Raw genomic sequence first — 144179 nt, forward strand, 5'->3', positions numbered from 1 at the left:
CTTTCCCATTCCTCAATTCCACCCAAATAGTCTCCCTAGAGGAGCTCTCTAATCTATCCTTCCAAAGCACCGCCATAAGATTTTCTCGGACAAGCAATGCAACACCTCCTCCTCTGGCCCCTCCTACTCTATCACACCTGAAGCAACTAAATCCAGGAATATTTAGTTGCCAATCACACCCTTCCTGCAACCATGTTTCACTAATAGCTACAACATCATAATTCCAGGTATCAATCCACGCTTTAAGCTCTTTCTTACAATGCTCCTAGCATTAAAATAGATACATTTAAGATACTTTCCACCTCCTCCTCTCTTTTCATCCATAACAATGCATTCAAATTTATTATCCTTTTCTTTCTTCTCCCCTACATCTTTGGGCTGAGCGCATCCCTTCTTCATCACCTGCCTTTCCTCCCTCACACACTGTCTACTTACTTGCTCTATTGGTGAACTAACCTCCTCTCCCATGGTTTCCTCAAATTGATTCCCATCCCCCACCCCCATCTTACTAGTTTAAAGTCTGTCCTGTAGCCCTAGCAAACCTCCCCGCTAGGATATTGGTCCCCCCAGGATTTAAGTGTAACCCATCCTTCTTGAACAGGTCATGCCTGCCCCAGAAGAGGTCCCAATGATCCAGAAACTTGAATCCCTGCCCCCTGTTCCAATCCCTCAGCCACGCATTCATCCTCCACCTAATTCCATTCCTACTCTCACTGTCGCATGGCACAGGCAGTAATCCCGAGATTACTACCTTTGTGGTCCTTCTTCTTAACTGCCTTCTTAACTCCCTATACTCTCGTTTCAGGACCTCTTCCCCTTTCCTACCTATGTCATTGGTACCTACATGTACCACAACCTCTGGCTCCTCACCCTCCCACTTCAGGATATCTTGGACAAGATCAGAGACGTCCCGAGCCCTGGCACCAGGGAGGCAAACTACCATCCGGGACTCCCGATCACCTCCACAGAACCACCTGTCTGAACCCCTGACTATTGAGTCCCCTATTACTATGGTCTTCTTTCTTCTATCCCTACCCTTCTGAGCTAGAGGGCCATCCTCTGTGCCGGAGGCCCGGCCACTGTCACTTCCTCCAGGTAGGCTGTCCCCCCCAACAGTACTCAAATATGAGTACTTATTGTCAAGGGGTACAGCCACTGGGGTACTCTCTAGTACCTGCCACTTCCCCTTCCTGACCGTGACCCACCTATCTGCCTCCCGTGGCCCCGGAGTGACCACCTGCCTGTAACTCCTCTCTATCACCTCCTCACTCTCCCTGACCAGGCAAAGGTCATCGAGCTGCAGCTCCAGTTCCCTAACTTGGTCCCTCAGGAGCTGCAGTTCGGTGCACCTGGCGCAGATGTGGACGTCCGGGAGGCTCGGAGACTCCAGGATCTCCCACATCCGACACAGAGAACAACAAGCTGCCCTCACACTCATACTTCTCGAATAACTGAAAATAACAAGGAGAAGTAAAAGATAAGCCTACTGTGCCCTCTTCTGTCTAAGCCCTCTGAGCCCAAGCCCTACACTCTGCTCCCGGCTCACTCCACTGCCCGCAAACGAATCTGCCAGCTGCTTAAGGCTGCGTTCTTTGTATAACTTCCCTCCTTACCAGGCCTCCTTCACGCGCCTGCGCAGTCCCGCCTCTCAGAACTCTGATCTGAGAAGCAATTTGAAAATGGCTGCCGCCCTATTTCCTCTCAAACCCTCGCTGTTTTCTTCCAAAAGAGAACTACCTCATTCTTTCTCTCCTTTTTATATCTTCCCTGCTTCCCAGGCCATATTCAAGTTTGCCAACAACACCCCATCATAGGCCGAATCAAAGGTGGTGATGAATCAGCATGTAGGAGTGAGATTGAAAATTTGGCTGAGTCGTGCCACAGTAACAAATTCTTACTAGATGTCAGCAAGCCCAAAGGGCTGAGTATTGACTTCAGGAGGAGGAAACCAGAGGCCCATGAGCCAGTCCTCATCAGAAGATTAGAGGTGGACAGGGTCAGCTACTTTAAATTCCTCAGTATTATCATTTTAGGGGACCTGTCCTGGACCCAGCATGTATGTACATGTGGCAGCACCTCTACTTCCTTAGAAGTTTGCAAAAATTTGGCATGACTTTTAAAACTTAGACAAATCCAACAGATGTGTGGTGGAAAGTATATTGACTGGCTGTATCACAGCCTAGTATGGAAACACCAATGCCCTTGAATGGAAAACCTTGCAAAATGTAATAGATCTGGCCTGATCCACCACAGGTAAAGCCCTCCCCATCACTGAGCACGTTTACAAGAAGCAACATCCCTCATCAGTGACCAGCACCACCCAGGTCCTGCTCTCTTTTCACTGCTGCCATCAAGGAGAATGCAGGGGAGACTCAGGCCCCACACAGCCATGTTCAGGATCAGTTGCTATGCCTCAAATTGGGCTCTTGAACTAAAGTGCTTAACTTCACTCAACTTCACTTGCCCCACCTTTGAAGTGTTCCCACAACCTAAGGATCCACTTTCAATGGCTCTTCATCTCATTATTTATTTATTATTGTTATTTCTTTCTTTTTGTGTTTGCACAGTTGATGTCATTTGCACACTGCTTGAACACCCAACTTGGTGAAGTCTCATTGATTCTTTTATACTAGCTATTTATATTGGGTAGGGCTTAAGGTCTTCATTTAAGTTTGGAACTTTACAGTCAGTGAAACCAATGCTATCACAAAACAAATGTTTAGGAAGCATTTGGATGGACACATCAGCAGGGAGAGAACAGAGGTGTCAGACTATGCAGAGGTAGATAGTATTCATTTACACAGCCATCGTGGTCAGTGCAGACGTGGTGAGATGAAGGAACTGTTCCTGTGTTATTCTATTCTATGTTATTTCTCCTCTCTAGTTGGTTTTGCTCCTCTATCATGGCATGTTTCATGTAGATACCACAGGGTTTAGGGTAATTGGTCACTGGATTACTGCCAGTAGCCAAATGTTTGGAAGGTGACCTTTGGGAGAGAAGAACAATTAGAAGCTGGGCAAGAAGCACCAGGAGGTAAGACATGCCAGAAGGGAGCCTTGGGAAGAGAATGGCCAAATGGGAGAGCAGGAAGAAATACCATTTAGCAAAGTTGGAAGACTGGCTGGTTATTAGGCAGAAAAAGGCATCCGGAAAGAAAGACCAATTGAGATGGCTTGGTAAAATAAAGATAATTTGGGTGGGAGATTGTTTTCCAAGATGTAGCAATGGGTAGGGGAATGTGGAGGAATGGGGTAGGCTGGCAGTGAATGAAGATGTAATGGTCGTGACCTACAATTTGGATGTTCTGCTGGAAAAACATGACTCTTAGTGTGTTCACAGTTTCAAACATGAGCTTGTAAAATATTCTTGTTTATAACTCTAGATGATATTGCTAACAAGTTCGCCGAAGCAACAATCAAAATTGTGGCTACATCAATGCCTGTCATTGACCTTCCTGCTGCTAGCTCTACCACAGCTGAAACATTTTTGCAGTATTTACTGGTTTTGTGGGTAGTTTTATACCATACTTTGGAACCAGATAATTAAAAATACATTTTAAAGGCTACAAACATATGTTAAGCATTACTCATAGGCAAGTTACACAAGGATTCTTGGCATTTGCAGAGTTCTTAAAACTTTTCCACTGTTCATTGATTCAGCACTCTGTTGTCAGTGAAAACAAAGGGATAGAATGAACACATACCCAAATGATCAAACAGTAGCTCAGTGCTCAGTTCCACACTAAACGACAGACGGAAATTTGGTTTTGAACAGCTTCTCAATCTAAAATAAAATCATCCTCAACACAATTTTTAATTATTGCAATGTTGTATTTATAAAGTAGGCATTAAAACTGTCTTAGTGCTTCATATAATTACTATATCATTTATCTGGAATTCTCTCCATAAACCATTAGTCTCCCTGAACATCTCGGGCACTTTATCTTTCTTTCACAATTACATACTCTTTGAAAATTCAATGATCAAGTGCTTTGCTCCCTGTCCTAATACCAGCTGTGTGTTTCAGTGAGTTGCTTTGCAGACTGCTTGTGGTAGGATATGCACACAAGCTTTTGATGTTTTGCCTTTACCTTTCACCATTAATCAAGAGATTTGAATTTAAATCTGTCGATATAATGTTGTGTGTCTGCGCTTTCCAGCATGGAAAAAATCCATTATCAAATATTCAAGCCAATGAGTACGCTTACTCCCTCTGGAGAAATAACATCTTTAAGGGAATCTGTTCACTTTCACAGGTACAGCCATGTGTTTGGCTCAAGTAATCTTTGAAATGGTCTAGCTGACCGTTAGGACTAGAGTTACAATGAATGGTTAAGAAATGCACCCCTTGCTTGTGATGACCATATCTTGTAAATAGGTAACAAAATAAAATAATACTAACTACGCTGTACTCTTATTTGACTCTCAAAATGCATCATTTAAACTAAAAGGATTAAATTCCATCTGCCATTGATTTTCCCAACTTTCCAGTGGATTAGTAATATTCCTTAGTCTAAGATTGCCTTCTTCCCTATCAACACCATCACTGGATTTCATGTCTTACTAAGCTTACTAAACTTACTAAAACTATCCCCTAAACATTGTTGCTTACTTTTATAAAAACAATAATTCCAGTTCTAATCCCTGTAGTACACTATTGGTCACAAGTTTCCAATCACAAAAGCAACTCTTCACAATCAACTTCTCCCTTCTCTACCAATCCAATTTGGATCCATTTTGTCAATACACCTTGGATCCCATGGGCTCCAGCTTCTTGAACCAGCCTTCCACCTAGAACTTTGTCAAAAACCTTACTGGTCTGTGTAGATTACATCAACCACACCATACTCATCAATATATTTAGTTGCCTCCTCAAAATAAACTCTACTTTTGTCTTCCACCAACAATTCTGTGGTGGGTGAGAGTCAGCACTTTGAGCAGCATAGATTTGGTGTCCAAGATGAATTCTCAGACACCAAATTCCTAGATTTTCATTCTGAAAAGTCCAATTGCCTTAGTATATGGAGGGAATCTGCTTCATTTTGTGACTTGTTTGTGACCATAAGCTATTTGAGTAGTTAGTGTTAGCTCTAACTTGCCATGTTGCTTCCTGATATAAAGGAAGAGTGTAAACTCCACTGTCTCTCAGCCAGAATGGGAGAGCAGTCTCAATGCGTCAAATGGCTGAGTTCTCTTCCTTTACCTTATGGTCTTAAAACTTTGAGAAAATGCAACAAATAAACTCAAAAATGTTGAAGGCAATAATCAGAGAACCTGGGAATTTGTCTGTCAGCAACAGCCCTTTTGTTCTGCACTGCAGCCATGTTGTGGCATATTATAATTTGTGGAGAAGTTTGATTTCACCTAAATCACTCTAATACACATTTTAGTATGATTTGTATAACAGAACAGCAATAGTCCACATTCCAGGGCACATTTATAGACAAGCCCAGTGCTGATACCTAATTCTTTTCCATGTCACCCTACAGTATATGTTACACTCAACTCTATGGAGTAGGTTTTGAATGTCCATTCTCCAGACTCAGTAACACAGACAGTACTGCTTAGTCATGAGTTACACTTCTAGTTTATTTAAGGAGATTTTAAGTATCTCCTTCACCACCAAAAATAACATTTTCATGTTCCTATCTATGTTAGTTTCATGTTAGTGACACCAGAATAAATTGGACACTGCAAAAATATTTAAAATGTGTATTCTTGTTAATCTAAGTATCATTGATTTAGATTGAGATTTAAAGCTGCTTTAATCAGTGGAATTTACAAGCAGTTGTCAAAGAACAATCCATGAAATGTGCACATTTACCAACAGCAGGGAACTCAATATCAGGTTTCAGTACAACTCTAAAAAGACAGCTCTACTATTGTGTACCATAAAAATCCCCACTAGAAATCAAAGTGGAGAACATCACTCGGCCATTGCTGATATATTTCTATTAACCCTTCCAGTCAATTTGTATGAAGCATTTATCTCTTTGATGAACAAATGAAAGAGAAACAGTACCTTGCTTTTTCAAAGGCAGGAATAGTGACCTTTAATTTCTGTTCCTTGATTGATCCAGAACTCAGGTTCATCTGCAGCAAAAAGTGGATACTCATCTCCTTTTGATTTTAAACATTCTCTTTGATACTCAATAACAGGAAAGCATGCAGAAAGCTGCTTTTGGTTTATACATTTTGCAAAGGATCTGGGCAAAATTTATCACATCTGATTGTAACTTTCGTGCCAAATTTAACATTTTATATAATACAAGTAAGGATATAATATGGTATTAAAATAAATGCACATATGTTACATTGCTAATATAATCGGAGAACACAAAACAAATTAGGTTATTAAATTTATGCTGTATATTTATCTGTTTACTATAAAATGGATTTTATCAGCATTTGCTCCATGATTCCTTTTGACCTTGAGATCTGATTGTTGAACAATTCTCCACTAGCATTGATTAGCCATTGGGAGCTGGAAATTTAAGTCCTACCCTATCACTGTTGTCAAATCCCACTTGATTAAATATCTCCAGTGATTGGATATGTTAAGAAAAGCTCAAATGGATTTAAATAAAAATAAATAAAATTCATTAACAAATAAGTTCATTTAACAGATAGATAAAACTAGAAGGAATTAATTAAAATGTTGACATTAAAGTCAGGGCTTCTTTTCAAATTATTGTGGTCATGTCAATTAGGCCACTCAATCTTGGCATTAGATCTCATCTCAATGTAACTCAATTGTACCTCATAAATACAAGAAATTATGAAGATACTGGAAATCCAGAGTTTAATGCACAAAATGCTGGAGGAACTCAGCAGGTTAGGCAGTGATTATGGAAAGATATAAACAGTCAATGTTACGGTCCAAGACCATTCATCAGGGTTGGCTTCTTTCCCCTTCCTTTCCAGTCCTGGTGAAGGATCTTGGACCAAAGCTATTTAATCATTTCCATAGTTGCTCCCTGACCTGCTGAGTTCATCCAGCATTTTGTCTGTGTTGCTCTCAATAAAAATAAGAATAAATCTAAATTTCTGGGCAGCTTCTGAACCAAACAGGCTCTGTGCACCCCAACCATGGAATGGAACAAAAGTAGATCTTTGCCATTTATTCAGACTTTGGTGTGAAAATGGGTCATACAGAAAAGAAACAGGCCTTTTGTCCAAGCAAGTCCATTCCAACTATCAGTCATCCATTTACACTAATCCTGTAATAATCATTTTTATTATTTTTTTCCTACATTTCATCAACCACCCCTTATTCTAGCATTCACCTACACAATGTGGAATATTCACAGTGGCCAATTAACTAACAAACACACATTTCTTTAAGGCATGGAATAAATTCAGAGCACCCAAAGGTCACAGGAGGATGCGCACACTCTGCATGGGTGGTAGCCGAGGTCCCGATTGAAACCACGGCTCTTCCACTCGCTGCATATCACTGTGCTGTCCAGGGAACTGGTCTCCGGTTTATTGCAGTTCACAGGTACAGCATGACGAAGACCTGTTCATCACAGTATTGTAGCTGAGAAAGAGGCAATCTTCCCGAATGAACCTGTGAAAACTGATGCAATCGGATAAACAGTATGTGTTGCAAGATGCCTGGTTTGACTTCAGGAGCAGCAGTCAATGTTTAAGACTTGTGGTTATGAAATATGGATGTAACCCTCAGGTCCCATCAGCTGCGTAAGTCTGGGGAAGACCATCTCTGGTCCCAGCAAACGTGTGAGACTGAGGTGCCAAACGTCCTGTTTGTGTGGATGCTGTGTGATGTGTTACACTGTTACAAATCAGTACCATGAAATAACAGACAGTTCACCATATACAGTTAAATGATTTAACTTTGTAGTTCTTTATTTGACTAGAGGGTTAGTAAAGTAAAACAAAAAGAAAAGGGCCATTTTAATGAAACAGTCCAACACGCACATTGGAGCTCATGATCTCCCTTCCATTGGCCCCTCATCAATTTCCCCGGGCTTCGTTGACTCCCGGCCTCACTCCAAGTCCACTCCTTCCTGGTGACTACAACCTCTCCTTTCTGGCATCTTCTCTCTTCATCTTCCACCGAACAAAAGTCCCAGATCATCCTGGTCTCAGGCACACAACAAGAAAATCACTCCCTTCATTGGACGGCGATTGAAGTTTTCGTTCTGGCCTTCTGCCGATAAGGAGAAGGGAAAGGGGAAATCAGAGCGAAATCCCAGGAAGGCATCAATGATCTTAATGGCAAAAATTTGTTTAAATAAATGAAGATCGTCTTTTCTCTAACAGTGGGGCAAAACCAATGGTTTGTCCAATGGCTGGGATTTCTGGTAGTTCTAAGCAGTAGATAAAGCACAGAGAAGCCCTTGATAAGCACAAGGACCTCAAATGGACAATACAGCCTTGGGGATGATGGTGGAAGGGGAAAAAGCTCATTATGAAGGAAAAGCAATGGTTTCCTGAGAGGTCTCAAGAAGCACACCTGCCTTTTCACAATGAAACCTGCAAATAAAATATTTAGAGATTACCTTCTGGGTCCCTTACTGTCCAGGAACCAGTTTATGACAGTTTTAGTGTAATAGAAAATACAAAACTATAGGGAGAAAACCAGGATTATTGGTGGTGACTGACTCCCATTACTTTCAACACTTTTCTATCTTGTTTCAGCTGGTGTTGGAGAGTTTAAAATTAGGATCAGTTACTGATCCAAAAAAGCTAAAAGATCAAAGGAAGACTAGAGATGTTATTGAACTGGATTTTATTGGCATTTTTCCATATAATTATTGAAAAGTTCATGGTTTCTGTCCATGTATTTACATATCTAGAAGTTGCAAACATGATGGTAGCTGAAGCAAGTTCCTGGTGAGGCTCTGGGTACTGAATTCCCTGTGAAAACTAGCAGAGGATTGTGAAGTTGTTGCAGTTTCCTAGCATGGGAAATTCCTCTTAGAACCGGAGTTAATGTGGAATGGTCATAAAACCATAAGAGGGAGGATTACGACTAGGCCATTCGACCCATTGTCATTGCTTCACCTGCTCATCATGGCTGATCTGTTTCCCTTTCAACCCCATTATCCTGCTTCCTCCCAGTAACATTTCATCCATCGACTAATCAAGAACCTATCAACCCCTGTCTTAAATACACCCAATAATCTGGCCTCCATAGCTGTCTGTGGCAATTAATTCCAGATTCACCATCCTCTGGCTAAAGAAATTCCTCCTCTAAATGGATGTCATGTTGTGTATTTACTATTTCAATACTAATTGAATAATCTTGTAAATATGTTGCTGATTAAGCATTTTTATTTATTTAAATAAACAATTATGGGTAATATGGAAAAATATATTAATTGCATACGCCATCACATGAACATGAGCTTCCAGTAGAAGTGGTAGAGGCAGGTTCGATATTGTCATTAAAAAAAATTGGATAGGTATATGGACAGGAAAGGAATGGAGGATTATGGGCTGAGTGCAGGTCGGTGGGACGAGGTGAGAGTAAGCATTTGGCACAGACTAGAAGGGCTGAGATGGCCTGTTTCCGTGCTGTAATTGTTATATGGTTATATGGTTATCATGCTACCTTGTGATGCGCGTGCGCCTCGCTTATGTAAACTCGAACTACACCTGCACTTCTTGGACTCCCATGTTTCTTTGAATTAGTTTAATGTTTTAAAGTCACAAAACATAACACTGGTGACGAGGTATTTTAAAACGAACCTGAGATGGCCACTGACCTATTAAACACAGCCAGGTGCTCGAAATAAAATAAAATGCAATGGGAGCACTGATGAGTCAAAAAGGCACTCCAGCATATGGTTGAGTTTAAAACAAAAGCAGCCAGGACATGTTCTTCAGAAGGGAAGATCCGATCAAGTTAAAGGACATAAACAGAAGAATTCAGGGTTCATAAACTGTGAGTACCGTGTAATCATTAAAAAAATCAGAAGTGGCTGGCTACTTCAGAAAGATGGATGAGTTTAATTACATAATGGGTAATTGGCTCATGTATACTGAAGCAAATGAAACAACCATTGAGAAACGAGTGCCAATTTTGCTAAGTACATTAAGGTTAAAGGCACAGAGTTTGCTTCAAGTTTTGACTGCCCCAACCAAACCACCAGACATGAGCTTTGCTACCATTGTAAAAGTGATACAGGAACACGTAGAACCAAAGCTATTGTTAATTGCAAAATGCTTAAAGTTTCATAAGTGGAATCAAAAAGAAAAGAATTCCATTTCAGTGTGAATGGTTGAATTGAAGAAATGGTCTACTCATTTTCATTTCAGTAACCTGCTTAATTATACACTGAGATTGTTTAGTTTGTGGAATCTGAAAAAAAAATCATTCAAAAATGGCTCCTAACTGAAGTACAGATTACATTTAAGTGAGCAATGGAAATCACTCTTTTAATGGAAACTACAGACAGAGGCATAATTGAGTTGCAGTCTGGAAAGAAAGTCAGTGTGAAGAAAATTGCATTGTCTAAACAGAAACCAGCCTGGCTGAGTAAAATGATTTATTTTTGTGGCAGGACTCACATACACCAAACAAATGCAGATTTTAAAGGTGATGCTTTCCAAAAATGCAATAAAGTAGGACACAAACAAAGAGCATATTGGGCAGACAAAAGTAAATGGTCTGCACAGGGAAAGGGAAAGCACTGAAAATTCAAGTTGCTGTTTCAAAAAGAGCACTAATTAGCATGGTGTTGATGAACAATCTGATAACGATGAGAGTGACTCAGGACTGTGCGGCCTTGAGATTTATAGTGTAAGAATTAATAATAGACAAGCAATATGGCTTGTGCAAGAAGTGGATAGCAAATTAATTAAAATGAAATTAGACACTAGTTTAGATGTTTCAATCATTCCACAAAATGAATTTGAGAGGCACTTCAAAGATACTAGACTGAAGCTTGCAGATATCCAACTAGGAACTTATATCGGAGAAAAGATAACTCCTGTGGGAGTGACATTCATTACAGTGAAATACAACAACCGAAAAATCACATTGACCTTGTATGTGGTAAAAGCAGGAGGACTAGCATTGTGGGGTCAGAAGTAGCTGAGACAACTACAACTTGATTGGAGATCTATTCACCATTTGCAATGAAGCCATATGAAAGTGAATTTGGAAATGTACTGAATGAGGTCACAACTGTCTCCATGCTGAATATCATCAGCCATTGCCCAACAGAGGGCAAACAAGTGTTGGTGCCAACCTTTGTGCCTCTGGCTGGAAAAGATATTGGACCAAGGAAGGAGCATGCTGCTCAGAGGAAGTGTGAAAGTGATGAAAGCAGTGATCCAACTACAACAGTTTTTGTAGGTAACATATCTGAGAAAGCTTCTGATATATTAATCAGGCAGATACTTGTGAAATGTGGCTTGGTTTTAAGCCGGAATGGAGTTCAAGGTGTTTCAGGAAAGTTGAAAGTATTCATCTTTTGTGAATATAAAGAACCAGAATCTACTCTGCTTGCATTAAGGTTATTGCACGAATTTCAAGTGGGAGACAAAAAGCTACTTGTAAAAGTAGATGCAAAGACTAAAACCCAGCTGGATGAACGGAAGGCCAAAAAGAAAGGAGTCAATGAAGGTATGAAAACAGAGACTTCGTCAGATGATGTTGTGGATGAGGAAACCAAGAGCAGACACCAGAGCGTGAAGGACGCAGTAAAAGGATTAATAAGAGAATACTCCAGTGAACTAAATGGACCTTCCCAAGATCAAGATGCACAAACTAGAAGAAAAAGGAGGGAAGAGATAGAGAGAAAGAAAGTGAATGAGAAAGAGAAAGGTGTGAAAGGGAGAAGAAATGTGAGAAAGATAAAGGAAGGGATTGTGGTAGATTCAGAGAGAGAAATTGAGAAGAAAGGTGGCCAGAACTGTCAGAACCACTTCCTGCAGTCTCAGAGTCAACTGCCAGAACTACCAACAGTGGAGGCCTCAGAACCTGAGATTGTTTCACAGACACATCTCACCTGCTAAGCAGAGAGATCCCCCTTGTCAGGAAAGATATTATCCTAGAAGAGTAAGAAAGACTCAACAGAGATGAAATCTTTCAGCCTGAATGAGACAATTTAAAATTTACTTTGCTGTGGACGTCTGTATAATACACTGTATATAGTTGAAATGCATTCTACATTGAGTTGGAGTTTATAGCTAAGCAGTGAGGAGTGTTGTGTATTTAATATTTAAATAATAATTGAATAATCTTGTAAATAAGTTGTTGATTATTCATCCTTTGTTTGCTTAAATAGTTAATTACAGGTTATATGTAAAAATATGTTGATTGTATACGTCATCATGCTGAGTCATGATACGTGCATGGCACACTTAAAATAATCTCGAACTACAGCCATATTCCCAGACTCTGTGTTTTCATTTGAATTAATTTAATGTTTAAAGTTACAAAACATAACACATCCCTCAATTCTGAGGCTGTGCACTCTGGTCCTAGACTCCCCCACTATAGGAAACATCCTCCCCACATCCACTCTATCACAGACATTTGATAGGTTTCAATGAGATCCCCTCCCAAGTACCCTGAGACCTCATCCTTAACAATCAACTCCTAACCACTGAGACCAGACTAACTGGCCCATAATTTCCTTTTTCTGCCTCCCCCTCTTTTCAAAGAGTGGAGTGACATTTATAAATTGCAACTCTACCAAAACCATGCCAGAATCTAGTGTTATTTTTAAAGATCATTACTAAAGTCTCCACAATGTCTTCAGCTACTACTTTCTGAACCCTGGACTGTTGTCCTTCTAATCCAGGTGGCTTATCTACCTTCAGATCTTTCAGCTTCTCAAGCACCTTCTTCCTAGTGATAGCAATTGCACTCACATCTTCCCCCTGACATGCTTGAACTTCTGGCATAGTGCTAATCCCTTCCGTCTACACCTTTTTTTTGGAATTTTTTTATTGAAGTTCATCATCAAACAAACATTTCCATAAGATGTATTTCAGACATTGTACATATATATCATATAATCATATATATCACAAATTTGCACATAGTATTTATCTGAGGTATACACTTACAGACAAGAGTGGAGAGATAAAACAAGCAAAAGGAAAAAACAAAGTACAAGTAGGGAGTGATCTTTTTCTACAACAAATTCATTGATTTGTGAGAATAAAATCAGGTCTATGAAGCATTATGTAGTTAAACCATTTTTCCCAGTATGAATCAAATTGTTCCAGCTTATGATTAACAGATGCTGTTATCTTCTCCATTTTGTAAATGTCCATTGTAATTTCCATCCATACATTTAAAGTTGGGCACTCCTGTGATAAACATTTCCTAGTAAGAGTCTTTATCAGCCACCAAAAGTATATTTATTAAATATTAATCTCTTTTCAACTATTCTTGAGGTATATATTCAAAATATATAGTCTTACTCTCCAAGGGTATTTCACATTTAAAGATATCTTGTAGGGCATTGTATATCCCCTTCCAATAGTCTTTGATAACAGGGCAGTCCCAAAAAATATGATAATGATTTGCATTTTGATTTCCACAATTTCTCCAGCAAACAGGGAGGTTACTATCATAATGGGATTTTTGAGAGGGTGAAATAAAATATCTTATCAAGTTTTTCCATCCAAACTCCCTCCATTTCTGTGAATTGGTACACTTCCATTGATATCTCCATATTATTGTCCATTCTTCATCAGATATAATTTTCCTTCCTTCCTTCTCCTATTTTATTTTAATGTATGAAGTTGAATGTGTTTTAAGATTTGACAATGCCTTATACATGCTTGAAATGATTCTACTACCATTATCTAAATTATATGCTTTTCTAAGTAGCTCTATCAAGCATGTACTTGCCTTGGCTACATTTTTAAGTGTCTTATTAACATATTGTCACATCTGTAAATAATAAAAATCTTGCTTTTCTAATAAGTGTTTCTCTTTAAGCATTTCAAAACTGAACAATGTTCCTTCTTTCATTATGTTGCAAAGAACTGTTATTCCTTAAGCTGCCCAGTCCTGAAATCTAGCATCCAATTTATTTGGTGTAAAATCTAAGTTATATGCAAACCATTTAAGAATTGCAATATCTCCCTCTAGATTATACTCTTTTATAGTAGTTTTCCATATTTTAAGAGTCAATTTCACCCATGGGTTATCAGCAGTATTTATGTACCTTTGCAGGTTGTTATCAGCCAGAATTGCTTGTATGTGGATGGGAGGTACCCGCTCCTCAATGTTTTTCCATTGAGTGTCATATGATGGGTTGCACCAACATAGCACAGCTCTCAACTGTGCTGCAAAATAATAATCTCTAAGAGAAGGTAGGCCCCATCCCCCCTTTTCCTTTGCTAATTGAAAAGTTTTGAGACAAATTCTAGGGCTTTTACCCTGCCAAATATACCTTGATAACATGTTCCATTCATTGAATTGATTTTGATTAATCTCTATTGGTAGCGTCTGAAAGAGATATAACAGCTTGGGCAGTATATTCATTTTAATAGACTCAATCCTTGAACTGTGACTGAAAAAAGGGATCAGGTTCCATCTTGTCATATCTTCCTTAATTTTTTAATATAAAGGCTGATAATTACATTCTGATAATTTTGCCAAATCTTTTGGCATAATGATGTCCAAATATTTGAAAGACTCTGTTTGCCATGCCCAGGGATATCTACTTTCAATTTCTTTTGGTGGGCTATAGTTATATGAAAGTAATTGGGTTTTATCTATGTTGATCTTGTATCCTGATAATTGACCATATTGTACAAAGGATTGCATCAATTTAGGTAAAGAGTATGTTGGTTGCCTTAGATAGATCAAAATGTCATCCGTGTAACAAGCCAATTTATGCTCTGTCCCTTTAATAGTAATTCCCCTGATATCTTCATTTTGTCTGAGGTATTGAGCTAATGGTTACCATAGTGGCCATGCACAACCCTGTCTCGTGCCCCTTTCTAGGGTAAGACTATTTGATAAATATCCATTCATTTTAATCCTAGCAGAAGGGTTGTCATATAGTATCTGTATAGTTTTAATAATTATGTCTTGGAAACCAAATCTATGTAAAACTCTGTAAAGGAAATTCCAGTTAACCGAATCAAATGCCTTTTCAGTGTCCACGCTTATCACTATTGCTTTGATTTTATTTTTTTGTATATGATCCATAATGTGGTGTCCTTCGTATATTGTCTTGTGTGTGGCATTGTTGTATAAAACCTGTCTGATTGTTTCATATCAGTATGGGTGGAAACTCATCTAATTGTTTGGCCATGATGGAGGTAAATAATCTATAACCTACATTAAGAATGAATATTGGTCTAAATGACCCACATTCCATTTTATCCTTGCCGCCTTTCGGTATAGTGAGATTATCGCTTCCTTCCAACTGGGTGGCATTTGTGCCAGTTGAGTCCAGTTCAGTGTGGGGAGTAAAACAGGAATTAACTCATTTTTAAATTCTTTGTACCACTCTGCCATATACCCATCTGATCCTGGTGACTTGCTTAATTTAAGCCTACTAATTGCAGCTTTTAATTCAACTTCAGTTATGTCAGCAGTCATCATTCTATTTTGTTCTTCACTTAGAGTGGGTAACCCTAGAGAATTCAAGAAGGTGTCAATTTGGGTTATGCTTCCCCCTGGAACTTTGGAATATAGAGTTCTGTAAAACACTTCAAAAGCTTCTTAAATTTCATTTGGCTTATTTTTTATCATTTTCATTCTTGGGTCCCTAATTCTATGAATTGTATTTTCTGCTATGTTTTTTTTTTCAGTTTCCACGCCAGTATTTTCATAGACTTTGATCCACTTTTATAATGTCTGTTTCAGAAACATTAAATTTTTCCTGATTTCTTGCATAGCCAAACTATTAATTTCATTCCTAACTTTTTTAATTTCCCCTAATGTATCCTGTGCCAAATTCAATTTGTGGTTTTTTCTCTAGTTCCTTCAGCCTATTTTATAATTCCTCTAATGTTTTATTCCTTATTTTTTGCTTATATGACGATATCGCTATAATTTTCCCTCTTAAGACAGCCTTCAGAGTATCCCATAAAATGGAAGGTGAAACCTGTCCATTATCATTAAATTCTAAGTAGAGACCAATTTCTTTTTTAAATTGTTCTTTAAAGTATGGATCATTGAGTAGGCTTGAATTTAGTTTCCAAACAGTATTCTTTGGTTGTAGGTCAAAATCAACAGATAAATATAGAGGTGCATGGTCACTTACATCTATTGTCCCAATTCCACAGGTGTTTATTTTGTCTTTGTCTTTTCCAAATATTATGAAATAGTCTATTCTTGTATATACAGAATAGGGAGCAGAATAATGAGTGTAATCCCTTCTGTCGGGGAAAGGTCCCTCCATATATCAATTTAACCAACATTTTCAAAAAGTGTATTAACTTTATTATGTAAGGATTTTGTTTCATAGGTTTTTCTATTGGAAGAGACTAAGTTTGGTTGTAATTGTAAATTTAAGTCTCCCCCGCATATCAGGAGACCTTCTGTTTCCGCTACCATAATATCAGTAATTTTCTGAAAGAAACCAATATCACTTCCCGGGGGTGCATATATATTCAATAGAGTAACTGAATTTCCATCTATATTCCCCCTTAGCAGAATATATCTGCCCTCTTTATCTCCCATTTCGAATACTTTTTCAAAATTTAGCTTACTTGAGATAAGAATAACAACTCCTCTCCTATGTCCTGATTTATATGAGGAGAAAAACAAATTAGTGAAGCCCATTCTCTTTAGTTTTCTATGCTCATTATCACTTAAATGAGTTTCCTGTAAAATTACTACATGGGCTTGTTCTTTTTTTTCATTTTAGATAAAATTCAATTACGTTTGATTGGATATAATAGCCCATTGACATTAAAATAAATGAATTTTACTTTGTCCTTAGCCATCGGTATTTATCTGTCAATGTATCATTGAAATTAGCAGAATAAAACTTAATCTACTCCATGAACAAATAAGAACCAAGAAATGCAAATAATAACAAAAATGGCAACGAAGGAGTGATTCCAAGGCTGAGGTCTCTGGTAGATGACCCTGCGTTGAGCTAGAGGAAATGTCTAGCTGTGGGGGATAACCCCTCCTACTTGTGAGTTGAGGGCCCCCATTGCAGTATTCATAAAAGTCAGTGAACAAATCCATTACACAGAAAAGATTTCCCTGTGTATTCCTCCTACACACACACACACATATATCCATATATATTACATACATACATACACATATATGCACACATATATATATTCTGATTTTGGTGGGGAAAAAGGAGTAAGTGAGCGAATAAAGAATAACAACTAAGTAATATAAAATCCACATTATAATAAGTATTTCTCGAGATAGGTATATCACGTCTACTTTTGCTTCCGTTTAGCTTCTCAACATTTTTAAAGCTAGCCAAACCCTATGGCTTTTCTGGAGGGGATGAGGGCTGTCTTTGGAAAACTCCCAGTCTCTTCCTGATATATTTCTCTCGGCCTCCGCCCGTCTCCTGCCTTCTCGATTCTCGCACTATTTCCCAAGCAGAGCGGGATAATTCCTCTGCCGGGCTTTCCCTCGGTTTGATCACACTGATGGGCAACCCTCTGGCCTTCATGTCTGTAGTCGCCTCTTCCATTATCTGGTACAACCACGTCCTGTCTCCATAAAACACTTGAAATTTAGCAGGGTACAAAGTTTGAAATCTAATCTTTCCTTAATTTAATATTCACTTTATTTCAGAGTTTTCTTTATGTTTCTGCAGGACTGTCGGGGGGGGGGGGTAATCTTGGTTGAAATATATTTATCATCTAAAAACACCCTCTTCTTACCCCAGGCCCTTTGTAGAATCTTCGCCTTGGTACTGTATTGAATGAATTTAATTATTATTGAGCATGGCTTATCTGCTCTATCTCGGGTAGGCTTTGGGATGAGCACACAATGCGCTCTCTCAATTTCCAGCTCCATAGTCGAGGCAAGCTCCAGCGCGTCCCGCAGCAACTTTCCGACAAAATCCGTCATGGAGAAACCCTCCGTTCCTTCGGGAATGTTGTATATTCTGATATTTTTCCGCCGTGATCTTCGCTTCAGGTCAAGCAGTTTACCTTCTTGTCGATTTAGTATTTTTATTGTCTTACTTACAAACACCATTTCCAGAAAAGTTAGGATATTTTCCAAAATGCAATAAAACAAAAATCTGTGATATGTTAATTCACGTGAACCTTTATTTAACTGACAAAAGTACAAAGAAAAGATTTTCAATAGTTTTCCTGACCAACTTAATTGTATTTTGTAAATATACACAAATTTAGAATTTGATGGCTGCAACACGCTCAACAAAAGTTGGGACAGAGGCATGTTTACCATTGTGTTACATCACCTTTCCTTTTAATAACACTTTTTAATTGTTTTGGAACTAAGGATACTAATTGTAGTAGATTTGCAATTGGAAATTTTGTCCATTCTTGCTTGATATAAGACTTCAGCTGCTCAACAGTCCGTGGTCTCCATTGTCTGATTCTCCTCTTCATGATGCTCCTCTTCATGATGCGTCATACATTTTCAATCGGAGATAGATCTGGACTGGCAGCAGGCCAATCAAGCACATGCCCTCTGTGTCTACAAAGCCACTCTGTTGTAGCCTGTGCAGAATGTGGTCTGGCATTGTCCTGCTGAAATAAGCATGGACGTCCCAGGAAGGGACGTCGCCTTGATGGCAACATATGTCTCTCTAAAATCCTAATATATGCCTCAGAGTCAATAGTACCTTCACATACATGCAACTCACCCATGCGGTGGGCACTGATGCACCCCCATACCATCACAGATGATGGCTTTTTCACCTTTCGCTGATAACAATCAAGATGATCATTTTCATCTTTGGCACGGAGAACTCGACACCCGTTTTTTCTGAAAACTAGCTGAAATGTGGACTTATCTGACCACAGCACACGGTTCCACAGTCTTTCGGTCCATCTGAGATGAGCTCATGCCCAGAGAACTCACCGGCGTTTCTGCATAGAGTTGATGCATGGCTTCCTCCTTGCGTAATACAGTTTTAAGTTGCATTTCTGGATGCAGTGACGGACTGTGTTAAGTGACAATGGTTTTCCGAAGTAGTCCCGAGCCCAGGTGGCTGTAATTGTCACAGTAACATGATGGTTTCCTAGGCAGTGCTGCCTGAGGGCTCGAAGATCACGTGCATTCAACAGTGGTTTCTGACCTTGCCCTTTATGCACTGAGATGTCTCTGAATTCTCTGAATCTTTTCACAATATTATTTACTGCAGATGTTGAAAGACCTAAATTCTCTGTAATCTTGCATTGGGAAATGTTCCTTTTGAACTGACTAACAATTCTCTCACGAATTTTGGCAGAAAGGGGTGAGCCACGACCCATCCTTGCTTGCAAAGACTGAGCCTTTGATGAATGCTACTTTTATACCCAGTCATGATACCTCACCTGCTACCAATTAGCCTGCTTAATGCGGAGCCTTCCAAACTGGTGTTACTTGAATATTCTGTGCACTTTTCAATCTTATTTTAATTCTGTCCCAACGTTTGTTGAGTGTGTTGCAGCCATCAAGATCTAAATTTGTGTATATTTACAAAATACAATTAAGTTGGTCAGGAAAACTATTGAAAATCTTTTCTTTGTACTTTTGTCAGTTAAATAAAGGTTCACGTGAATTAACATATCACAGATTTTTGTTTTTATTGCATTTTGGAAAATATCCCAACTTTTCTGGAAATGGGGTTTGTAGTATCCGTTTCACATTTTGAACGCGATCTTCCACCTTCTCAATTCGATTCTCTGCCACCACTACTTTTTGATTGATGTTGGCGAGCTCTGGCTTAATATCATGTAGCTGCTGTTTTATATCTTTCTGGAACTCCCTTATCTCTTTCAAAATTTTGATCATGTTCACTGCTTCACCTGAATGAGGCCCAACGTCAGCCTCGCTAGCATGCGGTCGGGTAGGAGAGTCGCTCGCTGCACTCCTCTCGGCCGCAGGCTCTGCAGTGTCGCTTTTTTAATTTCCATTCTTTTTCCCCATTCTTGCCCCTCTTATTAGTTCAAATACTTTCGAAAAATACTATATTTGATGGGTTAACAGGGCTTAATACGCGTTTTTCCGAAGGAGCTAGTGACTTAAGCTGCCATTCTCGATGATGATGTCACCGGAACCCTGGTCCACTCCTATAATAGCAACTCCACTTCTCCCGAACTGATGGAGAAAATTCTCCACTGATTTCAGTGCAAAAAATACTGATGAAGGATTATGATAAGAATTGGTATTTTTAGATTTTTATTAATGATTGAGGTTTATAAATATACTCTTAGGTTTTGGTGTTTTTATTATGTTATGTTTAAGCATTTTGAATATTTTATTAAAAAACTGAATTTTTTAAGGATATTTTTGAATGACTGAAATATTTATCCAGTGCCTTTTTCAGATTTACCTCTTGGGTTAGCTGTGCATCAAAAACATTTTCACTGTTTCACAGTGGAGTTTGTTACAGCCACTGTGACTGGATAAGGGGGTGGAATGGCTTATCATGGTGGAAAGCTGGCAACTTTCAGTGAGCTAGCTCCAGCAAATCCGCATAGGATATGAGTAATCTTTTCATTCGTTCAGTTATGAAGGTAGATAGCTTGCCACTGGCTAGAAATTCTGGGTTGTAGAGATGAAAATAGTATTCAAAGACAATTAAAATCACGCTTACTGATACAGGCAAAACAAATGAGTAGTTGCCAAAAACATAAGTGATTCTGCAGATGCTGGAAATCTGGAGCAATGCACAAAATGCTGGAGGAATTCAGCAAGTCAGGCAGCATCAATGGAGAGGAATCAAGAGCCAACATTTCAGACCGAGACCTGAAATGTCAGCTGTTTATTCCTCTCTGCTGAGTTCCTTCAGCATTTTGTACAGGTAGTGTCAAACCAAGTTAATTGACAAATTATGTGCAAAAGAGAAATTATTTTTAGTGAGAGTAAAACAAAGTTGTTAAATTGTAAATGTTTACTTATATCTATGATTGTGTTAATCTAGTTTATATCTCCTCCATGATAAAGAGAAACAGTTTGATTATGCCTGATTTACAATGAAATTTTTGGATAATAGCTATTTTTAGCAAAAATCTTTTCAGACCTTTGGTGTAATTCAGATTTTTTTTGTGTCTTTTCTTCAGGTAAATTTTCAGGAGAAAGAAACCTATTTTTCATTTTTTGTTAGCATCATGACTTTTCTTCATGGAACCAAACCAGAAATAGAGAAGGAAAGGTCACCTGAACTCAAAAAATTACATCAAACTGGAAGCATTATCTTATGGAACTCATATAAAAACTTTAGCTTAAAAATGGATTTCACCTGCATTTTTTAGCACTAACTAGCATTTAGAAATATAAAAGTGAGAAAATTTACCCTTAAAAATTGATAGAATGCTTTTCACCTTAATAGAAACATATTAGCAAAAGTAGGCCACTCATCCCTTCAAACCTGCTTTGGTACTTAATAATATCACAGTTAATCTGTTATATCTACCATCCAGTTGACTCATGGTAACCTGTCATCACTTTGCTTTTCATTTGTGTCTGCCTTAAAGATATTCACAGATTCTGTTTCCACTGCTACTTCAGGAAGAGATTTCCAAAGATACATAACTCTCTCTTTCGATATTTTTATTGGCATAAAGTAATACAGAGTACAAGAAGATATATATTATAAGTCAAAAGAAAAAAATAAAATAGTACCAAATACATTGTATTAAAATAGTTACAATCACAACATCCTGTATTCATAAAAATTAAATTAAATTGTAATATTGAAATATAATAATTTGTTATACAGAAAAATATCTAAACCCATTACCAAAGTCAGAGCTGTTGGGAAAAGCAAGAAAAAGGAAAAAACCCTTATCATATAATAAAATATATTATTAGCCACCACCTGTACTTTTACAACAAATCAAAGGTTTTGAAAATAACTCAAAAATGGTCCCCACAATGTATAAAAGTTTTGGCTAGATTCAAAAACTGAACATCAGATCTTCTCTAAATTTAAACATGACATAACAGCCCGTAACCATTGAGCATGAGTAGGTGGAACAGCATCCTTCCATTTAAGCAAGAACGCTCCCTAGCTATAAGAGAAATAAGAGCCAAAATATGCAAATCAGGTGTCTCCAAAATAAAGTGTTTTCCTCCACCAATACCAAATAATGTGGTCAAAGGGTTAGGCTTAAAATTTCCTTTGAAAAGTACCAAGAAAGTTTGGAATACTTCCTTCCAGTATCTTCAAGGCTCGGACATATCTAAAACGTGAAGTAATGAAGCTTCTCCATTATTACATCTATCACAGAAAGAGGATATATCTGAATAAAAATGAGATAGCTTATCTTTAGACATGTAAGCCCTATGAACAACTTTAAATCGTAAAAGGGAATGATGAGCTCATAACGTTGAAGTGTTAACCAATTTAAAAGTTGCATTCCAAGTTTCCTCAGAAATTGAAGTGTGTAAATCTTGTTCCCAAAGATTTTTAATTTTGTCTATACGAACGTTTCTCATTCCTAGCAACATACCATAAATATTGGATATTGAACCATTATAAAAAGGTTTCAAATTAAAAATTACATCTCATAAGTTCTTATCAGAACTTATAAGAAATGTATATAGTTGAGAATGCAGAAAGTCTCTAATTTGTAAATAACAAAAAAAAGAGTTTTGGGTAAACTATATTTAGCTGACATTTTTCTCAAATGAAAGAGGACTTCCTCCAACAAACAAATCCTGAAAGCATTTAATATCCAATCTATCCCATTCTTTAAAAACTGAATTGGTCATCGAATGTTTAAAAAATAGTTAAAACAAATGGGACTAGACAAAGAAAATCTCAATAGACCAACGAATTTCCTAAATTGTACCCAGATCCTCAAAGTATGTTTAACTACCAAATTTTCAGTTAGTTTACTAAAAGATAAAGGGAGTGAGGATCCAAGAAGAGAAATAATAGAAAATTTATTAACAGAGTTAGCTTCTAAAGAAACCCATATCGGACTGCCTTCACGGTTAATATAATATGTCCAAAACATAAGATTTCATATATTGACTGCCCAATAATGAAACCTAAAATTTGGTAAAGCTAAACCTCCATTCTTCTTAGATTTTTGAAGATGAACTTTATTTAGTCAAGAATGTTTGTTTTTCCATATACAGGAAGATATAATAGAATCGAGAGAATCAAAAAAAGATTTAGGAATAAAAACAGGTAATGCCTGAAAAAGGTATATAAATTTAGGTAAAATGTTCATTTTAATAGAGTTGATTCAGCCAATCAAGGATAACAAAAGAGGTGACCAGTTTGATAGTGTCCTTTTTACAAAATTCAGTAAGGTAAGAAAATTTTCATTAAATAGGTGTTTATAATTCCTGGTAATTGTTATACCCAAATAGGTAAATTGATTTTTTTTACAATTGTTAGTATTAATTGATGACAAATTATTCAGAGGAAAAAGTTCACTCTTATGTAAATTCAGTTTGTATCCTGAAAACTGGCTAAAATAAGAAAGTAGAGAAAGCACAGGAGGTAGTGAAGTCTCGACGTTTGAAATAAAAAGCAATAGGTCATCAGCATAAAGCAAAACTTTATGAACAGTCCCTGTCCTTAGAATACCAGTAATATCATTAGATTCTCGAAAAGCAATGGCTAAGGGTTCTAAGGCCAACTTAAAGAGCAAAGGGCTCAGGGGCCAACCTTGTCTAGTCATTGAAGTTTAAAAGGTTTGGAATACTGAAAATTAATAAGGACCCTGGCAGAAGGAGATAGATACAGTAATTTAATCCATTGAATAAAATTGGGCCCAAAATTAAATTTTTCTAAAGTTTTAAATAAATAATTCCATTCAACCCAATCAAAAGCCTTCTCAGCGTCCAAAGAAATCACACATTCTGATACCTCCTTAGAAGGGGACATAACTCTCTGAGAGAAAAATTTCACCTCATCTCTATCTTAAATGAACAACTCCTTGTTTTTAAACGATCGTCTCACAAGAGGAAATAGGCTCTCCATTTTCACCCTGCCAAAACCTTTGAGGATATTATACACTTCAATAAAATCATCCTGTACTCTTCACAATTTCAATGTGTTAAGTCTAGTCCTCTTATCTTTCCTTAAAGGACAAAACTCCCATTGCACGGAATTCTCTGTTGCTTAAGTTGTAGTAACTTCTCAGTGCTATAAACAGCAATTCAGTTATGATTTCACCATGCCCTTTACAACTGAAGCATAATCTCTCTGCCATTGAATTAACATTATATTAGCTTTCTCTATTACTTGTAGTACATTTATACTAGCCTTTTGTGAATGAGATCTAAGGACAGATAGACTCCTTTGCATCACAGAATTCTACAAGTTTTCATTTAAATGAAGCATTATTGTATTATATTTTATATAAAGTTATATATATATATATAATTTTATCTTCCCTGCCAAATTGGAATTTCGTATTTTAACAAAACTCTTTGCCCATTCACCTGGCCTACCTGTATCTCTCTAAAAGGTGGCATCTATCATTAAGGATTCCATAAGGAATTTGGGACTCCTTGTGCAGGATTCCCTAAAGGTTAATTTGTATGTTGAGTTGACGGTGAGGAAGGCAAAAGCAATGTTAGCATTCATTTTTTAGAGGACTAGAATATAAAAGTAAGGATCTAATGTTGAGGCTTATAAAGCACCGGTGAGGCCTCACTTGGAGTATTGTGAGCAGTTTTGGGCCACGTATCTGAGAAAGGGAGATGCTGACATTGGAGCTGGTTCAAAGGAGGTTCATGAAAATGACTCCAGGATTGCAAAAGTTTGTTTTATGAAGAGTGTTTGATGACACTGGGCTTGTATTCACTGGAATTCAGAAGAATGAAGGATGACTGCATTGAAACCCATCAAATGTTGAAAGGCTTCAACAGAGTGGATATGGAGAGGATGTTTCCTTTGGTGGAGGAATCTAAGACCAGGGGACACAGCCTTAGTTAGAGGGGCTTCCTTTTAGAACAAAAATGAAGAGGAATTTCTTTAGCCAAGAGTGGTGAATCTGTGAAATTCATTGCCACAGGCAGCTGTGGAGACGAAGTCATTGGGTCTACTTAAGGCAGAGGTTGATAGACTCTTGATTAGTCAGGGCATGAAAAGATAGGGGAGGAAGTTGGAGATTGGGACTGAGAAGGAAAATAGTTCAGCCATTTACTATCTATTTGGCAGAGCCAAATGGCCTAATTCTGCTCCTGTATCTTATGATCTTACAGCCCAGGATATGTCCTCTTCTCATCACTACCATCAAGCAGGAGATATAGGAGCATGAAAAAACAGCCTCTCAGCATTTTAGAAACCCTCTACCATCAGATTTCTGAATGGGCATTTAACCCATATTAAACCTGATTCTGATTCTCTTTGCAGCCTCCTCACATAATCTTCACAACTTACTTTCCTAAATCAATCTCCCAGCTATCAAAATATTGAGCAATCAACTTCATCCGAGTCACTAATATAAATTATAACTCAGTCAGTCCATTTTCTATCCACACCAATATGTTACTTCCAACCTCATGAACTTTTCTTTCCTGCAGAAATCTAAAATACAGCACCATTCTAAATGCAGTCTGAGATGTTAAGTATTACATATCCATCAGTATCCCTGTGCAAAAATATGATGCATTGTTAAAATGTGACAGGTATTTTAATATTGACACAAACTACCTGAAGACATCACAGCTACTGTGTCTTTACTTTTACAATCATGGGAAACAAGTCTCAGTCTTAAGGATCTCTTCCCTTGACAACTACAGTACAGCGGTATCTTCATCTACTGTATCTCTCTATCTATCTCTCTATCTATCTATCTATCTATCTATCTATCTATCTATTTTATTCATTCATCTGTTTGCTTATTTATCCAAAATAAACTTTAATCATAATAAGAAATATTTACAAGAATATACAGTTCAGCACTTTTTCATTCTTACATTTGTACGGCATGTGCTAAGTGGAGTTAAATTACAGTTTAAAAACAATAGCACCATTACTACTCATGTGGTCCCCTGGGCTGGAACAGTACTATGGTAATTGAATGGCTTCCTCCCTGTCCGGAAGCTTGTAGACTGGTCCGTTCCCACCGAGCCTTTGCAGTGACTGCACTAAGCTCAGTGCTCTGCATAACAGTATAAAAGATTTTCATGGAACTGATGGAAATTGTGGGAAGGTGATGGTGTTGCCACAACTTCTTCTTGGTAATTGGTCAAATCTCCATCTTACTTTTACCTGAAGTATATCTAAGTATTAATATAAACTTTAGAGACAAGTAAAAGTACTGCTTTAATTTGAAATAATGGAAAATCAAGACTGAACTCTGAATTCTTCTGGGTAGCTTGGAAAAAGTCTTGCAATAATGATGAGTAAGAGAAGGTATTTACTAAAATGAAAGTAAATACAAAGTGCTTGCATCTATTTTATTTAAACAATAGTTAATAAATTGCTTTACCACACTCTAAGGTGGTTAACAGAAGCATTGTGTGTCACCCTACATTTTAACGTTTCACGTCACATCCCAGTGATAATAAACCTGATTCTGATTCTGACACTGCAATCGTCAATTGCATGATTTGCAAGATTTTTAAAACAGCATTAGTGGGAATCACCATTTAATAAACACAGGAGCTTCTGAAGATGCTGGAAATCCAGAGTAACACATAAAACACGGGAGGAACTCAGCCGGTCAGGCAGCACCTCTAGATGGGAATAAACAGTTTACATTTCAGGCCAAGGCCATTCATCAGAATTGGAAAGAAAAGGGCAAGCACGAGGAAATCTGCAGATGCTGGAAATTCAAGCAACACACACAAGATGCTGGTGGAACACAGCAGGCCAGGCAGCATCGATAGGGAGAAGCACTGTCGACATTTCGGGCCGAGACCCTTCTCTGACTGTGACATCCTGGCCTGCTGTGTTACACCAGCATTTTGTGTGTGTTGTTTGGAAAGAAAAGGAATGTGTTAAGCTTGTTGCTGAATCCACTACTACCAAGAACTTTATGCATATGTATAGTCCAACAAAATCCCCATGAATTCTCTGCCAGGGCAAAGCAGGCCATTCCCAGAGATGAAGAGGTACTACTCTTGGCATCTTCTGGATGTTTTGGTATCTTGTACAGTGTGTGCCATGTTGCTCAATCTGCTGATCTATATCAGGTCACCAGACAAAAAATTAGCCAATGCTTTCATTTTGACCACACCTAAATGACTGGCATATGATTCTTCCAACATTTTAGCTCTCAGCTTAGATGATACAACAACTCTAAATCCCTGCATAAGACAACCACGTCAAAGACAAATTCATCCCAGCACTGGTAAAAATGGGGAACAGGAATTGCTGCTACACATTCCAGCCATTTTAGGTTGCCATGTAGACCAGAGACAGTATGGGCTCTTCGTCTGTTTCCCTTTGGATCATCTCTGCTGAAATATGTCTTTTTATTTGTTTTAGGGAGAATACCTCACCAGGAGTGCTCTCTTCTGTAAATTTTTCAGGTATTTCCTTTTCCAAGGGTGAATAGGACAACCCATCGGCATTTCTATGATTAGTTGTTTAGTTGTCCTCATGAACTCGATCTTGTAATTGTGTCCTCCAAGAAACAGAGCCCATATCTGCATTTGTGTTGCTGCAGTTAGTGGAACACCATTCTGTAGACTGTAGACTAGTGGTTGATGATCAGTAATAAGGGTAAACTCCCAGACAGTACTGGTTGAAAAGTTTTACACCTCAAACCATACACAAGGGCTTTCTGTCAATCTGTGAGTCATTTTGATGCAAAGACAATGTAGTTTTCACATCCACCACTCATGTGACATGACTACACCTGTACTATGAGGCCAGGCATCACAGGCAAGCTTCACCAGATGATGTGGATCACAATGAATGAGTACAGTGGCTGATGTCACCATTTCCTTTGCCTTTTGGAAGGCCGTATCACACTGCTTTATCCATTGCTATTTCTTCCTGATCTGCAGTAATGCGTTCAAGGAGTGGACCATAGTAGCCAGGTTTGGCAGGAATCTGTTATATTAATTGACAAATTTCAAAAGGGACCAAAACTGTGTCATGTCCTTTATCTTTGGGGCATCCACCACTGCCTGACCTTACTCAGCATACCTGTGTAATACATGTTCGTTGATGGTGTGACCGCAGCAACTGATGTTTAGTTTAATGAACTCACTTTTGTTGTATTGTCCTCTGAGCCCATTAACTAATCCTTTTAACACTGCCTTGAGACTTTAGAGATGTTCCATGTTGTCCTTCCTGGCAACAATGATGACATCCAGATAACACTGAGTGCCTGGGCAACCTCACAGCACCTGGCCCATAGCTTTTTGCCAGAGTGCAGGTGCAGACACTACTCCAACGTTAGGCTGACTATAATAATAAAGGTCTCTCCTTGCATCTCCACCTGTAGGTTGGCCTCAGCAAAGGACACTTTGCTGAAGTGTTTCCCTCCAGAAAGGTTTGCAAAGATATCTTCTATCCTGGGCAGAGGGGACTGATCTACTTCCAGTACTGGGTTGATGGTGACCTTAAATTCATCACAAAGCCTGATGTACCTATCGGACTTGCCTACTGGAACTGCTAGTGTTGCCAATAGGGTCCACTCAACCTTGGAAATAATTCATTCGGCCTCTATGTAATCTAGTTCCCTGGCTACTTAATACAGATGGTATGAGGGGTGATTGATCAGTTTGTGGCCTATGGTAGAAGGGGTCAGTTTTAGAAAACCTAGCATATTTATTTTTCAACATAGTCCCTTTCTACATTTGCACAGTCAGTCTAGCGGTCGTGGAGCATACGTATCTTGGACCTCCAGAAAGTGTCCACAGCAGGGGTGATTGATATGTTTGTGGCCTAAGGTAGAAGGAAATGAGTTACTAACTTCAAACTTTCGCATAATTAAAAGCCATCTCACACTGCATTGTCCATTGCCCATTCTTCTCAGTCTGTAGTAATGAATTCCATGGGTGGAGCACTGTAGCCAGGTTTGGCAGGAACCTGTCATAGTATTTGACACATCCTCAAAAGGATCATAACTGTGTCATGTCCATTGGCCTTAGGGGCATCCACCATTGCTTGAATATTCTCAGCCCACTTGTGTTTCTTGCGTGTCAATGATGTGACCGTGTAAGTAATGCATGGTTTAAAGAATTCACGCTTTTTGCATTGTGCTCTGAGCCCATAAAATTCTGATCATTTTAACACTGTCTTGAGAGTTTGGAGATGTTCCTTGACATCCTCAGCAGTAACAATGATGTCATCCAGGTAACACTGAGTGCCTGGGCAGCCTTGCAGCACCTGGTCCATAGCTTTCTGCCAGACTGCAGGTGCAGATGCTACTCCAAAAAGAAGCCTATTGGAGCAATAAAGCCCTTAGTAAATGTTTATAGTGAAAAGTAGTTTGGACTCTCATCATTATTAGATCTTTCATCAACAGTACTTAGATTAGTGCCTTTTTTGAAACTGCAACATGAATTCTTATCATTTTCTCTACCCTGTTCAATTCATTTGTTTTTGTCTCCCTGCCATGCTCCTTGTATGTGTCCTACGTTGTTGCATTTTTTGCAAGTTTGGCCTTTAAACCTACATTGGTGAGGTTTCTGTGAGCCCCTGCCACAACAGTAAAAAAATTCGTTTGCCCAGGCAGGTTCTTGTTTCGATTTTGCAATGTTGTTTATGCTCATGTTCATTTCTGACTCTGTTTCTACTGATACGGCAATTTCAGCTGCTTTTTCAAATGTGAGTTCTGCGTCAGGTAGGAGCCATTTTTGAATGTTTTCTTGAAAGCTTCCCCAAACTAAATGATCTCAATGCATCATTAAGCCCATTATTGAACAGGAAATGTTTGGACAATTTCTGCAATTCAGCCACGTAAGCTGAAATGGACTCTCTTTTCTTTTGATTCAGCTGAAACATTCCATGTACAACAATGGTTGTGGTTCTAATAGTTCCTGCATTACTTTCACGATATCAGCAAAGTTTATTTATTCTGTTTTGGTTGGAATAGTAAAACTTCTAAGCAATCTATACTTTTCCACCAATTCCGCTCAGCAAAACAGGCACTTGTTTCTCATTGGCTATTCCCTTTGCTTAAACATACAGTTCAATTCATTCAGTATACATCCCCCAGTTATCTGTTGTGCAATCAAATGTGTCAATCTTTCTGATATAGCCAGCTATTTCTGCCCTTTTAAAATTGATTTTTTATTATCACCTGAAGCTGCGTTCTGCCTCTTTTTAACCTGACTGTCACTGTCCCATTCCGAAGAAAAAAATGTGCTGTGCTTCAATTGGTAGGTGGCTTTGTTTTAAAACTTCCTCATTGCCACTGTTTTGTTTTATAGCTTTGAAACTAATCAAAAGAAAAACACAAGAGCCTGGGGATAACATGTCTATTTAAGTTTACTTTAGTGAGGTGCTCCAGTATGATGTGGTGGCATGATGACATAGTCCTTTCACATACTTTTACATATAATCCATAATGAATTATGCAAACTGTAAGGAATGCTTAATCAAACAATATATTTACAGTATTTCTCAAATAATACTGAAAAGAAGAAGGTGGGGTGAGGGGAAGAAGTACAAGTCGGATGGTGATAGGCAAAGTCGGGTGGGTGGGAGGGAGAAGCGGACGAAGTTTGAAGCTGCAAGGTGGAAAAGGTAAAGGGCTGCAGAAGAAGGATTCTCATGGGAAAGGAAAGTGGACAGAAAGGGAAGGAGGAGGTGGACCAGTGGGAGGTGATGGGCAGGGAAGGAAAAGAGAAAGGGTAAGAGGGGATCCTGAATAGGAAGTTGAAAAAGAGAAAAGGGACAGGGAGGAGACATTATCAGAAGTTGGGCAAATCAATGTTCATGGCATCAGGTTGGAGGCTACCCAGCTGGAATATGAGTTGTTGTTCTTCCAAACTGAGAGTGGGAGTAGAGGGGCCAATGGGCCAACATGTTGGAATGGGAATGGGAAGTAGAATTCAACCAGGTGGTTATCAGGAGTTCCCACCTGTTGTGGAGGATTTAGTGAAGATGGTTGATGAAGTGATCTCCCAATCTACATCAGATCTCACTGATATAGAGAAGTATGTATCTGGAGCACCAGATACCATAGAGCACCCAGCAGACTCATAGGCGAGGAGCAACAATGTGTCCACTTCCTGTGTAACAAAAAAATAGCTACCTCAAACATCTCTGAGCCCATTCTCTATGTAACTCTCTATGTTCACTCTCTGTATCCTCTGACACACCCTGTGTAACAAAAAATACCTACTCCTGACATATCTCCAATACTTTACTCCAATCTACTTAAAAGTATGTCCTCTAGTATTAGTCATTTCCTGTGGAATAGGTGCTGGTGGTCGTCTGTATCCATGTCTCATTATCTTATACATCATCAGTCAGAATACACCCCATCTGCTATGACCCTGTGCCTTCTGTGGGCATGTCAATTCCAAACAGAGGGCGATAACTGCATGGAATGCACTGCTGGGATTAGTGGATTGGGTAGATACATTAGTGATATTTGAAAACCAGAGAAAATCTGCAGATGTTGGAAATCCAAGCAGCACAAGCAAAATACTGGAGGAATTTAGCAGGTCCTGCTGAAGGTTTTTGGCCCAAAACATCAGAAATACTCTTTTCCATAGATGTTGCCTGGCCTGCTGAGTTCTTACAGCATTTTGTGAGTGATATTTAAAAGACTTTTAGATAAGTACATGGATGAAAGAAATAGGTTGGGGAAAGGTATATGAGAATGAAGGGTTAGATTGATCTTGGGGTAGGTTAAAAGGTCAGCACAACATCTGAAATGTGTGTACTACGCTGCACTGTTCTATATCTCGAATTGCATTGCTGCTGCAAAGCAACAAATTTCATGAAACACACGGTCAACATATCAGAAACAGCATCTTCCCCTCTGCCAACAGATTTCTGAATGGACAATAAACCCATGAACACTACCTTAGTGTGATTTTTCCTCCCTTTTAGTACTACTTAATTAATTTAATTTTTTATATATACTTATTGTAATTTGTATCTTTTTTATTGTTATGTATTACAATGTATCACAAAACAACAAATCTCAAGACATATGCCAGTGATATTAAACCTGATTCAGAAATGAAAATTATCTTGGTTCCACTCTTGGGCTACTTGACAGTGATTGTTTTGGATGTACTGTCCCAAGACAAATCTCAAACTTACTGCCCAGCACAACCAAGAGTCAGTGTACTATTAATTCCTACCCATAAAATTTTAAAATATAATGTGAGAGGGGAAAAAAGTCTGTAACATTGTTCCAGCATTGCACGAACATTTTTTACTGCAAAAAGTACAAAGTTTCAAAAAATAATTTGACAGGCCTGAGTCCAGTGAAAAGCAACACAATGTTAAGTTCAATTTAATTTTTATTACCATAGTTTAAGTTAGAATATAAACATGAAAATGTGCAAACAATCTACTATCCTGTGCTCTAGGTGAGTGCATGCTGTGTTTGAAAAATAGAGCTGTTTTTTCAGAAGGGAGGATGGATATTTGTGCATAAAATACTTTTTTAATCAGTTAAGTACATATAAACGAGACATACTTGCTTTGGTTGATCTCTAGAACAGGTCCTTTGAATAAAAATTGTGAATACCATGAGGAAAAGAGTGAAGAATACCTTATTCACTTTATACTTGAAGGTCTTCAATGTTATTCAACATGAGTGCTTAATGAATATGCGGCTCTTCTGTAAAGGGGCAGTCAAAATTCACTTTGACATTAATTTTCATTAACTACAATTATTTAATAATGGTAATCAAAACAATTCACCTTATAATATGGACTGAACAAACACCATCTTTCCAATTTGGGACTCAATGCATCGGTACATTGACTTCCGGTAAGATGCCGGTGCATTTGGTCACAGCAGCTTCTACAAGGTCAACCCAAAGTATAATTGCCTTTTATAAAAATATTTTTTTACAATCACAAAATTCTGCTGGACGTTAAGGACTTAAAGAACTGCAGGTCTACTCTATCAGTGAGCTTATTCTTTTCCATAAATGTTGCCTGACCTGCTGAGTTCCTCCAGTAGCTGGGGTGCGTTACTCATGCCAAGACTGCTGGGTTCTGCAATGAACTTTTCAGGTTCTTAACAGAAACCATAGTCAGGAGATGTCTCTCAAGAAAGAGTTAGAGTTGGCAGCAAAAAGGGTCAGAGATTAGGCCAGACCAAATGCTTCCCTTGTTTAGTTTCTCAATTTGTTCAAGCACCAAGGCTGTGGCTTCAGATGCAAATGACAATAAAGATAGCTGGTGGCTCAGTTTTATTCGGGAAAGGGTAAGGTTCAATCACAGCTGTGTGCGTACATCTACTGATGCTTCTGGACACATCATCAGTGATGTTCCTGGGATCATCGGGTGTTTCAGATCTTTCAACATCATACACCCTTCTCCAGGTGACCCAGCCGGGGCTGATCAGACCCCAGCTTGTGTCCAGATGACTGGCTACACATGACTCCATGGCTCCCCTCTCTTGAGCCACAGCCACCTCGAGGACCTCTCTGCTGCATCGGTGGTACTGCGGATGGCTCTCCTCTTCCTCTCTCCCTCAATGCCCAAATTGCTGTAGCTCTGGCTAAGGAATGGGCTGCAAATCCCCTACAACCAACCTCCACTGGGAGACATCTCGCTCTCCATCCAGCCTGTTGGCAGTTGCTGACCAGTCCTGTGTACTTGGAGAGCTTCCTTTCAAAGGCCTGTTCCAAGTGATCTTCCCATGGGACTATCAGCTCCAGCATCACCACCTGCTTCGTAGACTTAGACACAGGGACAATGTCTGGTCGCAGGGTGGTGGCTGCGATATGGTCGGGGAACCTCAGCTGCCTTTCGAGGTCCACCAACAGTTGCCTGTCTCTTGCAGAGGTCAGGATACCAGAGATCCAGGCTCAATTCCGATCTTGTGTGATGTCTGAATGGAGTTAGCACATTCTCCCTGTGACTACATGAGTTTCTTCCAGGTGTTCTGGTTTCCTCTCATGTGCAAAAGATGTGTGCTAGTAGACAATATTATGTAAGATCATGGCAAATCTGTTTCGGGTGATGATAGTCTGGGGAGGATAATGTAAGCATTAAAGTAAATGGATGTTTGGTGATCTGAAGGACCTGTTTCCTTGCTGTATGACTCTTGGCTCTTGTTATGTGGAAGAGACAATTTAATGCATACAACGTTGATGCACTATAAACATACTCCTTAGGTTTAAAGGATCATATCTCTTACATCTTGCACTAAAATTATGTTTATTCTGTTATGTAAAAGTCATGTATAATTTATGTTAATTTAAGTTGCCCATGATAATAAAATTGAAACTTGAACCTGAAATCAATCCGGTGTGATTTGGAGAGAAAACCTACAGGTGATGGTATCCTTGTCGTTCTTGGTGATAGAGGTCATATGATTGGCAGGGATGATGTTAGAGGTGAGTGACTGCATTGCATATCCTTTTTAAACTTTTACAGTCCTACAGTCACTCTGAAAGACTGAACAGCAAATTTTGAAAAGAATACTCTAATCCCATTTTAACATAACCTTTACTGGACTTCAAGGCAGAATCCCCAATGTCTGTTTAATGCTAATGATATTAGGACAACTATTCCTCCTGTTGTGTTTTGGATATGTGGCTGTCTTCTTTAAAAGTGGAAATAGCTAAATTAGAGTAGATCAAAAATTACCTTAAAATGAAATTTCAATATCATATTTGTGTTTGTTGGATGATATTGTACTTGGTCACACTAGGCCTAGCCCCCATGTTTAAGGCTGTTTGTTCCTAGAAGTGGATCCATGTCAAAAATAACTGTTATCAAATGATTTTTTTGTATTTAAAATTACTTTAAATTTGTTTTTTTATAATGAAAACAGATATGTTATATTTCTGGGATGTTTCCTCTGCATTAACCTAAAATATATTCTATATTGGATTATCTGTCAATTTTAGTTCTGATATTGAGTACTAAGAAAGGAATAATTGATGATTTGATAGCGAAAAAACGTTGAAGGAACAATGCTCACAATGTTATTGATTTTTTATAAAGCAGTAAATGAAAGTGATTTAGTTCAGTCTGAAATCTGAATAAAGCTTTTACGAAGGCATAAGGTATGTGTCAGCTATAGTAGGCCAGGAAATTACATTAGAAATTATTAGAGTAAACAAGCATTGGCTAATATTTAAAGAGTTAATACATACTTTACAAGTAATATATATCCTAAGGCAAAACAAAACAGGAAAGGTGGTCCAGCCCTGGCTATCAAAAAAAATTAAGCATAGTATTAGATCAAAGGAAAAGGTTAACATAGCCAAAAAAAGCAATGGCTGTGGGAATTGGAAAAAAGTCAAAATTCAGCAATGCTGTATCGATAAAGAAAAGGAAAGTAAAATAAAGTAATCAGCAAGAAACATGAGCAGGGTTTTAAAAGTTTTTCTGTTTATATGAAAAGGAAATGATTAGTTAAAGTTAATGTGGGTCTCTTTATCAGAAGCAGTGCACTACAGTGACTTAGGTGCTCAAAGAAATTAGCATTAGTAGACAAATTAATTTTGGAGAAATTAATTGGAACGAAGGCAATAGAAGTCCAAGACCTGATGACTTGCATGCTGGGATTTTTGAAAGACTCAAACAAACTGTATTATCAAAGTATGTGCACAGTATATACTACCTTGAGATTCATTCTTTTGAGACATTTACAGGAAAATAAAGAACACATATAATTTGGGAAAAAGACTGACAAACAACAAAAATATTATTTAGCATTTTGATGCACGACTTCAGTTTGCACTCCTGTACTTTGCAATATTCTGCTTTTTTGTGGTCATCACTATTTATTGCTGCATTTAATATTACCCTGTCTATAGTTTACTCTGAACTTTATGCTTGTGATATATTTCTTTGCACCCTAGTGTAATGACAATGAACCGATCCGAATCTGAGTGGAGATAATGGATGTTCAGTTTATATTCTTCCAAAATTCTCTGTATTTGTTAATGTTCTGACAAACTGGAGAGTAGAAAATGTAAACCAACAGTGACTGCCAGTGTGGCACAGTTATCAGAGGTACAACTTCATAGCTCCAGTGAACCAAATTCAATTCTGACCTTTTGTTCTACTTCAGCAGAACATCATCATTCTCCCTATGACTGCATGATTTTCAGTTAGATGCTCTAGTTTCCTTCTATGTCCTCAGTTGCCAGGTGACCAGATAGTTGCCCCTAATCTGTAGCACCATTGCTCAATATTATTGTAAAAATCATTCTCAGTATTACCTCAGAATCATAATTAGGTTTGTATCACTGACATATCTCATGAAATTTGTTGTTTTGAGGCAGACCTACTGTGCAATACATTGAAAATTTATAAATTAAATTAAGAGATATATATTTGAAACATTAAAAATTAAATTAATTAAGTAGTGCAAAAGGAGAAAAAATTCATGGGCTGGCTTATTGTCCATTTGGAAATCTGATGGTGGAAGGGAAATAGATGTTCCTAAAATGTTGAGTGTGTGCTTTCAGGCTCCAGTCCCTCCTCTCTGATGGTAATAATTAGAAGAGAGCATGTTTTGGGTGAGTTTTGTAAATATTATATACTTGAAGGCCTGGTGGAGCTACAACTGAATCTCAGTAGAAGTAGAAGGTTGGAGCCAGTGTTCAGTGCCTCCACAAGAAACACATTGGAACAAAGCTTGCTGGTTGCATCTGATGGTGGTAGAAAATTGAACAGCTAATAGTCAAAGGAGAATCCGTGAAAATCCCGTTATTGATGATGGTGGCAGAGCCCAACATGAATGGAAAGGGTGGTAGTGAAATATATGCAACTTCCTTCAGCCAAGGAGGCACAGAGATTGATCCACTCTTGTGGCCCCCAGCAACAAGGAGGCCAGTGGTCAATTAATTTGATTCACCCCATCTTTGCAGAGAGGACCAGATGCAACAAAAGCAATGGGCTTCATCGATATCCCAGTGGAAGATGCTGAAGACTCGGGTTCTAGAATTAGATGCTATATCCTCAAAGTTGTTCCACTTTTGCTACAACACTAACGTCTATTTGCCATTGTGCAATATTGACCAAAAATGTCCCATTCAGTAAAAATCAGGACAGATCTTTTCTAGCCAAGTGCCACCCCACCATTGTGCTTTCAATAAGCAGCAGTGATGCAAGGTATCTTTGACAGCGTGTCCACTCCCCAACAATCTTTTGATGTTCCTGTAGTTTGGATTTCACCAAAGTGATTCTACTTCAGATTTTGTTTCAGCCTTGTACCAGAGGTAGGGAAAGAGTAACACTAATATGGGAGATGAAGTTCAGTCTTTCTAAAGTTTCTGGTTTCAGGTTCACACTAGCCTTTGCTGCTGATCTCTGCTGCACACGTCTCACAGCTGCATTAAGGGAGTCATCAAAATTCTGTATTCTAAAAATGGAAACGTCATGTAGTTTTCCTTCAGTTCACAAGAACGTCAGAGTGGGGCATGGCAGGATACATTGCAAGCCTCTTCAATATACATACATTCCAGCATATTCACTAATGTCCCTAAAGAAGCCTCCCTGTCAACTTGCAATTTGGAACTCATGGCTGCAATCTATGAGGATCCCTCTGCACAGTTAGAGAAAGAGCATTCTTCCTTTCTCTCTGGACACTTCTCTTCTTTGGCCAGTTGAAGTGTCCTGATTCGTACCACCCACCCTTTCCCAAAAGCGCCACAGATCAATGCTATTACAGATCAGGACGTTCGAAGTTCAAAGTTCAATTCGGTGTCCTATAAAAGGAGTTTGCATGTTCTCCCTATGATCAGTGTGTGTTTCGAAGAACAAAGAACTAAGAACAATACAGCACAGTACAGGCCATTCGTACCAGGGGATGACCAGGCTGTGCCGACCCTTAAACCCTGCCCCCCCCATATAACCCTCCACCTTAAATTCCTCCATATACCTGTGTAGTAGTCTCTTAAATTTCACTAGTGTATCTGCCTCCACCATTGACTCAGGCAGTGCATTCCACGCACCAACCACTCTCTGAATAAAAAAACCTTCCTCTAATATCCCCCTTGAGCCCTGGGGAAGAGGCGCTGGCTGTTCACTCCATCCATTCCTCTTAATATCTCATATACTTCTATCATGTCTCCTCTCATCCTCCTTTTCTCCAGAGAGTAAAGCCCTAGCTTCCTTAATCTCTGATCACAATGCTTACTCTCAAAACCAGGCAGTATCCTCATAAATCTCCTTTGTACCCTTTCTAATGCTTCCATATCCTTCCTATAGTGAGGCGACCAGAACTGGACACAGTACTCCAAGTGTGGCCTAACCTGAGTTTTATAGAGCTGCATCATTACCCCACGACTCTTAAACTCTATCCCTTGACTTATGAAAGCTAACACTCCATAAGCTTTCTTAACTACCCTATTCCTCCAGTTTCTTCCCATACTCCAATGACGTACTGGTTGGTAGGCTAATTGGTCATTGTAAGTTGTCGAATGTTAAATTGGCAGCTGGCTGGGCTGTGAGACTTGTTAGGCTGGTAGGGCCAATTCCACACTGTAATAAAAATAAAATAAAACTGGAAGCAATTTCCTACTATCCATCATCTTATTCATCACAACTGTCCCCAGTGTTGTAAAAACAGTATGATCCTTTATACGCTGTTTGCAGTTATTGTACCTGCTGATCCAATGCAGCAAGGGGATGCCATACTGAAAACAATAGAGTTACACCGGGAAACCTGATAAAGTTCTTCCATGAATTTTGTATTTGAAGTTCTCATCTTCCTGTAAGTTTCATAAGTAGTATAGGGCGACCCACAATAATATGCCAAAAAAATTGGTGTAGACCAATTTCCAGGTCATAATTCAAACAGTATACTTGCATTCCATCTGAGTTGGTCATCTAAAAAATTGGGAAAACCATTTGGGAGTTATTAAGGAAACAAAGCAAGGGCTCCCTAACTCAAATATTTAACTTCACCTACTTCTTCAGATTCAATTCAAAAATGTTAGATTTGCTTAACTACAGAATAATGCCAGTAATTTAGGACATAATTTTTCTTCAAATATCTTTGAGATGGTGGTATTGGATCTGGAAATGGAAATGGGGTAATTAAAATGCCTCTGTGATGTGATAAGCTTTAATTCCTTAATCAGACAGAATCTCAGTGTTACTTTATCCCAATTACAGACTGGAATTTGTAACAACAGAAACATTTGCTGTTAGCACATCTGGAGTAAAAAAAAATGTCGATCCAGATGTTGCTACCAGTGTGGTTCTCCGCCTCATACACTGTTTTGCATTTGTTGCTATGATTAATATAAAATCTGGAATTTTAAGATAATTTCAACACTGCATTATTCTCACTGTGAAATTTAAGAACATGGAACTTTTGTGAATGAAATACAGCGGTTGTTTTAATGGAAATCTAAAAAAATAATCAATGATTAACAGCCTCTCAGAACCCGATTATCTAATTTAAAACTTATGAAGCTTCCTTCCCTCATTCAGTATCAAACTTAAAATCTGACTGTAAATAAATATTGATTTATTCTGATTTGATATATAAAAAGGTATTGATTAGCTAATGTTAATCATCCCCACAGCATCCGGTGACCCAATGATTTCTGTCTTGGAGGCTGATGTTAGAAATATTGCAGGTGGGTGAACCCTTGCAAGACATCAGGCCTTAATGGTGTACCTGGTGGGACTCTTAAAACCTGTGCCAACTAACTGGTGGAAGGGTTCAAGGACATCTTTAATCTCTTACCGCTGCAGTTGCAGGTTCCCATATACTTCAAAAGGGTGACAATCATACCAGTGCCCAAGAAGAGCATGGTGAGCTGCCTCAGTAATTATCACCCAGCGGCACTCAAATCTACTGTGATGAAATGCTTTAAGAGATTGGTCATGGATAGAATCAACTCCTACCTAAGCGAGGACCTAGACTCGCTGTAATTTGCTTATCACCACAATAGATCTACAATGGATGTAGTTTGGAAATAACTCCTCTTCCTTGCTGACTATCAACACTGACGCACCTCAAGGGTGTGTGCTTTGTACACAGTCCTACTCTCTCTCTGCACCCACAACTGTGTGGCTAGGCACCATCTATACAGATACTGATAACACAACTATCATTGACAGAATTTCAGACGGTAATGGGGAGGCATACAGGTGTGAGATAAATCAGCTGATTGAGTGGTCTCACAGCAACAACCTTGCACTCAATGTCAGTAAGGTCAAGGAATTGATTGTGGACTTCAGGAAGGGAAAATTAAGGGATCAGCAGTGGAAAGAGTTAGCAGTTTTAAGTTCCTGGGTGTCAACATCTAAGAAGATCTATCCAGGACCCAACATATTGATTCAATTACAAAGAAGGCAACGTCAGTGGCTATACATCATTAGGAGTTTGAGAGAATTAGTATGTCACCAAAGACATCCACAAGTTTCTACAGGTGTACCATGGAGAGCATTCTAACCAGTTGCATCACTGTCTGGTATGGAGGGGTAAAGCTGCAGAACGTTGTGAACTCTATCAGCTCCATTGTGAGCACTAGCCTCCCCAGCATCCAGGACACCTTCAAAAGGCAGCATCCGTCATTCAGGACCCACCCACCCCCATCACCCCGGACATACCCTCTTCTCATTGTCACCATCAAGGTGGAGGCACAGGAGCCTGAAGACATACATGCAACATTTCATGAACACTTCTTCATTATAATTCCTCTCTTTTTGCATTACTTAGTTAATATATATATGTAAAAAACAACAAATTTCATAATTTCATGACATACACTGGTGACATTAGACTGATTCTCATTCTGATTCTGATAATTAGGTCCACTACAGAGTGAAACAAGAGAAATTATATTTGGGAATAAGAAAATGGCTGAGAAATTGGATACTTTTTGTCAGTCCTCATGGAATAAGAAGACACAGTCAAATTACTGGAAATAGCAGAGACCTAAAGGACTAGAATAAATGAAGACTTCACAAAAAGTAGAGTTAGTAATAAAAACTAGCATTGAAAAAATTAATTTGTCAGGCCCTGAAAACTTTCATCCAGGGGATTTAAAGGAGGTTGCTTTGGGAACAGTGAGTGCACTGATTGGCATCTTCCAAAGATTCATACATTCTCAAATGATTCCCACAGATTGGTAGTTTGAAAATGTAACCATTCAATAGACACAGATGAATGGGCTCATTGTTCCTGCATCAGGCCTAATCAGGCCTAACCTGTTGCAGGTCTTGCAGGCAGATTCTCCAAAATAGGTGAAAGAAATTTAGTAAATTCATTCTCTGTGTGGAGTCCACTGTTGGAGCACAGCCAGGAAACCACTGCAAATTTGTATCCTCCACATTTAAGCAGGAGCTCCTAACTGTGAGATCTCTGTGGAGTTATTGCTGGCAGCTTAGTGTGTAATTGCCAAGCGTATGCGAGCTGATGGTACTAAATTTCAAAAGCAGAGTGCAGTGTGTTACTGCTGAACAGTGTGTTTAGTGCTATTCACTGAGGGAGGTGGGGGGCGGGGGAGATTTCTTGACATTTGGATTGCTTTTTCACATATTCCTCCTTAGTGATACAACTTAAGATTCAGCCCTCAGTAAACTGGCTAGGGCATAAAGGTCCATAAGTCTAATTAAAACTTACCTTCAGAAGTACTTGTGTGTTCCACTGTAGGCACTAACATGTTTCAAATGTCAAACGTTATTTGAGAAATGAAGAAATGAAGAATACACCCTTTTTCCTCTTCTGATCCTCTAACTTTCTGGGAATTTGGATTTGGACCTAAAATAACATTCCTATTCATCTGACATTTGGTCTTTGATCTAATAATAGCGTTCTTTCTCTCAACTCCCCTGATATATTGCATTCTATTTGATTATCATCCCATCGTCAACCTTGCCAATTAAACCTAACCTCGCGTTCTACGTCTATTTATCAAAGACTTATATTAACCGTGAATTGCCATATTTGTGATGAACATTAAGTATATATGGCCTAAGATTTTCTATCAATAATTAATGAGATAGAGCTACGTACTAGCTTTTTCGCTTCTGAAAACATAGATAAAAATTAATGCATCTTCCATGAATGTAATAATGCTGAAAATTATGTAAATCTAAATGAAAGTTATTTTAACAAATTTCAATAGGATTCATGTAGTATCTCAACTCCAGAGGAGCTTTTTTTTATCATCAGCAATATTGAAATTGAACTGAATTACAATGATGTTACTTTCATAAAAGGGATTAGATGCTGACACATTGGAGAAGAAAGGAGAAATGGAGAAAGAGGTGCATAAGAAATATTTATGACAAGGGTTAGGCTTCTGTGTGCAATAACCACCTGCTCCAGGCTAAATTGGTATTAACAAAGCAACCAATGACATGATCAGAGTTACTGAAAGTTGGCGTACTCTGCAATGTACATTATCATATAAGTTATTCATCTATGGTGAAATATGCGTACATGTGAATTTTTCTGAAGGGTTAAAATCTTCATCGGCACAGAAGGTCAGAGAGTTTACACAGAATAGCTGTCAGAGGATAGGCTGAGAGAGTGGAAGTTAGTTTAAACAGCTGTGCTTATTGTTAATGACAAATGGGCATGAAAAGCTGTCTGTTTAAACACATTTTGGTAATAATTTACCTGATTCCAGGTGACAACAGATGCTCATGCTGAATATGTGCATAGATATTGGGAGGAGGGTAAATGAGCAAACACATGACTGTGGTAAAAAAACAGAGAAAAACAGGATATCCAAAATAAGAGAGAAGATATATACAGGTAATTAAAAGTGATACTGATGTCAACTTTGTAGAAAGGAACTGAAGGTAATCATATGGTTAGCTGATCGAGACTATCTCCTGAAAGAATGTAGGCTGGATATGACGTTATGAATAGAATGAATATATCAGGATGGCTGAAGTATAGGGATCATTGACAGTTTGAAATTCTACAATAAATCTCAAGGAACAAACTGATATTCTATGTTGACTGCTGGTACGAAGTAAAACTTTGGAAAGCTTTAAATAGGCTTTGCAATTCAATTAATATTGGAAGGTGAAAAACCAGGTAAGCATTTTCTCAAATGGGACATCCACATAGGAGTTAACAGCAGGAGTAGATTACTCAGCCCCATGTGCCTGCTCGGCCATTCTCTAAAAAAATGGCTCATCTGTCTGTAATTTCAATTCCATATTCTACCAACCTCTTTTAACCTTTGATCCTCTTGCTCATCAGGAATCTTTCTACCTCTCCCTTAAAACAGCATTACTCCTTGCTTTTGCTGTTGGCTTCCAGACCATGTAGGTGGCAATCTACCCTTTGTTCTCTTTGATCATGACACTATGCTGCTGCTATCATTAGGCTGTGACATTGATCTATTAACCTCTTCCTGAATTGAGAGCTTGGATATTTGAAGTTTAATGATGATAATGTTAGTGAAATAAGTAAACTGTCTAAACTTAATGACCTATCCCCACCACTCCACTTTTCTTATCTGGCCAAGGGTTTTGTGGAGCTGGGAAGAACATAATACAATACAAGCAGTAGTTGGGCCTGTCCCGCTATTTAAGGTGATCCTGGCTGATCTCAAGTCTGCAGATGCTGGAAATTCAAAGCAACACACACAAAATTCTGGAGGAACTCAGCTGAATGGGCAGTGTCTACGGAAGTGAATAAACAATCTACATTTCAGGCCGAGACCCTTCTTCAGGACTAATCTATACTGGCCTCAATTTCTCTTCTGTGTACTTTCTCTGTACCCTTCTATTCTGCCATCCATCAAGAGAGTGGTATGGAGAAGTGCCTGGTTCCATGCTGTAGAACTCTATGGTCCAATAGTTCAGGGAAATATTTCACATCCACAGTCAGTTTTCCATTTTTCTGTGCTTCCATTTTTCCTTCCTCTCTGCATCATGGTTAACTTCAGTTCTTTGAAAGTTATCCCTTTATCCACTGAATCTGCCTTCCTACAAGCTCTCATAGTTTGCTCTTTATTTTCCCAACATCTCTGCCCTCCTCAGATTAATTCCCATTTGTATTTGCATCATTCCCGGTTTGCCTCCTAACCTTACCCATGTCTTTCTCATTGTGATCATTCCTGCCACTATCTATTACAGAATTACAGTGATAGTTTCTCTGCATTAAAAAGCAGTTAAACTAGATCTGCACCTTGGGTATAATTTAAAAGGTGAGAATAAGGAAATGTATAGCTGATTTGTTTAAATACAATTTTATTGCATTGAAATTCCACCAGTTTCCATCCTTGTTACTGATATAAATATTTGAATTTTATATAATATTCAAAAATGTCAGATTATTGTAACCTTTCTGTACAAGGTAAAGCAGAGAGAGCAGGAATGATCTTGCTCCTCCAGAAACCATCTATTAGTATTAGATTATCCACTTGCTTATGATGAGGTGGCAAGGGTTAGGTGGGGTGGAGTACAGTGGAGGAAGTCTACTCATAATGTGCAAATAATGCTCATTGGCTCTGATTATAAATTCAAAGTATAAATGGATACCACAGGAAGCATGGCTTTAGATATGAATTATATTACTCCACTATACTGCATGGAAACAGGCTCTTCAAACCAGCTAGCTAAGCAGTGCAATAAATTCTCCAAATGCACTTTATTTTTAATAACAATGAGAATGCTTGCTATGAAGAATATTTAATGATTGTATTCCATTAGAAATCAGGTCTCATAGGGCTTTTTAAAGACTTACAACATCAAAATTCTTCACAACCATTGTAATAATTTTTAAGCCACTGTGGTAATGCTGGAAACAGGCAGCAAATTTGTGCATAAGCGCCTTCCATGAGTAGCGATGTAATAATAACCAGGGTAATCTAATTTAAATAACGTTGATTGGAGTGTAAGCAGCGGCTGTGACCTGCGTGTAACTGTGCTCTTTAGAAAGCACTGTGGCACTTTTTCCCCATCCTGAGCTTCAGGTTAACTTTTCTAATATTGCTGAAAAGGAAGCATCTGACCCAGTGCTTCAGTGTCTGATGAAAGACATGTATCCTTCTCCATTTGTCTCTTTTTACCAATTGCACTTCAGATATTGTATTGACGGTTATTGATGGTGTGGAATAATAAGTACAATGGTGTGAATATTTGAGTCGAGTATGAGATTCTCCTTAGGTTTGTCTATCGGTGTGTGTTCAGGTGCTGTAGAGGCCGATCTGGAACCCACATGTTCTTGTGTAGTGTAGGCAAGTGTAAGTGGTGGCTGAGGCTAGTGGTTGTGACTTTTGGTTGTTCAGCCTCTCCCTTCGCAGCTGCTGTTCTTCGCTGTGTAATAGAGAGTTCGCTCTCAAGCTCCCTCTTGAAGAGTTTTCCTCTGGGCGTCTTGACTACAACGTCTTCCCAGTTTTCAGATGTACTGTTGAATTTCTTCAGGCTGCTTGCGATGTTATCTTTGAAGTGTTTCCCTTACCCACCAGAGTATGCTACCCTTCCTTCTACTGGGAGTAAAGGATGTGCTTGGGGAGATGCAAATCAGGCATTTGGATGACAGGACCCATTCATTGGAGCTGGAGTTGACAACACATAAAAATCCTTTAATCCAGTGTTTTTGAGGCCTTGATGGTGATAGACTAGCAGATTTTCTGAACGATTGGACATTACTCCTATTAATACCTAAACACAATTTTATTTAACTCTTCCATGCTGGTTTAGTATATGTCCCAGTGAACTCATTGAATTTAAAGTGTGCAGGAAGTATTTCAGAACCTAACTCTGGCAACTTACGTACCTATGTTCCTGACCCCGTGAACTCCAGACATACCGTGGCTCTAACAGCATACCCAGCACATTGTCTAAACCATGTCTCCTAACTTCCCGCTCTGCTCACATATCTCACCTGAAAGCTGGATCTCTGGCTCACATTCCGGACTGATGAGTGAACCAGAAGCTGAACCATTATGGTTGGATTATTGTAGTTTATCGTACATACAAAAACATCTCAAGGTCACGGCGGTCAGTTATAGGTAAAAATTGAGTTATTCCATTTAAGGCAATCAGGCTAGAAGTGATAAGATTGGGCCACAGTGCAGCATCACTGTTAATATAAAACAATTTCACCTCTAAATTATTTCTGCCACAATGACCAGATTTCTGGTGCAGATCATGCCAGATAGAAAATAATTTTACAACATTTTATTAGAAGCTGAATGGAGTTATGATCCACTTGTGAGAATATGCATTGATCCTTTTTGCTATAAATGTATCAAATGTAATATTTGCTGTATGACCTTAAATCAGAATATGCTGTGAAGACAAATGATGTTCTGGGGTAATTTTTCAAGTTAAGTGTAGATGTACAGACTGCAAAACTGATCCTGTATTTTTATAACCTTATTTAGTACAAAGTACACACTTCCCTCTAGGTGAACACCGTGCTTAGAATTATACATAATTATCTTAGACATCAAAGTATTTAGATGATTCAAAATTATCATAAAAGCAAAACTTGCTGGACTTACCAGTTGCTTCTCTGAACCTCTTTGCATGTTGGTTCTAAACAATTTCCTTCCAAATTTATAATGCTGCTGTGCTTCAAGCTAACCTTGAAAATATAGCAAAGCTGCTTTATTAAAGAAATTGGTGGTCTCTCTGGAGAGGCAGGCAACTAATGTTTCTGACCGTTCCGTGAGTAAATGTATACAATTGCCATAGCTGAAATTTAGTTCAATTGATCATTTTGATTGCATGGGACTCCAATGTGCAGCAGAGCTGCGTGGACTGGAAGAAATGGACCAAATTGCTTTGGGATAGATTTTGACTTTGTGTGATGACATAAAATAGGGGATGTTGATGTATATCATACTTGTGACAGAATAAAAATGGTCACTCTGATTGCCAGTCCCATTTATCACCCTCTCATAGTCAGACCATCATATCGACTGAGATAGAGAAGGTATCTATCACCAGGGAAATAACCCAATGTGAAGAGAATTTCAAGAAGACTAAAATTCAACCAATGTGAAAAAAAGAAAGAAAGTGTGGCTAACTTACCTGAAACAACATCAGGCACCCAGAAAATATGGGTTGTTGCAGCCTTTTGATAAAAATGTGAGTTTTGATTGCTTAGAAATCTTTGTTTAACAGGAGGATGAAAATTTTATTAACTGGCCAATCAAGATGAATGAATATATCTTGTCTTGAAAATGATGAACTCTGCACTGAAGCCACTCCACTGGCACCCAATGTTGGTTCATAATGATACTGTATATTAATAAAATAGACATTAGCCCTCGATAAATGAATACCTGCCTTCAAAGATCAACTTCAGAAAAGTCTGCAATAATTAAATGTACAAATAGGTTTCCAGGTTTTGTCATAGATTACCAACTGCCATAAAATAAAATATGCTAAATTACCCTGAAGTGATTTTCTTTTTATTAAGTTGAAGCAAACAGCAACCAATTAGCATTTTTATTCCCAAGTAAATCACTGTTTCCAAGGCTGAAAAGCAGCCATCTAGACAGCCATATATTATTTTAAATTTAATGTATTTCTAGCAATTTTGCTTTCCAACTTCAATAAAAATTGATAAATGTCAGGTTGAAACTGGATGAATCATACGGAATTAATTCTGTTTCAGCAGCTAAACACAATGGAATGACTGGAAGTCTAACACTATCTATTGTATGTCTTTTGCCATATGTCAGAATATCTGTACCACAATGTAACATCTCTATGAATGGGGGAAGGAAATTTAAAGAAGTATATTATTAAAATCTATTTGATCTCTTTTTGCCCATGTGATCAAAGTGACTTTGGAGAAATTGCACTGAAGGTGGTTGAAACAAATAAAAAAAACATGTAAAACAAAGTTAATTTATAGACTATCTCAAAAAATGTCCATTTTTGCTATTTAATTTGCATTTACATCATGCGTGAACACCTATTGTTGGTGTAGTGCGCAGCTGTTTTTTGCATTCACCTGCTGTGGAATAGGTTTATTTAGTATTCTAGGCAATTAGTACCACTATTCACAGCATATCTCTGTTGGCAAGGTCATCCTGGGGGAACAGACGCAAAGAGTACTGCCATACATTTCCCTCCAGCATGCTAACCTCATTCATGTTCTCCTTTTTGTTTAGTAAAAAGGATTGAATCTGGCAAATTTTTGCAAAGTAGTTTAAAAATTCTTTTCTACCTTACATACACATCTAATTAAACCCAGATGCCTGGCTTGCATTTTCTAACGCTGCCACATTTTTTAACAGCTGCAGTTAAATATAAGCAGAGCCAAATACAACATCCGCTCCCTTTTTTTTTTAAACTTCATGTGCTTGGCTCGGTGCTTGCATGGGCACCATTTCTATGAAAGACCACAACCTGAGCTGTTGAAAAAAGCTACTCTAATTTCCTGTCTACCCAAGCAATTTAGCCAACAAAAATGTTGGTGACAGATTACAAATTTTCCGCCCAGTCCTTTAGTGATGATCACAGGTGTGTGAAATCCGGTCAAGAATGAAAAATGACATCAGATTAATTTGCAATGCCTGAAACTATCAATGAGCTTGTCAAGAGTGAAATGTCTGCTCGTGACTAGATTCTTTTATGTTTATAAAGTTTTAAAAAATTAACTTGGATGTATTTACTGTGGGTAGGAACTTCCCTTTTCAATAATTTCCACTGGAGATTGGTTTTATTGTGTCCAGTCCATGAAGTAAGGATGGAAATTTCTGTTTCGGGTTAGATCAGTACATTTAAAGAAAAGAGCCAATATTGCCTGTAGCCTGTGGCTTTGAAAATGACAGGAATACAGCAGATTGACATTTGAAGAACGTCAGCAGCATTGTTGAGCTAAACTAACGTCATGCTCAATAACATTGCTTCACTCAAATTTGGTGTCCACGACGTTGAGTCAATTTTCAGTGAAAAATGCCATATTGACTGATTGTTTCATTGCTGATTAGAAAGTTGTGAGGTATGTCCAAAATTAATGGATAGAAAGCTGTACAGTTAAGCCGATTAATTTTGTAGGAGTGATGAAAAAAGAACACTGGTGGCAAATAATGATTATTTGCACATATTTATTGAGGTTTGTACATTATTCCCTGCGAACGTGTGAGTTTCCTCCAGGTGTTTCAGTTTCCTCCCACAGTCCAGAAGCCTGCTGGTTAGTGGGATAATTGTTCATTGTATATTGTCTATGATTATGTTAGGGTTAAATAGATGGGTTGCTGGGTGCTGGGGCCCATTGGGCCAGAAGTGTGTCCGCACTGTATCTCTAAATAAAATAAGCAAAACTTTTTAAAACAGTAGGATACTTCTGTAATGACTCCCTGCATTTGCCAATATTGAATCTGTGGAAAGGATGTGAAGTAAATGGTGTTGGAAGATTTAAAGATTAAGCTGCAAGGCCAATGAAAATAAAATAAAAATCAATCAATAGTGCTGCATTGTAAGCAAGCTTAAATATAAAAAGTTATGCCAAATTTGTGTGTAGAATTAAAAATGAACTACCCAGGCAGTCACATTATCCTTCCAAGGATTTGTACATATTCAATACCAGTAGCCTTATTAAGTATTCAGAGCTGATAGTACAGGAACATAGAAGAAACCTTATTGATTTGTTCATTAGTGTAAATTTCAAGCCCTTTCAAGCTTTGGCTAGATAAGCCATGGCTACAATTTTTTAATGATATGAATATTTTGGTACTATTTTTGTTTTCTCTCTTGACATTGCCATAGGACACTGTTATAGTATGGGAGCACATTATTTGGTCATAACATTGCTTTTGATTGGCAAGCAAATAATTTTAATAGCATTTAATCACTCAACCTGTTGTCTGTGTCTGTCTATTTAACAAATGCCAATAAAAATGAAGGGCCACAGCCCGGAGAATGGAATTAGCTAGGTAAATTCAATAATTACAGCTGGCTGATGGGCAGATTTACTGTTTACTCTTACTGAAAACATATTGAAAAGTATCTCTGTATTACCCTTTTACAAAATTGTACTTAATGTGCAATGTGTTGTCATTGAGAGTAATGTAACATTTATGAAGTAGGTATTTCATTTGATGGAGTTCTCAAATACATATATATTTTACATTCCTATATATTATATGAGGTCATTCTTACCCTTGGCAATTAGGCTCTGTGAGTCAACCTATAGCCAGGGAAGTGACGAAGCCTCCTGTCAGACTCTTATTAGCCTCTGTTTAAGTTCTGTTTAGCTCTGTTTCTGAATTGCGCCCTGTGCAATTCTGTAGAATACTACCATCACTTCTTATCTGGACAGCGTGAATGTGTGCCATTACCATATTATAGTAATTCTTGCACTGCCACCTTATCATTGTGAATTTGTAAATCTTGTAAATCATGTAATCTTTGACACTGAAACCTTGTACATCTTATTTTTAAGGTAACTTAGTTTTTATTCTTCTTATATCTCTTCTGATATTTGTATATCTGTGTACTTGTAATGCTACTGTGACACTGTAATTTCCTTTGGGATGAATAAAGTATCTATCTATCTATTATGATACTGTTGGTATTGATCATTTATTTTAAAACCATACATGAGAATGTTTTTGCACCCAAATCTTCCTAATCATAAATTCTACTTTGTACTGACTAATACAAGGTATTAATCCGAGTGACTACAAGTTTTATTTTTGCCTAGTGAGTACAATAAGATATCCAATATTATATATGAAAATGGAAATCATTTACTAAGAAATGGTTCTTCATACATTAGAGTGGTAATTTGGAGTGGTACAAAAGGCTTATGATTTTCAAGTAACTTGCAAATAGCATGTTGCTGTGATGAAATATTTTCCAGAAATAACATTATTTCTTGAGTAAATCTAATTCTGACTCATGTTTACTGCTAAGCATAAGTTTTATATTAAATTAATAATATTTATGCATGCTTTTTCATGGGTCGTTATTTCAATGTAACTGTTGATTCAGCTTCTTGGTATGGAGTACCAAATTTTGATTATTTGTATCATTGTTGTTTAAACATGGCCCCCCTGAAATGAACTACTTTGAACAATCCAACTGGATTGAACAATAAACTTAAAGGTGGCCTAACTAGTGACATCCATAAGCTGTGGAGTACCAAATTTGTGCCAATGAGTCAACGTTGTTTAATATTATCTCGGCTATTTGTTTGGTCTGAAAGGGGATGATTTTCCATCTATTGGACTGATAATGTTGGTACAGTTTGTGCAAAAGATAGGAAGCAATACAATGCTCTTATTCACAAACTGCACATTTTTCTCACGCCTTTCCCAACTTTAATAACTAGGTTTAGTCTACCAGTTGAAAGGTCAGTAAAATTTTGGAATTTAAGGAAGGATTGCTTAGTAATGAGCTGCTAAAATTGTGGTTGTAAAAATTGATTCAGTATTTGTTGCACTGGCACTAATGAACTTTGCTGATCAAATATAGCCTCTCCATACTTGTTCTCATGCATAGTCCAATATTTACAAACGCAAAGTCGCTAAGGGCCATCAAAAATAATTGTCTTTTGAAGAATGTAACTATCAGTGTGGAGGTCCAACTGCCTCGGGAGCAACAACTTCTGATTGATTTTGTGTCATGAGCTCTGGATGATGCTGCCTACCTTGACAAGCTGCAGACAGTCGGCACCATTTTATATGCTGCTTTGTTACATAGACCATAGCAGAGTGCAACACACACACACAGGGCTCTGCAGCCCATGCTGTCTGTGCTGGCAATAATGTTAATTTCAACTGTATCCCTTAGTTCCCTGGCAGCTCACCTACCGGTCTAGATGCCTTTTAAATGGTGCTATTGCATCCACTTCCACCACTTTGACTGGCAACGTTGGCTGGCCCTTACCAACCTCTGTAACAAAATAAACCTGCCTCATAAATCTCCATTAAACTCTCACCTTATCACCTTAAATCTATGCCCTCTAGTATTTGACACTTACACCCTGGCAAAAAGAATCTATCTACCCAACTTATGTCTTTCTTAATTTTATGTGCTCTGTCAGGTCACTGTCAGCCTCTGACACTTCAGAGAGAACAATCCAAATAAATCCGCTATTTGCAGCTAGTACTCTCTGATCTCAGCAATATCCTGGCAAGTCTCTTCCGCACGCTCGCCGTAGTCTCTACCTATTTCCTGCAACACAGTGACCTGCAATACAGTACTTCAATGTGAACTTATAAAGGTTTTATACTGCTTCAGCATTACTTTCTGACTTCTATATCGGATGCCTGAACCACTGAATCCTAGTGTGCTACAGGTCTTCTTTACTACCCTTACTACTTATGGTGCCACTTTCAGTGAGCTAGGCATTTGTACCCAAAAACCCCTCAGTACATCAATGCTCCTTATTTGTTGCATTATCTCCCTCTTACATTTGACCTCCCGAGTTGCAACCCATGCATACTTGTCCAGGTTAGATTCCTGCTATTTCTCTGCCCGTATTTCCAACTGGACAATATCCCGCTGTATGATTTGACAGCCTTCCTCACTATCCACAACTCCCCATTGATTTTTGTGTCATCTGCACACATACTAATCAAGCCCAAATGCATTTTAGTCCAAATGATTTTTATATCACAGAGGTCCCACTGGGAACACTTCTTGACACAGATCTCTGGTCAGAAAAACACCTTTCTACCATAAGAACTCTTCCTTGGCCATCATAATTTTGAATCCAATCTACCAATTCACACTGGATACCAAATGCTTTAATCAGCCTACCCCAAGGGACCTTGTGGAATGATTTACTGTACAGTAGTTTGTTCCAAAATAGTGTGTTTTGTTTAAAAATGACAAAGATCTATTCTGCTTTGCCTTATTGAAATGACTTCGTACCATTGGACCAAAGCTGTGTTCAGTCCCATTCAAGTGTTTGCTGACATATTGTAACCACCGTTGGATCCAAATGCTTTTGCGGTACAAGGTTTCTTCAGAAGTTAAGAATGGAACATAAAACTTATTGCTTATGATCATTTTGGAGTATTGTGTGCAGTTTTGGGCTCCTTATTTTAGAAAGGATATACTGACATTGGAGAGGGTTCAGAGAAGATTCACGAGAATGATTCCAGGAATGAAAGGGTTTCTTTATGAAGAATATCTGGCAGCTCTTGGGCTGTATTCCCTGGAGTTCAGGAGAAAGAGGGGTGTTCTCATAGAAATATTCTGAATATTAAAAGGCCTGAACAGATTAGATATGGCAAAGTTATTTCTCATGGTAGGGGAGTCTAGGACAAGAGGGAACAGTTTCAGGTTTGAAGGATGTCCATTTAGAACTGAGATGTGGAGAAATTACTTTATTTAGAGGTTGGTAAATCTGTGGAATTTGTTGCTATGAGCAACTGCAGAGGCCAAGTCACTGGGCGCATTTAAGGTTCTTGATTAGCCATGGGATCAGAGTGTATGGGGAGAAGGCAGGGGAGTGGGGATAACTGGAACAATTGGATCAGCTGATGATTGAATGGCAGAGCAGACTCGATGGGCCGAATGGCTTACTTCTGCTCCTATATCTTATGGTCTTACTTTATTAAGTGTTACAAGACAACAGAATAGCAAGGAATGAAGCATGTCGAGAGAACAAAGTGTTACGTCCGTAGCCCCCTCCTTTGTGAGAATCGCAAGATCAATGTTGGGTTGGGTCAAGGGGCCCAGGAAATGGGAAAAGAGACCTGCAGGCTGGCTTGTTTCCCCGGCGATGTAAAGCTACGGGACATGGCCATTGTCTGCAGAAGACCAAGTTGTGTATTGAGTACTGTACTATTCATTGAAGCCCCTCAGGGGATGACCAGAGTGGGCTGTTTGAGGGATTGCATCATCCCAACCTGATTGACATCTGAGACCCCGTGAGGAAGTATAAAAGAGGGTCTGGGGAACAACCCCTTCAGACGCACCAGAAGAAATGTTAAGCGACCACGTAACAGCAGTAAGTCATCTGAAGGAAGCCACGTGCATTCAATTCCGTGGCTGGAATTGGTGGCTGGAACCACAGAAAACAGCTTTTAGCTAACAACGGGGAAGCCCGCTCCCCTGACTCAATGGATCGGCATCTTAAAAGACCTGGGGCAAGTTTAAACCACATCACTTTTAAACCCAACAATGCTGCAGCTTGAACGAACTGATAGCGACTGTTATCTTTCCATCGGACAATACATTAACCCCTAGACAACGATAGAGCTATTTCTTATTGGTTATTATTACACCCGCGCTTAGATTTAGTATTGACGACGTATATTATCTGTATGTTAGCATTAATCTTATTTTTGTGCCCTTTATCAATAAATACTTTTAAAAATAGTACCATCAGACTTCAATGGACCTCTCTATCTTTGCTGGTAAGTGATCCAGTTACCGGAATTTGTAACAAAGTTGGGGTTCTCGTCTCGAGATTTGACACCAAATTGGGAGGCCAGTGAATCGGGCTTGTAGTCAAAAACTTGGATCTGGTTACGCGGGTAGCCAGACGGGAAACCAGCAAAGATGGACGTGGGTGAATTTATAGAAAACCCGAATCTGGAGGCGCTGGAGGTGGCCTCCAAATCAGACTTGATAAAATTGGTGAAGGAGTTAAACCTCGCAGGGGTGAGGTTGTCAATGAAAAAGCGGGAGGTGCAAAGGGCAATAACTCAGTATTATATTGGGAAGAATGTGTTTACAGATGAGGTATTGGAAAATATCCCTGAAGAGGCACCAGCTAGTGGGCCGGCTCAGTTAGAGTTGGATAGATTAAAGTTGGAACATGCAATTAAGCTAAAGCAGCTGGAGGCAGCCGAGAGAGAGAGAGAGAGAGCAAGAGAGGGAAAGGGCCGAGAGAGAGAAAGAGAGGGAGCATGCGCTCCAGCTGAAGGAGTTAGAGGTGAAATGATCTGTATGTTTGCATTAATCTTATTTTTGTGCCCTTTATCAATAAATACTTTTAAAAAATAGTACCAACAGACTTCAACGGACCTCTCTATCTTTGCTGGTAAGTGATCCAGTTACGGGAATTCGTAACAAAAGAAAGAGAGGAAGAACAAAGGGTGTGTGGTCTTTTTATACCAGACTAGTGACAACAGTAAATTCCATTGATAATATTAATAAGCGAAATAGCCAGAATCAAGCAACGTAACACCGACTGAAACCAACATTTCCAGGAAAATGCGGAGGCAACCATAACCACTGAAAATCTCTGAACAATTACGTGTGATTATATAAAAATACAAACAAGGATAAGAAAGCTACACGACAAGAAAATTAACAGTTTTACAGCCCACTCCAACACCACTTTACATAAAAAGAAACCATTCACGGGCATCTTGCTCTTCAGAATGAAGAGCAGAATTATAGACAACACCCAACAGTGGCAGTACTGAACATCAGTCCTCATTGTTGCCCCGAGCGACAGTAGTGGGCGGGAGAAGGCCACTGCAACCAAAACGGTGGGTGGATGCACTCTGCTGGAAAGTCAAGATGAAAGAAGAACATTGCTGTTTTTGGATTGTCTTGCCATAAAGAATGATCTAGTTTTGCATCTCAGTGACTCCTTTGAAGAATAAATAGATGTCTCATGATCCTCTGGCTCACTTTATTGTTAAATTGGCATGCCAAAGACAACAATACATACTTGGCTACGTTGGAAGCAGTGGGCAAGGCCGTAAAGGAATTCTACTACATTCTTGAACAATCCATGACGCATGACAAACTGCTCCTCTTAAATGATTTCAATCCCAAAATTTCCATGGACAAATGAGCCCCTGGAAAGATGCCAGTGATAAGGACACAGCCGGACAAGCAACCTAGAGCACAACAAATGCAAAGAGTTAAGCAACATCTGCAACAAATTTCACCACACATGCCAGTGATGATAAGCTAATTCTGATTCTGGAGTTCTGATCTTGTGTTATGGACACTTTATCAAAACAGTTCAAAAAAGATGCTGCAGTCAATGCATAAACCTTCAAAAAAACTGTCAATGCTTAAAACATGTCCAGTTCTACCATCAGATCCGATATTCCTTGCAGTGTCTGCCATCTCTATTCTAGCACCATATATTATTTTCTTGCAATGAATATGTTGAAATGTATTGGATGGCATCCTTCTGGTACAGTACTTGCCACTGTGGCATCTGTTCTCAAGTTCTTAAAATATACAACTTTTTCTTCCAGTGTAGTTCCACTTAAAAAAAAATGAAATTCACCAGATATTATTAGAGATCCTCTACACTCAGATGATGAGCTACTTTCTATGGAACCCTTGAAAGCCAGTGGTGACCCTTGATTATCCACTCAACGTGCAACCTCCCATTACCAAGAAGCTGCCTTCAGAAAATTTGTAGCTATAATTTATATTACTTAACCTATATTATTTCAGAATTGTTGTAATATTAGTGTTTTAAAGCAACTAAAAGGCATTATAACAGCTGCTAGCACAGTGGATAGTATTAAGGCCTTGGTCTTCTCTTGAGGGTCTGGCTGATGCTCATGGCCTGCATTGCATTAAGGAATGATTGTGACGGCTGGGCCTTAAGGACAACTGGAACTATGAGTGTGTGTGTGTGTGTGTGTGTGTGTGTGTGTGTGTGTGTGTGTGTGTGTGTGTGTGTGTGTGTGTGTGTGTGTGTGTGTGTGTGTGTGTGTGTGTGTGTGTGTTTATATCAGGGGGTTTGGGGGGGTAGGTTCAGGTTAGCAGGTGGAGATGGTGTATGGTGCTTGAGAGGGTGTGGACATGGGTGGTAGCTTGGGTCAAGTACATTGTAGCAGAATGAGACAAATGTCACAAATCTTTCAGACACAATTGCTTTCTAGATTACAAAGAAATATTATATGATATCTAGATTTTTCATTTAATGAAAGGATAATTTTGATTGATTTTCTGAAGCAATATTCTATTATTGTGTTAGTAAAATGTATATGGTCTAATTTTGGGCTTGACACGAACAAATTCATTGCTCACATTTCTGTTTCTTCAATACCAGCATCAATTACCTTAAATCAGGCCTTTGACGTGGTTATTGGCATTGTTGCATTATGGCATTGTCGCATTATTGGCATCCTTCATGGCAATCATGAAGGATATTTCAACTTGTGTCCTTTCTCAATCTGTAGACTGACCTTTGGGAAACTAAATGAAAAATCAACTCTAGATTCATCTCAGACATTAATGACACCTTGTTATCCCACCTCTCTTCTGAGGTACTTTGTCAGAGTTAGGAATGATTTAATTCAACTCCATATCAGTGGACCCTGAGCTGACTGGAGAGTACTATGTGGGATTCATAATACATTGCCTCTGTAAGATTATCAGTGTGTAGTGTGAGATGTTCTGTGCCATTTGTGGAAGATTTTTTTCTGATAACTTGAAATCCAAAGAACTTAGTGTGGAATGCTCAGTTCAACAGCCCACTGTCAACCCGCAGATTTCCAGGGCTTTGCTAAAATGCAGTTCAAAGTACTTTACCAGAGTTGGAGTCAATAACTGTAAATTGCTTATGACTCCAAAACCTATAAAAGGGTGAAGATCACTGTTGCACAATGTTCGTACCACCATTCAGGACCCCAAACAGTCCTTCCAGGTGAGGCAACACTTCACTTGTGAGTCTGTTGGGGTCATCTATTGCATCCGGTGTTCCAGGTCCAGCCTCCTCTACATCAGTGAGACCCGATGCAAGTTGGGGACTGCTTCGTCGAGCACCTACGCTCCGACCGCAACAACAGACAGGATCTCCCGGTTGCCACTCACTTCAACTCTGCTTCATATTCCCTCTCAGATATGTCCAAACATGACCTCCTCTACTGCCATGATGAGGCCAAACTCAGGTTGGAGGAACAACATCTCATCTACCGTCTGGGTAGTCTCCAGCCCCTTGGTATGAACATCGAATTCTCCAACTTCTGGTAATTCCCTCCCTCTCCCTTCCCCCATCCCACTTTCACTCTGCTTCCTCTTCTAGCTGCCTATCACCTCTCATGACTCTGCCTTCTTCTACTACCCACAGTGCTTTCCCCTTAGATTCCTTCTTCACCTCTCCTGCCTATCCCCTCCCTGCTTCCCCTCCCCCACCCCTTGATCTTTCCTCTGATTGGTTTTTCACCTGGCACCTCCCAGCCTTCTCCTTCCCACCCTCCCCCCACCTTCTTTATAGGGCCGCTGTCCCCTCCTTCTTTAGTCCTAATGAAGCGTCTTGGCCCGAAACATCAACTGCTCGTTTCCATGGATGCTGCCTAACCTGCTGAGTTCCTCCAGCGTGTTGTACGTGTTGATTTGACTACGGCATCTGCAGTGTACTTAGAGTTTATACTCATATTGATGCCTTAATCTTCAAACCTTCTTTTCCTCACTCAGTTAGAAAGTGTGCAGGCATGATGAAAATCATGGGAAATGCTTCTATGAAAAGGACTCCCAAGACATAGAAAGTGAGACACATTTCCCAAGATCTTGCAGTGGATCTTGATTGATTGTGGTACTGTTGTACAGCTTGGGTGGTGAAAAATCTTCACTTGCCAGTTGTTTAGTGCAAGTCCCATTCTGCTTTCAGTGTTGTGAGTGGATTGCACATATGTATTATTTAAAACGGAGGTTGATAGGCTCTTGGTTAGTGTGGTGGTCAAAAGTTGCAGGTAGAAGGCAGAGTAGGATTGAGAGGGTTGAGCCATGAAGGAATGGTGGAGTCAACTCGATGGACCATATGGCACAATTCTGCTCCTTTATCTTATGGCCTTATGGTTACTGTCTTCATAAAGTGGTTGGAATAGTTCTAACTCTGGAGCAGAATCTATGCAAGTCCAATAGATTCCAAAGAAAATAAGTTTGACAGATAATTGGTAAAATCTGACACCTCTTGCAACATCCAAGACATTTTGTATCCATAAGATCATGAGACCTGAAGACATAGGAGTAGAATTAGGCCATTAAGCTCACAGAATTTACTCCTTCATTCCATCATGGCTGATTTATTATCTCTCTCAGCCCATTCTCCTGTCTTCTCCCTGTAACTTTTGACTCCAACATCTTCTTAACCACAGATGTCAGACTAACTGATCTAAAATTTCCTTTCTGCTGCCTTTCTCCTTTTTTAAAGAGTGGAGTAACATTTTAATTTTCCAGTCCTCCGGCACCATGCCAGAGTCCAATGATTTTTGAAAGATCATTTCTAATGCTGCCACAATCTCTAACCTCTTTCAGAACCCTAGGGCGCAGTTCATCTGGTCCGGATGACTTATGTAACTTTAAGTCTTTCTGCTTTTTGAGCACCTTCTCTCTTGTAATAGCAACTACACCCACTTCTCTTCCTTCACACGCTACAACAGCAGGCATACTGCTCGTGTCTTCCACAGTGAAGAGTGATGCAAAATACTCATTCAGTTCATCAGCCATCTCCTTGTCCCCCATTATTATTTCATTTTCTAGTGACCCTATATCCACTCTCAATTCTCTTTTATTTTTAACATACTTGAAAAAACTTTTTCTATCCACTTTGATATTATTTGCCACCTTGTTTTCATATTTCATCTTTTCCCTTCTAATAATTTTTAAAAAATTACTCTGTGTAGTTTTTTAAAAACTTTCCAGTCCTCCATCTCCCACTAATTTTTGATTTGTTGTATACCCTTTCTTTTGCTTTTACAATAGCTCTGACTTCCCAGGTCAGCCACGGTTGTACCATTTTACTATTTGGGTATTTCTTCATTTTTGGAATACATATATCCTGCACCTTCCTCATTTTTCCCAGAAATGCATGCCATTTACCAAATGTCTTATCTTCCACAGCCATCTGTGGCAATGAATTCCACAGATTCAGCACCCCTGGCTAAAGAAATTCTTCCTCGTCTCCGTTCTAAAGGGATCTCCTTATATTCTGAGGCAGTGATTTCTAGTCTTAGACTCCCCCACTATAGGAAACATCCTTCCCACATCCACTCTATTCCCGGTTTTCAATATCCGATAAGTTTCAATAAGATACCCTCACGTTCTCTAAGCTTCAGTGAGCATGAGTGTATAGCCATCAAACACTCCTCATACATTCACCCTTTCAATCCTGGGATCATTCTAGTGAACCTACTTTGTACGGTCTCTGATGCCAATGCATCTTTTCTTTGATATGGGGCCCAAAGCTGCTCACAATACCAAGTGAGATACAGCCTTAAAAAGTTTTCTGAAAAAGTTAGTGGTTATTTTTCTTCTTTTTGGCTGTGCAACTTTACAACATGTGGTGTTTTCCTTTGTTTTATCAGATAGTTTCAGTACCGGATCTGGTTCCAGATGAGACCACTCAAACTAATCCACTTTGAGGCATTTACCAAACAAGGAAGAGTACCTTGCATGTGTGGCTGGGCCAGACACATGAAAGTCTTGTGGTCCAGCAAATATAGAAAACATAATAAGCTGGACAGACCTGCCTATGGTGTTCATGACAGTTCTAAAGGAACAATGAAAATTTCTTGTTCACAGTGGAAAACCTTTTGGCTCAAATTCATAAAATAGATTGATCATCAAGGATTAACTCACTGGGATACTCAGAACAGAAACTTAAATGTCCAAGAAAAATAAATATTTCTCTTCTCTTATTCCAACCCTTTCAAACAACTGAAGACTCCATGTGGATGCGATCTACTTGCAGGTTTTCAAATATTCAGTTAATTCCACCTCCGGAAACTCTATTAGAAATATTTTTGAAATTATAGAAATAAAATATTGGGAGTAAATTCAGACTGAGGAGGAAAGGGGATAATGCTGAGACTACAATAGACCATAAAGTTACACAGTCAATGTTGAACAAGGTGCCTAGAAGAGCTAATCACATTTGTCTGAGCCTGGCTGATATCCCTCCAAACCTTTCCTATCCATGTATCTGTCCATTTTTTAATGTAATGAGTAAGGAAGTTCCAAAACTGGTCATTGCGAAATGTTGTGAACTGAAGCATCAAATTCAAATAGTAGATAGGTAAAACCTAGAGAATGCTAAAACAGCTTTTAAGTATCCACAAACACCACTTAATCGATAGTTAAATATGCCATTCATATGAGCCATTAGATGTTTTAACATTCCAGATGAAGAGAAACCATAAGGACAGGCTTTATGGTTGCTTTGATAACAGAACTGTGTTCTGCTTCTGTATATTTACATTCTATGGAGCAGCCAAAGCCCAGTCCCAGTGACTAATAAGCCTCTTAAGACTGGCATTTTGGAGTCAAAATTACTGCAGACCTTTATAATCTCATTTGATAATCACATGTTTCCAAATGATACCATACCCTTGTCTTTTCAGCCTGTCTCTGTAATGTCTGCATTGGGTATTGTTGATTCTACAAACATCAACAGTATTAGAAACTTATAAGAGTGCTAAAACTACAATACCACTTACTTTATTGTATAATTCTTAATTGCTTAATAAACTGTGCTGACACAGACAGTCATTTCACCCACCTCTTTATTTTATAGCTGAAAAAGTTCAGTCATTGCCAAGATTCATTATCTTTAAGTCTGCCATGTTTTGAATGCAAGCTATAATTAGCAAGTGCCTAAAGCATATTTGAACAGAGGGCTATTACAGCATAGCCTGCTAATGTCCGCACATGTCACTGGTTTATTTTCCTGAATCCTGGGCATTGATTACATTGGCAGCACAAATGCCAGCATGACTCAACATGTAACACTTTCAGCCAAAAGTCTGAAAGTGATTGGTTGAAAACCTGCTTCATAGTGTGATTCGTTTAATCTAATTTATCACTCCAGCCCAACACTGAGTGCTACTCCCTGTTAATGGATAGTTAGCTTGTTTCTGTGGATTCCAGGGCTTCAAAAGGGCCTTCTTATCGTATGGCTGATACTTTTTCTCTCTTACAACAACACAAAAAATGGATGAACTGCCCACTGAATTCATTAATATATGAACAAATCATGAGTGTTTCTGCATTTTCTTGGGTACCAATAGTGACAGCTGAACAAAACCAGTTTGCTTGATGTGATAAGAAAAGTATAAACTGGCTTTTTTTTGCTATTGTTGCCCCAGCCTTGATCTGCAGGATCTTTGCAGCCTTGGCCCAGTCCCTATGCATATTCTGTTCTTGGAGTGTTATGTGTTCTTCATGTACTGGGTGTCACAATGTTGGCTGAGCAAGCTGAAGCAGAGACCTAGGAGATTCCAGGAAACTACCATGCCATCTCCTGAACATCAGATCTAGCCTTATTCCTATCTCTTCTGAAATATTCTCATGCATGTAATGGTAGAAAAGTAATCAGTGGGCTCAAATATTTAAGGCTAATCAGACCAAACTTTAAAAAGTTAGTGCTTCATGGCTATTAGTGCTTAATAATAGTTAATTGTCTGAGCTTAATTTTGGTGTAGAACTTTGGGTGCTTACACCTGCACCTGCCAAATAACTTGGCAATTAGCTGCATTGCACATATGATGCCATATCACACACAAACAGCATATTTATCCTGAAAGCATTTTATTGAGAAAGTGCAACAAGCTATACAATCTGTGATTTTAGTGTGTTAATATTATTCATGAGTGTATTCTTCCCAATTTTCTGTTCTTTCTAAACTATTATTCAAAAAGGCTCTGTACTTACTTAGGAATAGTTTGGAAGCGGGAACATTACAATGCAAGTACAATCAATACTTGGAGAAAATTGTCATCGATGAACAGGGCTAATGTCTACATGTTGATCAGAGAAGGAAAAGGGCCTTTATTTCAAAAATCGTGGCTCATGGTTCCAACCCAAGAACAAGAAAGGTATATTTTCATGGCATGCTTTGAGTTACCACTTAAACTAATCATTTTATTTAGTTGTGTTGGACTCAACTAAATGTACCAAATATTAATCTGCAGAAATGTTTACAGATTGAGTCAAAAGTTCATGACTTAAAATTTTCTGTTTCTATTGTTATGCCAAATACAAGATATTTTAATAAATGCTAAGATAATGATGCCAATACTTTTTGTTGGTGTTGTAAAATATATTAGAATACACAATTTTTAACAAATAAGTACTCTAATTGGTATGTCCTCATCGGAAACATATGATGTTGAAATTCAAAATAATTGTGCCATGATCAAATTACATGTTGATATGGCGGCATAATTCACTGTATAAATCTATAAGCTTTGATACAATAAATTTCAATAAAAACTGGTAATTTCATCAGTCTTGACAGAACCTTGGACAAACATGCTGGTGCTGTAGGAGTCATATGCCTAATACTAATCTGCAGTTGCTGTCAAACGAAACGAGAGTCCAACCTTGAAGTGAGATATAAATGTACGTTGTGTTCTGCAAGAGCTGGTGTTAAAGTAAGCACCAATCATCCTCCTCCAGACAAAATGGCAGGACAATCTGAGTAAAAACTTCTCCACAGCTGTCAGCAGTGATATGCTGTGACGGACTCAGTGAAACAAGATAGGTAAAGCTAGTTTAATAGTGTTTTGCCTCCCTTCCCCCTTTATCAAGTTGCGCATCTGTTACTTTACTGGAGTTCTCTTTCTATACTTTGAAAATCCAGTTGAAAATTTCAAAATTTTCAAATGAGCAGTTATCTGAAAACATAATTGTGAAGTTGACAGATGTTTGGAAGAACTCATTTGTTAATGGCCTTGATCTACTGAACTTATCTAGTCTGACTTATTTGTGACATTTATGTTAATGTAGCTGATTGTCAGTATCTCCTGAACCTCCCAAGAAAGGAGGACCAGGAAGGACCAATTTGCTGACAAGGACTTAAATAAAATATTCAAAGTACCTTTGAGAGTGACAGATTATTTGTCAGTTATATAGATGTTGGATTGAGGTGCAATAATTTGCCTTCCATTTCTAGTAGTATAGCAGTGAGATCCCGCGGAGCAGCACAAAGGAAAATGGGATAGAGTAAATGCCAGCTGACCCCGGCAGCTGGCCTTAAATATTTCTCAGTGGTTCATTACACCTATTAGTCATCTGAGCCTATGTCATCTTCACTCCCCTCAAAACTGAACTGAGTCCATAACCTATAACACTCACATTCTTGGAATTATTTATTTATTTATTATTATTATTTTGTATTTGCATAATTTGTTTTTTGCACATTGGTTGTCGGCCTTTGTGTGCTCACTGATTCTATTGTATTTCTTTGTTCTACTGTGAATGCCTGCAAGAAAATGAATCTCAAGGTACCATATTGTGACATATACATACTTTGATCAAGAATTTGCTTTGAATTTTGAACTTTGAGATAATAATGAAAGAGAATGGTTTAGGTTTTCAACAAATTTTGTTTTGAATTCAAGGAAAGTCCAGAGAGTAAGATGTGGTGTGGTGTGAACTGAATCAGAAACTGACTGGTGATAACGGTGAAACCAGCAAGTTCTGAATGTCTCCTAATTTAGCTGCTTCACATCTATCTCTACGTAAATATTCCTGCAGAATTATTATCTCCAGAATTTGCACCTTCGTAGCAGATGAAACATTTTCTGTTTAGATTCTGTTTAGTTTCCTAAATCCAACTTAATGTCAGTGTGAGATAAATGGGGTCCAATATCATTGCTATCATACCTTCTTAGACCACAGAACAATACAGCCGAGGAACGGGACCTTTGGCCCATAATATTGTGCTGAACTAATTAAATTAATAAACCAAACCCAGCTAAGTCAAGCACTTCTGTCTACATAATTTCCATATCCTTCCATTCTTGCATGTTCATGTGCCTTTCTAAAACCCTCTTTACTACCCCATTGTATTTGGCTCCGCCACAATCCCAGGTGGTACTTTCCAGCCACCCATCATTCACTTCTTATGTTCCTTCATTCAGCTGTGAGCAGAGCAGCGTTACCTGATGAACTTCCTTATTGTATGTTGTGTAGAAAGTTCTACCGTTTCCCTAGGCATCATTAAATAGTGCCTCTTCATGACTTACAAAACTTCACAGCTGATTTGGTTCCAAGAAGCATAGTTTTTTTTAATAGCAGTATATACTAAATATTCAAAGATTCAAAAATGCACTGGAATATTAAAAATGTTTTCTTTAAAAGAAGTTTTTATTTAAAACATTTTCTTTAAATAATAGTGGTTGTCTGCCTTCTGTACTGTTAAATTTGAAAGTAACCATTTTATTTTCAACTCAATTTTTGAACTAGTTGCTTCATCTCTGAGGTGGTTCTGTCTGTTTAGGGGCAATGGTTTTCCCTCTTGCGTGTAATCAGCTTTCTATTTTAACTTAACCTACATTTTAAATGTTATATTGTTAGAAGTTAGATATCCTGCACTCATCACATTCACTGGTGTTCCTTTCTGCTCCTTTCTGCTATTTGTGTCTTGGTATTAGAACAGTTGGGAGTTAGCCAAGGTCCCTTGCATACACAGGAATAGTGTTTAGCTACAGTAAGTTGCCTTGCCAAAGGCTGGAGAAATCATATGTGTTCACAGCTATTGTGCTGCACTTTTAAATATATTTCCTCATTTCTATTTTTAATTAGGATTATCCTTTACAAAGTAAATAAAAATCTGTGCACTTTATAACATTTCCATGGAAAATGCAGTTAATCATGATTTTTTTTCCTTTGCTTCAAGATCTACCAAATAGCAAGGTTAAAATATAAACATGCCAGAAAAGAATCCTACTTCTAAAAAGCATGCAGCATAAACTAAAACATATTTCTTTAATGTAATCACCTGTCAAAGTACCTTTATTAAATTATCTCCTTATCAAAGTAACCGATGGTTGGGAACAATGTTCCCTCGAAGGTCAGTGCATGTCCACACATGCACATATCTTTCCCTGCTACTGCACAAAGGAATTTAAACTGCACACAGAAGGTTGTCACCCTCTATCTTGTTGGCATGTTAAGAATATTTCATAATCGTACACAATCACATTTCTCTTTCTAGTTTCTGATGTGGGTGGTGTTGACAATGTCATGTTTGTGATGATCTGCCTGCAGATTTTAGAGCTGCCTTATTTACACTGGTTTTATTGAAGAAATTAATGAAACAATAATTCCGTGCACTCATGTTGTTGTCACTAGGCAAAAAATTGCACAGCTCAAGATTTGTGCGCATGTTGGTCATTACAGATTAGAGGGATTTGGTCAGGAATGAAACACTCCTTTTTTTTCCTTGCGGTTATTTGAAGAAAGAGCTTTTGGGTTTCATAGCCAAATGCAGAGCCAACTTTCTTTAGCTCTGTTAACAATGTCTCTTTCCCAAAAGCTCACCAAGTAGCATCATCTGCATTAAATTGGATAATTCCACCTCCCATAGTAGCCATTCTGTGGCAATTCTGATTGAGATTGCCAATTTACTGTGAGCACCAAATTATGAGCTGTTTGTGTTGTGGAATTACAAGCACTACAGGGATTTGAGCTCAAATCATTAATGTTTATTTTTGCACCTTTTACTGTGAGATTCCTAAATGGAATGAGAATGGTTAGTTTTTATTCTGTTCTTGATAGGTACCTCAGTGCAAAATTCTCCAGTATTAGCACTAGCTCCCAGCGGACTGGAGATTTCAATCAAGGAAGTGAAAACTATGGCCCTCTTTATCATTGGTGATGTAATTCTGATCAAACGTAGGTAGACACTTGAGGTTATAGTTAAGAATAAAGAAGCATTATTCTATATTAAACCTATTAGAAAAATAAGTGCAATGCAAAATAAAGGAAAATATGATTCTCAAAACTACAAATTGTACTTGCTGATGTTGATATGAGAAGTCAAATTGAACGAATGGGAAATGAAATACAAACTAAATGTAAATACTATAAATTGGAAAGACAAAAATAATTCTGACACAGCATGTCAGTCATAATCAGTTGACAGGAAAGAGAAAAAGCCTCCTGCAGGACTGAATAAACTCTGGCTGAAAACAAGAATAAAACCAAATTTTTTGTCAGCAACAACAGTAATGGTTTGAACTTGTTAATGGAAAGACTTGAGTTTGTTTTATTTGATCAGTCAGCCAATAGAAACAGGCATCAAAGAATGCTGACGAAGCAGAAAGCCCAGCCAAGGAAATGGGCTAAGGGGGTGGGGGGAGAAACCTGATTACAAAAGACTTGCAGATCCTTCCAAAAATTAGGTTAGCAGACCATTCACCCATTTCTGAAACCGAAGAGCTTCTATTATTTTGGTAAATAAATTTCACTTCTAACTTAACATGAGCACTACATGTGCGCCCTGATGCCACTCTCCAGACAGAAGCTGGAAGATGTATTGTGCAAAATACTAGTGATCACAAAGCAGTTTATCAGGCAGCAAGGCTAACTTGCCATGTGTGATCTAGTGGTGTGATCCTGCTCTAATAAAAAAAAACAGGAAATGCTGGAAACATTCAGCAGGTCAGGCAGCATGGTTGGAAACCAAAACAGAGTTAAAATTTCAGGTCAAAAATGCCTTCTCTGTTGAACTGTTAACCTCCATTCCCAGAGATTCCTTATAATAATTCTCTGCCTTACAAATCTCTTTCTTGTCTCTAGCAATTTTTGTGATAAATACACTTAATCAAAGGATTTGTTTGTTTTCAGACATTTCAGTTTGGCAAGATCTATCAAACTGGACCCTGAATTAGGAGGAAGACTTATCTGCTGACATAATCAATGAACATTTTCCCAAGGTCTCTTATTCATCAATAGTTTCAAAGCAGTCTACATTTTTTAAAGTTCCTGTATCTTCTCTAATTAAAGACAATTAAAGACATAATCTGTATTGTTGCTGGCATCTCCTGATCTCACAGCCCATTCAACAATCCTCTTAACTTGATTATGTAGGAACCAGTGAGCCCCACCTCCTCACACCCTTGCTGCTTAAAATGACCATTTCATCTTTGATTTGTTTGTTCATCGCTTCAATTAAGGTCATGGCTGTATTATTTCATTGTGATGATCATGGATAGTTCTTCCTTTTATGTTAAAGAACATCATGTCTCAGCTTTTTCATATTATTTCTTTGAAACCTATCAAATGTTTAAGAGAACACACACAAAATGCTGGTGGAACGTAGCAGGCCAGGCAGCATCTATAGGGAGAAGCACTGTCGATGTTTCGGGCCAAGACCCTTCGTCAGGACACATGTTTAAAGGCCTAGATAGAATAGATGTAGATAAGATGTTTCCTATAGTAAGGGAGTCTAGGACCAGAAGGCACAGACCCAGAATGTAAGGACAATTCTGCTCCTATGAGTAATAGTCTTACTTTCAAAACTATGTACTTACTTCCTGGTTTCTGGTTTTGGGTATTCTGAATGTTAAACAAGATCATTCTGTGGTTGTTTCCCAGTGAGTAAATCTATTTACAACAAAGGCCAAGGTTAATACCGCTACTCCTATTTGCAATTAAATTCATCAATTCTGATCATTGTTTTTTGAGACAAACTTTAAATTAAATTTTCACAGTCTCTCATTCTTTTTGTTCATTTATAGCAAACGTCTTCTACTTGTTGGCATGAGAAAAGAGTAGCCAACGTTTCGGGCCGAGACCCTTCATCAGATGAAGTGTCTTGGCCCGAAACGTTGGCTATTCTTTTCTCACGGATGCTGCCTGGCCTGCTGAGTTCTTCCAGCGTTGTGTACGTATTCTTTGATCCATAGCATCTGCAGTTGTATTTTTATGTCTTCTACTTGTTGAGTAGGTAGTTTGTAAAAGCTTGTAGATTTATAACGAAAAAGGCTCTTTGCTCTGATTACTTACTCCCAACCTCATTTACTTCTGAGTTATACTATTTTCTAAATGTGAGTGTTGTAAACAGACCTGACTTGGGTCAGATTTAACGAATCAGGAAAGCAAGGCTGCTTTGTGCCAACTATGTCCTCCTTCCTACAGCCAGCTCAACCTGGTGTTTCCTTCCCAGCATTTATAAAACCAGCAGCTCCATTGTTTCTGTAATTATCCAGTTAACTTTAAAATCTACTGCTAGGACAACAACTTGCACAATGGTTTCTTGAAGCCTGTGTTAAATAAACATCAGAAAATAATTTTAGACTGCACTAACATTGCTTCAGAGTGAAGCTGGATTGTGGTTATGGTCCAGCTGTCGCATTAATACCAAGCTGAGTTGTAATCTGCTGCAACTTGAAACAACGAGAAATACAAATGAGAAATACAAAACATCTCTAATGTTATCATGCTTATACGCTACTGGCTGGTTTATCCCAACAAATTCAGCAGCAAAATGTTTTTGCTAACTGTTGTAGTCACAGAAGAAAAAAAGAAAATCTGCGCGTGATTAATAACTTAATAATGAAATAAATAAACATCAAATCAGAGGCCACCTGGATTATTAATGCATAATTGCTCTAAAATTGCTTGTTTTAGGCAAACTATAGCAATTTTAGTGCAATTATGTAGCAATCCAGGTGGCCTCAGATTTGATGTATATCTGTTTCCAGTGGTTTTGAGCACCCATTTGTTTTCCAATACCCAGTTTCTTAGCTATTAGAGAGTTATAAAACTTACTGCCAATGATTCACAACATTTGGAATTGTTTTTCCCATTTGGATTGGCTGCAGGTTTGAAGGAAAGGTCACTCTCAGAGAGAAGTTATTTGTTTTCTCATGCTGGTCATCTTTACTTTTCACTGCTGTGCTCTGACACCATGTGTTTGATTGGCAGGAAACAGTGCAAAAATATCAAGGCATTGAACCAGAAAGAGTCTTTCCAATCATCAAGCCTGCTCTTTCCACAATATATAAATTAAATCCATACATCCTTACTGAGGAAGATTCTGAATAATATCCTCTGATTCCAAGAATAATTAAGCAGAATACCTAACCTTGCCCTACCATGCCCAGAATCAGCTTAAGGTTATGATATGACTTTTAATGTTTCTTCCAAACAAGTACTTATCCAGCTCCCTTACACAGGAGTGGATTGGCTGAACCTTAGTTGTTTTCATTTGGAATTTGTTCAATATGCACATTGTGCTATGAAGGAAAACGTTTCTTTCAATCCGCTGTCTCCAGTTCTGTATAGGTTAGGTTTCTGCTCAAATGTTAATGCCAAATAGTCTGTTTCTACTTGCATTGCAGCCAGTGCCCTTCATGATAGAGGCTTGGATTAGCCTTCCCTTCGACTGTCGTCTTGTATTAACAACTTCAGCTTTTCAGGCCAATATTTCTCCAGCTCCTTTCAGAAAGAGTTAATTAGCTGAACCTCAGCTCTTTTTGAAACTGAGGACCCTGACTTCAAAATAGCCTCTCTCCCAGAGGATCTTCAACACTCTCCTCTGAACCCACTTCAAAGCGTTAGTATCTTTTAAAAAGAGGGGGCCAGAAATTACATAAATATTTTAAATGTGGCCTCATTTGTAATTTACACAAGGTTAGAATAACATGTTTTAATACATAATCATTGGTCAGATGATTCCCATATTTGATAGAAACTATGTATAGCCTGGAAAATGTCAAAACATGATTAGTAATTATATGCAGGTCTTACTAGGAATCATATTCAGAAGTTTTAATAGCCCTACTTGTTATAGATCATCTTATCCTGCTCTATGTTATGGTTGCAAGTTAGCGTTTTTATGGGATGTTTTCCTTTTGGTTAACCAAACAACGATCCTCATCAAAGGACCTTGCCCCCTACAGCTGTTGCTTTTCTAATTTTTTCTCTGAACGAGAGCATGCGTGGTAGATAGTTAACTGAGCTTATTCAGAACTCTGTTGATGCATTGCCAGAGTACTTGCAATGGATGATGCACCATACTTGAGCATGTTGGAGGATTAGGAGTGGAAATAAAAAGCCAGTCCTAGGCTTGACAACTGTTGGGTCTAGAAGTTTCCTACACATTTTTTGGGGATCTGCTCCAAGGAGAACCTATAAGAATCTGCTGGATCCGAATCACATGCAGCTGGAGACGTCAATCATAAAAGAGAATGTAAATGTTTTAGCACATTTCAATATTATTTTTCTCTTGCGAAGTTCAGTACCGCACAATGTTAATGAGCTTCAGTGGCATTTGTTACCCAGTTAATGAGGAAATGTCAAAGTACTGATTGATAATCATTCAAAGTGAATTGAAGTGAAATGTATGGATACAATGTACTGATACATAATGTGCTATCGATGAGATCCTATTACATGATTTATCTGAAGAGCTTGTTTTGGGCTATGGTGCTGAGCTTTGATCCACTATGTTTATCTATGACACCAAATGGTGTTAAGTGTCCTCTTGGTTCTTCAGGCCATTCAGTTTCTAAAGAAGAGGGCGAGAAGTCAGAGTAGTAATGGATGCTCCGAGGAAATGGTTTGCAGAGATATTCAGAACTCAACAAGAAGAGTCACAGAGTTATAGAGCACAGAAATGGGTTATGCTCACCAGTGTGCCCACCTGAACTAGTCCCATTTGGTCTATATCTCACTAAACCTTCCCTTTCCATGTGCCCATTTAAATGTATTAATTCTACCTACCTCTACTGTTTCCTCTGGCAGTTCATTCCATATTCCTCTCACTGTCTGTTTGGAAAAAAATTGCCCCTTTGAGTTTTCCTCTCTTACTATAAAGCTATGCCTTTCACCTTTACACTTTCCTCACCTGGAAAAAAATTGACGGTGACCATCATCATATCTATACTCCCCATGAGTTTATAATTCTACAAATTGACTCTCAGCCTCGTTTGCTGCAGGGAAAACTGTCCAAGCCTATCCAATCTCTCCTTATATCATAAGCCCTCTTGTCCAGACAACATCTTTGTTATACACATGGGATTTCTGATGCTGGAATCAAACAACATGCTGGTAGGGCTCAGAAGGTCAGGCAGCATCTGTGTAGAGAAAGGAACTGGTGACTGCTCAGGATGAAACCTTGCATCAGGAGACCAGAAACCCCAGTGATTCCTTTCACTTCTTATAAGAGTGAGTTCCTGCAGCCATCTGATTGTTGCTTCAACACCTTGTGCATCTTTTCTGCTGCCTCTCTAGCTTAACACATCTTATAGAGTGGCAAACAGACTGCATGCAATATTCCCAGTGTGTTGCTCCAGATTTCCAACATCTGCAGTCTCTCATGTGTCTCCACAATAGTCCAATTACGTTTACAACCATAACCATGCTTCCCCTGTGCGTTAATTTGGCCATACATTTAAATGCTGTGTACTGTACCACTGTTGTAAACTATTCCCCTTTCACTAAGATTTCCAACATGTAAATGGTTTAAGAGTGTTGTCTTGGAACCAAATAATTACATCTGGATAGGTGTAACTCGATTATTTTGTTAACATTAAAATTCCGTAAAAAATGTAAAAGAAAAGTTCTCTGTATTTTCAAATCCTGTACTGTGTTTACAGTAAAAGGCAGAATTAACTATTTGTGGGATCTCTGTCCATTGCACTTCCCTGCTTCTTTAATGCATTGGATCAAATACCAAGCAATTTGGAAGCACTCTCTCCCTCTTCTGACTTGCCCAGCATCCTGTACAAACAAACCTATTACTTCTTCCACTTACGTGATTTACTCACTTATTGAGTCCATTACTGGTCATTTTTTTCTGCTGGGGAAGCACTTCACTGTTGTTGAAATTGCCCCAAATTACACAGCCAAGACAGGAAATTGTGATGTGAGTGAGTGGCCTATCATCTAGTAACCCAAAGCATTTGTAAGCAAATATTTTATAGCATCAGAGCAACAATTAATGACCATAAAGTTATTCTTTTACTTCATGTGTTCCACATTGTTTATTGTATTTAGGAAGTAATTTTTGAAGACAAAAGATGAATAAACGTCCAGGAAATATTAACCCAGTCCATGTAGCAGTAATGTAAAAGTAAGATGGTAACTATGGTAACTGAGTTCAAAGGTCAACCAGCTTGATGGAGATGGATTTAAGTATGTGAAGCTGTCAGCATAAGTGCTTGTGAGCTGCTATTACCATGTGTAAAAGAGGCAATTGTGGATCATCAAATTTAAAAGCAGAATTATTGAATATTTGGCAAATTGTCTTAATCTTTCAGTAGAAACTGCATTAGATAAAATATTCTGAGATAAGCTAAACACTGGGAAGGTGGACTGTACTGTATTCAGTTTCTTTCACAAACTCTTTCTCAAAAACCATATGTTCACAGGGCAAATATACAAACTCCACACAGACATCAACGGAAATCAGGATTGAGCCGGGATCACTGAAGATGTCAGGTTGCAGATCTACCATTGTTCTTTCCGCCAGTTCATTACTAGGTCACTGTTTAGCCAATTTCTGTTGATTTTCTTAACACATTCATCCTTTATAATTCAAAATGTAGCTTGAAAGATGACTAACATTTTTTTTAACACAGAACATTTACATGCACTTTCTGGAAAAGAGATTCCCTGCTGCAGTATTTTCAGCAATAGTTTTCCACTTCTCTGCTAGTGTTGTAGTGTCATAGCTAAATTCCTGTCACTTACTCATAATGATCCATGGCACAAATGAAGGCTATTGATTTTATACCAGCCAATAAGGGTTATTGAGTCTAATCCAACTTTATATTTCTCATTTCTGCTATTGTCTGTAAGAAGTTTATATGTCCTCCCCGTGACCATGTGGGTTTCCTGCAGGTGCTCCAGTTTTCTCCCACAGTCCAAAGCTGTACCAGTTGGTAGTTTAATTGTTCATTGTAAATTGTTAAATCAGAAGTTGCTGAGCGGCGTGGCTGCAAGGGCCAGGAGGGCTTATTACATGCTGCATCTCAGTAAGTAAACATATAAATATATTTCATAGTTTATGTAACCATATCACAATTACAGCACAGTGACAGGCCATCTCGGCCTTTCTAGTCTGTGCCGAATGCTTACTCTCACCTCAACCCACCTACCTGCACTCAGCCCATAGCCCTCCATTCCTTTCCTGTCCATATATCTATCCAATTTTACTTTAGATGACACTACCGAACCTGCCTCTACCACTTCTACTGGAAGCTCGTTCCACACAGCTACCACTCTCTGAGTAAAGAAATTCCCCCTCGTGTTACCCTTAAACTTTTGCCCCCTAACTTTCAACTCATGTCCTCCTGTTTGAATCTCCCTTACTCTCAATGGAAAAGACCTATCCACATCAACTTTATCTATCCCCCTCATAATTTTAAATACCTCTATCAAGTCCCCCCCTCAACATTCTATGCTCCAAAGAATAAAGACCTAACTTGTTCAATCTTTCCCTGTAACTTAGGTGCTGAAACCCAGATAACATTCTAATAAATCTTCTCTGTTCTCTCTCTATTTTGTTGACGTCTTTCCTATAATATCTCTTCAAAGGTGATGGGGTCCTCTGCTATAATCACCTTTTAAGGCAGTGAACTCCATGCACCTACCACTTTTCAAGCTGGTGATGAAATGATGATCTAATGCCGTAGCAATGTATTTGAATATAAAATTAAAATCTAATCCAATCATCATTGGATCACAGCCAACCTTGAAGCTGACCTAATCCAACGGAGGTCACCAAGCTGTTGATATGGATGAGTAGTTCAGAGCCAGAACACCTAGACTGTAGATAACCTTGTTTGGTTTCAGGCAGTTGTCAAAAAGAGCGATGGAGCTAATGACTACAGAACCAGTTAGGACAAGCGAATATTCACTTGGGGTGTGCTGGCAAATGCCGTCGTTTGAAACAGTGAACTGTAGAACCTAATGTTGTGGTAGAAAAGTTAGGAGGATTGATGTTCTGGTTGTAGCAAATGACACATTAGTTGCAGCAGAGTAAAAAAAACAGGTGACCATTTCAGGAATATCTAATAATTTGACACTAAAGTTCAAGTTCAGTACACAAAGCAATTCACATGTAAAATACCTTCCAAGGGTGTGTCCATTCTAATTGCCGTACTATTAAAACAAAAGTCAAAAACTCTGTCCATCTTCTTCATTATAGTCGTAATTGTGATGTTATTTGCTTGGATCAAAGAGTCAGAAGGTGGTGTATGACTTGGAGATGGTACAATATTGAAATACTACATTTACACCAGATTTTGCATTAACGTCACTATCTTCTGCAGCATAATCAGGGGGCCTCTGCAATGATATATTAATGCAGAGCAGTGTTCCTTGCACATGCTATAGGAGTAAGACTATGTTGTCCCATTAATACTCAATCATGCACCCCTTCTATCTCCCTCTATCATCCCCTCACAAATCAGACAACCCTGCAATGGTTCAAAAGGACAATTGCATGGAGCGTGATGTCAGTTCTATGCCTTAGATGTAGAAATTGTTCTGGAATAGAATTGAATTGACTTTATTACTTACATACTTCATATACATGATGAGTAAAAATCTTTACATTATGTTTCTGTCTAAATGTGCAATTTATAGTAATTTGTAATAAATAGTATGGCAGCAGGACAGTCAATATAACACAGAAATATACTGGTGTTAGCATGAATTAATCAGTCTGATGGCCTGGTGGAAGAAGCTGTCCCAGAGTCTGTTGGTCCTGGCTTTTATTCTGTGGTACCGTATCCCTGATGGTAGCAGCTGGAACAGTTTGTGGTTGGGGTGACTTGGGTCCCCAATGATCTTTTGGGCCCTTTTTACACACCTGTCTTTATAAATGTCCTGAATAGTGGGAAGTTCACATCTACAGACGTGCTGGGCTGTCTGCACCACTCTCTGCAGAGTCCTGCAATTGAGAGATGTACAGTTCCCATACCAGGCAGCAGTGCAGCCAGTCAGGGTGCTCCTGTAGAAAGTTCTTAGGATTTGGGGGCTTCTTCAACCGCCTGAGATGAAAGAGGTGCTGTTGTGTCTTTTGTACTGGTATGTACAGGCCACGTGAGATCCTCGGTGATATTTATGCCGAGGAATTTAAAGCTGTTCACCCTCTCAGCCCCAGATCCATTGATATCAATAGGGGTAGCCTGTCTCCATTCCTCCTGTAGTTCACAACCAGCTCCTCTTTGTTTTTGTGACATTGAGGGCAAGTGTGATTCATGATGTAAGTGTTTTGGTTGAATTTTCTAAGTGATGCATAATGACCAAATAGTTGCTATTATGTTTTATACCAGAGAGAAAAAAAAAATCAATCTTTATTCAATAGCTAAAATCTGCTTTGCACCAAACCACTTAATAACTCATGCTACAATTACAGATAAAACAGAATATGTTGAAAATTCTTAGCAGGATTGGCAACATCTGTAGAAACAGAAACACAGTTGATATTTCAGATAGTAAAGGTCTTGGTGCACCTTGTTACCTATTTTTTCTTTCCACGGATGTTGTCTAACCACTTAAAAGTTTCTAGTATTTTTTGTTTTGTTTATTTAAATGCCTTCTCTCTAACCAAGGCCAATCTGGAAGGTTCGAAGTGAAGAACCGATTTGGATTTAGTGAGGGTCACTGTATTCCCTGGCTCTGTAAGATGAATTGTTCAATGTGCTGGATGTCATAAAGTTCACAGTTTGGTCTACATATGGGCTCACTAAAATGCTTTGGTTGAGTGCAGGTGAACAGCACATTTAGCTTGTTGCTCCTCACCCTGGCTTGCTTGCACTACCATCAGTGAAATGGGCTTAATGGCATTCTGAACGGCTCAGCTCACTTCCATTAAGTAGCTCAGTATGGCCCGACTGAGGAAGGGCATGATGAGTGGGGAAATAAATCTACTGACGGTGCATAAAGTTTGAAATTTGGCCAAGACTGCTCAAGTTAAAACCTTGTTATTAGTCTGTATTTACCACAGTGAAAGTGCCCTACTTTTGCAAAGCAGTCTGAATAAGCAGAACATGGATCAATAATTCCCAGTATAGGCTGCTTATTTCTAAAAGAAGAATTTAATGGAACACAGAACCTGGAACTTGTAAAGCCCTCATGGTAACAACTGACATTTGCAACAAATTATCTTCAATGCAAGTTTTTCTTATCATACCTGTTTCCCTTAGGGTGGTTTACTGAAATAGCTTTTGCCATTTACTTCTATGTTTTTTAAACTTTAAAAGGAACCAGTCATTTAAAAGCAGTGTCAAGATATCTTTTTAGTCAGGAAGGCATGCATTTGTAAACGTCATCCTAAACTGGCTCTGAGGCAATGACTGGTTGTATTAACATGAAATTACAGAAGATAACATAACCAACAAAAGTTATTCAGAATTAGGCCATCTTTAAATTTTAATTTCAAACCACATTCAGTTACATGAAGTTAAATTTCATTTTGGACGAGTCAGTTAATTTAATTTATCTTTTTTTTTAAATTTAGAGATAAACATGGAACAGATCCTTCCAGCCCAATGAGTCACATCATCTGGCAGCTCACTTATTTAACACCAGCCTAATCACAGGACAATTTACAATCAGCAATTAACCAACTAACTGGTACATTTTTGGAATGTGGGAAGAAACTGGAGCACCTAGAGGAAACCCACACTTTCACAGAAAGGACACACAAACTTCTTAAAGACAGCATCCGAATTGAACTCTGACACCCCAAGCCATAATAGTATCATGGGGCTCATATAAAGCAACTATGATCCTCCTATATTTTTCTTAATCCATATTCCCAATTTGAGGAAGTAGGAGGAGGAGTCTTCTAAATATGTTATTACATTTGTGATCAGTATTGCTTCTGCTCAGTGTCAGGACAAGATCTATGCCATTTAATAAAGGAGAAAGCAGAATCTTAATCCATACTAGCAAGCACAATGCCCAGCACATCTAAAGTCAAAATCTAATATTAACCCTTGGCAATCTCTTGTATGCCCCATCAGCTGTTAACTAGCTTGTCCTCCAGCAACACACACAAAATGCTAGAGAACTCAGCACGTCAGGCAGCATCTACCCAAATGAATAAACAGTTGATGTTTCGATCCTTCTTCAGGACTGGAAAGAATAAAAAGCTGGGATGGAGAGGAAAGAGGATAGCTAGAAGATAATAGGTGAAGCCATGTGGGTAGGAAAGATAATGGGATAGAGAGGAAGGATTCTGATTGAAGAGGATGGCATCTTCTCCTTTCCTTTCCAGTCCTGAAGAAAGCTATTGGCCTGAAATATTGACTGTTCATTAATTTCCATAGATACTGCCTGACTTGCTGAGTTCCTGCAGCATTTTGTGTGTATTACTTTCGATTTCCAGCATCTGTATTCTTTCTTGTGTTTATAACTTGTCCTCTGACATGTGTCCCTGGAGGAAAATAGCTCACTTTGTTGTAAAGTATCCTTCTCCAGACATCCTGACTGCAGTCTGCAAATTAACAACTGGATAATTTCAAATGTAAACCCACACTAGTGGTCTGTGGTATTCTGATCACTGCATCAGCTCACTGCACTGTTCGTCCCCGCTCTTTCAAACTGCTAAAGTCTACAGCAACAGTGAGTAATTTTCCTGCCCTAAGTATTATTTATTTAGTGTTATAGCATGGAGCAGTGTCACCCCAGCAACCCACAACAACCCCGATATAACACTAACCTGATCACGGGACAATTTACAATGGCCAGTTAACCTACCCGGTACATCTTTGGACTGTGGGAGGAAACTGGAGCACCCAAGGAAACCCCACGCATTCCACGGAAAAGGCATACTGAATCCTTACAGATATTGCTGGAATTGAACTCTGAACTCCGATACCCCAAGCCATAATAGCATTGCGCTAACTGCTACGCTACCGAGGCGCAGATCCAAATGCAATTATCCATATTATGAATTAACCATTGGAAGGAGCATACTGAATGCATTTAAAGAGGAGGTTACTTTCAAATAAATATGATAGGCAATGGCTTGCCACTAGAAATGCTCTAGCTGTTTTTTTTTTAAGAAAATTCGATATGCTGACTTTTATTTTGTAATTCAACAGGTAAGGCAGGATGTGGAGCAAGTTGCAAGTTTCTAATTTAATCCTTGTCCATGCTATTTTAATTACTAGGCACCATTTGCAGCAGATCGACAGACTGTCTGCAATGAGGAAGGTGGACTCTTACACAAATTTTGTCCTTTTGCAGTCTCTGGTTCTGAATGCAAGATTAACAAGCAATGTGTTTACCAGAGATAATCAGGCTAGTATGTTCAATGTTTACTCTGGATTTTGTTCCAAAATGCATTTGAGCATAATTTATTCATCCAGATATGGGTAGCAATGCTTTGAATACAATAAGTAATTTAGTTTAAATCAATTATCTGACACTGATATGACTGAGTTTAAAACAAATTAAATTTTTTGAAGTGATGATAACTGCCAACACGTGAAACTCCTGCAATCTAATATAAATTTGATTAAGCTTATTTAATAACTTTAATATGGTACACCATCAATCTGAATTTTCATGCCAAATATTAATCTAGCATTATTAGTGCTCCACATATTTGTGAGTCTCACTAACTACTGCAGCAAAAGAGATTTTGACAAGTTGAAAATCAGACTTGCTGGACTTATTAGTAGGAAGGCAGGTAGACAGAAGCAGAAGCCTAGCACAGTATTTCTCTACCAGAAGGTGGTACATACAAGATGTCATCCCCAAAATCATAATGCTTGAGCATCTTGCCCCAGGATTATACTAAAGCTCCTATTCTGTGCCGGCTTGATTTTACTGTCTACTGTTTGTAGATAGCCACATATTAAGAATGGTATTCACCCTCGTCTGCAACGAGAGCAATCATGCAGTAAAGAGAAAGGTTCTAATAGAACGCTCTTGCACTGGAATTTCTGCTCTCTAGGTCTGTCACGGCAATTGACTTAAAATCAGAGGATATTTACTCTATTGTATCCAACATACCAGCCAAGCAGCCACAGTAAGACCAGACTGGGATCATGGGCTGAGCCTCATACAGGGATCAATTAGAAAGAAAATGGCATGAATACTACACTCTGAATTGTGGGGTTGAAATGGGAATAATTGTTTGAGTTGCATGGACTGCCTATCTAATATGGTAATGTGGCATCTTAAACTTGGAGGAGGGCCTGAGACACTCAGTGGCACAGACATTAAAACCAATGTAAGGAATGTTCTCATTCTGGATAAATCCCCTATGGGTCTTGTTAAGGGTTTTGGCATTGTCTGCTCAGAACTTTTACTGAGGAATCAAAAAGCAGTAGATGTTACTCACCATACAAAGGCAAGTCATACTTGGAGAGAGATGGATGGCTTTGAAGAGCATAAATCATGCAGGCAGAGGGTCACCCATCAGCATTTGGTTTAAAATGTGATAAAGGGGGAAATCAAAGAGTTGTCCAGGTGGATCAAAGGACAAAGGAGATGGAATCCTGATGGTGGCTGGCTATGTAGACTGGATAGAGTTATGGGGATAGGTCTGAAAGGGTGAGAGGAAGGAGTTTCTTCTGGATGGAATTGGCTCTGTTGTATGGTTTAGCTTTGATTAAATCCCTGCCCAGAGATCAGGAAGAATTGCACAGGTGACTGTGGACACCCCTCAGTCATCTCTGTCGATGGTGGATGGACATGAGAGTCCCATTCCAACGTGGTGGTGTTCGGAGGGATGGGAGGCTGATGTTCAGACCCAGATGTCAGGGGTTTTTGGGGCAGACACAAACCCCTAACCTCTGGAGAGAGGACAGGAGAAAGCTTGAGTAATACGTATGTAATTTCTCTCCTATCCGCATCTACTTTCAGTACTGCCAGTAATGAAACTTCAATGCAGGTTCAAGTTGAAGCAATATAAACACAAAAAAGCTTAAAATATTTATCAGAGCTGCCTACTTGCATCGTCTGGAGTTTTGAGTGTGGTAGCTAAGCCAATTTCATTAGCTTATCAGCGAACTTTGTAGCTTCATATCCTTAATCTTGTCAGCAGGAAGCCTATCAATTGGAGGCCAATGAGGTCTGGGTTACTTTTTTAATATATTTATAACATTTATCTGATCAATGGTAATCAACTGTTTTTGAGAGTAAGGATTTGGCCTCAGAAATTCTTTTGTTCCTCCCTGCCTCATAATGTTAAAAATTAACACTAAGTTTTTGCCACTTTACTAAATAGATTTACTAAGTAGGACTCAGGAAATCGTATCCAAAATTAAAATGTTTTAAGTATGTATATCTGTCATTAGAGGCTGTAATATATATTTTGCTATTTTTTCATCAGTATGACATTCAGCTTTTCCCCCAAGAATCGGAACATCCTAAATATGGCTTCTGTGGACTCACCAGTTGGTATGTGCCCAGTTTCCAGCTCCCTGGGAGGCTTTGCACCACTGGCTAATTTTCAGAAAATGGGAACTTAAAAGGAGCATTAGGTGCTGCACTGGCTTTTTCTTTTTACCAAAGAAAGGGTTATCACCTCAACAAGGAGCTTTAGTTTAGGGTCAATAAATGGCCGAGATTTTGTTGGGCTTTGCAAGCAGTTCTGTGGTGAAGTCCCATCATTAATTCTCATAAATTATTGACAGGTTCAAAATTTGGAGAAGTTTGTTCTTGTTGACAATCTCTTGGTGACGGATGGCTTGGCATCAAATCTAGCAGAGAGGCACAAGCTTGCTGGAACTTCACACCAATTAACAATGGTTGGATGAAGATTTTTGACAGCAACAAATACATTTTACAGTTGGCAATAATAGGTTAAACAATTTAAATATTGGAAATGATTTTTCTTTAAATTTTATAATGTCTTAATTGTTTATTTTGCTTCCTGAATGTAAAGAACATTCAGATTCATTAAAAAACAAAGGATGTTGTGTGTTTACTATCTCAAGGCTTTGGTTTTCTCCAGTTTTGTGAGCCCTGGCACACCCATGTAATTAGCTTATGTTTCTGGTGACAAGCTAGTCTTTGCCAATCAGATCCAGGAGTTCTTAGCTGGTTAATACACTAATATAAATATGCTTAAGCTAATGGTGGCTCTGGTAAGAAGGTGGCATTAAGTGGTGACTTTTTTTTATGCAGCCCTGTTAGGAATCAACTACAGCTGAAATCCACAGTCACAGCCAGAAGTACTTCAGTAAGCAGCATTGTTTTAAGACATTTTAAAAATCTATTGATACTCGAACTGGATGAATATTCAACGATAGACTTGGGTTCTGAGTGCAGTTCCCCTTTAATAAAATAGAAGTGGGGACGCATTGTCGGTTTACAGAGATGAATGAAATGCAGAGGCTTTAGACTTCTACTCCCAACTATCCTGCTGGCATATGTACAGTCTCTGGAAAATAAAACTGAAGACAAGAACTGAAACAAGGTTACTGTGCCAGAGGGGCATCAAGGACTATTCTGTATTCACTCTGTTTTACAGAAATATGGCTCACACTTAGCACTGCAGCCTGTTAACTTCATATTCTCTGCAATGATAGGACAGCTTAGTCTTTTAAAGGGAAAGGAGGTGGAGTATGCTTTATGATTAACTCATTGTCATGGTGGTCTGCCTCAGTCCTACTCACTGGACCTAGAACCCTTGGCGGTCAAATGTTGTCCATTTTATCTGTTGAGGGCGTTTTCTGCCATTATCCTGGTAGAGTGTACAATTCAGCTCAGGTCAATGTCAGGCAGGCACTGGAGGAACTGAGCAATATAATTAGCAGGCATGAAACTGCCCACCCTGATGTCTTCCCTATCATTGTGGGAGATTTCATCAGGCCAGACTCTGAACAACCACCACCAACATCAGGAACCAGAGGTGCCAACACACTTGATCACTGTTACATCAACATCAAGCACGCTTAACGTGCCTTTGCATGCCAACATTTTGATCAACTGGCTGTACGTCTCGCCTATAGGCAGAGACTAAAGACCGCAGCACCAGTAGTGAGGACCACGAAGATATAGTCAAGGGAGGCGGAGGAGCACTTACAGGACTATCTTGAGTTAGTGGCCTGGACCATATTCAGGGATTAATCTTTGAACCTTAATGAATACATCACAGTTGTCGCTGACCACAGTTACCAGGAAGACGTGCACCTTTGGGGTGCAGCCTTGGGCGGCCTCTGTGAACAACTCGATTCCTTGCCTGTGTCACTAACTGGAACGTCACGGAAATCGAAACATCGGGACAGTGCGTGTGGCTGTCAATGGCCTCTGCACCCTGGTGATCTCTCTCTCTCTCTCTCTCTCTCTCTCTCTCTCTCTCTCTTTCTCTGGGTTGGAGGGAAAGTGCCAATTCAAGAGTCAGGTGAGCTCAAGTAAGCGCCACTTCAGATTGTAACATTGAAACAGTAATCTGTTGGTCTCCCTTTTGCTGTAGGAAGGGTGACACTCCTCTGTCACTTGTTAGTGAGACAGAGAGCCTGTGGTATGTCAAAGTGCTAGGTTAAGGACTGTAGTTTTTGTTGGACTGCAGATCATGGGCTCTTTGGGGGCTTTGTGGATGGTGGGCACTGATGCTTCTTCTTGGAATGAGTGGGGGCAGGATGAGGGGATGGTTGATACTTTGCTGCTACTTGTGCATGGGAAGGGGTGAGGACTTTGGGGTTCTCATGTTTTTCTGTCATTCAATCTTTGGGGTTCTTCTGCTTCATGGCTGGCTGTGAAGAGAAAGAATGTGTATATGTGTGTGTATATATATATATATATATATATATATATATATTTATATACACATTCTCTGATGTTACATTGAACCATTGAACTTCATCAAGTCCTGTGTGGATGAGTGTGTGCCTTCAAACACACACTGGACATATGCAAATGAAGGCATGGATGAACCAGGAGATTTGTAGTCTGCTGAGAACTAGATCTTGTGATGTTCAAATCTGGTGATCCAGAACTATACAAGAGGTCCATGTATGATCTACAGGTCTATCTAAATAGACAAAAGACAGTAGGTGCAGGAGTAGGCCATTTGGCCCTTCTAGCCAGCACTGCCATTCACTGTGATCATGGCTGATCATACACAATCAGTACCCCGTTCCTGCCCTCTCCCCATATCCCTTGACCCCGCTATCTACAAGAGCTCTATCTAACTCTCTCTTGCGTGCATCCAGAGACTTGGCCTCCACTGCCTTCTGGGGCAAAGGGTGAAAAGATTATTTCTGGTTGAGGTTAGAGACAGAATCTGATGCATGCCAGCTTTGGCAGGGTTTGCAGGCCATTACTTCCTATAAAGCGAAACCTAACATCATTATTGGCAGTGATGCTTCACTCCCAGATGAGTTCAATGCCTTTTATGGACACTCTGAAAGGGAGAATAAAACGACACCCATGTGAATCACAATGGCATCTGGTGTCTCTGTGATCTCTGTGTTGGAGGTTAACGTCAGACATTTTTCAAGAGGGTGAGCCCTTGTAAGGAGTCAGGCCTCTGAAAACCTGTGCCAAACAATTGGCAGAAGTGTTCAAGGATATCTTCAATCTCTCACTGCTGCAGTTGGAGATCTCCACCTGCTTTAAAAGGGCAACAGTCATACCAATGCCCAGGAAGAGCAGGGTAAGTTGCTTCAATGACTATCACCCAATGGCACTCACTTCTACTGTGATAAAGTGCTTTGAGAGGTTGGTCATGCTGGTTGAGTGGAGTTGCAGAAACAACTTTGTACTCAACATCAATAAGACCAAGGAAGCGACTGTGAACTTCAGGAAGGAGAAGTCGAGGGAAAGCGCAACAATCCTCATTGAGGGATCAGAAGTGGACAAAGTGAGCAGTTTCAAGTTCATGAGTGACAACATCTCTGAGGATCTATCCTGGGACTAACATAGTGAGGCAGTACAAAAAAAACATGGCAGCAGTTATATTTCACTAGGAGTTTGAGGAAAATTAGTATGTCACTAAATACACTCACAAATTTCTACAGATGTACCATGGGAAACATTATTAACTTGTTGCATTTGCTATGGAGGGGCCACGGCACAGGATCAGAGAAGCTGCAGGAAGTTGTAAACTCTTTCACCTCCATCGTGACCACCAGCCTCCCAAACATGGAGGTCACCTTCAAAAGGCATCCATCATCCAGCACATGCCCTCTTCTCATTGCTACCATCAAGGAGGAGGTACAGGAACCTGAAGACACACAGTTTCTTCCTCTCTGCTATGAGATGTACATGCTTATCAAGTTGCAACACCTTCTGTGATGATGTCAATCCCCACTTACCTGAAGATTTGTCATAACCAAAACTGACGTTTTTCCTACTCTTGGCATAGAAAGTGGAAATTGTTCTAAAGCAATTCAGCAGCAGTTAAGGGCATTTGAAGCACATTGCCCTTCCAGCTGATGACACCTTAATGTAAGCCTGCCTGAATTATTAAGGTCAATACTCTCAACAGATAATGGGTCAACTTAGGTTCATCTACAGGGAACCACAGGCTTACAGGGTGCAAGGTTTAGGAGACTGTAAATGCAGAAACAACTGATTGTAAGTGGTGGTGTGCTTTCTTCCTATTAGTGTTATCTGTTCAGAGTAACTGAAGGCTTGTTCATATGCTCATTAGATAAAAATATTTGTCTCACCTTAGTTCTGAGCTGATCTTTCACCTATGTTTCCTTCTCCTGTGACCACAATTTAAAGCTTAATTTATCTTATTACGTTTAATGTTTTCCAAATCTCCACCGAGAATGCTGTCCAATTTAGGTCCTTGTACATTTCAAATTGTTTGTCATCTGCCTGACCGTGGCTTCTGCATAACATGAGTGGACAGCCATAAATAGTGCTGTAACCATAGGAATAAACAGAGTGACCTATTAGACTTCTAAGATTATTGCTTCAGATCTTCCCATCAAAATGATGACAGGCTTAATGTGGCATTGTGATTGTTGAAGCACAAATGTTGAAGTAACTTAAATCTCGCTGAGTTGTGCCACACCCCCATTAGCTTTGAGCAAATTGTACCTTATTGTCTTCTGTTGTCATTACAATGTGCCGAAGGAGTGAAGCTGATGTACTGGCACAAAGGACGTGGACAAAGCTCCTTTCCAGGAATTTGTCTTCATAATTACAGTTAAAGTAAGCTTTCAGAAACATGTTGAAATACTATCAGTTGCTGTTTCTGGCACTAATAGTATGTGATTACAATTGAAATTTTTTATATCAAGTTATAATTGTCACAACTTTAAAAAGAAAGATAATATTAAAATTTTCCTTTAACCTTTCTTTACTGGACTTTTTTTGTCTCTCATAACCGAATCCTTCTGTCTCCTTTCAGTAGCTGATTTGACATTGAATTCACTGACCTAGAAATTCTATTGTGTAGTCTAACGTATTATGTACTATATAATAGTTTTATCTGAAACCTGATCAATAAATACAATCAACCCTTTTGTTCATGTATTCCCATGGTGAGTGCTGCGTTTGTACAATGATGTCATTTGGCATCTCACACTGAAGTATTGATGTCATTTGCATGACAATTTGCTGTTTATACATGACTGACAAAAAGGTAGATGTCAAACTTTGAGAGGTTGCTAACTGAGTGATTAAAGGCTGGCCCTGCCCTACCTTAAGCTGGTATCAGGGAGCGAAGACTGTAGCGATGTATCGCTGATAAAGTTACGGAGCCACAAAACATGGAAATAAGCCATTCAGCTCATCAAGACTATTAACCACCCATTTGCACCAAAACAATAATTGTGGTATTTTAAATTTTCCCCATAATTTCATCATTTCCCCACATTCTGTATTATTAAAATCCATTGTGATTTCCTACCACAACTCCTTGTAATCAGTTTGCACTTGTACACCTCTCTGCCACTATCCTTTTTCACACTCCTAGACTTCTATCTGAATTCTCTTTCTGTCCCAAACAAGAGAAAATCTGCAGATGGTGGAAATCCAAGTGATGCACACCAAATATTGGAGAAACTCAGTAGGCCAGGCAGCATCTGTGGAAAGGAGTACAGTCAGCGTTTTGGGAGACCCTTTGGCAGGAGACTCCTTTTGCCCGTCCATTTACTTTGCAATGCTATACTCATCATCTCTCCAGGACCAATTTTCTTCCCTGGCTGTCTGATCATTTCTTTGGCACCAATATTCACTCACCAGCCCAGTTGCAATTTTACATCCTCATCTCATTCCCAGATAACTTCCCAAATCTCTCAATCCTTCTCCCTGACAGCCTTCTCCCCAATAATCACATCCATCACTGCTCTCAACTGCTTCTACAACCTGCTTCCCTTCCCTCTCAGCAATTCCCCCTTCTACATGGAGGCAGATTGCCATATGAAACCCTTTTTTTGTTTGTTTGGGCATGCAAAGCTGGGGCTCACCTGTTCCAACTTTAGGACCTTGTGCTGTAAACTTTGTTATCTTTTAGGCTGATTGGATAAGAAGAACTGCTCTCTCTGGAACTAACTGCCCTGCTTTCTTCACTGTGATAGTCTTAAGCCTTCACTCCCAGCATCTTGCCATGCAAGGAAAATTTAATATCTTGACATCTAAGAGGAAGTCTAACTAGAGGCAGATGCTACTAGGTTCACTCCTACAACAAATTATGACCCATCATAAACTGTAATAATGGCACCTTGTGCTTGTTTACACAAAATATCACAGACCACAATTCAGCCTCCCATCACAGCTCTAGTCAGACCCACAGGGAAGCCAATCACTTAATAAAATAAGAATTTATTTCCATTAAGTTTTACACAGTGTTTTTACTTCTTGGGAAGGGAAGTGGGCTGAGGAATCAGAAGGTTCAGTGCCAATAAATGGTTCTATACTTGTATATGCAGATGTTTCAAATTCTCCAAAATAATAATACAGGTATTTTCAGACCTTTTGCTGATGTGCTCCTGCATTGCAAGGATACTTATCGGGGGTTTTTCTTGAGCGCCTGCCAACTCGGTGCTATGGTAATAATAAACCACTTGCATCTGAAAAAACAAAATGTAGCTGCATAAAAATGACTGTGTACCATGTATGGCTAGGTATGAAAGTGAGGAAGCTAAAAAAAAACCAATATTTGGGCAGAATCAAAGAAAACTTCCTTACGCCATGCTTAATTTTTTTTCCGTTTTATTTGAGCAGCTTTTAAAATGAAGGCAGCTTTTGTTCTTGACTGAATTATGAACATTTTATTTTGAGCAAAGTGGTACTGAGCCTTGATAAACATAGTGAGGATTCACCCTTAATCAATTAGTACCAGCCAATGTAATACAACTTCTGAAAAGGAATTTTGGTGTTGATTTCACACCAAAGGGAGTGTACCCTCCTCAAACTTTACTCCTTTCAATTTTCTTTTTCAGAAAAGAAATTTATATTTATTCAGTGCCTTTCATGATCTCAAAGTAATACTTTAACTTTAAAAATATTAACCCAAACTGTTCAGCCAAAACTAATCTTGTATGTAATGTTCTTAATGAAGGTTTGTTCAGAACAACCCTAATTTGATCATACTTTATGCTGATACTGGTTACAATAGATAAATATTTCATGGTTCACTTATTTATAACATACATTATATAGATGCAACTCCTATTGGCTTATAGGGAGTTTGGAGATTTTAGCATAAAACTGCATTATATTATAGAATTATAATTTAGTCTATTATGTATGTATGGCTACCAACTATAAATCTGTTTCTTTTTCTTACAACATTTTATATATATTTTCCAGTTGCCTTTCAAATGTTCCTTTTGTTTTCAATCATCATTTAAAGTTTGTTATCAAACTTTTGTCCATGATTACAGGAAGCTACAGGTGAAATTGTACCAATTTTCAAAATTTCATCTTGGTGTGTGGAAATCCATATGCTAGTTAGCTCTTGATTCCCTTCAATGGAGGCCTGAAGTTTGGTCTTGATAACACCTCTTTAAAATAAGGTGCTCCCAATTTCAATATTTTCTCGAGTTAGGGATTTATAAAACGTCATTTAATTTCTTGTTAATTTATGCCACACTTATCAATCAGTGGAAATAATCTTTGATTATTCATTCTCACATAACTACTTATAATTTAGAAAGCTTCCATTAGATTTATACCTTAATCTGCTTAGTGTTTGGCTGAGGGCTGTGGGGTGTGATTGGGGAGGAGGCATTATCTCCTCGAATCCTTTTTGATATCCATAACCTTTCAATCAGTTGAAATTCCATTGCATCTTTACCAAACTCACTAAATAATCTTATTACCTTTCCTAAAAAGGTCACCAAAGTATTGCACAATATTCCTAATTAATATCGCGCACAAGATTCAGCATCACTTTTTTCCCTTTGTACTGATGTCTCCTATCTTTTTATAGTTTTTCTACCTACATTCGTAGCTTCAGAGGCTTGTCTGTCACCCCATCTTGAGATTTATTTTCCTCGGCTATTAAGAAACTGCCTTTAGGATTTTTTCAGTTAGCAGTTTCTTTATCCAAAAATATACTACTTTACATTTCACAGTATTGAGCAGTTTACTATCTGCCCACACAGCTAATCTGTGTTCCTTCCCAAAGTTTTTGCTTTCTTACTCACCGTTGCTATGCACAATAATTTAATATAATCAGCAAACTTCAGTATCAACCGTGCCTCTGTCTGAATCATTTATAGAAATGAGAAAAAGTGAAGAGTTCTGGAGCAGGTTACCATGCTGCACTTTTATCTGCATCCTTCTAGCCTGTCAGACATTTATTTATGCCTGCTAATGAAAAACACAAGAAAATAGGAGCAAGAGAACACCACTCAACCTCTCAGCCTATTTTGCAGTTCAATGTGATAATGACTAATTTGTGCTGGCCTCAACTCATCTTCTTCACCAGTTCCCCACAAACCTCACATCCTTAGTCTTTCAAACATTTATCTATTTCCACCTTAAGTATATGTAATGATCTAGAATCCCCATCTTCTGAGCAGGGAAATTCAGAGATTTAATACCCATTGAGAGAAGAGATTACTGTGCTTTAGTTCCACTGGCCAAGAAAGTCAATTGAACAAAGTATGTATTTTTAGTCACTGTGATTGAAATAATATCATATTTCAATTGTAATATTATTTCAATCACTAGGTGCAGTCAGGATTTCATGGCACACACATGAAGCATCATGTGACTTTGATAAAATACCAAGCATATAACGTGCACAAATAAGCCATTGAGAGAATGCGGTGCTGATACCAGTTCATGCCTCTCCTGTGAAATTTATTCTATCTAATTAATTTTCATTGTAGACTAAATGGGAAATAGGGTTTCAATGCTGGGAACCCTGCACCTTTGCTGTTAAAGATGATTCCAATGATTGTTAGGGAATTAAGTAGACTGCATATTATGGTGTTACTTATGCTTATGTAATTTATGTTCATCATCTTTGTCATATACTCTGCAGCTGTTGCAAAAATCCAGATATTTATACCTGGGTATGTATGCACATAACAATGCCAATGAACTTGACCTTGGGCTGTACTTGAAGGGTCTTCCTGGAAGTCCTAATTGATATTTCATTGAACACTGAGCTGAAGGATATCTATTTACTCATTGAATTATTTGGTGTCTCAGGCCTTGCAAATGGCCATGAGGAGGGGAGACATAGGGAAGGTTACTTTGTGGAAGAAACTTGGAGGAGGCATACCTCTTGAAACAATGGACCTTTCTCCAGCTCACCGGGAAACAGTTTGTTCATTGCATTAACAGTTTCTAAAGCAATCATCTTGTCTGGACCACTCTGCTGATGTTTCCCAGAGCCAAGCTCATGGTTTGGTAGTTGATGTATGACATATAACTTACTTTGGATCCACCTGACTACAGCATGGATTTGCTGCCATTTGGACTGGCAGTGATAATTGGCCAATTTCAATGGTGCTCCATTTATACCTGATAATAATCAGCTGCATCAAGTGTAGTCTCACCATTGTTTCTCAACATTCAGTGGCATTATCACCATCCATTTTCCAAATGACAACATCCAGGAGGTTATCATTGACCAAAAATACAACAAAATTCCTGTAGGATGTGGGAGATCATGCCTGACAAACTGTTTTTCAAAGTTTTCAAAGAACTAACTAAGTGGAAGAAGAGTGTAGAGCTGTGGATGTTGTGTGTATGGATTTTAGTAAAGTCTTTGATAAGGTGCTTCATGGCAGGCTGATCTGGAAGGTTAAGTTGTATGGGATTCAGGGGGAGCTAACAAGGTAGATTCAGAGTTGGCTCAAGGTAGACTCTTTGACTGGAGGCCCATAACTAGTAGGGTGCCCCAGGGGTCAGTGTTGGGATTTCTGTTTATTCATTATTTATGTTAAGTGGTGTGGATGTGAATATAAATAGCCTGATTAACAAGTTTGCTGACGATACTGAATTAAAGGGGTCTTGTGGATAGCGAAGTAAGTTGCAACAAACTGGCAAAGGTATCTTTTTCAGTTAGAGAGATGGGCTAAAGTATAGCAAATGGATTTCAATTTACGTAAGTGTGAAGTAATGCATTTTGACATTCAGAACAGAGTAGGAACTATCAAGTGATTAGCAGGGCTTTAATGCATGTTGTGGAACAAGTGCAAGTGTGCAGTTTCCTGAAAATTGCCACAGAAGTGGACTTGATGGTGAAAGAAGCATCTTGTATGTTGACATTCATCAGTCAAGGCATTGAGTTTAGGACTAAGGACATTATGTTTTAATTATATAAGTTGTTGGTGAGACCTCACTTGTGGTATTGTGTACAGTTTATAACATTATGAGGGGTATGAATCAGGTAGATGGTCATAGTCTTTTCCCCAAGGTTTGACAGTGCAAAACTAAGATGCACAGATACAGGATAAGAGGAGAGGTAGAAAAAAACACCCGAGTGATAGAGGGTAACGAGTTCATGGACTGAATTGCCACAGGAAGTGGTCGAGGCAGGTACAATTGCAATATTTAAGAGGCATTTGGCTAGGTACTTAGAGGGAAGGGTCTTGGAAGATTATGAGCCAGACTGGGGCAACTGACACTAGTGGGAAGGATGCTGTCGTCCACGTGGACGGTTGGGCCTAAATGCCTATTTCCATGCTGTATAACTTTATGACCGTCACTCCAGTTGTTGAGGCAAGATGAAAGTGTCATAAAATACAATGAGAGAGTTAATTCCATTTTGATGATGCAGCCCCTGTGGAACTGTGGGCAACCTGGGAGGGGGGGGGGGGTGTGCGTGTGTGTGTGTGTGTGTGAGAGAGAGGGATGGATCTGTAGGCACTGCAATAATACCTTCTCTCACAGCAGCTTGATCTACCTTTAAAACCTTGTCATCCACCACCGCTCTGCTGTAATTGCTACAGGCATAATATTGAACTAATCCTGCTTGTAATGAATGGAACATCATGATTGTTGCTCCCTAATACTGGAATATTCATATAAGTGCAAGAGCAGCTGGCACCAGATTTCCCAATGGTAACTCCTTGTGTTTGCTTGCACGTGCAATGAAATCCAAGACTACAATATTTTTGTATTGAAGGCATTTGGTTAACATGAAGAGTTGTAAATGAGTGAAAAGGTAGATATTGTCTCCCTCTTGTACTGAGTTAACAACTAGATTATACTCTTACTGCGGATCTGGACCTGACTTGCACTACCGTACTTTCCCTTTTCTATTTTCTAATTATCACTTATAACTTAAATTTTTGTTATATTTACTTTGATTTGTACTTCAGGGAGTGTGAAGCGCAGAAACAAATATCACTCTGATGATTGTACGCTCTAGTATCAATTGTTTGGTGACAATAAAGTATTTGTATTTACTTTCTCCCTACCAAATTTCAAATTGAACTCAGTTGTATTGTGATCACTGTCTCCTATGTGTTCTTTTGCATTAAGCTCACTAATCTCCTCCACTTCTTTACATAACACCCAATCCAGTATAACTGATCCCCTGGTAGACTCAATGACAAGCTGCTCTGAAAAGCCATTTCATAGGCATTCAACAAACTCAGTCTCTAGAGATCCACTTCCTGTCTGATTTTCCAATCGCCCTGCATGTTGAAATCTCCCATGACTATCATAATATTGCCCTTTTGACACACCTTTTCTATTTCCTGTTGTAATCTCTGGTGCAAATCCTACCTACTGTTGGGAGGTTTGTATATAAAAACCATTAGGGTCCTTTTATCCTTGCAGTATCTGAACTCAACCCACAAGGATTCAACATCTTCCAGTCCTATGTCACATATTTCTATTGATTTGATATCATTCTTTAGCAGCAGAAGAGCCAGTCCATCTCTCGAAATGTTTGTGTTTTGCCCTCATGCTCTAGTTTCAAGCCTTAGTCTAAAGCCGTACCAGGTAGGATCATTAGCAAAAGAAATTATCCCATAATTAGGTTAGGGTTAAAGAGGTTGTGTATTGAGTCCTATACTCTACTCCCGCTTCACTTACGGTTGTGTACCTGCATTTGACACCAATATCATTGTCAAATTCGCAGACGACACAACAGTGATCGGGTTGATCTCCAACAGAGATGAATCAGCGTACAGAGCGGAGGTACAGAACTTAGTGAGCTGGTGCTCAGAGAACAACCTGTCTCTTAATACAGCAAAGACTAAGGAGCTAATTATCAACTTTGGAAAGTCACAGGGTGATGAGTACACTCCAGTCTATGTTAACGGAGACATAGTGGGGAGAGTGTCCAGTTTCAGGTTTCTGGGAATACACATCTCAGAAGACCTTACATGGTCCATTAACACACAACAATAGTTGAGAAAGCACAGCAACGCTTGTTTTTCCTCAGGACGCTGAAGAAAGCTGGTCTACCTGAACAGATGCTGGTGACCTTTTACCTCTGCACCATAGAGAGCATCTTAACATACTGCGTCTCTGGGTGGTATCTCAGTTGTACAGATGCTGATAGGAAAGCACGTCAGCAGGTCGGCTCTAGCGCACAGAAGATCGTCGGGACACAGCTCCCAGCCCTGGAGGAAGCTACAAGCATCTGTAAAGACAATACACACCCATGCAATCATCTGTTTGAACTTCTTCCATCTGGCAGACGTTATAAGATTTTCTATGCCCGGACTTCCAGAGTGAAAAATAACTTTTTCCCCAGAGTTATAACTGCTCTGAACCAATTGATCAAGCATCATCCATAAATTTGTTATATTGCTGCTTTTAATACCGGTTTTATGGCTGTCTTGTATCTGAGTTGCGCTTTTGTACTGCTGGACATTGCTTGTACTGGCTGGTTACTTGATTTTATTTATTGTTTATTTATTTTATTTGTTGTTTTATAGCATTGAGTACAAGAGTTGCAAACTCATTTTCGCTGTATGACAAATTGTACTATGCAATGACAATAAGGATACTTCATTTCACTTCATTTCATTCTGGAGCTGTCAGGCATCACTGGGCAGCACAGCACAACAGGCCGGAAGTGTCTACTCTCCGCTGTATCGCTAAATAATTAAATTCTTGCTTTAATTATTTGAGGAGACGTAGGGTAGATTTTTTTCAGTTAAATGCTCTTAAACATAAAAATGCAAAGCAGGACTCCAACCTCTCCTAGTTTGTAGAGTCAGTAACGAGCATTTCAGCTTTTGCAGCCCTAGTACAGCAAAAAAATTCCCAGAAGCTCCCACCACCGTAACCGATCTCTGCTCCCTGAGTGATTGGTCATTCTGACAACATTATTTCTGAACTAATCCATTTGACTACTAATTATGTTTAGAATTTCAAAGCACTGTGGGCTTTTCCATCTTCCAGTAATTGGACCTGCCTGTGTTATAACCTCTACTTGAACACCTTGTGTTTCTTAATTCTGCCATTAATTCAACCTGCTGTAATCTACTCCCCCTGTGAGTAGACCATCCTTGAGTTTATACATAGGCCATTTTACCCCACCTTCCATTATCTATCACCTTGTTCTATTGGAATCATCGTTTAATCATAATGTAACTGGCTGCTTCAGATGAAGAAAGAAAGAAAACAATATCAATCAGAGAACTGCAGAAAGGTGCAATTTTAGTTTCAGTTGTATCCATCCATCCTCTAAAAAGAAATGGAGGTGCTTCTTGCACACTAAAACATTGCAGTGCTAATTAGACGTAATCAAAATTGGGCAGAGACCCAGCAAATGCTTGTATCGAAATTTCCGATGGAACTTGATGAACTTACACTTGAAAACTGTCCAAGTCCAATTGGTAAATCTGGGGCTGTTACATGGGAGCTCTGATGTTCCGAGGCTGTTGAGCACTGGAAGGAAGGGTTAGAGATATCGGACTGGAAGCATTGTCAGGAGTGCTAATTCCAAAGAAATGTTTGTTTTTGCTTTGTTTGAATGTGCTCAGCACCAATCGGCGTCATGTGAAAAATAAGTATCATATGTATGAGGTTGGCAAGGTGGCCTTGATTTAGGCAAGTACAATGACAGTGGAATTTAACAATATTGATTTGGGTGGCCTTTAGAATCACTGTCACATCCAGTTGTGCACTTTACACTGTTATATGCATTAAAGTATATTGTTTATCAGAAATGAAAAATAGAATTATGCATCTGAAATCATCAAATGCAGTAAGTTTGTCTCTGTCCATAAAGCAATATTCTAAAGTTGTCACATACATTTTATATAATACATATTTCCCTTGCACATGCTTCAGATAGACACCCTTCTCATTACGGGCACATGCAACTACACAGCTGACACCTCCAATCCCATACAAACTTCATACACACACTCACTCAGACAGCCTCCACAATTCATACACACTTCACTTTTCTCACACAGGCTCAAAGCAGCTGCTAGCCGGCTTGGTTCTGCCATGAAACTAGGCAAGCTGTGCTACGACACTTGCTGAGCATGTTGAATAACGTGAACCAGATGTGAATGAGGTCTCACACCGCTGATAAATTGACCAATCAACCTTGCATTTCAGATGATCCAAGCCATTGTTTGCAATAAATCTGTTTTCTCAGGCTAAAGTGTTTGCAAATCAGGTATATTTGGTATAAACATAATTAACTTCTCATGCTGAGAAGGGTCCCTGCAAAGGATGCGACTAAGGCTCTCATTATGAGCATTTAATTTGTATTATGCAAAATGCCTATTTGATAATTATATTGAGGGCAATGTGATTTATTTGCAGTGCAAACTGAAAATAATTAATTCCAAAATAATTATTGCTTTAGTATTCATTAGTTCCCTTCTCCCCATCTCCTGTCTTTCTACCACTCATATCGAAAACTGGTGGCACAGAATATAGCAGAACAAATGATAGTTTAAAAATACAAGTATTTAACTCAGTTATGTAAGAAATTAATATCAGAAGCTAAAATAAATGTTGTTTTGCAGGCCATTTTTGAAGGCAATTTTATTAGATTAGTTTATGCTTACTTGTGTCTTTTTCTACTTTATTACTACACCTCAGAACATTAATTTGTCACATTAATTCCAAATTATGCTGTAGTGAAATGCATATGAAAGCATTGATAATTCAAACTTCGAGTTCATCAGTCTCCTGAGGCTCATTTTTCAAGGTTGTCATGGTTGTTGAGTAATGGAAGCCTAATAGTAAAAATTGCAGATTTGCATTGATAAACTGGTGTGACCTATTCAGATAATACAATGCTGAATACTGACTTAAAGCTTTAGTCTTCCAACTCCAATCCATGTGATGCAAAAGTCTGCTCTGTAGCATGTTTTTGTGTTGTGTGGTAACCAAATTAGTTCCTAAAAGGTATCTGATGCAAGTGGAAGTGATACATCATGCTAACTTGACACCTATTGTTACATTTAAATCACAGCATATTTTCTTTAAACCTTATGCACTGGAACATCAGATGAAGCCATATTTTCTTACGCCACAATCGTGTGCTTGAAACAATTCACTTGGTTGCACATCAGCACAGGAGTGTGCGAGATACTTGGACCTCAATAGGTTTGTGCTTATGACATCTGCTCCCGTAACAGTGGATCCTGAGACCAGGGCAAACAGTGGATTATCATAGCCTGATTATGGCCTACCACAGCCTAGCATTTATATGCATTGGTTTCCTTCAGGCTCAAGCTGAGGGAACTACAAGGTTTTGTATGGGGGAGAAAAAAAACAATCCTATCTCTAATAAAGGGCAACTTGCCAGAGAGCACAGACAGTGTAAAGGCAAAGCTTCACTGGGATTGTAGAGTTCACCAAGCTGCAGAATATCATTGACGGCCTGTACGTCATTTGGCAGGTAGCCTATATCATCTCTGAGAAGCAGCACAAGACCAAGGGATTCCAGCTGTTGTGGAAGATGTATGGGTTTACCCTCTTACAGTCTGCTTCTATGTCAATTTGTCAGTCATCAGCATAAGTCCCATTGGTTGCTAAGAATGATTCACTGATGACATGGGTCTTGGGTTTAATGAGTAATCCATGGGTGTGTATCCACCATGCTTATAATGAAGGTCACATAAAATACCAAAGTGCTGCTTCTTGGTGTGTTCTGCAAACATTCTGCTGTCTTCGTCACCTGGTGTAGTTCACCAATTGGCAGTTAAATAAGTCTCATGACTTGTAGTGACTTGCTTTCTGGTGCACAATCTCTGCTTTGTATCACCTCAGACCTTGCTTTCATAGAATTATAGCACAGAATCAGCCAATTCAACCTTACTCCTCCGCTCCAACACATATAAAACACTGAGGGAAGTCGGCAGATCAGGCAGCATCTATAAAGAGGAATAAACAGTTGGCATTTCATGAAGGGTCTCAGCCTGAAACATCAACTGTTTATTCCTCCTCATAGATGCTCCCTAACATACTGAGTTCCTCCAGCAGTTTTCTGTGTGTTGCTCTGGATTCCCAGCATTTGCAGAACCTCTTGTGTTTATCATCCACATCAGGTGCTGCCAGTATTTGCTTACTGGCTTCAAGAGAACTCGCAACACTCACACCCCTCTTTACTTTGATGCCACAGCAATGGAAACTGCTGACCCTGCACATGGAACATTACATACTCTCGTGTCCCAGAACACATTCTACACAATCAGGAATGCTCACCAATGCTTACGCTTTCTGAGGAGGCTGAAGAGAGCCGGACTATGTACATCTATACTCATGTCCTTTTCCAGATCTGCAGCAGAGAGCATCCGAACAAGCTGCATGACTGCTTGGTATGGCAACTATACTGCAGTGCACAGGAAGGCTCTTCAATGGGTAGTCAAAACTGCCCAATGCATCACCATCACCAGCCTACCTGTCATCAAGGGCATATATTCAGAAAGGTGCCAAAAACGGCCAGTGACATTATGAAGGATCCCACCCATCCTGCTTATGGACAGCTAGTTCCATTCCCATCATGTAGGAGGCTAAATAGCATCCACACCAGGACCACCAGCCTCAGAAACACTTACTTTCTTCAAGGTTGACCAACATCTCCATCCACTAACTCCCCCCCCCCACACACACACACACCCCTCACCACCACTACTTTATCATTTCCTGTCCAAGTGACCTTATGTACAGACAGTCCCGTGTCCAGTGTCACTTTACGGACATACAAACAGTCTTTGTATATAAGCTATATTATGTATTTATATTTATTGTGTTTCTTTGCACTGCATCAGAGTAACAATTGTTTCATTCTTCTTTACACTTGTGTACTGCAAAGGATGTTAGACAATCTTGAATTTTGAATTATTCTTGAATTCTCCTTTATGTCTAAGTGATTCCAGTGCTCATCCAACCACTTCTTTTTAATATATTATTGTTTCTGTTTTTTGCACTATTTTTAATCTATTCAATATATGTATATTGCGATCTATCTATTTATCTATCTATCTATTTATTTATTTATTTATCTATTTATTTATTTATTTATTTATTATTATTTCATTTTGTTTTTTTTCTATATTATGTATTGCATGGAACTGATGCTGCTAAATTAACAAATTTCACGACACATGCCGGTGATAATAAACCTGATTCTGATTCTCACATGCTGTTACTGACTCAGTTTTAACCTCACTCTGAGGCAGTGAATTGCAAATACTTTCCACTCCCTGGACGATGAATATCCTCTTCATATACCAAATATACCTTGATATAAATGAACTGTTTGTGGTTTGAGATGGGTGAATTTTCCTGCCGCCTGTCCTGCCTATATCTGTAGCAATTTTATATACTTCAGTCATGTCCCCTGCACTCCAGAGAGAACAGATCTAGCTCCTCTAATTTCTCCTCATAACTGAACCGTTCCCAGGCAACATCCTGGAGAAGCTCTTCTGTGTTCTCTCCACTGCTATCGTGTCCTTTCTAAACCTAAACTTTGTGCAGTACTCCAGCAGAATAAAATTAGAGCAAAACACCTCCTGTTTTCTGTATTCAGTGCCTCAGCTCCTAAAGGGCAGGATCCTATATGGCTCCCTAACCAAGTTATTTATCTGTATCACCATCTTCAAGGAATTTTGTAATCTGAGGTCCCTTTGTTCCTCAATACCCCAGGACCCTGCCATTCATGTGTATGTCCCACCCTCATTCATGTACCCAAAATACATCTCCACCTGTTAATTTTTCACCCATTTTACCAACACATCAATATCTGTGCACCATAAAACTTCCTTCCACGCTATCAGTCGATCTTACTGCTATCTGCAAGTTTGCTAATCTTTCCTTCTGTGTCTAAATACAGGTATTTTTGGTGAACAAGAGCAGGAGAAAGGAAAAGCAGAAGAAAAGAGACATCTCCCTTTGCTGACCATGAACAGCTCATCTCATTGTGATAACAATCAACGTATACATACTTCTCTATTCATAGGAATAGATGCGGAGAGGACGTTTCCTGTAGTGGGAGAGTCTAGGACCAGAGTACACCCTCAGAATAGAACGACATCCCTTTAGAACAGAGATGAGGAGGAACTTATTTTGTCAAGTGGTTGTGAATCTGTGGAACTTATTGCCACAGATGGCTGTGGAGGAGAAGTCATTGAGTATATTTAAAGTGGAGTTTGATTGGTTCTTGTTTACTAAGGGCATGAAAGGTTAAGGGGAGATACCAGGAGAATGGTGTTGAGAAGAATAATAAATAAGCCCTGATGAAATGGTGGAGCAGATTCAATGGGCAGAATTATGTAATTCTGCTGCTATGTTTTATGGTCTTATATAATTACAATCAAACTTCTCAAATCCTCTACTAAGTGGTTTGACTGATGAAAGCCAGCATGTTAAATGCCTTCTTCACTACCCTGAATGTAACCCCATCAGTCTGCATAACCAAGCTTCAAATACTAAGTTGTCTCTACAGATGCTGCTGAAATGTTGGTAGATGCTGTAGAAAGTTGAATTTTCCAGTGGGATTGTCCACAATTTCCACACTGGAAGAAATGGGTTTCATGATCCACAAGGCATGGTACAAGAAAAACACTGGTCTCTTCCTTCCTTCCTGACCATACACAAAGGTTATCCAACATACCAGCCAAATGCACCAAGCATTCTTTTGCCATATCATTTGCCACCTTTGCAGGTTGCTGCATGAGACATGTTGGTGTAGTGGTTAGCGCATCACTTTACAGTGTCAGCGATGACCATTCCTGCTGCTGCCTGTAAGGAATTTGTACATTCTACCTGTGATTGTGTGGGTTTCCTCGGTGTGCTCCAGTCCCCCACCCCCACCATTCCAAGGATATACAGTTAGGTTTAGTGAATTCTGGCCATGCTATGTTGAACCTAGAAGTCTGGCAACATTTGTGGGCTGCCCAGCACACACCTCGCTGATTTGATTTGATTCAAACAATGCTTTTCACTGTAAGTTTTGATTTTTCAATATAAATGTGTTGAATAAAGCTAATCTTATTTCCTCAGTACCTTATGCAAACTCTATCTCTAAATGGAATTGTAAATTGTGTCTAATTTCATCATCTGAGCCACACGCATTGGATTAATTGATGGATCATCCTCATCTCCAGACCTACTGGCATCTGACCCACTATTGTGGCTATCTTATCAGCTTCTGAGGTGGCAGAGGAATCTGCTCAATTGTACCCTAACCACCACAAAGCAGAGAAAGAATAAAACCAGATGAAAAGTCCACCATTGACCACTGAATTGGCAAAGTCACCTCCAATCCAGCTGACCTTACAATGTCTACCACACAAACATCTGGAAACTGTTTAATTTGCTTGCTGTCTCAAAGGCTAGCCAAGTAGCAGCTGAAGTAATTATCTTCAGAATTCTATCTTGTATGCAATGTGCCATTACAATCTCCACAAGGAATGTTCTAGCAACAGGACATGTTCGCCAGGGTCAACAGCACAATGCTGTACAGGTGGTAGGTCTAAGCCCCATGAAGCTTCAGCATCCACTCCTGACTTCATGATGTCTTGTAATATTTGGGTAAGAATGGGTACAGAAGCTTCTTGTTAATTACCATTAATTGTCCTTCTTCAGCTGCTATATAAATTGTTGAACAGAACTTAGAAGAAACATTGAAAATAGCAAATGTATAGAACATACTATGGGTGCTGGACTTCAGGTTCCATTACTTAATGTATCTGGTAGCACCAGCAATGGCTAAATTGGCTGAACCCAGCTGTAACACATGTACACGAGATAGCAATTTTCCATAATGATAGGTTTTAACCAGCAACAGAGCAGATTAAAGCCCTCAGTGCAGGCACCTAGTCATGAATGGCTGTGAATAATTTACATATTGGAAATAGGGGTTTCCGAGAACATTCACAGCCTTACAATAGCAGAGTCCAGCATATGTGTGCCAAAATCAGGGCTAAAGCATTTGTGACAAGATTTACAAGAAGTGGTTCCAAATGGAATGATCTATCTTAACTTCCAGCTGAGAGGCCCACCATCTAAAAAGCCAAGCTTCAATTCATTCAATTCATTCCAAACATTTTAGATGTAGTACAGAAGACTGGAGTTCCAGAACTAGTTGCTGTTTTAACCATTGTTCCAAACAGTTACAATATCATTGGAACAAACTGGTTAAAACCTATCACTATTTAAAATTGCCCTGTTCTGAAAAATAAAGCAAAAAGAAATTAATTGACCCAAGTACTGACCACTCAGCCTACTCCTAGTTGTTAGTAAATGGATGGAAAGTGTCCTTGGCAGTGTTACCAAATAGGGCACACTAATTAGCTTGCTCACTGATGTCCGATTTCTGGGTTCTGCCAGAACTGCTTGGCTCCAGACCTTATCGCAGCCTTGGTCCAAACAGATTAAGTTGCTGAATTCCATTAGTGACGTGAGATAGAATGCTTTTGATATCAAGTCAGCACTTAGCCAAATATGGCATTTTTGCTTCAATTTTTGGCAGCCGAATGTGGCTGGCTAAGCCATTATTTATTGCCAACGACTAAATGACCTTGTAAAGGTGATGGTGTGCTGCCTCTAGAATTATAGTGCTGATATACAGTGGATGCTCTTGTATTGCTCTTGGCTGTGGAACTGCAAAATTTAATCACAAAGAAAATGAGGGAACAGAGATACATTTCTCAGGATGGTGTAGGAGATTTCCTGCAGGAGATAGAATGGGCAAATAATCACATTGCATTCTGTATGTGTTATACCTTGCAGCTGCTGCTCATTGGTTGTAGGGAGGATGGTCATTTATGGTGGTTATTGCTTTGTCCTTTATTGGGCTTGAGAGTTGTTGGCACTGAATTCATTCAGACATATCAACAGCATTTCATTACAATCCTGGCTTGTACTTTGTGGATGAAGGAGCCATGGCGACACCAAAGTCAATGGGCATCAAAGGCAAAATAATCCAATGGTTGGAATGGAATTGACTTTATTACTTACATCCTTCACATACACGAGGATTAAAAACTTTTACATTATGTTTCTAAGCGTGCAATGTGCAATGATATTAATTTGTAATAAATAGTATGTACAGCAGGTCAGTCAATATAACATAGAAATACAGTCTGATGGCCTGGTGGAAGAAGCTGTCCTGGGACCTGTTGGTCTGGCCTTTCATGCTGTGGACCGTTTCTGGGTGGTAGCAGCTGGAGCAGTTAGTGGCTGTGGTGACTTGAGTCCCCAATGATCCTTCGGGCTCTGTCTTTGTAAATGTCCTGAACAGTGGGAAGTTCACATCTACAAATACAATACCTAACACAATGGAAAATGGTTGTGATTGTAGCAAGTCAGTCATTCCAGCTGCAGGAAAACCCTAGGGTAGTGTCCTAGTCTTGACAGACTTCAGTTGTTTCATCAATGACCTTCCTTCCATCATATCATTAGAAATGGGAATGGAGGAAGTTTGCTGATAAGTACAGAAAGTTAAATTCCATTCACAAAGAAAGCAGACCATGCTTATATGCAACAGGATTGAAATGACTTTTAGACCTGGACTGATAAGTTTGCATACTTTACTAGTACATGAAATGCCAGAAAAAGGGTCAGTCTGTCCTTGATACTCAATGGCGTTACCATTGTTGAGTTCTCCTCCATCAGTATAGGTTTTCAATACAGTAGTTGACTAAAAAAGATACCACATTACAATTAATTAAATAAAGTAGGCATGCAGGATCTGGTGATGTGTTGTATCTGCATGATGTAGGACCAGGTGGGCCCACTGTGGTTCCTGATTTCCACATCTGCAGTAGTGTTGGTTGTTCAGGCAACTCAGACTCAAAGATGGTGACCTGGAATCTGAACTTCAAACACTGTGATACATCAGGGAAGGGGAGAGTAACCTGAACTCTGTGTCTCAGGAGACAGGCATATCCATTAGATGCACTGCTTCAGATTCAGCCTGTGGCCAGAGATCAAAGGGTGTGACTGCAAGTGAGACAGGAAAGGGGACTCAAGGGATAGTGCTGGAGGAACCACAGCCCTTGAGCTAACCCAACAGTTGCAAGTTTGTTGCTCCCTGTGAGAATATGCATGGGGGCTGTAGGAAGGATGAGCAACTAACTGTGACACCTGAATCAGAGTGCCATTCAAGAAGGGAGAGAGAAGAGAAATATAGTTGTAACTAGGGATTGTATACTCAAGACAATAGACACAAGTCTCTTTCACAAGGATCAAGAGCTCTGAAGGCTATGTTGTCTGTCTGGAGCTCAGGTTCAGGACATCCCATCTGACCTGCAGAGGAATTTGGAGTTGTTGTGGTCCACGGGTTTAACCACCAATATAGTAAGGACCAGGGAAGCAATCTTCTGAGGGAGTTTGAGTAGCTAGGGACTAAGTAAAAACAGAGAACCAGTAAGGTAATTGCTGCCTTAGCAACATGTCAATTGTCACAGGGTTAATAAGATCAGAGAGTTAAATGTGTGGCTCAAAGATTCCTGTGGGAGAAGTGGGCTTGAATTTGTGGGACATTGACACCAGTATTGGGGAAGGAGGGAGCAGTTCAGCTGGGACGAGCTCCAGCTGAGCCAAGCTGTGACCGGGATCTGGGCAAGCCACATAACTAGGGCTGCGAATAAGGCTTTAAACGAAATAGTTGGGGGGGTCAACAGTTGAGAAAATATGGATAAAGTAAAAGGGAAGATGGGTGCAAGAGAGGTTACTGAAGTCTTCAGAATAAAGAATTCAATAGAAAGTTTAGAAAGGCTTGTTAAGAATGTAGGCAACATGGAGACAAATTTGAAATGATGAGTGGTGAATAGAGGACTGAAGTTGTTATATTTGAATGCATGCAGTATACATAATGGTGTATTTGAGTTTGTAGTGCAAGTATAAATAGGCAGGTATAACGTTGTGGGCATCACAGAGTTGTAGATGAAAGAAGATGACAACTGGGAGCTTAATGTTAAAGTATACACATTGTTTTGAAAGGACAGGGTAGTGTGCAGAGGTGGTAGAGTGACTTTTTTGTAAAAATAAAATCAAATCCTTAGAAATAAGTAACATAGGATCAAAAGATGTAAAATCCTTGTGGGTAGAGTCAAGAAATTGCAAAGGTGAGAAAGACTCTGATGAGAGTTAATATATGGGCCTCCAAACAGTAGCCTTCATATGGAATACAAATTACAATGGGAGGTAGAAAAGACATGCCAAAAGGGTAATATTACAATAATCATGGGGGATTTTAATATTATGGTAGATTGGAAAAATCAGGTTTATGCTGGATCCCAAGAGAAGGAATTTGTAAAATGTCTATGTGATTTCTTTTTAGAGCAGATTGTGGTTGAGTGCACTAGGATAAAGGCTATTCTGGATTTGGTGTCAACTAATGAACTAGATTTGATTAGGGAGCTTAGGGTAAGTAAACACTTTACCTTAAGTTTGAGAGGGATTTCAGCTGAGTAAAGGTAACTGAAGAGGCACAAGAGAGGAGCTGGCCAATGTTGATTGGAAGGGGACACTAGCAGGAACAATGGCAGAACAGCAATGGTCAGAATTTCTGGGAATAATTTGGAAGATGCAAAATCAGTTCATCCCAATGAAGAAGAAGAAGAAGAAGAAGCATTTAAAAGGGAATATGAGGCAACTGTGGCTGACAGGTGAAGTCAAGTATAACATAAAAGCAAAAAAGAGGACATACAATATGGAAAAATATAGTAGGAAGATAGAGGACTCAGAAGCTTTTAAAAACTAACCAAGGACAACTAAGAAAGCAATAAGGAGAGAATAGATTAAATATGAAGAAATGCTAGTCAATCATATAAAAGAAGATAACAAAAGGTTTTTATATATATATATATATAGAAAGGCAAGAGTGCACATCAGTCTGCTGGAAAATGACTCCGGAGAGGAAGTAATGGAGAATTAAGAAATGGTGGACAAACTGAATAAGTGTTTTGTGTCTTTACTATGGAAGATGCCAGCAGCATGCCAGAAGTTTGAAAGTGTCAAGTGAAAGAGGACAGTAGAGTTACTATTACTAAAGAGAAGATGTTTGAGAAGCTGAAAGATTTGAAGGTACATAAGTCACCTGGACCATATAGACTACAGCCCAGCCTTCTGAGGCATGGAGCTGAAGAGATTGTGGAGGCATTAGAAGTTATCTTCCAAGAATCACTAGATTCTGGAGTTGTTCCAGAGACTGGAAAATTGGAAGTATCACTCCACTCTTTAAGAAGGGAGGGATTTCATTATTAAGAATGAGGTTTTGTGGCACTTGGAGGCACATGACAAAATAAACTGAAGTCAGCATGATTTTCTTAAGGGGAAATCTTCCCTGATAAATCTGTTGGAATTATTTGAGGAAATAACAAGCAGGATAGACAAAGGAGAGTCAGTGGACATTAAGAGTCCTGACGAAGGGTCTCAGCCCGAAGATTACTATTGATGAGAGAACCCAATTGGATTGTCTCACAAGTACTGTAGCTACATGAGCAGGTCAGGAGCAGAGAATCCTTCAGTAAATTACTCCCTTTCCAAATCCTTTCCATCACCAATGGTGCACTGTGGCTGCACAAATTATGTGATCTTTACTTCTTTCGGCTAAATCAGCTGCACCTCCACAGCTGCCACCTCCATCACTGAAAAGAAGTGGTTTTAGGCATATGGAAATTATAACGCTTGCATGCTCTCCTGCAACTAATCTCTAAATTTTGTTCGATTTGAGTCTTGGAACTTGCTACCCATCAATATTGTGGGTGACTTTTATCAGAAAGACTGCTGCACATAAAAAGCTGGCTCACCTTCAAGGCCATTTATGGATGGACCATCGATGTTTACCTTGTCAACATTGCCCATCTCCTGGAAAATGAGTACAGGCTTCCCCCACTATCCGAAAGTAGAGCATTCCTATGAAACTTTTCATAAGCCGACATGGTGTAAAGCGAAGAAGCAATTGCCATTAATTTATATGGGAAAAATTTTTGAGCATTCCCAGACCCAGAAAATAACCTACCAAATCATACCAAATAGCACATGAAACCTAAAATAACACTAACATATAGTAAAAGCAGGAATGATATGATAAATATACAGCCTATATGAAGTAGAAATAATGTATGTAGTTTCACTTACCAGAATCGGGAAGATTTAGCCAAAAACAGATCTGTGGAAAAATATTCAGCACGTACACGCATGCGCACACATCTGCCCTCGCAAGGCTTCACAGTCATGGTAGTCTTTCTTGGGGTCAACCCAAATTAAAGCAGGCCCTGCCGTTATTTCTTGGACCTTAGCTGCGACACTGCTCAGGGTACGTGCTGCCTCTCTAACGGCTCGCTGCAAATCAGACGCTGAATGCTATTTTCGCTTTTCACCTTTTCTCATAAAAGTGAAAATCCTCTTTGGATTTCTTTTGGTTAGCGAAAACAGGTACTAATGTAGGTCTTTCATAAAAGCAACATGACGTAAAGCGAACTTTCGTAAAGCGGGGGACACCTATTAGTTTGAAAATAGAAATCTGTTTATTCCGCTACCATCTGACTAGTTCCAGGCTCTCAACTATCACAAAGTACAAAGGCGCAGGGAAGAAAGTAAGAATTGCATGATCTGTACCACAAAATTCAGAAGAGATTGAAAGATGAGAGGAATGGGGTGGGAGAAGGAGCAATAGGTGTGAGGATATCATTACCTTCTATTATTTCAGCCCTGTCACTTACCAAGCTGTTAGCAATATTGTTCCATCATGCCCAGTACTGTCACCTCAATGTAGCTAATGATCCACATCTGTGCTCATCTTCTGCCGGTTAGATACTGCGGCATCTGCTAAAAATAATTCCAGTGTTAGTGCCTCTCAAACCAATTTAGTTAATTCAGTTTAATCCAGCAATCACACCTGCGACCTTTGTGATCTGTCAAGATAATGATTGCTTAAAAAATACCCAATGGTTTTATTTCAGAATCTATCTAGTTTGATATTTTCAATAGGTTTCTCGACTGATTCAGTCAGTAAAGTGCAGCTGACCTAAACAATTTTAATTTTTTTATCAAGTCATGTTACAGAAAAGGACAGTACAATAAATGGGGGAACATTATGATTTTTGTATGGTCTTTGGAAAGGCTGGTTCTGAAAATAAAGGAAGAAGCAGTTGAAATATTGTACAATGGATGTGTGATTGATTGACCAATGAAACCCCAAGGATTGTGAGCACAGAGCTGTCAGCTACCTGCAGGAATATTACCAGCATTACATTATTGAAGTGAGTGAGAAGTCAGTCAAAAATCAGATTTCTTGCGGAGTTGATAGAAATAGGAAGCCAAATGAGATAGATACTTTTCAGAAAATAATGTTTTGTAATATGGTATACATAGTCACAGAACACTAAAGCACAGAAACAGGCCTTCAGCCCAATGAGTCTGTGCAAGCCATTAATCTGCCTTGTCCCACTGACTTGCACCTGGACCATAGCACTCCATAACTCTCTCAATTTACCTATCCAAATTTCTCTTAAATTTTGAAATTGAACCCAAATCCACCACATCTGCTGGCAGCTTGTTCTACACTCTCATTGAGGGAAGATGATCCTCCTCATGTTCCCTTCAAACAATTCAACTTTCACCCTTAACCCAAGACCTCTAGTTCTAGTCTTACCTAATCTCAGTGGGGGAAAAAGCCTGCTTGCTTTAATTTATCTAAAATCCTCATAATTTTGTATACTTCTATCAAACCTCCCCTTATTCTCCTACATTCTTGGGAATAAAGTCCTAATCTATTCAAACTTTCCCTATAACTCTGGTCCTCAAATCCTGGAAACATCCTTTGTACATTTTCTCTACATTCTTTCAATTATATTGATATCTCCCCTGTCAGTTATCTAACCAGATCTTGACACAATACTCCAAAAAAGGTCTCATAAACATCTTATTCAACTTCAACTTAACATCCCAACTCCTGCACTCAAGTCGTTTGATTTATGAAGGCCAATATACCAAAAGCTCTGTTTATGATCCAATCTACTTGTAACACCACTTTCTGAGAATTATGAATCTATATTTCCAGATCCCTCTATTCTACAACACTCTTAATTGCCCTACCACTCAATGTGTAAGGCTTACCCTGTTCTGTCCTGCGAAAGTGTACTACCTTACACTTGTCTTCATTAAATTCTATCTGCAATTTTTCCAGTGTTCAGATCCCTTTGCAAACTTTGATAGCATATACATGAGAAACAACAACGGACCCAACAGCACACCACTTCTCACAACCTTCCAAACAGAGATGTAACCATCTACTTCCACTCTCTGGCTTCTCCCACAAAGCCGATGTCTAATCCAATTTACTACCTCATCCTGAAGACCAAGCAACTAAACCTTCTTGACCAACCTCCCATGTGGAACTTTGTCAAAGGCCTTGCTTTCAAAGGAAACACAACATGTTGACTAAATACTTATTAGAAAGGTGTTTTCGGTTTAAATGTTCCAGATTTACATGACACAGAGCTTTTTTTCCCTTTCTACATGCTTAGGTATCCTGTAACTTAAATGACAAATGTTGATCGCCATAATAATTGGCAACTCCATTTATCATTGCATCATGCAGATGAAAGGCTGTCAGAAGGAAAACAGGTTGGAGCTGTGTTCTTATTTTAATCTAAAAATTCCTGTGTTGCCACGTGAGGTGTATTTGAATAATTTCTTTAAGAAATAAACAAGGTTTAACTGCTTTTTTGGATTTGAATAACAATATTTTTCCTATAACAATCTAAAATGAATTTTGTTCATTTTTATTACAAGGCAGTGGATTTAACCTGGTGACATTGTCTATTGTAGTGCTGGGTTTTGGAACCAATATTTGACCTTTCCTCACTTTGTAATTTAATGCCACCACCAACCATGTGGGTAAATTTTAGAAAATTAGACAACTATTGTTAGTGAAATACATTGTGTTCTTAACATTATGAACAATCACAAAAAATCTAATGACCACATGCACTTTTACTTTGCTATATATTATTTAAAACTCCCGATAAAAATGCTCCCAATTGCTCATTGTCACCAATAAATTTCCTTTTACTAATATATAAAAGTTATGTATTTATCAAAGGAAAGAACATTGGAAGAAAGCATCAATGGGAAAAGATCTATTGGGAAACATTTATCCCACCTTTGCATTCTGCTGTAGATGGGCTGAAAAGTGAATCATGCTGTATATTTTTGGTGTTTTATTGACTATTGTCAGTTTTTATGTTGCGTCACATTAAATAAACATGTTATTAAAACTTAGCACAAATGTAATATCTGAAGTCCAATTCGGGTAGAGTGTTCCAGAGATTTATTAGGTAATAATCATACACAGTGTTAGCATCAATTCCAGAAAGCTCCCATTGATAGTTCATTGCAGGAATCAATATTTTTTTGCTGTGGTTTTGTTTCATCCCAGATGCAATGCACTGGAATAAGATAAATATTATTGTTATTTATTTAAGATTAATATTTATCTAATATGTCATCAAGGCTAGTACTTGCTAACCATAATATAAAAATAATATAAAAGCAGGATACTAGAAGTTTTTTTCAGTTATATAAAGATCATAAGACCATCCCCGACATAGGAGCAGAATTAGGCTGTCTACCCATAACCTTTGATGCTATACAACCAAGAAATGATCAAACACCCAACAATCTGGCCTCCACAGCTGCCTGTGGTAATAAATTCCACAAATTCAACAATGAAATTTCTTCGCACCTCTATTTTAAGTGGATGCCCCTGCATCCTGAGGCTGTGCCCTCTTGTCCTAAACTGCCCCATTATGGGAACATTCTTTCCACATCTACTCTGTCTAGGCCTTGCAACATTTGAAAGGTTTCAATGAGATCCCCCCTCATCCTTCTAAATCCCCAGCGACATCAAACGTTCCTCGTATGATAATCATTTCATTCCCAGAATCATCCTTGTGAACCTCCTCTGAACCCTCTCCAATGCTAGCATAACTTTTCTAAGATGATAATACTCAAGGTGGGGCATCACTATTGCCATATAAAGCCTCAGCATCACATCCCTGCTCTTGTATTCTACACCACTTGAAATGAATGCTAATATTGCATTTGCCTTCCTCACCGCTGACTCAACCTGCAAGTTAACCTTTAGGGTGTTCTGCATAAAGACTGACATATCCCTTTGCATCTCAGAATTGCTGGTTTTTTCCTTGATTAGAAAATAGTCGCATATTTATTTCTACTACCAAAGTGCATGACCCATGCATTTTCTAACATTGTATTTCATTTGCCGCTGTCTTGCCCATTCTCCTAATCCAGCTAAGTCCTTCTGCGGCCTACCTGTTTCCTCCACACTACCTGCCCCTCCACAAATTTTTGTATCATCTGCAAACTTGGCAACAAAGCCATCTAATTTCATCATCTAAATCATTGACATACAGCATAAAAAGAAATGGTCCCAACACCGACCCTTGACAGCCACTACTCACTAGCGACCAACCAGAAAAGGATCCTTATATTCCCACTCGCTGTCTCCTACTAATCAACCAAAGCTCTAACCATGCTAGTAACTTTCTTGTAATATCATGGACTCTTAACTTGGTAAGAAGCTTCATTTGTGGCACCTTGTCAAGGCCATCTGAAAGTCCAAATACCCAACATCCGCTGCATCCTCTTTATCTATCCTGTCCTGTGTCACCAAGTACTCCATAACCTCATCCTTAACGATTGACCACTGAGGTCAGGCTAACTGGTCTATAATTTCCTTTCTGCTTTCTTCCACCTTTCTTAAAGAGTGGAATGACATTTGTAATTTTCCAGTCCACTGGCACCATGATTAAATACACCCAACTGGACAATGCTTTTTGAAAGATCATTACTAATGCCTGCATAGTCTCCACTGCTATCTCTTTCAAAAGCCTAAGGTGCAGTTCATCTGGTCCATGTGACTTTTGTATCTTTAGGTCTTTCAGCTTTTTCAGCACCTTCCCCTGTTAATAGAAACTCCACTCACTTCTCTTCCCTCACATCCTTCAACATCTGGCACACTACTAATGTCTTCTAAAGTGAAGACTGATGTAAAGTACTCACTTAGTTCATCTGCCATCTCCTTGCCCCCTAGTATTATTTCTATGGCCTTATTTTTTTGCAGTCCTATATCCACTCTCATCTTTCTAATTTTTACATATTTGAAAAAACTTTTACTATCCACTCTGATTATTGTTGCTTTCATGTTCCATCTTTTCCCTCGTAATGATTCTTTTATTTGCTCCCTGTAGGGTTTGAAAAGCTTCGCAATAATCTGTCTTCCCACTAATTTTTGCTTTGCTGCATGACCTATCTTTTGCCTTTAAAATTTGCTTTGAATTCCCTTATCAGCCACAGTTGTTCTATTTCACCATCTGATGATTTCTTCATTTTTGGAATACATCTATGTTGTATCTTCTTCACTTTTCCCAGAAACTCATGCCATTGAGTAAAAAGTAAATGGGAGGTGACAGTTGATATAGGACCACTGGAAAATAATCCTGTGAGGTAGTAATGGGCGACAAAGAAATGGCAGATGAACTTAAGGAGTACTTTGCATCAGTCTTCACTGTGGAAGACATTAAAAGTGTGCCAGAAGTCCATGTCAGGGAGCAGGAGTGAGTGTCATTTCTATTAAAAAGGAAAAAGTGCTAGGCAAGCTCAAAGAACTTAAGGTGGATAAGTCAACTGGACCAGATGGACTACATTCCAGAGTCCTGAGAGAGGTTGCTGAAGAGATAACGGATGCATTGGTCATGATCTTTCAAGAATCACTTGACTCTGGCATGGTCCTGGAGGACTGGAAAATTGCAATTGTCACTCCACTCTTAAGGAAGGGAGGAAGGACAAAAAAGGAAATTATAGGCAGTTAGCTTAACCTCAGTAGCTGGGAAAGTGTTGGAATCCTTTATTAAGGGAGAGGTTTCATGGTACTTGGAGACTAATGATAAAAAAAGTCAAAATCAACATGGTTTCTGTGAAGGGAAATGTTGCCTGACAAATCCGTTAGAGTTCTTCAAGGAAGTAACAAGCAGGGTGGCAGTGGATGTCATTTACTTGGATTTTCAGAAGGCATTTGATAAGGTGCCACACGTGAGGCTGCTTAACAAGATAAAATCCTATCCTGTTACAGGAAAGATACTGGCATGGATATAAGAATGGCTGATAGGCAGGAGGTAGCAAGTGGGAGTAAAGGGGATCTTTTCTGGTTGGCTGCCAGTGACAAGCGGTGTTTCTCAGCAGATAGTATTGGGACTGCTACTCTTCACATTGTTTGTCAATGATTTGGATAACAGAATTGATGGCTTTTTGGCAAAGTTTGCAGATGATTCAAAGATAGGTGGAGGGCTAGGTAGTGCTGAGGAGGCAATATGATTGTAGTAGGACGTAGACAAATTAGAAGAAAGGGTAAAAAAGTGGCAGATGGAATACAGTGTTGGGAAATGTACAATAATGGATTTTGGTAAAAGGAACAATAGTGTAGACTATTACCTAAATGAGGAGAAGGTTAAAAAATCAGAGATGCAGAGGGACCTAGGAGTCCTTATGCAAGACTCCCAAGAAGGTTAATTTACAGGGTGAGTCTGTGGTAAAGAAGACAAATACAATGTTGGCATTTATTTCAAGGGAAATAAAACATAAAAGCAAGGAGTTAATGCTGAGGCTTTATAAAACACTTGTCAGGATGCACGGAGTATTGTCAACAGTTTTGGGCCTCATATCTCAGAAAGGATGTGTTGACATTGGAAGAGAGTCTAGAGGAGGTTCATGACGATGATTCTGGGAATGAAGGGGTTAACATATAAAAACCGTTTGCCAGCTTTGTGCCTGTACTTACTGGAATTTAGAGGAAGGCCTTGGAATCTTATTGAAACCTACTAAATGTTGAAAGGACTAGATAGCGTGGAGGCAAAAAGGATGTTTCTCTGGTGGGGGTATGCAGAACTAGAGTGCACTAAATTGAGGGGCAACGTTTTAGAACAGAATTAAGTTAGAATTTTTTAATCACAAAGTAGTGAATCTGTGGAATGCTCTGCCACAGACGTTGGTAGAGGCCAAGTCTGTGGGTATATTTAATGCGGAAGTTGATAGTTTCCTGATTGGTCAGCATCGAAGCATATGCCAGGAAGGAAGGTGTGTGGGATTGAGTGGGATCCAGGATCAGCCCATGATTGAATGACAAAGCAGACTTGATGGGCTGAATGGTCTAATTCTGCTCCTATGTCTTATGGCCTTTTGGTCTAATTGATTTTTCTGGTTATTTGTTTTGTAAATAGAAGCTAACGAGTAAAAATATTTTTCACTGATAACATTTACTGTAATCAGAATCAATATAATGTTTTAATGAAACAGAAGGTTTTTGTCTCAGGGACCTGGGTTATATTTCAGCTCTGTCTGTTGGTTGTAAAGGTGTCATACAAAAGACATTTTACATTGGTTCCTACAGATAATGAACACCGAGCTGCACTGAATATGGATTCTTACGTTTTGGTGTTTTTATATTCTGTGTTTTTGCTCATTCTTTCCTGTTGCATGATTTTTTTTGAGCATGGGGAAGTTGATGTTTTTCTTTGAATGGGTTCTATGGTTCCCTTTATTTTGTGGCTGTCTGCAGAGAAGACAAATCTCAGAGTTGTATATTGCATACAGTCTTTGATAATAAACATACTTGAAACCCTTGCTACCATAGATCTGTAAACTAAGACAGCCAATAACTTGCCAACTTTATTCACATGAGGCTACAAGAATCACTTACCCACAAGCTTTGAAAATTCACATAATAAACAGGACAAAATGTATATAGAGATAAACACAAGAGTTTCTGCAGATGCTGGAAATCCAGAGAATCATAGGCAAAATGCTGGAAGAGCTTAGCATCTATGGAAATAAATAAACAGTCAACATTTCAGCTGAGATCTTTCTTTTGGACTGGGAAGGAAAGGGGAAGGCACCAGAATAAAAAGGTGCAGGGAGGGAGGGGGAACTAGCTAGAAGGTGATAGGTGAAGCAAGGTGGATGGGAAAGGTAAAGGGATGGAGAAGGAAAGATCTAATTGAATAGGAGCATGAACCATGGGAGGAAGGAAAGAAGGAGGGGCACTAGGGTAAAGATGGGCTTGGTGATAGGATCCCATTGAAGATGGCGGAAGTTGAAGATGGTAGGAAGGTACTACCGCCAAACACATTTTACCTCCTACCCCTCCCACTTTCTGCTTCCGTCAGTGTCTGCTCCCTCTGTGATTCTTCTGTCCATTTGTTCCCCCCCCCCCTCACTAATTTCCCTGCTGGCTCATATTCCTGCAAGTGACAGATATGCTACACTTGCCTAGTTGCCTCCTCCCCTACCTCCATGCCTCCATTCTGGACCCCAAACCGTCCTTACAGGTGAGGCAACACATGTTGGGGGTCATCTATTGCATCTGGTGCTCCCAATGTGGCCTTCTCTAAGGAGTTGTAAGGCCTGATGTACATTGGGAGATTGCTTTAACAAACACCTTGGCTCCATCCCCCAAAAGCAGAACTTCCCAATGGCCAGCCATTTTAATTCTTATCTCCATTTGAGTTCCAACATGTCAGTCCACGGCCTCCTATTTTGCCATGATAAGGCCACTCTCAGGGTGAAGGAGCAACATCTCCTATACCGCCTAAGTAGACTCCAACCTGACGGCCTGGACATCATTTTTGCCTTCCAGTAATTTTTTTTCCTCTCCACATTCTCCCTTCTTCTATTCCCCACTCTGGCCTCTTACCTCTGGCCTGCCTATCACCTCCCCCTGGTGCCCTGCCTACCTTACTTGTCACCTTCTAACTGGTGTACCATCCCCTCCCCCCATCTTTTTATTCCGTTACCTTCCCACTTCTTTTTCAGTCCTGAAGAAGGTCCTTGGCCTCAAACATCAACTGTTTATTCAGTTCCACAGATGCTGCATTTCCTTCTGTCCCTCCAGCATTTTGTGGATAGAGAGATATTTTCCCAAGGACTTTAGAACACATGGTCTCAAAAGAAGGACTAGGCCATTTAGAATTCAAATTCAGATAATTTCTTTTCCACTCAAAGTGTGCAGTAAACTTTGGAATCAACATCCTGTAAGACTGTGAAGCTTCAGGCACCAAGTTCATTCGAAACTGAGATTGGTAGATTTATGAAAATTAACAGAATCAAGGGAATAGAAGTAAAAGTTCAGTCATGAACTTGCTGAATGGTTAAGGAATGGCCTGAATCTGCTGCTAATCCTTATGCTGATATGTGTCCAAAGAGCATGACTGTTTCAGGTGCTAAGCTTTTTTTAAAAAAAATATAGGCCATTCATGGTCATAATTTGATAATTAGACCTGAGTCAGATAGAGTTATAGAGTAATGCAGCACAGAAACAAGCCTTTTGGCCGAACTGATTGGAGGATAAGAGGGGCAGAAGGTCAGTGACTTTAAATTGCTTGGTGTTACCAATTTAAAGGATGTGCCATCGCAAAGAAGGCACAACAGCACTTCCCTTCTTCCTTAAAATTTGCAGAACGTTGGTATCAAAAACTTTGACAAACTTCATTAGAAGTACAGTGGAAAGTATCCTGACCGGTTGCATCACAGCCTGGTATGGAAACGTCAATACCCAGGAATGGAAAAGTCGACACAAACTGGTGGGTACAATCTACTCCATCCCAGGCAAAGCCCTCTTCATCAGGGAGCACTTGAGCTCAAGGAGCTCTACCACAAGAAAGCAATATTCATAATTAAGGACCCCCATCTTCCAGGCCACATTCTCTTCCTACGGCTACCACTGGGTAGGAAGTACAGTCATACACCACCAGTTCAGAGACAGTTGTTAGCATACAACCAACAGGCTCCTGAATTAGTGAGGATAACTCCACTCACCTCAACACTGAATTGATTCCACAACCTATGAATTCATTTTCAAGGATTCTAGAATGCATATTCAAAGTATTATTTATTTACATTTTTATTATTTGCATGATTTGTCTTCTTTTGCACATTGCTTTTCAGTCTTTGTTATTTCATTTTTCATAAATTCTATTGTACTTTCCTGTCAAAGCCTGTAAGCAAATGAATCTCAAATTAGCATATAGTGACATGTTATGTACATCAATAATAAATTTACTTTGACTTTGACTCTGCTTCCAATTATTGAGCCACTTCTGAATCTACCTCATTAGATCCCCGTAATTCCATGCATTCTAGCCTTCTAGATCAGTTTGCCACATGGGACTTTGTCAAAGGCCTTACTAAATCCCAGATAGACAACATCCACTGTCCTACCTTTACATATCCCCTTGGTTACCTGTTTGGAAAATCTCCAAAAGATTCATCAGACATTACCTCTCATTCTTACAACCATGATGACTATTCCTAATCAGGCCCTGACTAGCCAAGTGATGGTAGATCTTGTCCCTCCGACTTCCCTCCAATAACTTCCCTACTATTGAAGTCCTCTCTACCCTTCTTGAATAATGAGATAGTATTAACCTTCAAGAATTTTTCTGAAACTTCGCCTACAGGTAACAATGAAGCAAATATCTCTACAAGGACAATAATTACTGTATCTTATGGGATACAATTTATTCACTGGCATCCCATAAGAACTAGCAGTTTGGAACGTTATTGGAAAACAGTGAATGATTATGGCACTGCCTGCTCAGAAATTATGATTATATTTTGTATTGGACTACAGCAGATTTCTCTAATTGTTTAGGTTTAGTACCACTGTAAATCCATTAATAAAAATGTCAGTGTATGTTATCTTTAAGCTCAAAGTCAAGAAAAAAATGTACCTGTGCTTCTCTTTTTAATTGCAGCAAATAATAAGAGATCTGGCTAAGATTTATGTATTTTTATCTTGCGAAATTACCAACACATCTGATGATTTAATTTGCAGCATTACCTGAGGTTCCTAGTACTCTAAATTCTTTCTGTATAGAACAGGTTGCAAGGTGCTGAATTACAGAATCGTAGCCATAGAATTCTCCAACTATTCAGCCAATTGTGCTGTAATGATCCTTTGAAAACACCATCCAATTTAGTTCCATTCCTCTGCCAACTTCCCATATCCTTTTACACTTTTTCAAATATTTATTCTTTTAAAAACTAAAATGGATTATGTTTCCTTCAGTGTGTGAGATAGGGCATTCAATGCCTTAACAACCATCTGCATTATAAAGTCCCCTCATTCTCTCCCTTTGTTCTTTTGCTAGTGATGGGACTGTGGAAATATATTTTCCCTGTTTAAGCACCACTATCAGATTTCCTCTTAACGTTCCATGCCTTAATAAGAAAAGCCTATTTTCTTTGCTTCTCCTTTTGCTTACAACATCTAATGAGTGGTGTTGGTGACCTAGGCAATGCTCCCAAGAGTGACGAAAACTAAATCTAATATCCTAACTTCAACGTATTCTGTAATGTTAGGATTCTCCTTTTACTTTTGCATGTTATTCAGCTGCTTCTAAAATTCAGGTGTCCATAATCTTTCTAAAATAAGCAGCGTGCTTCATTCATTTTTATTTAAAATACTGCTCTGTAAAGTGTTGTTACTTAGCATGAATTTCCTTAAATCGCTCATAAAAATATTGTTAACTTCATTCTTCTGAAATAAATTTTATTTGAATTTACCTGCCCCACATGTGTATATACTCTTGACATTGTCTACCATTTTTAAAAGTTGACTACATTTTTATGATTATGAACATTGATATTGCAATGCTAATTCTGAAGGTAATAGTGACTTTCAGCTGTTCTGATGGACTCCAGAGCCCCTGAAAGCAGTGGCTTCTTATTCAGACAACTTTCATAATACTTGGCACTATCCTGAGCTTGTTGGTCATATGGTAAAGTTAAAGTAGACTTAAAAAGATTGGCACACACAAAATACTGGAGGGACTCAGCAGATCATGCAGAGCTATGGAAAGAAGTAAAGAGTTGACATTTCGGGCCAATACTCTTCGTCAGGACTTCAAAAAAATTGGTTAGTTTTTATTTTTTGATCCATTCTACTGATTATTAACACCTCATTTTGTATCCCACTGTTTATCCCTGAAATCCAATCCAGTAATCAGATCCACTATTCCAAGAGTATTTTTTTTCACAATTTTGTACACTATTCCATCTCATTAATATAACATGATGCAAATGCACCATTTTCTAATGAATTATTTTCAGAAAGGTGTGGATAACATGGTACTGAATCCTACTTTTCTTCAGATATAGATACTTATACTTAATGTTTTGCAATATTTCAGCTATTTTGATTGTTTCAATTGCTGGTTATATATGATAATTCATGTTACTGGAGTGATACATGACTATTCACCACAATAGAGCCTTTACCTGAGAGACTAACAATGCAGCAAAAAGGTCCTGAAATGGGGAAATATGGCCAGGAGTAATTTAAGATGAAGATGTGTCACGTAGCATTTATGGAAGGAAATGAACAATCTCAACCATTCCCCCATAGATGCAGCCTGACCCCACCAAGCTCCTCCAGTGCATTTTGTGTTGCTCCAGATTCCAGCATCTGCCCTCTCTTGTATCCCAACCATTTTATACTTCCCTTTTTGAGTATTGCAGAGCAGCTGGGATATTTATCCTTAGAAAAGAGAAAGCTTAGAGGAATTTGAATGAACATTCATATATTAATGAAAAGTTTATTTCAATAATCAGAAACTATTTCCTAGGCTGAATAGTTAACATCCACTGAGCACAAATCTAAAGACCTTGATAGAAAAACCAAAGGAGACATGAGGAAAAGATCTTTAATGAAGTATGTGATTAATATTTGAAATATATTGGTAGTGAAAAGAGATAGTTTGCAGAGGGAGAAATTGATAAGTACTTGTCACAGAAAAATCCACTGAGATAGGGACAGTGAACTCTTCAATAAAGCCTCTGTGAACCTCCGTTTCAGTGATATACAATTTTATGAGTTTTATGTTCCAAAGATGGAAGTCGACTTTTTTTGACATAAAGTGATTAGTCATTTATAATTAATCCATTTCAGAATATTTATCACTACACATGGAGTTGAGCTGATTATAGTTAAGAGAGCTCCAAGAAAAAAAACTTTAGTCATTAAACTAAACTATATTAATTTCCAAAAGTAGGCTAACATGGGCAGCAGAAAAATGCCACATTGCAGTTTTCCCCGTGAGGTGGATTTTATTAATATAAACATTAATGTGTTCGAGGATAGCTTCCTCCATTGTTGAGAAGAAGGAAAATATTTCAGCTAATGATTTTTAAAATATAATGATGATTCCCTTTCTGACTTTATAGGTCCCACTTCCTGATTCACCGAACTTTTATTTCATAGACAGTCATTTCATGGGACCTATGACTACACAGACTACTTGTTCCATTGCATTGAATCTAAATACCATCTCCAATTTTATAATCATCTCCAAATTTCTTACCGAGAATGCTCCTTTCAACTGCCAAAAAGCTGAGGAGTAGATTTAAAAGCTGGGGGGAGGGGAGAGAGAAACACAAGGTGATAGGTGAAACCTGAAGGTGGGGAGAGGGATGAAGTAAAGAGCTGGGAATTTGATTGGTGAAAGAGACAGAAGGCCATGGAAAAAAGAAAAGTGGGGAGGAGCACCAGAAGGAGATAAGATGAGAGAGGGAATAAGGGGTGGGAAATGGTGAAGGAGGGTGGGTGGGAGGCGTTACTGGAAGTTTGAGAAATCGATGTTCATGCCATCTATTTATGCCAACCTATGTTCATGCCAACCTATTTATGAACAGTATTGGTCTCCTGCAGGATGCTGAAAATATTTCAGAGACAGTTTATCAGACTCATACCCGGTATGGGTGAGTTGTCTTGTCCAGATTTGTGCCTGCTGGGAGATAAGAGAAAGTGAGAGAGATTGAATTATAGAAGATCCTCAGGTGATGATATTGTTGATGTGGAAAGAAATTAGCATTGAGGATTCATTGTCTAAGTTTAACGGGGTTCCATTCAAGACTGGAAGGAGACGAAAATGTTCCATGGGGGTTCTTTGTCTTTGAAAAAATTTTTGTATTTTTAAAGCAAGACTAAATCGAACTTGGTTAGGTAAGAGTGTGAAAGGTAGACAGATATGAAAAGATTACAAACAAGAGAAAATGTACAGATGCTGGAAATCCAAGCAACACACACAAAATACTGAAGGAACTCAGCAGGCCAACAAGCAGTATCTACGGAAAAGAGTATTGTCAACGTTTCGGGCCAAAACCCTTCAGCAGGACTGTTGAAAAAAAGTGGAGGAGTAGATTTAAAAGATGGGGGGAGGGGCAGAGAAACACAAGGTGATAGCTGAAACCTGAAGGGGGAGGGATGAAGTAAAGAGCTGGGAGTTTGACTGGTGAAAGAGACAGAAGGCCACGGAAGAAAGAATAACGGGGAGGAGCACCAGAGGGAGATAAGGTGAGACAGTGTATAGGGGACGGGAAATGCTGAAGGAGGGTGGGTGGCATTACTAGAAATTTGAGACATCGATGTTCATGCTGTCAAGCTGGAGGCTACCCAAATGGAATATAAGGTGTTGTTCTAAGTGTGGCCTCATCGTGACAGTGGAGGAAGCAATGGATGGACATATTGGAATGGGAGTGGGGTGGAATTAAAATAGGTGGCCATGGGAGATCCTGCTTCTTCTGGCAAAGTGGTCTCCCAATCTATATCAGGTCTCATCGATATACAGGAGGCCACACTGAGAGCAACAGGTACAGTAGATGGCACCAACAGACCCACAGGTGAAGTGCCGCCTCTCCTGAAGGTCTGACTAGGGCCCTGGATTGTAATGAGGGAGAAGGTGTAGGGGCAGGTGTAGCATTTGTTCCACTTGCAAGGATTAAGTGCCAGGAAAGAGATCAGTAGGGAGGGACAAATGGAGAAGAGAGTTTCTTAGGGAGCGATCCCAGCGGAATGCAGAAAGTGGGGGGGGGGAGGGAAAGGTGTGAGGTGTGTTTGGTGGTGGAATCCCTTTGGAGGTGACGGAACTTTCAGGAATTATGTGCTGGATGCAGAGGCTGGTGGGGAGGTAGATGAGGGAGGGTGGTACCTCACCTGGTAGGGTGGCGGGAGGATGGGGTAAGACCAGACATGTGTGAAATGGAAGAAATGCAGATGAGGGCAGCATTGATGGTGGAGGAAGGGAAGCCCCTTTCTTTGAAAAAGGAAAAACCTGCTTTGTTCTCAAGTCAGGTTTATTGTCATTTTGACCATAAACTGCTGGTACAGTACACATTAAAAACAAAGCAATGTTCCTCCAGGACCCTGGTGCTACATGAAACAACAGAAAACTACACTAGACTATGTGAGACAGCACAAGGCTACACTAGACTACATAAAACAACATAAAAACTGGACCAGACTGAAAAACCACATCCTGACAACAGATGTGGCAGAGACAGAAGAATTGAGAAAAGGGGATGGTGTTTGCTGCCATAGATGCTGCCTGGCCTACTGAGTCCCCCAACAATCAGATTGGCTCTGATCTTATTGAATATGGCACCAAGTTTAAGGTTATGAGTAACCTATTCCTCATCCTAGTTTAAAAAAGCAAACACGAGGAAATCTGTAGATGCTGGAAATTCAAGCAACACACACAAAATGCTGGTGGAACGCAACAGGCCTGGCAGCATCTATAGGAAGAAGTACAGTTGACATTTTGGGCCAAGACCCTTTGTCACGAGATATCCTGATGAAGGGTCTCGGCCTGAAACGTCAACTGCCGCTTCTTTTTACGTTGTATATCAACGATTTGGATTATGGAATAGATGGCTTTGTGGCTAAGTTTGCTGATGATACAAAGATAGATGGAGGTGTCAGTAGTGCTGAGGAAACAGAGAGTCTGCAGAGAGAATTGGATAGATTGGGGGAATGGGCAAAGAAGTAGCAAATGAATTACAATGTAGGAAAGTGGTCATGTACTTGGTAGAAAAAATAAACCGGCAGACTATTATTTAAATAGGGAGAGAATTCAAAGTTCTGAGATGCAATGGGACTTGGGAGTCCTCGTGCAGGATACCCTTAAGGTTAACCTTCAGGTTGAGTCGGTGGTGAAGAAGGCGAATGCAATGTTGGCATTCATTTCTAGAGGAATAGAGTATAGGAGCAGGGATGTGATGTTGAGGCTCTATAAGGCACTGGTAAGACCTCACTTGGAATACTGTATGCAGTTTTGGGCTCCTTATTTAAGAAAGGATGTGCTGACATTGGAAAGGGTTCAGAGAAGATTCACTAGAATGATTCTGGGAATGAGGGGGTTAACATATGGGGACCATTTGACCGCTCTTGGACTGTACTCTTTGGAGTTTAGAAGAATGAGGAGGGACCTCATAGAAACATTTCGAATGTTGAAAGGCATGGATAGAGTGGATGTGGCAAAGTTGTTTCCCATGGTGGGGGAGTCTAGTACCAGAGGACATGATTTGAGGATTGCAGGGCGCCCATTCAGAACAGAGACACGAAAAAAATTTTTTAGCCAGAGGGTTGTGAATCTGTGGAATTTGTTGCCACGGGCGGCAGTGGAGGCCAAGTCATTGGGTATATTTAAGGCAGAGATTGACAGGTATCTGAGTAATCAGGGCATCAAAGGTTATGGTGAGAAGGTGGGGGAATGAGACTAAAGGGAGATTAGATCAGCTCATGATGAAATGGCGGAGCAGACTCAATGGACCAAAAGGCTGACTTTTGTTCCTTTGTCTTATGATCTTATAGTCTACACCTTCTCCCTCATTACCATCCAGGGCCCTAATCAGACCTTCAGGAGAGGCGGCATTTCACCTGTGGGTCTGTTGGTGCCATCTGCTACGTTGGTGCGGGCAGCAGAGCGGGAGTAAGGAGCGCTCCTGATCGACATACGACTGGAGATCGGAGGATCAGCCGTTGTAGGTAGGCCGAGACCCTCGGACCTACCTGGAGAATACCTGAGGAGGAAGGTAAAGCTGCGCAAGCTTGGGTGACGTCAGCGGTGAGCGCGGGGTTTAAAAAGCGACCCACTTTCAGGAGCGGGCAGCGTCGGTGCGGGCAGCGGAGTGCGCGGGAGCAGAGTGCTGGGCTTCGGCGCAAGAGGACTTCGGTGAGAAGCCTGTTTTTCATTTATTCTGACTAACCTAGGATCAGGTAATGGGGAGACAGTTAGAGCAATGGTGTGCTCCGTATGCAGTATGTGGGAGGTCAGGGTCAACACAGTTGTCCCTGATGACCACACCTGCAATAGGTGCATCCAGCTGCAGCTCCTATCAGACCGAGTTAGGGAGTTGGAGCTGGAGCTGGATGAACTACGGATCATTTGGGAGGCAGAGGCAGAGATAGATAAGAGTTATCGGGAGGCAGTCACACCGAAAAGACAGGAGGTAGGCAAATGGGTGACAGTCAAGAGAGGCAGGGGGAGCAGACAGAGAGAGAAGAGCACCCCTGTGGCCGTTCCCATCAAAAATAAGTATACCGTTTTGGATACTGTTGGTGGGGATGACCTACCAGTAACAAGCTGCAGTGGTTCTGTCTCTGGCACTGAGGTTGGACCCTTGACTAGGAAGGGGAGGAGGGAAGAGAAGAGAGCGGTAGTGATAGGGGATTTTATAGTTGGGGGGCAGATAGGAGATTTTGTGGGGATGATCGGGAGTCTTGGATGGTATATTGCTTCCTTGGTGCCGGGGTCCGAGACATCTCAGATCGGGTGCAGGTTATTCTCGAGAGGGAGGGCAAGAATCCAGATGTTGTGGTCCATGTAGGGACCAATGACGTGGGTAGGATGAGTGAGGGGGTCCTGCATAGGGAGTTAGGTGTGAAGCTGAAAAGCAGGACCTCCAGGGTAACAATCTCAGGATTGCTACCTGTGCCAAGTGCAAGTGAGGGAAGGAACAGAAGGATTATAAAGATTAATACGTGGCTGAGAGGATGGTGCAGGAGGGAGGACTTCAGGTTTGTAGATAATTGGGCTTTGTTCCAGGGAAGGTGGGATCTGTTCCGAAGGGACAGTTTATACTTGAACTGGAGCGGTACCAACATTCTTGCAGGGAAGTTTGCTAGTGCTTCTTGGGGGGGGGAGGGGGTTTAAACTAAATTTGCAGGGGGCGGGGATCCAGAATGTGAGAGAGGATAGCGAGAGGAAGAATAAAGGACAGGTGGGGACTACACGGTCCCAGAATATTAAGTGTGTAGTAGAGGAAGGTGGGGCGGAACAAGTGGTAAGGAGGACTCATGTACAGAGGGATGGTCTGATGGAACATGAAGTTAAATGTGTTGAAAGAATAAGTAAATTTAGGAAGGACAACAAAATTCAAGGGGCGTTTAGCTCGATGGGGGTTCAGGGAGCTGGGTTAAGCACAATAGGCAGCGATTCAAACAGAGAGAGGAGAAATGGGTTAAAAGTTCTATATCTGAATGCACGAAGTGTCAGAAATAAGGCGGATGAGCTTGAAGCCCAGGTACGAATGGGTAACTATGATGTTGTTGGGATAACTGAGACATGGCTGCAGGGAGATCAGACCTGGGAAATGAATGTACAAGGGTATACGTGCTATCGTAGGGACAGAAATGTGGGCAGAGGGGGTGGGGTGACCCTGTTGGTGAGGAATGAGATTCAGTCCTTTGCAAGGGGGGACATAAGGTCAGGAGAAGTAGAGTCCGTGTGGACAGATCTGAGGAACAGTAAGGGCAAAAGGACCCAAATGGGTGTTTTCCACAGGCAACCAAACAGTAGCATGGATATTGGGTGCAAGTTGAATAGGGAGTTAACATTGGCATGTGGCAAAGGTAATGTCGCAGTAGTTATGGGGGATTTCAACATGCAGGTGAACTGGGAGAATCAGGTTAGTGCTGGACCACAGGGTAGGGAGTTTGTAGAGTGCCTACGGGATGCATTCTTGGAACAGCTTGTACGAGAGCCGACTAGGGACAAGACTATTCTGGATTTAGTGTTATGTAATGAACAGGATTTGATAAGCGATCTTGCAGTAAAGGAGCCATTAGGAGGTAGTGATCACAATACGATAAGCTTTTATCTGCGATTTGAGAAGGATAAGGGCAGCTCGGAGGTGTCAGTATTGCAGATGAACAAGGGAAACTATGGAGCCATGAGGTAGGAGCTGGCCAAAGTTGACTGGATGGATAGCCTAGCAGAAAAGACAGTGGAAGAACAATGGCAGGTATTCTTGGGAATAATGCACAAGGTGCAAAATCAGTTCATCCCCCGGAGAAGGAAGGATTCAAAGGGGGAAAGGGGCCACAGTGGTTGACAAAGGAAGTCAGAGATTGCATAGCATTAAAAAAAAGGAAATATGATAGAGCTAAGGTGAGTGGGAGGACAGATGATTGGGAAGTTTTTAAGGAACAACAGAACTTAACTAAAAAGACAATACGGGGAGAAAAAATGAAGTACGAACGCAAGCTAGCCAGGAATATAAAGGAAGATAGCAAAAGCTTTTTTAGGTGTGTGAAGAGAAAGAAGATAGTTAAGAACAATGTTGGGCCCTTGAAGAATGAATTGGGTGAAATTGTTATGGGAAACAGAGAAATGGCAGAAAAATTTAAGGAGTACTTTAGATCTGTTTTCACTAAGGAAGACACAAGCAATCTCCCAGATGTATGGATGGGCCAAGGACATAGGGTAACAGAGGAAATGAAACAGATTGACATTCGGAAGGAAATGGTGATAAAAAGACTGATGGGACTGAAGGCTGACAAATCCCCAGCACCCTAAGGTACTAAAGGAGGTGGCCCTGGAAATTGCGGATGCATTGGTAATCATTTTCCAATGTTCCTTAGATTCAGGATCAGTTCCTGAGGATTGGAGAATGGCTAATGTTATCCCACTTTTTAAAAAAGGAGGGAGGGATAAAACAGAGATCTATTGACCTGTCAGCCTGACATCGGTGGTGCGAAAGATGCTAAAGTCCATTATTAAGGATGAAATAGTGGCATATCTAGATAGCAGTGATAGGATTGGGCCGAGCCAGCATGGATTTACCAAGGGCAAATCATGCTTGACTAATCTATTGGAGTTTTTTGAGGATGTAACCAGGAAGTTAGACAAAGGAGATCCAGTGGATGTAGTGGACCTTGATTTTCAGAAGGCATTTGATAAGGTCCCACATAGGAGATTGGTGGGTAAAATCAGAGCTCATGGCATTGGGGGGAAGACATTGACATGGATAGTAAACTGGTTGGCAGATAGAAAGCAAAGAGTAGCGGTGAATGGGTGTTTCTCGGAATGGCAGGAGGTGACTAGTGGGGTGCCACAGGGCTCGGTATTGGGACCACAACTGTTTACCATTTACGTTAACGATTTGGATGAAGGCATAAAAAATAACATCAGCAAATTTGCTGATGATACTAAGCTGGGTGGCAGTGTGACATGTGATGAGGATGTTAGGAGAATTCAGGGTGACTTGGATAGGCTGGGTGAGTGGGCAGATACTTGGCAGATGGCATTTAATGTGAATAAGTGTGAGGTTATCCACTTTGGAAGTAAGAACAGGAAGGCAGATTATTATCTGAATGGTGTAGAGTTAGGTAAGGGAGAAATACAAAGAGATCTCGGGGTCCTTGTTCATCAGTCACTGAAGGTGAATGAGCAAGTGCAGCAGGCAGTGAAGAAGGCTAATGGAATGTTGGCCTTTATTACAAAGGGAATTGAGTGCAAGAGCAAGGAAATCCTCTTGCATTTGTACAGAGCCTTGGTGAGACCACACCTAGAGTATTGTGTACAGTTTTGGTCTCCAGGGTTAAGGAAGGACATCCTGGCTGTAGAGCAAGTGCAGCGTAGATTCACAAGGTTAATTCCTGGGATGTCTGGACTGTCTTACGCAGAGAGATTAGAGAGACTGGGCTTGTACACGCTGGAATTAAGGAGATTGAGAGGGGATCTGATTGAAACATATCAGATTATTAAGGGATTGGATAAGATAGAGGCAGGAAATATGTTCCAGATGCTGGGAGAGTCCAGTACCAGAGGGCATGGTTTGAGAATAAGGGGTAGGTCATTTAGGACAAAGTTAAGGAAAAACCTTGTCTCCCAGAGAGTTGTGGGGGTCTGGAATGCACTGCCTCGGAAGGTAGGGGAGGCCAATTCTCTGGATGCTTTCAAGAAGGAGCTAGATAGGTATCTTATGGATAGGGGAATCAAGGGATATGGGGACAAGGTAGGAACCGGGTATTGATAGTAGATGATCAGCCATGATCTCAAAATGGTGGTGCAGGCTTGAGGGGCCGAATGGTCTACTTCTGCACCTATTGTCTACTGTATCTGTTTCTCCTGGTGTGGCCTCCTGTATATCGATGAGACCTGATATAGATTGGGAAACCACTTTGCCAGAAGAAGCAGGATCTCCCATGGCCACCTATTTTAATTCCACCCCACTCCCATTCCAATATGTCTGTCCATTGCTTCCTCCACTGTCACGATGAGGCCACACTTAGAACAACACCTTATATTCCATTTGGGTAGCCTCCAGCTTGACGGCATGAACATCAATTTCTCAAACTTCTGGTAATGCCACCCACCCTCCTTCAGCATTTCCCGTCCCCTATTCCCTGTCTCACCTTTTCTCCCTCTGGTGCTCCTCTCCACTTTTCTTCCTTCCATTGCCTTCTGTCTCTTTCACCAAACACACAGCTCTTTACTCATCCCTCCCCCTTCAGGTTTCACCTATCACCTTGTGTTTCTCTCTCCCCTCCCCCCCACCCCCCATCTTTTAAATCTACTCCTCAGCTTTTTATCGACAGTCCTGCTGAAGGGTTTTGGCCTGACACGTTGACAGTACTCTTTTCCGTAGAGGCTGCCTGGCCTGCTAAGTTCCTCCAGCATTTTGTGTGTGTTGCTTGGATTTCTAGCATCTGCTGATTTTCGTGGTTGTAATCTTTTCATGTCTGTCTACCTTTCACACTCTTAGCTAACAAAGTTTGATTTAGCCTTGCTTTAAAAATACAATAATTTTTTTGCAAAGACATATAACCCCCCATGGAACATTTTTGCCTCCTTCCAGTCTTGAATGGACCCCGTTAAATTTAGACAATGAATCCTCAATGCTAATTTCTTTCCACATCAGCGATATCAACACCTGAGGATCTTCTATAATTGAATCTCTCTCACTTTCTCTTATCTCCCAGCAGGCACAAATCTGGACAAGGCAACTCACCCATACCGGGTATGAGTCTGATAAACTATCTCTGAAATATTTTCCGCATCCTGCAGGAGACCAATACTGTTCATAAATAGGTTGTTAAATTAACACAACATTTAAATAAATACACAGAAAATAGCACATAGCAAATTATTAGAGCATTGGAGTGACAAACCATTGTGTGTAATTGACTTCAAATGAGCTTTTATTCAATATCAATGCATGCAATTTACAACAGAGTTCCAGTCTTGTAGAGGCTTCAGTTGCCGCAAGCTGGAGCTGCAAACAGTCTGGTGAAAGAACTTGTGGGTCGAGCAGCATCTGTGGGGAAGGGGGCAGATTGTCACAGCCTTGGGTTGAAACTCTGCTTCAGACTGAGTCCAGATGCCGGGTTTCACCCTGAAATATTGAAGTTCATTTCTTCCCCACCGATGCTACTTGACCCAGTAAGATCCTCCAGCAGATTGGTGTTCCATGCCTGTGAACTGTTTGCAACCTGGACAGTTTGCAATTCAGAAATGAAAGACACAAGCAGACCGACAAAAGATATCTGAGAATTACAGTAGCTGACCATATATAGCTGCAAACCGAATTCTCAGACAGAAAAAGACGCCAGCAGCCCCAGAGAAGCTGGCAGATCCTCAGAATCAGAACCAGGTTTATTATCATTGGCATGTGTTGTTAAATTTTTTTAATTTAGCAGCAGCAATACAATACATAATATAGAAGAAAAATAAAAAATGTTATCAATTACAGTGTATGGTGTTACGAATGTGAAGCAACTCTGAGGGGCCGAAGGGTACAAAGTCGCCCCCTCCATTTTGAGAATCGCAAGATTGCTATTAATTTGGGTCTGGGATCCAGGGAATGAGAGAGAGACGTCCAGAATACACAAGGTTTGGAATGTGTCCTGACCTCAGTGAAATGGAACCACTGATAACGGCCATTGTCTCTTGGAGACAGGATTGTGTATTAAGTACTGTACTATTCATTGAAACCCCTCAGGGGACAAACAGAGTGGTCTGGTTGAGGGATTGCATCATCCCAATCTGATTGACATCTGAGACCCCGTGAGTAAGGATAAAAGAGGGGTCTGGGGAACAACCCCTTCAGACGCACCAGGAGAAACGCTAGAAATCTCGTGACCGCATTTTACAGCGAAAGCCGGTGGGGGCTCATGTGCGTCCTCCCTTGCCTGGGCGGCAAGCTCACCACGGAAAAACGGTTTAGCTAAAGGAGAGGCCACAAGTGAACAGCCACACCAACGAGACTCCGATGGATCGAAATCATAAAAGGAAAGCCGGCAAGTTTCTCAAAATCTCTCTCTCTCTCCAACAATTGCAACCCAGCGGTTCCCAAAGGCTGCAGCCTGCATGAACTGAGTGAACTTTATATTTCCATCGGACAATACATTATCCCCTAGACAACAATAGAGCTTATTTCTTATTGATTATTATTATTCCCGCACTTTTAGATTTAGTATTGACGACGTATATTATCTGTATATTTGCATTGATATTATTTTTGTGTATTTTTGCTAATAAATACTGTTAAAAATAGTATCATCAGACTTCAAAGGACGTCTCCATCTTTGCTGGTAAGTGACCCAGTTACGGGATTCGTAACAATGGATATTGAATAGATTAAAAATCATGCAAAAACAGAAATAATAGATATTTTAAAAAGTGAGGTAGTTTTCAAGGGTTCAATGTCCATTTAGGAATTGGATGGCAGAGGGGAAGAAGCTGTTCCTGAATCACTGAGTTACTGAGTGTGTGCCATCAGGCTTCTATACCTCCTCCCTGATGGTAACAATGAGAAAAGGGCACACCTTGGGTGCTGGAGGTCCTTCATGATAGATATTGCCTTTCTGAGACACCGTTCTTTGAGGATGCCCTGGGTATTTTGTAAGCTAGTACTCAAGATGGAGTTGACTACATTTACAACCTTCTGCAGCTTCTTTCGTTCCTGTGCAGTAGCTCCTCCATACCTGTGATGCAGCCTGTCAGAATGCTCTCCACGGTACATCTTGAGTGTTTTTGTTTACATACAAATCTCTTCAAACTCTTCATGAAGTATAATCGCTGCCTTGTCTTCTTTGTAGCTGTATTGATTTGTTGGGACCAGGTTAGGTCCTCAGAGATCTTGACACCCAGGAACTTGAAACTGCTCACTCTCTCTGCTTCTGAACCCTCTATGAGGATTGATATGTGTTCCTTCATCTTACCCATCCTTAAGTCCACAATCAGCTCTTTTGTCTTACTGACATTGAGAGCAAGGTTGGTGCTGCGACACCACTTCACTACTTGGTATATCTTGCTCCTGTACACCCTCTCATCTCCATCTGAGATTCTAAATGGTCTCAGATGGAGATATTCTGCAATATCTCCCAAATGCTTGTTCGTATATGTGGTCTGTATATACTGTAAGTTGCGTACTCATCTCCTACAGAGGACTTGTATGTACAGGGGAGATCAGTTGGGAAGTTTCCTCGATAATTAACATACTTTGAGTTATATAGAACTTGGTCAAAATAATGATTTGTGACAGGTGACTAACAGCATTTTGACATTGTTGATAAGGTTGTTGGTCAGGTTGGGTCTGTTTTTGTCCAATGCATTCATGGAACATAGAAATCTACAGGCCCTTTGGTCCACAACATTGTGCTAACCATGTAACATACTCTAGAAACTGCCTAGAATTACCCTACTATATAGCACTCTATTTTTCTAAGCTCCATGTATCTATCTCAGAATCCCTTAAAAGACCATATTATACCACCTCTTCCATCATCGTTGGCAGTGCATTCCACACACCCACCACTCTCTGAGTGGAAAAACTTAACTCTGACATTCCCCTTGTACCTACTTCCAAGCACCTTAAAACTATGCCCCCTCATGTTAGCCATTTCAGCCCTGGGAAAAAGCCTCTGACTATCCACACAATTAATGCCTCTCATCATCTTATACACCTTTAATAGGTCACCTCACATCTTCCATCACTCCAAGGACAAAGGCCAAGTTCACTCAACCTATTCTCATAAGGCAAACTCTCCAATCCAGGCAACATCCTTGTAAACCTCCTCTGCACTCTCTCTATAGTATCCACATCCTTCCTGTAGTAAGGTGACCAGAACTGAACACAGTACCCCATTCACTTCAGACAAAGGACTTCTCCTAGTATTTTTGTGTTTCAATGGGCCAGTTATCATAATTCTCAGATGCATTGTGTCAGTCTACTTATATCTTGCCTGTTTCCTAAGAATAGCTGTTTTCTTCCCTTATATTTTCAAAGTACATATACGTTACTGTATATTTCCCTGAGATGGTGGGGATTCTTTATAATGGATGCTGCTTTCCTGTGACAGCACTCCGTGTAAATGTGCTCAGTGGTGGGGAGGGCTTTATCCGTGCGCTGTATCCATTATGTCTGTCGGCTTTTCCATGATGCAACCAGTCAGTATACTCTGCACCGCACTTTTATAGAAGTTTTCCAAAGTTTTACATGACTGCTAAATCATTGCAAACTTCTAAGAAACTAGAGATGCTGCCGTGCTTTCTTTGAAATGGCACTTGTGTGCTGGACCCAGGACAGATCCTCTGGTATGATAACAGTAAAGAATTTAAAGTGCTGACACTTTCCACCTCTGAATTCTCGGATGAGGACTGGCTCACAGACTTACGGTTTCTTCCTCCTGTATTCAGTAATTGGCTGTTTGGTTTTGCTGACATTGACTGAGAGACTGTTGTGACGCCACTCAGTTCCCTCCTATATGCCGATTCGTCACCATGTTCGATTCAGCCAGAGACACTGGTATCATCAGCAACTTACATATGGCATTGCAGCTGTGCTTAGCTTCACAGTTATAAGTATAAAGCGAATAGAACAGTGGAGTAAGCACACAGCCCTGTGGTACACCTGTGCCGATGGTGACTGTGGTGGAGATGTTGCTAATCTGAACTGACTGGGGTCTGCAAGTGAGGACATTCAGGATCCAATTTCACAAGTAGGTTTTGATGCTGAGATCTTAGAGCTATTGATTAGTGTTAAGGGAAAGATGGTATTGAATGCCGAGCAGTAGTCAATGAAGTGCCGCAGCAACAAACTCTTACTGAATAAAAGCTAGAGCAAGGAGCTGATTACTGACTAGAGGAGGATAAAACCAGAGGTCTATGAGTCTGACTTCATTGGGAATTGGAGGTGGAGAAGGTCGGCAAATATTACATTCATTGGCGTTATCATTTCAAAGGATCTGTCCTAGCTCCAGCATGTAGATGCCATTACAAAGAAAGCACAGCAGAGTCTCTGCTTTCTTAAAAGTTTGCAAAGATTCGGCATCTTGTGTAAAGCTTTGACAAAAATCTATAGACATGCAGTGGAGAGAAAATTAACTAGTTGCATCAAGGCCTGTTCTGGAAATACCAATGATCTTGAATGGAAAAGCCAACAAAAAGTAGTGATTCAGCCCAGTTCATCATGAGTAAAGCCTTCCCCATCATTGAGTACACCTACACAGAGCAGTATCGTGGAAAAGCAGCATCCGTCATCAAGGACCATCTAGGCCAGGCTCTTTTCACACTTCTGATATCAGGGAGGTGGTGAAGGAGTCTCAGGACTAACACAACCAGATTCAGTAACTACCTTTGCTTCTCAACCATCAGGCTCTTGAACCAAAGGGGATAGCTTGCCACAAGGGTCTGTGTTGGGACAAATTCTTTTGCATGAAATCTCAATGATTTGGACAATGGAATTGACGGCTTTATTGCAAAGTTTGTAGACAATATGAAAATATGTGGAGGGGCAGATAGTTTTGAGGAAGTAGAGAAGCTACAGAATAACTTAGACAGATTAGGAGAATGGGCAATGAACTGGCAGATGGTATACAGTGTCGGAATGTGCATGGTCATGCAGTTTGGTGGAAGAAATCAAAGGGTTGACTATTACCTAAATGGAGAGAGAATACAAAAACTGACATGCAATGGGACTTGGTATTCCTTGTGAAGGATTCCCTAATGGTTAGTTTGCAGGTTGAGTCTATGGTGAGGAAGGCAATTGCAATGTTAGCATTCATTTCAAGAGGACTAGAATATAGAAGCAAGGATGTAATGTTGAGACATTATAAAACACTGGTGAGGTCTCACTTTAAGTATTGTGAGCAGATTTAGACCCCTTATCTTAGAAAGGATGTGCTGAAACTGGACAGGGTTCAAAGGAGGTTCACAAAAATGATTCTAGGATTGAATGGCTTGTCATATGAAGAGCATTTGATGGCTTTGGGCCTGTATTGCTGGAATTCAAAAGAATGAGGGGTGACCCTATTGAAATCTATCAAATGGTGAAAGTCCTTGATAGAGTGGATGTGGAGAGGATGCTTCCTATGATGGGAGAGTCTAAGATCAGGGGACACAGTCTCAGAATAAAGGGGCGTCCTTTTCAAATGGAGATGAGGAGGAATTTGTTTAGCCAGAGAGTGATGAATCTGTGGAATTCTTTGCCACAGGCAGCTGCGGAGGCCAAGTCTTTATGTATATTTAAGGCAGATATTCTTGATAGCTCAGGGCATGAAGGAATACAGGAAGAAGGCAAAAGATTGGGGCTGAGAGAAATGTTGAATCAGCCATGATGAAATGATGGAGCAGACTCAACGGGCCCAGTGGCTTAATTCTGCTCCTATGTTGTATGGTCTAACTTCACACATCCTAACACTGAACCACAACCTATTGAATCACTTCCAAGGACTCTTCAATGGTTCAATGGTTTAATTTAATTTCAGAGAATGTATACAGTATACAACCTGAAATCCTTACTCTTCACAGACATCCACAAAACAGGAAAAAAACCCAGATAATGAATGACAGAAACAGATTAGGACTCCAAAGCCCCCCTCCCCCTCCCATGCACAAGCATAATCCCTCCCCCACTTACCTCAGCAGAAAGCATCAGTCCCCACAACCCACCGAGCCTCCAAAGACTAAAATTTATAGTCCATCAAAAACTATGGCTCATCACAACATCATGACATCTCAACAGGCCCTCTTTCTCATTAATGAGGGAGAGAGAGTTATTACTCCTGCACAGTGAAACGGGCCTACAGCTCACTGTTTCAATTTTCTAGTCTGAATGTCGCTTATTTTGAGCACCTCTGACTCAAGGATCAACAGCAATCTCTCTCACTCATTGAGAGAGAGCGAGAGAGCAAGAGAGAGACTGACCAACAGAAAAAAAGACTCTTTCATGTCAAAGAGAAAACAGATGTCTACAAAGTGATTTATATTAATTACAAATATAAAATAAAAATAGTTAATTGCCCAAGTTTTCACCCCCCTTTAATATGGTGCAGCCATTTGGTTTTAGAAGTACATTATTAGTTAATGGAGATCACCTGCGTGCACTCGAGGTGTGTCAATTGATTGTAGTAAAAATACGCCTGTATCTGGAAGGGCCAACTGCTGGTGAGTCAGTATCCTGGCAAAAATTACACCATGAAGGCAGAAGATGGCAAAGTAACTCCATGAAAAGGTTATTGAAAAGCACAAGCCAGGAGATGGGTACAAGAAAATTTTCAAGTCACTGAATATCCCTCAGAGCACAGTTAAGTCAATGAAGAAATGGCAAGAATATGGCAAAGCTGCAAATCTGCCAAGAGCAGGCCGTCCTCAAAAACTGAGTGACCATGCAATAAGGGGAGTACTGAGGGAGACCTATGACAACTCTGGAGGAGTTACAATCTTCAGTGGCTGAGATGGGAGAGATTGTGTATACAATAACTGTTGCCCAGTTGCTTCCAATCACAGCTTTTTGGGAGAGTGGCAAAGAGAAAGCCAGTTTTTCAGTTTTTTTTATCTGAAAAAAAAACTCAGATAAAGTCTTAGCTAGAGTTTTCTAAAGGAATGTGGAGACTCTGAAGTCAGCTGGAAGAAAAGTTCTATGGTCTGATGATATCAAATCTGAGCTTTTCGGCTATCGGGCTAAACACTATGTTTGGTGTAAGCCAAGCACCACACGTCATCAAAAACACACCATCCCACGGTGGTGGCTACATCATGCTGTGGGGATGCTTCACTGCAGCAGCCCCTGAAAGGCATGGGAAGGTAGAGGGTAAAATGAATGCAGCAAAACACAGGGAAATCTTGGTGGAAAACTGATATAGTCCGCATGAGAACTGCAATTTGGAAGAGGATTTGTTTGACCCCAAACATAAAGCCAAAGCTGCACAGGAATGGCTTAAAAATGAAGTTAATGTCCTGGAGCAGCCAAGTCAGAATACAGACCTCAATCCATTTGAGAATTTGTGTTTGAACTTGAAAAGGACTGTTCATTCATGATCCCCATGCAATCTGACAGAGCTTGAGCAGTTTTGTAAAGAAGAATGGGGAAATTTGCAGTGTCCAGATGTGCAAAGCTGATAGGGACCTGTCCACACAGACTCAAGGCTATAATTGCTGCCAACGGCGTATCTGCTAAATGCTGACTTGAAGGGCTGAATACATGCAATGAATTATTTTTTGTTTTATATTTGTAATTGATTTAGATCACTTTGTAGAGATCTGCTTTCACTTTGACACAAAAAAGTCTTTTTCAGTGGATCAGTGTCAAAAAAAAAACGAATTAAATCCATTGTCATTCAAAGTTGTAAAACAAGAAAACCTGAAAACTTCCAAGGGGGTGGATACTTTTTAATAGGCACTCTATGTCATGTGGCTGCACTTCATGTAAAAAATTACCACACAGCTGCCATTCTACAAGGCAGTGGCCTTTCTTGACCCCAGTGTGTCCTGATGATTTAAATTGACAATTATTTCTTTTAACATTGTTGGGAGAAAGGAGGCTCAATGTTTCTTTTCTTTTATAATATTCTTATTCAGAAGAAAAAAAACAAGATTTACAGAGTGCAACACATAGATACATCTCAACATAACTTGTGTACATTCATATATTGTAATAAAATTGATCAAAATGTTATAGCATAACACATAAAGGTATACCACTCTGCAATCAAAAATTTAAAGATAAGTCATACAGCTGATGGATGATAATGGATAATTAGAAAAAAAACATTCGCTTAAGAAGAGAAGATAAAAATATACATAAATGTCTGTGCACTGTTAAACTTTATAAATTGGAAAAGTAATTTAGGAAAGGTTCCCAGATATTACAAAAAGATTGTTTTGAATTTAACACTGAGCAGCAGATCTTTTCTAAATTTAATTAAGACATAATATCACGAAGCCATTGAAGATGTGTAGGGGGGTAGACTCCTTCCATTTAAGTAAGATTGCTCTTCTTGCCAGAAGAGAGGTAAAAACTAAAACCTGTAGGATAGGAGTATTTAAAGTTATATCTTCATTTGCAAAACTACCAAACAAGGCAGTAAGGGGATTTGGGTCAAATTGGACCCTAAAAAGTTGTGAGAAGGTATGAAATACTTCCCGCCAAAACTTTTCAATTTTAGGGCAAAACCAAAACTTATGAATTAAAGAGGCATCAGCAGAGTTGCATTTATTACAAAGTGGAGAAACATTCGGGTAAAAACTGGACAGCTTCTGTTTAGAAATGTAAGCTCTATGAACCACTTTAAATTGTAGAAGACAATGATGAGCACAGAAAGATGATTTATTAACCCGTTTAAGAATTTTATTCCATCTATCATCAGAAATCTGACAACTTAGGTCATCCTCCCAAGCTTTTTTTATTTTATCTAAAAAGTCTTGTCTAGAATCAATCAACAAGTTATAGATACCAGTAATAGAACCATTAACAAAAGGTTTTAAATTTAAAAGATCGTCCAGTAAATTTTTATCAGGACCTATAGGAAAAGTAATTAATTGGAAATGTAGGAAATCTCTAATATGAAGGTATCTGTAAAAATGTGTTTTTGGGAGTGCAAATTTATTTGACAATTGGTCGAATGAAACAAGAGATCCTGAGATAAACAGGTCCCAAAAACACTTAATACCTAGTTCATCCCAATCTTTAAAAACTTTGTCAGTCATGGAAGGGATAAAATAATTAAGGAGAATGGGAGATGATAATGAAAAATTCGCTAAACCAAAAAATTTCCTGAATTGAGCACAAATCCTTAAAGTTTGCTTAACAATTATGTTATCTGTTATTTTATTTGCTGAAAAAGAAGAGTATGATCCAGGAAGAGAGACAATAGAGGAATTTTTTACAGAATTAACTTCTAAGGAGACCCATGTTAACAATATAGAGGATGATAAAAGTAAGTTTTAGACTGGTGATCGCTTATCATTAATTATTCTTATTACTATATCGTCTGACAACCTCTGTCTGCTTCCTAACAACAGCACCAATCCCTTAGACAACTGGGGCATAAGTTCACTTCTTCTGTATTTAATTTTCCTCACAATAAATTATAATTTTTGTTGGCTTTTTTAATTACTTGCTCTATCTGCATGCCAGCCTTTTGTGAATCATCCACTAGAAAGCTCAGATTGCTGTCTCTCTCAGCTCTGTAATGTCTCACCATTTAGATAACCAATTTATTGATTCCACATTTTCTCGCACATTTTACTCTTTCATCACGTTTTTATCCACTCATTTAAAATGGTCTGTTCATTCATGCATCCAGAGTCCCTCCCACTTTGAATAAAACTATTTTCCAATCTGATAGAGTATTCCATGAATCTCAGGAATTTAAAAAAATTAAATCCATTGCATCAGCTATCTTACCAGCTGCTGCTTTTTAGATTCTCAGGTGAAATCCATTGGGATGTAAAGATGAGTCACCCAGTATCTCTGAGTTTGGTCTTCAAGATAGAGTTTACTTCTATCTTCCACCGAGGATAAGATTTTAATAAGCTTCTAGCCGGCTCATCGACAACCATTGGGGCTCTTCCTCAAATGGACAGCAGAGGTTTCAGCTTGTCTAAGATGCCAAAATCTTATATAAATGAATTTTAACATTCCTTGAAATTTGTGAAATCAGTCTGCCTGTTCAAGTAAGATGAACTACAGAATGGATAATAATGACACACAGAATCACTTAAACATATTTAACAATATTAAAATTTCCAGATCCTGTTTAAATAAGTAAGCAGCAGTGGCTATTTATATAAAAATAATCTGAGTTAGTGAGTCAATGCAGTGAACTCCAGGGAACAGAAACATGTTGGAAATTATCAAGACTATTCATCTCATTATGTCATTATCACATCTCAGGATGGCATTAGTAATATTAATGTTGGCCATGAAGTAATGAACAATGAGACAAAGATCCTAGTTTAGACCATTATGCAATACATTGTCAATCTGCATTACAGTCAGAATGACATTTTTGTTCAATGTGCTTCAGTAAGAGAAACTTATTTGCAAATACCTATCTTCTCAATCAAGCACTACAAACTGGAGTCATCTTCATTTCATCACACCAGTTATATTCAATTTTGATAGCAGGATAAATAGCCTTTGCCTGCATAGACGTATCCTCTAAGGCAGGAATCAGAGGAGTTCAGATTTGTAAAGTGGGGAGCTTTAGGAACATGGCGATGGAGAGGAAGCATACATACCCCATAATAGAGGGGGCAAAAGCAGCAGAGCTAGTTCAAAGAAGATCAGGAAGAGTACAAGTAAGGTCAGGAAGAATTCCCTGAGATTTGAAAGTTACATAATCACAGGGTAGGAGGCCAGAAGTCATAGAGGGTTGGGAGTAGGCAAATTGGATTGGATATACACCTGCAGGAGAGTGAACCTATGGAAACCATCTGGCCCAGATGGGGTACCTGGACAAGTACTAAAGACCTGCGCTGATCTACTGGCTGGAATGTTCACCAATATCTTTAATCCGCTCTTCAGCAATCTGAGATACCCACCCTTGTCAAGCAGGCCTCAGTCATAGCAGTGTTTAAGACAGACATCCTGCCCTGCAAAAACTCATTTCAGGGAGGTAGCACCATCAATTTGCGGGAGACACCTGGGAGAGGTGGGATGTCTGCAATAGAGTAGCTCCTTAGCAGCTAGCCAGCTAGTTTAACTAACGTTAGCTATGCCAATGAGCAAATGACACCTGTTAAACTCACCTCAACAGTGATTCAACCCACCATGGGCAATAGAAACAAACAGTGCAGCAAGCAACACCATCATTATTTTTGACCCTATTAGGCAGGGGTAGTGTAGTGTAGTCTGGGGTGAAGTATGTTTTATGTTTTCTGTTTTTGGAACACTCTGCCATGGAGCTCTCTCTCTCTCTCTTAATCTCACTCTCTCTGGCTCACTCAATCTTGCTCTCTTAAAAAATAATCAATTTCTGGGATATTGTATATAATTTGTCAGGGAGCCGCTATCAATATGCAGGAGACTCCCAGCACTTCCGGGAGAGGTGGGATGTCTGTTAAGAAGAACATGATAACCTTCCTCAATGACTATCATCCGTTAAGACTTACATCCATTGTGATGAAGTACCTTGAAAGGTTACTGATGAAACACATCAACTCCTGCCTAAGCAAAAAACAAATAATAAATAACTCCATTTTGCATACCAACACAACAGGTCCAAAGCAGATGCCATTTCATTGGCTCTTCACTCAACCCTGGAACATCTGGACAGCCAAGATGCTTTTTATCAGGATGCTTTTTATCGACTAGAGCTCTATATACAATACTATCATCCTCTCAAAACTAATCAATAAGATTCAAGACCTTGGCATCATTACCTCCCAGTACAACTGGAACCTCAATTTCCTCACATGCAGACTTCAGTCATCTTGGATTGGAAACAGCATCTCCTCTACAAACTCCATCAGCACAGGTGCACAACAAGGCTGTATGCTTAGCCCCTGCTCTACTCACTTTAGACTTATGACTGTGTGGTTAACCACAGGTTCAATGTCATATTTAAGTTTGTTGACAACACCCCTATCATTGGGCAAATCAAAGGTGGTGATGAATCAGCAAATAGGAGGGAGATTGAAAACTGGTTGAACGGTGCCACAACAACCTCTCACTCAATGTCAGCAAGACCAAGGAGCTGATTATTGAGGAGGAGGAATCCAGAGGTTCATGAGCCAGTCCTCAGATGATCAGGTGTGTAGAGGGCCAGCAATTTTAAAATCCTCAGTATTATTATTTTGGAGGACTTGTCCTGGGCCCAGTGCATAAGTGCAATTAAGAGGAAAACATGACTGTGCCTCTACTTCCTTAGAAGTTTACAAACATTCGACATGATATCTAACACCTCTATGTGGACAGTATATTGACTGGTTGCATCACAGCCTTGTATAGAACACCAAAGACCTTGAATGTAAATTCTTGCAAAAATTAGTGGTCAGCCCTGTCCATCACCAGGAAAGCCCTCTCTTCCATTGAGCACATTTACATGGAGCGCTGTTGCAGAAAAGCAGCATTCATTATCATGGACCCTCACTACCCAGGTTATGTTCTCTTCTCACAGCTGTCAGGAAGGTGGTAACAAGCCTCAGGAGTCACATCACCAGGTTTAGGAAAAGTTGTTATCCCACAACCATCAGGGTCTTGAAGAAATGGGGATACTTTCATTCAACTTCACTTGCCCTACCACCCAACTGTTCCCACAACCTATGGACCCACTTTCAAGGACTCTTCGTCTCATGCTTTCAATTTTTATTGCTTATCTATCCATCTATCCTTTCTATCTGCACATTGGTTGTTTGTCCACCCTGTTGGGTGCGGTCTTTCATTGATTCTATTACGGTTCATGGATTTACTGAGTATGCCTGCAAGAAAATGAAAGTGATTGACATGTGAAGGATTCAGAGGCAGTGTAGTGGAGATAGTTTTGTTGGGGCTTCAAGCTTGTACAGGATGTCAAAATCACAGTCTTACTCTCCTCCTCTTGGGGTATATTTTTTCTGGAGAGAACTAGGGAAACTCAGTTTTGCCAGTAAATAAAATAATTCAATTGATAAATATATTAAGGTTCACTTGAGCAAACTTTTTGACATCTAATCAATAAAATGTTTTCAGTGAATGTTGCCAAGTATTCATAGACAAATATTCCTTTTCACCTAGCATTTGGTATTGCTTTACCAAACTACTTTTTATTTATGGTGTATTTAATTTATGCCAATAATTTTATGCTAGAATAAGTTGGGGGAGGGGATGGGAGGGTTGATGCTTGTGCATAGGGGGGAGTAGAGGGCTTTGGAATTCTTACTTTTTTCTGTCATTCATTCTTCGGGGTTTTTCATGTCTTTCAAGGATGGCTGTGGAGAGTGAGAATTTCAGGTTGCATACTGTATACGTTCTCTGATGTTAAATGGAACCATCCATCTTTACCTATCTGTCTGTTTAGTTGTTTTGCAATATTTGATCTTTCATGTGACTAACAGGATGCACCTTTAATATTATGATTACTTGCATGGTAATTAATTTCAGCATTTTTATTTATTAACCATTGTTTCAAAATGCAAAAATATTTGTCATTAGAATGATTAGATCTGCAAAGTTTGTGACAATTAACAATTACTTGTATCCAAATAAGCACTCATTTATTTTCATTGCACAAACATAGATAAAATAGTTTAATATAAAGCACCTTTCCTTCCAAGTTGAAAAGCCACATATTTAGATCTGACATCCCTTGTTTAATTGGATACAATCCCTGGGTAATATTAATAGAATGGAAAATAGCTGTCTTTGTATTAAATTGCCTGCTAAATGGACTCTTCATTACTTTTCTCTTTAACAACTTGGATTTGTAGCCTTCATCTAGGTGACTGATTCTAAGTCCTAAAAGAACCTCTGGAAAAATGACAATGCAATTTTTGCAGAATGCTGTTTGCCAAATCATTGTGAGAAAGTGTATTTAAACTCACAACGTTTGCAATTAATGGGTAGTAATTGAGCTCTGGCTAGATATATGGATATACCAAATATGATAGACAGGGACAATAAATGCTGATTGACTCCAATAAACAAATGCAATTAGGTTTCTGTTGGACTTGTTGAATTTACTGTTATACATATGGAAACTGATGTAATTAAGACATTTCTTCAGGGAAATTCAGCTGGAATCAACATAATAGTGCCTGCAAAACCAAATTGCATATGGTAATTGAAATTAGTTATTAATACATAAATAGTGCTTTATCATTCATTATAGAAATACTAGGAATATTTATTACTTTTTTGTCAATATGCAGCTGCTATTCTGAAGGTAAGTATTCCGTTCATGCAGTGAAAAAAATCAAGATGGCACTGATAAAGGATGACTCTTTGGATGCAGTTCCAACGGGAATCATCAAATTTTCCCGTTCAGGACTACTACAACTGAAGTACAGTCATAACATGGGTACTTCAGTAAGCAACATCATTCTAAGTTTTTAAAAAAATCTTTCAACACTCAAAAATTGACTCATCCCGGACTGCAGACTTGGGATACAAGTGCAATTCCCCTTTAAGAAAATGGAAGGTCATAAACTGAACCTGTCTACGGGTATGATTTAAACAAAGAGCCTTTCAACCTCAACTCCTGACTATCCCTGCTGGGAAAGTAAAGTAAAATTCTCCATCTTTGGCCATCATGGAGAAAATAGGCCAAATGCTCTTCTTAGTATATTGAATATCAATCTTCTTCTTAGTTTTATTTTAGCTGGTTCTGCGGAGTTGAATAAAAGTTTTCTCATCATGTCCGTAGATACAATATATTTGTGGTGGTGCATGTACTGTAGATACAGTTGATGACTCAAGACTTCACTGTAAGTTAGTCAATCTGTTGCATAGATATTGAACTCTACTTTCAATAATAAAGAATGGTAGCATGTGTTGTAGAGAGAAGTGGAAACAGCAATGCTTATGAGCAATCATAAAATTAGATAAAATGATACTTGAGAAGGCATGAATATAGTTCACATAGTTCACATTATTTAGCTCTCATATCTTTATTTCCAGAAAGTTTTGTGAAAATAACAAGACCAAACCCACCCCCCCCCCAAAGCAAATAACATAAATGATATGAAATCTGCAGTAAAATGTTACTTGGAAGGTGAAGGTTTTAAATCCCATTCCAATTAACTCAATCTGGCTTTTGTGTGCAGCAGTGAGTCCTGCACTGTCTGAGAGGCCGGAAGTTAAAATGAGGCCATGCCTATCTGCTTAAATAGATCCCATAACACCATTCAAAGAATATAAAGTTACCATACACTCTCACATCCCACCAAAATCCACATCATCTCTTCATTTATTTCTTTGGTATGACACCTCAATAAACACAAATCAGTTGACACGCTTTCTTGCATTATGCATCCAGTACATTTGAGGAGCTGTAAATCAGATAGGACATTTTCTTGGTGTGAAAATCATGACATAACTGCATCTTCACTCCTCTTTTTGCACATGTACTTCTCCTACAACTGGAATAAATCATATTGCATACAAAAGGGGGAACTTTTGAGCTATTGTCATTCTACACAAATGGCAAATTTAATGCAGCCATAATTGGCTGTGAAAAGATTCCCATCTATACTATATACTGTGCCAATGAATTATTAGATAAAATGTATTAAATGGCATATTCATATAGAGGTCAGACTTTGGAGCAAATTTCAAAATACAAAATTTGGATGGCATAATTTGTATTTTCTGAAAGCCTATGAAATATAGGAGTAGATGTGA

General features: G+C 39.4%; 1 long non-coding RNA gene across 1 annotated transcript; it reads right to left on the minus strand.

The window, feature by feature from the left end:
* Nucleotides 1-55140: 55140 nt before the first annotated feature.
* On the minus strand, nucleotides 55141-107256 carry LOC132401563 (uncharacterized). Its single transcript, XR_009514614.1, has 4 exons — nucleotides 107159-107256; nucleotides 93471-93648; nucleotides 87561-87658; nucleotides 55141-55852 (listed from the first exon to the last, which is right to left on the minus strand). It is a non-coding gene; the product is annotated as an uncharacterized LOC132401563 (long non-coding RNA).
* Between the last annotated feature and the right edge of the window lie 36923 nt (nucleotides 107257-144179).

The sequence above is a fragment of the Hypanus sabinus genome, chromosome 11 (assembly GCF_030144855.1).
Source record: "Hypanus sabinus isolate sHypSab1 chromosome 11, sHypSab1.hap1, whole genome shotgun sequence".
Classification (NCBI taxonomy): domain Eukaryota; kingdom Metazoa; phylum Chordata; class Chondrichthyes; order Myliobatiformes; family Dasyatidae; genus Hypanus; species Hypanus sabinus.